A 144,179-nucleotide genomic window follows, 5' to 3' on the forward strand; every position below is an offset into this window, starting at 1 on the left:
TGGATTCAGGGCTGGTTGTGCTGGAGATTGGCCGAGAGGCCTGCTGCAAGGAGCTGTGGAGAAGACGGCTGGCCTGGTGCAGGTTGCAGTGGTCTCGGGCTCCAGCAGAGTGACAGGCTGCAGCAGCGGCTGTGCGTGGTCGTGAGGATCTGCTAGAGAGGAACAGCCGGCTGTGGACTCGAGGCAGAGGATGAGGAGATTTTCTTGTGGAGTTCCCCTCTGCCGAAGCTGCTGGAGTGGTCTCACGGTGGCTGGATGTGCTCTGCTACAGAAGGGAGATTAACCGAGAATGAGAGAGTGAGAATAAGAGACTGAAGGAGAGAGGGCAGAAGGGCAGGAGAAGAAGAGAAAAACAGGGAAAGGAGAATTGGCAAGCTGGAAATAAGAGATAGTAGAATAGAAAAAAAATAAACAGAGGAATAGAACGGGAGAATGGGCAAAAGAAAGGGCAGAGAAAAACTAAGGAAAAGAGAAGGGACAGGGGAAGAGAAGAAGAAGAAGAAGAAGAAGAAGGAAGAGAGAAGAGCCCTCACGAGGTTGTCTGCGTAGGGGGAAGAAGCAGGAGAGCTAAATAGGAGGAGCTGGGTGCCCTAGGATCCGGCGTGGACAACCCGACTCGGCCATGCATGGCCGGGTCACATCAATGACCCAATTATTATATTTTTTTTCATTTTCTTTTGTTCTCTGTTCGTCGCAAATCTGACTCTTCTAGGACCCATATCTCATAAAATTTAAAATATAAAAGTTGTAGATGATCCTTTTCTCTTTCTCTAGAAATTTGAATCATCTCAATCGGAGTTCAGACGGAAAAGTTATACATGGAATACGAACAGGTGTCGGTTTTGGTTCCCGGGAATTTTTCCTGCGACAAAAAATTACCAAAACTTCATAAATAGTGCAATAAAGTTCAAGAATGATGATTTTGGCACTTTATTAAAATATTGGACAATTTTGGACATTTAGTTAAAAATATAAACCGTAAAACTCGGGTTAAGATGCCCAATTACACAGTTTCGGTGCTTAATCACACCCCCCAACTAACGTTTTGCTAGTCTCTAGCAAATAACGTGAATGAATCTCAGGGTGGTGTCTACAACTGCATACTCCGGTGATCATGAAATCAATGCACATGCGACATAATTATACCACTTCATATACAAGATAACTGAATTTCACACAAGCTCATTCATATTCAATACACATTCTCCAAAGCACGTCACTCATGCAAGTTTCATCGTTTATATGTCATTTAAGAGCAGTATACTCACATGAAGTTAATTAGTGGCACATTCAGGGTTAATGCAATCATATAAGTTCGAGTATAAACAGGTAAACTCTTGAGGTGTGTGTGATGTGTGTGACTCAGAACACCTAGGACGCCGGTGGACACCTACAGAACGGTCCCTTTGACTCAGCCTAACTGGTATACCCTCAAAAACACTCAAAGAAAATGGGTTCACTCGTCATATGTGAGGAGGAGTGTCGCGATCAAACATCCCACATATTAAAAGGAACAACGCTAAGTATATGGAGTGGACTAGTCTGGAAAGGATCTAGCCTATCTATGAGGTGTCGGGTCCTTCACCCTAGCATCTTCTCACCTACTCGCCATATCCAACTGAGACCACCCTAGATCAACTTACTCACAAACTTGTCGTGAATACATCTGAGGCATTAACCGGTTGAAGCATCTTCATACGTGGAAAATATGTGTCGTCCTTAACTTTTTGTGATATGTATTTGGGCCGGCATTGACTTTTCATTTCATGCGCATGTGTATTGCTTATTCTTTTTTCTACTCATTCTTCATTTTTTTGTCTTTTCTTGATCAATTAGGACAATCTTAACACTTCTTTTGTAATCTTCATACCATAAATGGGAATTGAGCTCGAATAGGAGTTCATGAATTAAGTCTATCTCTAGGGGTGGCTCAGCCTTCACATCTTGAGTAGGCTACAAGACCTAGGTTTCTATCTCCCCACTAGGTGTCACCTCTAGGCTAGCAAATCAAAAACAAAGACTAGTGTACAAATGAATCATCCAGAAAAAGAGAATTGAGTTCCATGAACTCTGATTTGATATTAACGCTCAAAAGAACGATAAATAGCTCAAGGATATCTCACAAGGTGTCATAGTCGCCACGGGTGCTCTCTCAATGCTCACAAGGAACCCTAAGTGCAATGAATCACGTGAATGTGTTTATTCAGCCTCGTGAGATGCATGTAGATACAGGAAATTATATAGTCAAATTAACACGAGTGCACTACCAATCAGTTCTTCATGGAGTCATAAGATCATATAAAGAGAAACTACGCATGATTGACTCAAGTGTGTCATTCTTAAGTTTTATGCAAGTATACGAAAGGTATACGCAGTGTTAAGCATGGCACAATGCAATGTAATTACTCAGTGCTCCTCCTTTCTTTCTCTCTTTCTTTTTGATTTTTTGATTTTTTTGATTTTTTTGTGTTTTTTGTTTTTTTTAAACCCAGTACGTGTACGTGCACAGTGTCACATGCGAATGCTCATCCCCCCCCCCCAAAACTAAAATGGAACATTGTCCTCAATGTGAAAGCATAGGGGAAACAGAAAATACTGTGCATGGGAAAAGTAAGGCATACCTGAGTGGCGAAATAATGGAAAACAAAGATCGAACTACAAGAAAATAGACCTGAAAACTAACTAAAAATAAAATAAGATAAAATAAAAGGAAAATAAGGGAAAGAAAAACTTCACAATTGTTTGACGGAGGCTCAGAAGGAATTTCTTCTGGTGGCCGCAGGTCTATAAATTGCATCGGCGGTTCTCCAAATTTAAGCCGCCACAATCGATCAGTCGTCATACCTGCACGAAAATCAACCTCAAATGAATTAATGCGTGTCAAAATACCAAACAATTTGTGTGCAGGTCGACCCTCTTGTGTTGACAAGAATGGGTCTTTATTCAACATCGTTTCTAGGAAATTTGCTTCTTTACGAACTAACAGTTGAGAGAAAGTGATCGGAATAATTACCTGCAGTTCTTTAGAAGCATTAACATTAAAGGTTTTACCTGGTTCTTTGAAAATTATATGCTCACCAGACTGGTCACCCTCTTTATCGGGTGTATATATCATCATACCACTGCAAGGGTCTGCCTCCACACTAGGCTCCTTGACATCTGATTCAGACGGGAGTGACGATTTCACGATTTCTGAGCTCGGAGTAGGAGGTACCACAGGTTGGTACTCCGTATGAGTATCAGTCTCATCATCAACTAAATGCTCCGCTTGTGGCCCCGTTTCCTCTTATTTTTCTTTGACCTCTTCTGGTTCAGCCGTGACTTCTAGTGCTAGGACAACTGGTTGTCCGATGATGAGCATCTCAGGTTGGGGAAATTCTTTCTTGCTTCTCAAAGTAGTGGTGGCCTCTGCTGCCTCAAAGAGATCATCGTGCATTTGTTGTTGTGGTTGCTGGTACTCTTAAGGACTAGGCTGAGGTTCTGCGAGCAATTCTTCGTTTTCTAAGATATTCAACTGTGTGCTTATCGCATTAATGGTATCCCGCAATTCATTATTATGATCAACTTGAGTTTGCATGAATTGTTGGAGCATGTTCGCCATCTGTGTTATGCTATCCTCCAGAAATTCTGACGACTTACAGCTCGGAGAAATCTGTTGTGGCTGATATTGAGGCAGAGGGTTGTTTGGGCAGTTTGGTGGTTCATATGCATCACCACCACTAATTGTTCTGATAGGATGTGCAGTCATGGGTGCCTGAGTGCATCGTGTGTTCCACTGTGGGACATTGTCAGCTAAGTAATTAAAGAATGATAATACCTTATCTGGATTCTCATTGACGGGCTCTCCATTAGACACAGTCTGGACAAAACACTTGCAATCAGGAGTAAGAGCAGTATAAAAACAATCAGCTAACCTCCATGAGTCGAACCCGTGATGTGGACAAGTGCGTAGTAGATCTTTGAATCGCTCCCAGCAAGCCCCAAATGTCTCGTCATCCTGCTGTACAAAATTAAGAATCTGTTCCTGCAAAAATTGAGTTCTCTGTGAGGGACAAAACGCATGAGGAATTCACGCTCCATATCAACCCAATTAATGATAGAGTGAGGTCTCAAGGAATGAAACCAGATCAGTGCCCTATCTTGCAAAGTAGCAAGAAATAAATGTAGTCGAATAGATTCATCAGTTTTAGCATCAGAGAAAAACATATTGCAGGTTAATTCAAACTCTGCTAAGTGCTGATAAGGGCACTCCGATTCCGTCCCGTAAAACTTAGGTAGCAATGATGTCCTCCCGCGCTGCATCATGAAATTAAGCTCGTCATAAGGCAAAACAGTGGAAGAGGATGCAAAGGCATATTCAAGCTGCAAAAAATCCATTATCGTGCGCGGTGCAGGTGCAGCCATTATTCAAAATTCAAAATTTTTTTGTTTTTGTTTTCTGCTTTTTTTTTTCTTTTTTTATAAAGCTAATAAAAATGACGGGAAAAACATAAATTTGAGACTAAAAACGACATTCCCCGGCAACGGCGCCAAAAACTTGACTCACTCGAAAAATGAGCAACTCGAAAGCTATCCCAAGTATAGGAGTTACGTCGTGTAATATTAAGCCCAAGGGTTAGATCGTCTCCTCAGGGAATGCGTTTAATCTCAGATTTTACGTTCTCCCAATCAAAATTAAAAATGCACTGAACTTAGTTCAGATTCGGGTTTTCAAGATTGTTTGATTTCATTCTCAACAAATTAAATGACATGCAATTTAAAGTCCTAAAACTAACATGCTTCGAGTTAAAGAGTAAGGATGGAAACTCTAATCTACTTAAGGAAACATCAAAACACGCGCTAATTAAAGATGGTAATTTTGAACATGGAATTAAAAACACACTATGGAAACTCAATCAGATTCAAGCACACACTAAAAATCGGAACTTTAACAATTCAAGAACTCAAACCAAAATGCAACACATAAAAAAAAAAAGAACAATGAAAGAAAATAAAAATACGAACTTTGATAAAACCGGTCCTAACTAAACCAAACTTCGAAAAAAATTAAATCTCGGGAAGAAAAGAAAACTAATTTAAATATGAAACCAAGCATAATTAAATATAAACTTCCAACTAACTCTACCCATAAAATAAAATACCAAAGATAAAAATAATTAAACAATCAACTATTGCAAAGATAAAATATTCAAAATCCAAGCTTTTTAAATACCTTCAGTAAAAAAAAACAATATTATCCTATATCAAAATTAAAAGAGAAAAGATAAAAGAGAGAGAGAGAGAGAGAGAGAGAGAGAGAGTAAAACAGAGGGGAGTTGCAGCAGGGGCCATGAATTATTTGGTGCAGAGGAGCTCGAAGGAGGCTGCTGGTTGTGCTGCTGTGCTGGTCTCGGCTTGGCAGTAGATTGCTGCTACTGCTGCTGGTGTGGATTTGGGGCTGGTTGTGCTGGAGATTGGCCGAGAGGCCTGCTGCAAGGAGCTGTGGAGAAGACGGCTGGCCTGGAGCAGGTTGCAGTGGTCTCAGGCTCCAGCAGAGTGACAGGCTGCAGCAGCGGCTGTGCGTGGTCGTGAGGATCTGCTGGAGAGGAACAGCCAGCTATGGACTCGGGGCAGAGGATGAGGAGATTTTCTTGTGGAGTGCCCCTCGGCCGAAGCTGCTGGAGTGGTCTCACGGTGGCTGGATGTGCTCTGCTACAGAAGGGAGACTAACCGAGAATGAGAGAGTGAGAATAAGAGACTGAAGGAGAGAGGGCAGAAGGGCAGGAGAAGAAGAGAAAAACAGGGAAAGGAGAACTGGCAAGCTGGAAATAAGAGATAGTAGAATAGAAAAAAAATAAACAGAGGAATAGAACGGGAGAATGGGCAAAAGAAAGGGCGGAGAAAAACTAAGGAAAAGAGAAGGGACAGGGGAAGAGAAGAAGAAGAAGAAGAAGAAGGAAGAGAGAAGAGCCCTCACGGGGCTGTCTGCGCAGGGGGAAGAAGCAGGAGAGCTAAATAGGAGGAGCTGGGTGCCCTAGGATCCGGCGTGGACAACCCGACTCGGCCATGCATGGCCGGGTCACATCAATGACCCAATTATTATATTTTTTTTCATTTTCTTTTGTTCTCTATTCGTCGCAAATCTGACTCTTCTAGGGCCCATATCTCATAAAATTTAAAACAGAAAAGTTGTAGATAATCCTTTTCTCTTTCTCCGGAAATTTGAATCGTCTCAATTGGAGTTCAGATGGAAAAGTTATACACGGAATACGAACAGGTGTCGGTTTTGGTTCCCAGGAATTTTTCCTGCGACAAAAAATTTCCAAAACTTCATAAATAGTGCAATAAAGTTCAAGAATGATGATTTTGGCACTTTATTAAAATATTAGACAATTTTGGATATTTAATTAAAAATATAAACCGTAAAGCCCGGGTTAAGATGCCCAATTACACAGTTTCGGCGCTTAATCAGGTTGTTTCAAGTAAGTCTTTTAGGAATGATATTTTCCCGCCACCACTAGAAATGCAAAGGCGGAAGAATTTTTCAACCTGACTCAAGGGCGCCTCACTGTTCAGCAGTATGCTGCTAGGTTTCTTGGAACTATCTCACTTTGCACCTTCTATGGTTCCAAATGAATACCAAAAGGTGAGTCGGTTTTAAAGGGGTCTGAATCAGGTGATTCATGAGCACATGGCATGTTTGCAGATTCAAGATTTCACAAAACTGGTGGAAAAAGCCACTATTGTAAAGTCAAGTCTGCAGAGAGGTGCAGAGGTATCAGAATGAAGGAAAAAACATGTGTCTCCCCGCTCCCAAGAAAAAGTCAGACAAGGGTGGTGGAGGAGAGGCAGAGAAGCTGCAGTTCAAGGGTCGAAAAGAAATGATTGAGGACGACAGGGCGATTCGTCACACCCCCACTACCTTAGATGTAATCAACGGCATTGGGGAGAATGCTGGAGTAGGGGTGTCCTATACTATAAATGCGGAAAATATGGTCATATAGCCCGTAAATATCGAGAACCATCGAACAATGCACCTACTCCGAATCAGAATCAGAGGAACAACTTGGCGCCTCACGGTGGTGGTGCCCCAACAAGTGTTTATATGTTGGGTACACCTAAGAAGGACAATGCTAAAGGCACAGGTAATATGTCTACATTAGCATGACTATTAATTTTCTTTGACTTTGCATGATTTGATGTTGCATATGTTTGAATTGTTTGAAATGTGTAAATGTAGTTAGCTAGCATATCAAATGTGAGAAATGGGTGATTAACGAATTTTAAGGACGAAATTATTTTAAGGAGGGGAGAATGTAATGATCTAGAAAATTTTTAACTATTTAATATAATAATAAAGATAATAAAAGGTAAGGGGAAAATAGAAGAAAGGGAAAAGGAATTTTAAAGGGTAATAAGCAGGCACTCGTCACCGAACTTGAGTTTCTCGTTGATGAGCAATCTTCTGAGCCTTTTTGCCGAGTATGCATGTATCGTTGATGAGGGTTTACTAAGATAGGCTCTCATATTTCTGAATTTCATCGACAAGCTCCCGATTTCATCCACGAATTGTGTTCTCTCGTCGATGAGTGTTGATGCCTCATCGACAAGGCCACGTGACATGTTGCCTATAAATAGGCAAAAATCAGAATTTCAACAAAGGAATTCATTTTTTCTTCTATTTCTCTCTCTAAAACGGCCTCTCTGCTTTCTCTTTTCGAATCCGACCCAATTTTAGCTCGATTCGACGATTGAAAGCTACCACAAGACTCCTAAGAAGATTCTCTGCAACATAGGTAGAGCATATTTTCGGTTTGGAGTACTTGGGAACCATCCCAAAATCAGGGTAGGTGAGATATTTTAAGGTTTAATTATTATTTTGAGATATATGGAACTCAGGAAGTAATAAATGAGTGTTTTTCTAAGATTTGAGTAAGTTGGGATTTTTGGAATACAGGGTCTCGTTTTTGTTCGATTTTAGGCAGAATCCTGAGAAACAGGTAAGGGGAAATACTTTATAACAACTTTTTATTAATTTCTTAAAATTCTATATATTTAGGTATAATTTTATAAATAGTGCAAGTATTGGAAATACTGTTTTTGAATATATATTATATTGTAAAAAATCGTGTGGTTTGAAAACAACTTTGATAATTAAATAGGTGCGAGTATTGCGGAATTTATGATTTACTGTGTGATTTTGAATACTGTTTGGGCTGCGATTTCTACTTGGTTGAAAATACTGGTTGGTTGTGGATACTGCCTGATTATGTATACTATGGTAGATGCGTGGTTATGCTTGAGTGGTTGGTTTTGTTACTGATTTGTGTTGTGGTTCATGTAAATTGCGATGTAGCATTGGCAGTGGTATAAGGAGGTCGTTATATTGTACCTGATATAATTATCATATAACATTGGCAGTGGTATGAGGAGGTCATTATATGGGCGTTTATATTAGGGGTAAAACATTAGTAGTGGTATGAGGAGTTTGTTTTACCTATTTATCATGAACAGGATGGTATGTGTTGTAACATGTGTGATGATTAGTCCTGTGTGGACCGTGTAACTTGTGTGGACCAGTCCTATGTGGACGTGTATGTTGTATGTATGATAGTCCTGTATAGACCAATCCTGTGTGGACGTTGCATTCTGTGTGGATATGGACGTTGTGTGGATAAGAATGAAGAATGTGTATATCCTGTGTGGATTGATTGTGGTATGCGAATATGTGTGGAACTCTATGAAATGATTGGCATTGGTTGCGTGTAACTTTAATTACTTAAGTATTTATGGTAAAGTAGAATACTACGCTCGAGAGCTTGTTGAGGAAGGCGAGTGCTCTAGTAATTATCTGTGGGTACCAGAGCAGAGGGAAGCCACTTGTATGAGCGGGTGATATTTCCTATTCTAGGAGACTTTACCTGGATGCATGACCTAAGGGTTTACTGAGAAAGGTGAGTGCCCTAGTATTAGCACTAGGGCAGAGGGAATCTACTTGTATGGGCGGGTAGACTTCCTTATTCTCGGGAATTATCAGTAAAAATAATTATGTATGTGTGTATGTGATTGGGTGATAGAGAAATCTACAATGATGTGATTATGAATGCGTTTTCTTGGCTGCTATTGGTAGTGAAATACAACTGTATGTATATTTTGTAATTATATATTAAACACTTCAGCCACACACTATTGTAACTTATTTCATCCTTACTGAGAGATGTCTCACCTCAACGATTTATCAATCTTTTCAGGTCTTCCAGGTGATCAAGCTTAGATAGCTCCAGGGCGGGTTTAGTTTTTGTGAGTGGATATCAAAACAGATTTGTGTTTAGTTTTATGTTTAATATACTTTATTCTAGTTATGTAATATAAAGAATGAGATTGTTCTTTATAGGTTTGCATATGTGAATATAGAACTCTGATATTTTAATTAAGGTTATTTAATTAATTCTGCCACGTGAATGGTATCAGAGATGTATGATTGGTCTCATAACACTCCGAGCCCCACGTGGAGCGTCCAGGGCGTTACACATACGGATAACAAAAAAAATATCACATCATGCAATCGCTAATTACGTGATTAGGATTATACCTGTGAGATCTATCTGGTTTGATCTCGAATCTGCAAGTATGAAAACAAGCTCTTGAAGACGATCAAGAATCTTCTACTGTATTCCTTGAAAACACCTTGATCCTGAGAGAGTGGGCTCGTAAGAGGCTACTATGGTTTTCTTCTCTCACGAAAATGTCTGCCTCTATGAGAGCTTTTTCGTCTCTCCTAACTACTGAATGGAGCGCATGTACATAGGCTACAACAGAGACCTCTAGGCAAATATGACTAAGGCTTCCCATGTAATTAAGAATTCCTAATCCAACCCGAATTCATCCTTAATTACGTTAATTATAATTCATGCCACTAAAGAATTATAATTGCACTCCCTGTCATATTCGAAATTAAATTTCGAGATCCTATTATTAAATGCTTATTTATCTCCCCACATAAAGATTATAGATACCCATCTATTAAATTAAATCACTGACAATTTAATTAATTGATAAATTAATTTCCTGAGACCGTACACTTAACTTATTTGATGTGCCGGATTCAAAATCCACCTTTAGGGTTTGACACAATCAATACTTATAGGCTTCCTCAAGGGGGTATCATCAATCCCGATATCGGAATGTGGATTCCATCAATAATTAATGTTCACCATGCACATAATGTCATCACCCAACTCACTGAGTATTTTGACCCATAAAGAATCTCACTCTTCTATGAATCAAAGTAATAAACACTATATGCACGTGTCCAATAATCATATTAAGATTAAGAGCATAAACACTCATAATAACCATGAGGTATTAATTGTTTTATATAGTCAGTATAAAAACAATTACCCCAAGATGGTCTTATTCAATACACACAAAGTGTACTAGTACAAGGTGTTGGAACTATACTATTCCCAATAGTCAAGACAGGCCTATTAAAACCTTGTGCTATAATCTTACCAATGGTTTGTCCAATTTCATTTAAGATTGTGAACAATAAACTTATATTCTATAAGAACTGATGATCTAATCTTCTGTGTATAAGTTGTACTCTACATACTAGATCACCTACTATATAGAATAAAAGACACACATGCATAATCATTAAATAAATAATGTCAGGCAAAAATTGCTCACAAAGATTCTCATTAAAATAGAATAACTGCAGTTATTAATAAATACTAAGACCGATTGCATAAAGCATGTCATTCAGTATATATAAATTCCTAACAGAGAGCCCCCATATGTTTGAGAGCACCACAGAAGTAAGGAAACCACCAAGGATCCGAAGAGGTTGCAGGTCTAAGAGGTAGGAACACTGAAGAAGAAAGAAGGGTAAGAGGCAGAAGCCTCATGGGGAGGAAATATCAGAGAGAGAGATAGAGAGAATGTAGAGAAAAAGAGAACACAGAGGAAGAGAGAGAGAGATGAGAGAAAAAGGGAATCGAAAAAATTAGGAAAAAAGGAAAAAAATGCTTTTATATGAAAAGGGTCAGTGGCCACATGTCACCACCGTATGGTGACACATGGAATAATTTGGTCCAAACTTCAAGTGAGCGATGCTGCTCAACCATGGCTGTTCAATTTGTGTTTTCTTTGGACGGTTCAAATCACACCATATCAGCAATCCAAGTACATTATTTTAGGCCACCCAAAGGGTGACACGTGGCAAGGATGATGTCTGCATGACGTCATTCCCACTTTTCAAAATTTTAGAATAAAAAGGGAGGAATGTCCCTAGGTGGTGACACGTGTCCAGGGTGATGTCACCCCATTACTCAAAATATATATATATATATATATATATATATATATATATGTTGCCACGTGTCCTCAACCTGAGTTGACAAGTGGCTTTCCTCCCAATTCTTTGAACCACTTGATCTTGTTTGGACCGGTCAAACCAGTCCATTACTTTTTATATTTTTTATCTATTTATTTTTGTTATTTATTTAATTGAGAAAAATTCAATAAAAATAGGAAAATTGCGAAAAAAATTGGAAACAAAATCAAAAAAATATTTTGAAAGTCAGAAAAAAAAATATTTTGATTTATTTTGGCTAGAAAAAATGGAGAAAAAAATCTTTGAAAAATCCCATAAATTTGAAAAAAATTGTTAAAAGTCCTCTGAAAAGTTTTCTACAAAATTTTGAAAAATATACAATATTTTTTAAAAAATATTTTTTGATAATTTTCTTAACTTTTAGGTGGGTGTGTCCCTATGATTTTAAAAAGGGTAATGGGGTATTTTTAGACCTTAGTTGTATCTGCCCTGAGGGGAGTTTTTCTAATAAGATCCCCTCTTTTGGAGGTCTTATTAGACATTCCTAAGTTAAACCCATATTTTTTAATCTCCTATTAATTTTGTGCATTTATTCATTCATTTGTTTGTTTATTTTAAAAGGAGTTAATTAAAAGTTTATTAAATTCAACTTGGGAATAATTTTTAATTAATTAGGTATCGTTCATAGAATGGGTGTGTAGGGGGTGTGAATGTCTTCTGCTCGTATAACCTAACTCTCGATCCCAATCTTAGTATACGCAGACCAAGACTATTGGTTCCTTGGGTTAGGTTTAGTCTAATGACCAATCAAATGAGTTATAATTAGGTGTTCTAACCACACCAAGGAAAATATGTTAGTGGCAACTCCAAAATCCAATTTTTTTTAAAATCATATATGTTTATTCTTTTGCCTCCCTAGGGCACGTCTGCTCCAATTCCGGGACATCGCGACAAGGGCAACATCCTTCTTTAAATATATATTTAATTTATTCCCTCCTTTAGGCTTGGTTTTATATAAAGTGCCTTGTCTCTTATACTAATGGATATCACCAATACTTTTTATGTTAAGATTTTGATATTGTATACGCAAAATGATCTTATTTAAAATGCATTACATTACTTTGTCAACATTTGTGTCGTATTATTATTACAAACAATATATAATTAGACATGCAAAGCACAAGTACAATATACTAATGCATGGTAGAGGGATTGAAGCCTATCTAAAGACATGGAACACCTTTGGGTTAAATTAATGAGTTGCTTCCTTTCGGCAAACAAATTATCGTGCATGTTGTAAAATGCTATAAATACATTAAGCAAAAAATGTGTTTGACACGAGTGATAGTTATTGTAGTAGTATCTAACAAGTAGAATAATGATATGACATACAGTAATAAATAATATATATACATCACCAAAAGAATGTTATTCTTACTCAAAACTTTATACCACGTGATATTTAATATCATAAACCCTATCTTTTAGAAATCTTTTAAGTTAAATAAATTGAAAACTCATGAAAAAATGTTACATAATGTAAAGTAAAAAATAATATAAAAAAGATTATTCGTAAATTAGATATGTTCATAGTGTGAAAAATATTATGACTATTATGATGTTTTGCCATTGGACTTTTGATGATAATGTGGTCGATAAACTTTAAAATTTTTGACAATACCTTAAATATTGAGTCATAAAAAGTGACTACCTTGCATGCATCATCCTGATAACATATCAATGTTGATTGTTAGGGTCAAAAAATAAAATAAAAATAAAAGAATAAACAAAAAAGCAAATGGCCTGGATAACTGGTTTGGCAGCTGCCGTAGAAAGCGTAAACATTGGTAATAATACCTAGTATTTCTTGCATATTTACGCATGCTAGGCTCCACTTGACACTATCTCTCTCTCTCTCTCTGCGTTTGTTTAGTCTGCAGATGTCGGAGCAATGGTAGGACCAACTCTTGACAAGAGAAATGATCAAAGGGAAGTTACTATATACAAGGGTACAGTCCTTTCTCCAAATCGATCTTTGTCTTTTTCCCGACAGCAAATGAATTTAACAAATTGAATCCATCTGATCCTTCTCACTCATCACATCCGATCCATCTCACCCCCACTCTCCTCTCTCTCTCGATCTAAGAGATCAGTTGGCATGGGCACTGAGCACAAACGCCATATCCACCACCACTACAGAAGCTCTCATCACCTCCCGATATTGTGTTCGAGGTCGTCGGTGAGAGACGTCCGGCAGCTTTCCAAATGGGAGAACCGGTCGGCCGCACCATCCTCCGACGAGCCCCTGTCCCCCAGAGTGAGCTGCATCGGCCAGGTCCAGCGAACCAACAGAGTAGTGGGCTTCCCAACCCCAACACCCCACAGATTCATCTCGGCTTCTAACAGCCCCACCACCAGTGCCGCCGCCGCCGCCTCCAACGCCATGAGACACCGCAAGCTCAGGAGGTTCTTTTCTAGCTCAACTCTCATTCGCAACACCTCGGTCGTCGCTGCCTCCTCCGCCGCTGCCGCCACCGGTAGCAGAAGACAGGTGACGATGAGCAGAGGGGATGGTAGAAGGCCCGGCCGGTGCAGGACTACTGATGATAACAACGATAATTACAATACCAGTGGTGGTACTTCCGTCAACGTTGTTGACTTGGATCCTCCTCTACCGGTGATCAAACGGATCCAATGCGGCGCCGGCGAAGGCGGCAGTCTTTGGAAGAGGAGGTCCGGTGGGGTTGTATTAAAGAGTTTACAGCTTCAACAAATTCACCTTCCCAATCAACCAGCCTCTGTATGAAATTAACATATGCATGAGGGAACCCAAATGAACTGATGAGGTGAGATTCGTCAATTAATTACTTTGGGAAACAGTCTCTGTAAATGGTTTGTTATGATTTGAACATAATATATTAGACTTCTATGAATTTTTGGTTATGTTATGTGTGATCTGCCTCCGTGGAAATTAAAGATGTCATTGAAAAAGTTAATGTACAAATTGGTGGCCTGCGGATCGATGGGGGTTCGATCGCCGGAAAAGGGTTTTTCTAACAAATACAGATTATGGGGATGGGGATGGGTGCAGTAGTACTGCAGAAGGAGATCCAAGCTGTCGGTCCACATGACCTGCCCTTGCGAATCCCAAAGTTGTTGCTACCATTTAATTGTAGCTGTAGTAGGTAGGCTTTTTATTATTGTTGTTAGAGATTCGAGCTACATGCATAATAATAGAATTCGATTTTATATATAGTATATAATGACTTTGTTTAATGAAATCACCTCCACCGATTCATTTAGGAGCAAATTTTATCATTAAAACAATTTGAAATGAAATCATCACTTGTGTGTCATAATCCATGGCAGTACAGCACTTTAAATTTTTAAAAACATAATAAGTTTTTTTTTAAAAAAACTATTCCTCCCATTCAAGAGAGTCAATCCTCAAATATGAATAAATTGACTTTTACAACCAACTACCAATGTATCATACAAAAATATCTTTTTTAAAAAAATTTTAAATAGATCATAACTTGTTTGTTTGTACAACTAATTTTTAAGTTTCAAACTCTCCTTTAAGGAATCAATGAATTTTATATGATAGTTTCTAAAAAAGGTTTTTGAATTTATCAATACTTGTTCAATTTCTTGAAATTTATTTTTTAGGCCAATTAGAGAAACCCCTTACACACACATATATCTTGAACAATTTATTAATTAAAAATAAATAAACTGAAATCTCTCAATCAAATTACTCTTTAAGAAAAATTTAAGGCCAATGCGAGAAGGATAAGATAGATAACTTGAATTTCAAAAACCCTAGGTGTCTTCATTGCTAACCCAAACACTTGATGTCCTTTGCTTGCCTTGGTGTCCTTTAGAGTTCCATGTCCCACTATTTATATTTAGTCTGCTTTAGGTCACTTCATTTTGGGACTCCCTCCCCCGCGCCCCCGCCCCCCCCCCCCCCCCCCCCCCCCCCCCCCCCCCCTCTCTCTTAAGGAAGCCCAAATTAATTCAAAAATAGATTAATTAGATAATGCAATTTGTGGTGTTATGCCTCACTAGTTTGCCTAAGTCCAAGCTTAGCTTATATTTTTACGTGGAATTTAGTGGAGCTTCTAAAATGGAAGAGAGTGATAGGATGCAAGTGGATGTATATGAAGAAAGAAGCGGTTTCAAAAAAATAAGGTAAGAAGTTCAAGACTCGGTTAGTAGCAAAGGGTTACTCAGATAGGAAAGGAGTTGATTATGATGAGATCTTCTCCCCTATGGTCGGACACACTTCCTTCAGGGTAGTGTTGGGATTGGTGACGCATTACGACATGCATTTGGAGTAGATGGACGTAAAGATAGTGTTTCCCCATAGTGATTTGGGGGAGCTTATTTATATGGTACAACCAGAAGGGTTTCGTCAACTTGGATAGGAGCCAGGGCCGGCTCTTCACAATATGGGGCCCTAGGCGAATGATTTAATCAAGGACCCTTAATATTTTGTTTAATTTTTATTTTTATTTAAAATTAATTTTTCTAACTTTTTGAGATACAAAATCACTAATTAAAGTTTTATATTCAAAATTTTCAAGTATTTCTTTTTCTGTTGATAACATAGCCAATCCATTTAATCTTTCTTGTGATATAGTTAATCGCAAATAATTTTTTATAAGTTTAAGTTTTGAAAAACTTCTTTCTGTAGAAGCTACTGTCACATGTATCGTTAATAAAATTCTATAAGTAATAAATGCATTTGGAAAACAATCTACCCTTTTTATAAAGTTCAATGTTTCAATTGGTGTACTCGTTTCTTCCAAACTTTCTTTTAAAATTCTCAATTCTGAAAATAAATCAAAACCATTAATATTTGAATGTGTTCCACATTTTAAAATATTCTTAAGTGTCAAACATTTTTATTTCAAATTATTCTCGTCTAATGATTTTAATATTTTTAAATCATATAAAAAATCAAAAATATTCTCATATGTTTGAAATTGTTCAAATCTACTCTCAAATGATATAATAACTTGATCTATTATGTATAAGAAAAAATTAATCCTAAAAGATTCTTCAACTGAGTGTGTTGTATCATCATTAGTATTCTCATCAAATTGTTTTTTCCTATTAATTACACGTTTTTTACGAAATATAGGTTCAATATTTATTTTAAGTGCAATCTCTTTTGCTGATATCATAGAAGATATAAATCCATTCTCCCTATAATTTTTTAGAAAAATAATAAGACCTTTTAATTGATTAATGGCGACATCAACACACATATTTTTTGATTGTAAATTTTTGCTAACACAATTAACAGCAAATAGTGTGTCATACCAAATAATCACTCTTAGTAAGAATTCAAAATTTTCAATTTCATAAGTTGCTATACAATAAGATTCACTCTTTGTTTTTGGATCATCACTAGTTTTTTCTAATTGAAGTAAAGCATATCTAATTTGAGAAGTTTGAAACCTTATTGTCATAACACTCTCTATTCAACTTTCCCAACGTGTTTGTGATAATGATTTTACAGTTACATTTGGTACATATTTGGTTAAAATTTTCCATCGTTTCGCAGAAGAAGAAAATAATGTATATATTCGTTGTACTACTCCAAAAAAAGTTATAACTTTAGAACAACAATTAGTCATATCACAAAGTACTAGATTAAGACTATGACAACCATACGGAGTATAAAATGCTCTAGGATTTATATCTAATAGTCTCTTTTGTACATTTTGTTGTTTTCCTTTCATATTAGATCCATTATCATATCCTTGCCCTCATATATTCTCAATACCAAGTTCAAATTTTTGTCTTACATTTATTAATTCATTAAAGAGTCCTTCTCCTAACGTATCATCTACTTTTATAAATTCTATAAAATGTTCTTCTATTTTAATTGGACTTGTAGAATCAAATATCGTATTATTAAAGACATTTGTTCTTGATGACTTACATCCGGAGTGCAATCGAGTATGATTGAATAATATTTTGTTTCATTGATTTGCTTTATGATTTTCTTTTTAATATTAAGAGTTAATAAATTTATCAATTCATTTTGCATATTATGACCAAGATAATGATTATGAATTTCACCATGTTGAAAACGTCGAATATGTTCTTTCATTATTGGATCAAATTCTGCTATCATTTCAACTAAACTTAAAAAAATTTCATTATTCTCTTAATAAATTCGTTCATTTTTCCAACGAAATGCCAAATTATTTTTGGCAAGAGTTTTCACAACAGATATAATTCTTAATAATACTTTTTTCCAGTGTTCTTTTTCTTTGTTAATTTGTTCTTCTATATTTTTATCAATTGTTGTATTTTTTAACAATCTTAACTCTAAATCAGCTCATTTACTCATATTGAAAATATGTTCTTCACTAATTTCGTAACTTTTAAGCTTAATACTAAGATTTTTCCAACCTTTACACCCTTGATTAGTTAGCTGTTGGTTATTTACTTTTTGGCCAAATAACTTACAACAAAAACAAAATACTCTATCTAAATCTTTAAAATATATAAGCCATTTTCTATCATGTTTCTCTCCATTTGATAATTTTTGAATATAATATATATTTGAAAAATGTCTTGAATTTTCATCTTTTGGAAAAATTAAATCTTTATCCCTAATAGAACCTTTTTCAACTAGTAAATTTCGTAATTTGGTATCTATATTTTCCCAATATTTTGGATCATAAATATTATGATCATTATTTTTCTTTTTCTTCTATATTGTTAAAATGTTTTTCAAAGGAAAAATCATTAGTGAACATTTCCTATATATCAATGTTATCTTTATCACTATTATTATTATTATTATTATTATTATTATTATTATTATTATTATTATTATTATTATATTAGATTCTAATTCCATCTCTCGAATTGATTGCTCATTTCTTGGAGGATTTTCATCTTGCTCATTTATATTAGACCTGGCAAAATGGATAAAAATCCGTTAATCCGAACCGTATCTGACCTGTTCTAACCGACTCATAATCATCCGTTTATTAAATGAGTCGAATATGAGTTTTCATTTTCATATCCACCCCCTTAGCGAGTCGGGTTGGGTTTATCCGGCGGATATCTGCCAACCCGCTTACATTATTAACCCATAAAAGCCCGCTATAACCAGCCCAACCAGACAGCCCCATTGCCCCAGCCAGCCCACTACCCAAAGCCCCAAGTGCCCACACTGCCACATGCCCCGCACGCCCTCTCGGCCCCTCCCACTCCCAGCCCCTAAGCCAGCCGGTCTAGCCCTAATGCCAGCCCCATTCCCATTCGAAAAGAGCCCTAGCCCTCCCTCATCATTTGATATTTTGAGCCAACAGAGACTCAGAGAAAGAGAGCCAGCCAGCGGCCGCACGAGAGATGGGAGAGTTGAGGAGACCTTTCTTCTTCGACCCTTTGAAGCCCTCTGCCCTTCGACCCTTCGCGAGTCTCTTCGATCCTTCGAACCAACAAGAGCTTCGTGAGTTCTTCTTCAACGCTTTCAAGTTCGAACCAATAGGCCCTTTCGCGAGTTCGTCAGGAGCTTCGTGAGTTCGTCACCCTTCGAATCAGCTGCAAGTTTATGATTTTGCAGCAAGTTGGCACTTTTTGTTTGTTCATGTTCATGATTTTGCAGCAAGTTGGCATTAGATTAATTTTAGTGCAATCTAATTAATGATTTTGTAGCAAGTTGGCTTCGTGAGTTCATCACCCTTCGAACCAGCTTCTTGTTATTTAGTGCAATTTTCTGCTGCGTTAACTTTTAATCTTTAAATTAATTTTATTCCGCATAAGATATTATGTTGTGCTCCTGATTCTTCAAGGTTTTCGGCTGGAGGAGAAGTCACAGAAGAGGGTTGCAGTTTGGTGGCTGCTCTTTAGATCTTAGTCTATACAAAAAAGCTGGATAAATACATAGATATATAATATATAATATAAAAGGATAAATCTTTTTGTGCATGTAATTTTTTTGACAGTAGAGTTTAATTTTAAAAAAATGGCAGATTCTCACAACAGTAAAGCCCTAATCGTTTGCTTCCTACTGGCATTCACTTGCTCACCACAGTGCCCCACAGCCCTCACCAAATTGCCTCGTCCAATCTCTGTAAGCTTATTATTGTCTTTTCTTTTGAATCCCTGGCACGAAAAATTTAGTTATGTTCGATCTCTCAAGAATTGCTTTTGCTTTTATTAAATATTTTGTTTTCGAAAATACATAGGACACAGAGATCAGCTGCTGATTCTTCAAGGTTTTCAGATTAATAATTGAGTTCTTCCTCTTAATGGTTATTTTTTCCCTTCTTAGTGTTAGTTGATGATTTGATTGGCAATGGAGGTTTCCTGCTATAAACTAATAAGCTTTGCAAATGTGGTGATTCTTATTTTTTTTAATTTTTCTCTTTGAGGGATTTTTTTTCTTTAAATACAATTCTATGAAGTATGAATTTCCATATCTTAATTCTTTTGGAATTCAGTTGATTGATCCTTGTTCACATCTATATTTTAGTTAACATTTTAAATAAATGTTTATCTTCTTCCAAATTTGATACTTTTCAAAAGTTTAAAGCTAGCTTTTTCTCTAACAAATTATTTAATTTCATTGTTGTCCTTATATTTTTTTAAAACATTAAAAAATTTATCAATGTATTAATTGTATTTCTTTAAAATAGATATTTATTTGTCATTTTTAATACTTTGACATCTCTGCATTGCTATTGCTATAGGCCTGCATAGTAGCATTGTTTTTGTTTCAAGATGAATTTAATCCTTTGTTGGGCAAAGAAAATATTTAATTCCATTTCTTAATTTTTTGCAGTGCATTACAAGAATTTGGGAAAAAATGTCTCAGTCAAGCTGAAAAAGCAGGTCGTACCTCATCTAGACTATCATCTTGCTCTATTGAACTTTATTTGAATATTACTACACTAGCGGCGCGCAGGCTACATTACTACACTAGCACAGGCTGCGCAACTAGTGCTTCTATTTAATTTCAAAAATTATGTAGTCAATAAATTATTGTTTATTTGTTGTTTTAACTTGTAGTGTTGAATAAATTATTTGTAAATATTTTTTCCAGTTTGATAAATTGTAACTTTTGAGATACTAATTAATAAGTTCAATTTATGTTATTTAATTCATAACTTAAATTATATTTTGAATTCTTTCATGATAGGCACACGAGGAGAAGAAGATGAAACCATTTCAATTAATTCAAGGCATTCAAATGATTTTGAAGTTATTTGAAGGATGACTTGAGAATTTTTTTAGTTTGTTGATAGTTTTATTTTGAGAGATTCACACAATTTGAAAATAGTTGTGTTTAAAGAAACTCACATGCTTTAAGAATAGTTATAATGTTTAGATTTTAGACTCACACGAGTCACACGATTTGAGTTTCTATTTTGAGTTGGATTGTGACTAATTTATTATGTTTTATTGCTTACAGTTTTACTTACATGAATCAGGAGTTGTTAATTAGTATAAATGTTTAAATGATTGATATAATTACTAAAAAATTTAATACACAAACTAATCGCAAGTTATCGTATACAAGTATACAACTTAAATTATTATGACAAAAAAATAAATTATTAATAAAATTATATTTGAGAATGGCGGATTATCTGCCCATCCGCCATGAATTATCCAACCCGAAACCGCCTAATCCGCCTCTTAAACGAGTCGAATATGGATTATGATTTTTTCACCCGATAATCCACCTTATCCGCCACAGATAAATCGACCCGATCCGCTTTGCCAGGTCTAATTTATATTTTGCTTAGAATTAAAAATAAATTTATTAGGAGCTCCCTTTTGAGATGACACTAATTCTTCTATTTTTTTTTTCTTTATTCATTTTTCATATCTGGATTCATATATTCTCGTTGACATAATTAAATTTCAAAATTAACACTACAAATTGACAAATTATGTAAACAAATAAAAAAATTTTAATAAATCTATAGAAATAGTAGATTGAAACAATATAACCTTATTATTATTATTATTATTACAAATCGATCGGAAAGCGAGACTTTAGAGATATCGAATTCTTATCGGATACAATGCTCTAACCTCAAAGCTTCCAAAATCTAAGAAAAAATAGAAAGAAAAAAAAAACATTCAGAGTGAAAATAATAGAAAAATAATATACAAACATTGAAATCAAAATTAGAGTTGATAAAAATTACAAAGAATCAGAGGCCCGAAGATGATGAACACAATAGTTGGAGCAAAAATCATAGAGAGACCAAGAGATGAGAGTGAGAGAGTGTGAGAGATGAAAAAAAAATTTTAGAGAGACTAAGAGGGAGAGATGAGAGTAATAGATAATTTGAAATACAATAAAGTTGTTAGTTGGAAAGTATAAGACTTGAAAAAAAAATTAAATTGTATTTATTTTATATTTTAAAATATAATTTCATTTATTTGTTAGTTGGGAAGTCAATTATGGGAATAGAGCATAATAAATAATATTAATATTATTTAATTAAAAAAATTTTGGGGCCTAAAAACTATATTATTATATTAAGAAAAAATTGAGGGGCCCCAAAAATTTGGGGGCTCTAGGCAGGCGCCTCAATTGCCTAAAGGCAGAGCCGCCCTTGATAGGAGCACTTGATTTGTAAGCTGAGGAAATCACTTTACGGCCAAAGCAGTTTTTGAGGGAATGATACAAATGGTTTGACTCCTAGATGATCCAAATTAACTACAGTAGGTGTGAGTATGATTACTACGTTTATGTGAAGAGTCTTGAGGATGGTTCACTCATTTTTCTGTTACTTTATATGGATGACATGTTGATTGCTATGAGAAATATGCTTGAGGTGAATAAGTTGAAAACTCTATTGAGCAAATAGTTTGACATGAAAAACTTGGGTGTGGTCAAGAAGATTCTTGGGATGGAGATTTGCAGGGACAGAGCTGCAGGGAGATTGTGGTTATCTCAAGGTAGCTATGTGGAGAATGTGTTGGAGAGATTTAGCATGATTAATGCAAAACCGGTAAGTACACCGTTAGCAAATCATTTTAGGTTGTCTACCACCCACTGCCCAAAGACGAATGATGACATTCGTGGCCTGTCAAAGGTCCCCTATGCCAATGCAGTGGGGTGTTTGATGTATGTTATGGTATGTACAAGATCGGACCTGACACAAGTTGTCAGTGTGATGAGCAAGTTCTTTTCAAATCCGGGTAAATAGTATTGGGATGCAGTCAAGTGGATTTTCATATACTTGCGGGGTACTTTAGACTATGGCATCATGTTCAACAGGCAACAAAGTGATCTTTCGGTGGTAAGTTATGTGGATGCAAACTATGCAGGGGACTTGGATAACAAAAGGTCTACCACATGGTATGTATGCACCCTTGTGGGAGGACCTATTTGTTGGAGGTCCATGGTGATGTCACTTGTACTTTATCTAATACTAAATCGAAGTACATGGTTGTGGCTGAGGCAGACAAGGAAGTGTTGTGGCTTACAGGATTAGTTAAGGAGCTGGGTATTTAGCAAGGTGGAGTCTAGTTGCATTGTGATAGTCATAGTACCATATCTTTGGCGAAGAACCAGGTGTATCATGCAAGGACCAAACACATAGATGTGCGGTTTCACAGGATCAGGGAACTAGTTGCTTCTAGTGAACTACTACTTGAGAAGGTTCACACGTTTGAGAATGTAGTAGATATGATGACAAAGTCTATTACAATGAACAAGTTCAAGCATTGCTTGGACTTAATCAACGTCTCCAATTGCTAGATGGGAGGTGTCCCAACCTACTATCTCAGGTGGAGCTACGGGTTATGTTTTTAGGTGGAGCTGCGAGTTATGCTTTCATATTTCTCCTAAGGGGTGAATATTCACCAAGGTGAAGATTGTTGGAGTATGTGACTCATATTAAGTGGAACACATGCATAGGGAAAACATGGTGAGGAAAACAAGGAAGCTAAGCAATAGGAAGAAAACAGTCGATGGTTTGTTTGACGATTACATCGATGGTTTAGCCTCAGGAATAAACCGTTTACGGTTCCAATCATAGCTATTTCAATTTCAATAGGAACCCGTTGATGATTTGTTGAAAGCATCAACGGTTTCAATCAGCGTAGATTTCAAATTTTGAATCGGGAAGATCAGTAGGTTAGGGATTTCGATGGATTTTCCTCCAAGAATTGTTATAAGGGTACTTGGGGAACTTCCTCAGCCTTTTTTATGTGTAGTGTTAGCATATAAACAATATTGTAAACCTTGTTTGATGATTGATAGTGAAAAATTTAGCTATTTGCTCCTTGGATGTAGGTACATTGCCGAACCACATAATCTCTTGTGTCTTCGTTTATTTGCTTTCCTTTATTATCTTTGTATGATTGTGTCTCCGATTCATCGTTGGTTGCTACATTGCACAATTCGATTTATTTTATGCTGCGCATTGATATTTTGCACAACAATATGCATATATTTATTTGAGGAATGGACATAGGTCAAAAGGATTGAAGCACCATAAATTTGTGTTTATGTGTTTGGGTGATCTATTTTTTTTTATTTTTCTTTTTTTGCTCTTGCATGTTACTTTTGATTAAATTATTAAAATTTGATTTTTATCAAATGCCCATTTCAATCCTTCTCCTTTCCTCTTGGGGTGCCCAACCAAGCTAACAATATAAGTCCTAAATTCATGAAATTATACAATTTGAACAATTATATGAATAATTATCAACAATATTACAAAAAATCATGAGCATGTTCAACAAATTTAAGGAAGTACGTGTGTGTGTGTGTGTGTAAAACTAAAACACACACACACACACACACACACACTCTCTCTCTCTCTCTCTCTCAACTATAAGGGTTTGGGATTTCCCCAAATTGAATTTCAAAATTTCTCCCTAAGTTATACCAAATAGCACTTCCAATAGTTAATGCAAACTCGCATTACCTATATTAACTTCAAATATAATAATTTGATATATTGGAAGAAATCAAAGGCAGAAAGAGGAAGAGAATGTGGAGAACATATCTTATATCTCCTCCTTTTATATATATATAAAATTCAACATAACAGTTACCATATAAAAAAATAAAGGGTTGAGGTTGCTAAATGCAAAGAAGAATAGGAGACTATTGAAGTTATGTTTAAGGAGAGGGTTCTTAAGCTTGCAGAGGCAAAGAAGGGAAAAGGTTTTTATAGGCTAGAAATCAAATAACCATTACTCAATTTCAAATGGGCAAAAATCAAGTAATTGTTACTCAATTTCAATTCATTTCCTTAGATCTCTTAAGTGTGCTCTCCTAAGGCAAAGTGATTTTCTTCCCTTCCATTAGGATTTCAATACCCTACTTTAGGGTTTTCCTTCCCATCTAGATCACCCAAATCATCATCAAACCCACTCAGCTAATGTCCATCCAACATTCTTATTCCTATGGAACCGATTCTAGCCCTAGAACCAAACCCAAATATAGCTGAAGTTGTAGAACATTGCTTCTTGGTAGGAGGGATAATAGCCAAAAAAATGATGAATAAATGAGTTGTAAAGAGTATGATAAAGATAATGGAATCTAAAAGAAAACGTGAAGATCCTAGATGTTGCAAAAAATGTTTTCCTATGTTGAGGAATACCACAAATCAAAAAGCAAACATGAGGCCCCAATTACGTGATACTTCCTTTGAGAAAAGTCAGCAAATCTTCTTATTGTAAAAAGGAGCGTGAAAATTGATTTAGGATTGATTTTGTATTTACTCCATCATTCCCCAATTACAAGTATAAATAGGGGTTGTAAGTTGTTGTAAAATATACAATTGAATAGAGTTATATTTTTTTATTCTTCTTCCTCTAATTCTATATTTATTTTATTCTTCTTGTCCATTTTGCTCTAATTTTAACATGGTATCAGAGCTGGTTCGTCGAACCTCTGTTCCGATTGTCTAGTGAGCTCACCACCAGCTCCGCCATCAATGACAACGAAGGAAGCGTTACTCCTTCACTACCGATCGCTGGCACTGACAAGGCCTTTCATATTTGATCTTCGTCTCTGCTATCAACGACCTCCAACGTCGTTGTCTCTATCGTCATTCTTCGCTGAAGTCTTTGACATCATCATCTCCATCATCGGCGTCTCCTTCAACTTCACTCTCTAACGTCATCTTCCTCAATCAATTCGTTGCTCTTTCATTTCTGCGCGGATCATCTTCGTCCGATTTGACGTCATCTCCTGATCGTCTTCGTCGTCATCTTCATAAAATCAGAAAAAATGTTAGTTTGTTTAAAGAAGAAGTTGAAGATGACCTTCTTTTCACAGCTACAGATCCAAGCCCAAGCGACCCACACCAGGAGCTCTTGGCTATTCTCAACAATTCCACCCCTCCGCAATCCATGGCACACCAAGTAGGTAGTGTGGACTTTTCATTGGCAGGTGCACACAATAATGATCATTTGTGGATTCTTGACAGTGGTCCAACCAACCATGTGGTCTTCATACCCACTATTCTGACCCAATCTTTTCCAGTCCATGGTTAGACAATCTAATTACCGGATGGCTCCCATGCCACCGTTACTTATATTGGATCAGTTCGCTTCTCACACACTCTCTTTTTAGATAATGTTCTTTGTGTCCCGAACTTTGATTTCAACCAAATTTTTGTTCGTAAGTTATGCAAAATACACCATTGTCTCATTATCTTTTCTTCTTATTTATGTTTTATTCAGGACCTGCGCTCAATGAAGATGATTGGGATGGGAACTGAGCGAGACGACCTCTACCACTTTGCAAACACCAGAAAGGCTTGTTGTTAGGCGGCCACCTCCACTTCAACTTCCCATATTTGGCATCAATGTTTAGGACATTTTTCGAATAAAAATTTGTCTTTCCTTTCCAATAAAGTACCAAAAATTTGTAGTTCTAATTTGAAGTTGTGTTTAATTTTCCTATTGGCTAAATAGAAACGTGCTCCATTTCCAACTAGTTTCATTTCTTCCCATAAACCTTTTGAACTACTACATGTTGACATTTGGGGGGCTCATCGGAACCCTTCTATTATTGGTGCACATTATTTTCCCATTATTGTCAACGATTTTACCCATAGTACTTGGGTTTACTTAATGCACCACAAATCTGACACCTATTCTCTCTTGCAATCTTTCATTCATCTCGTTGAAAATCAATTCTCCACCACCATCAAAATCATATGAAGTGATAATGGGCCAGAGTTTCACATGCCCACATGTTATGCACCCAAGGGTATTGTCCACCAAACCAATTGTGTCTCCACTCCTCACCAAAATGGAGTGGTGGAACGCAAACATCGTCACCTTCTCAATGTTGCCTGCTCTTTACTCTTTCAAGCACATATGCCTACACACTTCTAGGGGGATGTTATTCTTACTACCACCTATCTCAATAACCGCACACCTTCTCCCGTTTTGGGTGGTTTATCTCCTTATGAAAGATTGCATGGTGTCAAACCGACATATAATCACTTGAAAGTATTTGGATGCTTGTGTTTTGCTTTCACTCACTATCAGAACCCAACCAAACTCGACCCACGGGTCATCCAGTGTGTCTTCCTTGGTTACCTGTATGGTCAAAAGGGGTACCAGCTTGACAATCTTAGCACACACAAAGTCTTTGTTTATCGAGATGTCATTTTTCATGAAGATATCTTCCCTTTTGCCTCTTCTAAAATTGAACCTACAAAACCTGTCTTACCTTGTCCTATATTTTCCCTGGACAATATTCTAGATGACCAGTCTCCCATTCTGTCACCATCACCATCAACATCTCCTTCTCTAGTGCCTCGACGATCTAGTCGTCCCACCCAACCACTGACATACTTTAAGGATTTTCATGTGGAATAGGTTCTACCATCTCGGCCCACTCAATCATCTGACTTTGTGCTAGTCCATTCATCAGGTACTCATTGTCCTTTAACCGATTACCTATCTTATTCCTGCTTAACTCCTTCTCACCGTGCCTTCACCACAGCTATCTCTCTTGCCAAAGAACAACAATCTTTCTTGCAGGCCATGACCGATCCAAACTAGCATACTGCTATGCATATTGAGATTGATGCTCTCAAGCTCAACAATACCTGGATCCTCACTCCTCTCCCTCCTAGTAAGAAGCCTATTGGATGTAAATGGGTCTATAAGATCAAATACAATTCAGATGGATCCATCAAACGATACAAGGCTCACCTTATTGCCAAGGGTTACAATCAACAAGAAGGCATTGACTATACCGAGACATTTGCTCCAGTCGCCAAGATGACCACCATTCACACCATTCTGGCTCTGGCTTCCGTGCATAATTGGCATCTTCATCAACTCGATGCCAACAACACTTGCCTCTATGGAGATCTAGAAGAAGTATACACACAGCTTCCACTTGGATTCAAACGAAAGAGGGAGACTAAAGTATGCAACCTCGTTAAGTCTCTCTATGGTCTTAAACAAGCCTCAAAGCAATGGTATGCCAAGCTCTCATCACCCTTATTGATGCAGGATATTCACAGTCCAAGGCAGATTACTCACTTTTCGTTCGATCCCATAAGAACAATTTCACTGCCACTTTAGTATATGTGGATGACATTATCATTGTAGGAAACAGTTTGGAGAAGATCAATGTGGTCAAGAAATTTCTAAGTAACCACTTCAAGCTCAAAGATCTGAAAATTCTCAAGTATTTCGTAGGAATTGAAGTGGCTCGTTCAGCTAAGGGAATATTTCTGCCTCGGAGGAAGTATGCCCTTGAGATACTAGAAGACGTTGGCTTCCTTGGAGCTAAGCCTAGCAATTTCCCCATGGAACAAAACCTCACACTCAGTAAGGGTGAAGGTGAACTCATTACAGATCCTTCATCTTATAGACGACTTGTTGGAAGACTGATTTATTTGGCTATCACAAGACCATAATTAGCCTATTCAGTACATGTACTCAATCAGTTTATGGACAAGCCACATATACCACACTTGAATGCAGCATACAGAGTCTTGCGGTACATTACGAAATCTCCAAGCCAGGGGCTTTTCTTGTCAGCTTATAGTGAAATCCAACTCCATGCATATTGTGATGCAGATAGGGCACGCTGTAGGGACACTAGACAATCAGTCACCCAGTATTGCATCCTACTTGAAAAATCACTCATTTCTTGGAAGACCAAGAAGCAAACAACGCTCTTGCTCCTCAGCTAAAGCAGAGTATAGATCTATGGCCTCTACATACTGTGACGTCACTTGGTTAAAATCTTTACTCTCAGATCTTGCAGTGACATATTATCAATTAGTCATATTGTACTGTGATAACAAAGATGCTATACATATAGCCTCAAATCCAGTGTTTCATGAACGAACCAAAAATATCGAGATAGATTGTCATGTGATTCGAGAAAAACTCCAAAATGGGATCATTCAAACAATCCATATGCACACAAGCCAGCAACCTGCTAATTTATTTACCAAAACTCTTGGACTTGCACAATTTAACTACCTACTCAGCAAGTTGGGTGTTATAAATATCCATGCCAACTTGAAGGGGGTGTTGAGGAAGACCACAAATGAAGGAGCAAACATGAGGCCCCAATTATGTGATATTTCCTTTGAGAAAAGTCAGCAAATCTTCTTATTGTAGAAAGGAGCGTGGAAATTGATTTAGGATTGATTTTGTATTTATTTCATCGTTCCCTAATTACAAGTATAAATTGGGGTTGTAAGTTGCTGTAAAATATACAAATGAATAGAGTTTTTTTTTATTTTTTTATTCTTCTTCCTCTAATTCTATATTTCTTTTATTCCTCTAGTTCATTTTGCTCTGATTTTAACATCCTATTCTTAATTACATAGGAGGAAGACTAAAGAAAACTTTTGGGAAGGAGCACCTTGGGCAGCTCTCAACCATCTCTTGGTCTTTGAAAATTGGATAAAATAAAGGAATGAATCCTTATGAAATCAACTACGATACCTCTCCATTCAAGGTCTAAATTCATAATCTACCATGGGAGTATTTCTTATCTAAGAATGAAGAAAGGATTTCAAAACGTTTTCACGAGCTTCTGGAGATTCGCAATAAGGAAGAAAATCATACAACGTGGAAAAGGTTTATGAAAATAAAAGTGGAGGTGGATGTATAAAACCACCACTAACAGGATTCTCCATGAGATGACCAAATAGGAAACTTCTAAAAGCAAAGTTCATGTATAAGAGACTCTAAAACCTTTCTGTAAGTATAGAATTCTTGGCCATGAGAAGAAATCATGCAATTCATGGGGGGGAGAAATAGCAAGTCCCATTATAGTCTTTGGATTGAAGCATCATCGTAGTGTCTCAGTCCAAGCTTGAGGAAGGAGGATTCTATGGGACTGCAAAACCCAAGGAATCAAGGGAAGGAGGTACTAGTTAGGGTAGCACATCCATTAACAGCACGTGAAACCTTTAGTAAAGGAAGATTCCAAAATAACTCAGCCAATACACCACTAAACGACAGAGGAGGTGCTACTGGTTTTTCAAAGAATAAAGGCGATGTAGAAAGAGAAAAATATTTTTCAAATAGTGGAATTAGATAATTGTAACTTGTGGAGGATTGGAATTGGTTCCACCATAATAACCGCGCATTATGGAAAAAGAAATCGCTAGTCATCAAAGACACAATGAAGACCCCACATGGGCAGGTGTAGGCCTACTAATCAACAAAAGGCATATGGGCCTAACAGAAAAATCTTGGGCTAGATAGAGGTCGTGACTATCTAATGAAAAGAACTTAAAAAAGGCTATAGGGCCATTTCACCAAAAAGAGCAGGTGAGGAATGTTGGTCCACTATACCCCAAAAAAGCTTAAGTAGAATGGAGAGAACCATACGCCACCCATTTGAATGTTGAAGCAACAAACATAGAGGAAATGGAATTATTGGTAGGCCATTTGGATTGTGTGGGTGGGACTATTTGAAGGAAATGGAGGAGATATTCAAAGATAAAATATGCTAACAATTCTAGACCTAGAGCAGATTGAGTGGAGATCAGAATGGAGGTAGTAGAATAAGAGATGGTGAAGGAATGTAGTCAATACTATAATGTCTAAGGAGGAGACCCTTAGCATGCCCCACCAAGCGCCATGATTGTCATTGTATGGAATTGTCATGGTTTAGGGCTTACCACAACAATTCTTTATCTAAAAAGCTTGTGTAGAGAAACAAAACCTAATGTGATTTTCTTATTCGAAATAATATCATTTAAATTGAAAATACAAAGAGTTACCTAACGTATAGGATTTGAGGAATTCGTTTGTGTTGAGGCTGAAGGTAGGAAAGGTGGCTTTTGTAGATAGAATAAAAGTGTTGAGGTAGATATTTCACTCTAATAGGAACATTATCCCTACTATAGTTAAACAAGAAACTTACCAAACCTCTTGGCTATTATATGCTATAAAACTTTATTGTTAGAAAACTTTACTTGCATAGTGTTTAACAAGATTTTCAATTATCATGAACTTCACATCAATAACCTTTATGTGGAAAATAAATAAATCATAAATTATAAACTTTACACACTAGAATCGGCCATATTGAATTTATCAAGAAGAACACCCAGAGAATCTGAAGAAATCATTTCTCCCACTTTTCGTCCTTCTCTTTCCTTCCTTCACCATATCTATGGGATCTCTTGATGATTAGAAGAGTAGAGGAAGAGAAAGGAAAATTCATTTCTTCCTATCTTTTCTTTGCAACTGACATCACCATATATCTAACCTTAGAGCTTATGAGCTTAAATCTTCTTACACTTCCTTAGCTTAGCCTGATGTATACTTGCCCTAAAAGCTACTCCCCATAACAATAGCTAATATATATATATAATATAGGAATGCCCTTCAAACTTCCACCATTAGTTTCTCATATTAAATAAGCTAACCCTTTAGTTAACCCATATAACCATTCATATCCTTACCATATGGGACATATACCCTACATGTGAGACCCATATCATTCATGTGGGACATAACCTTTGGGATATAAATCCTACATTCTCCTACTTGGCCCATATGAATGATATTAATATGGATTAACAAATAACCATAATGTGCACAAAACATTAGCTTATTTATACTTTTCAATGATATTACCATAATATCATAATTAAGCAACCCATTAGCACGAGTCATGGCGGTAAATATCATTAGAGCGACATCTTCCCTTCCATGTACCACAATACTAATAAACCACTTTATGATCCATAATAGGAAGTTACCATGTTGTCCTTATAATGCCTTTGTCAAAGATCATTTCTGTTTAACAGTAATCCATCTTCCATAATTACATAAATGATGGTAAACAGAAATAATGTTCAGAAACACTTTTATTGATATTATTATACATGTTATAGAACAACCATAAAGATCCACTATCATACATTAAGGATTACAACAAAGACCCATGTGATCAGCATGTTCTTTAAATGCCTTTGGTGTCAATCCCTTCGTTAAAGGATCTGCTATCATGAGCTCAGTTCTTATATGTTCTATAAACACTGTCTGTTTCCAAACTTCCTCCTTGACGGCCAAATACTTTAGCTCCATATGCTTAGTGCCATTAGAGTATTTGTCGTTTTTGGAGAAAAAGACTGTTGTAGAATTATCACAATAAATTCTCAGTGGCCTGGTTATACTGTCAACAATCACAAGTTCTGAGATAAAGTTTCGCAACCACAGAGCATGAATTGTGGCCTTAAAGCACGCGACAAATTCAGCTTCCATAGTAGATGCTACTATGATAGTCTGTTTGGCGCTCTTCCATGATATTGCTCCTCCATCTAATAGGAACAAATAACCATACATTGACTTTCAACTATCAATGCATCCAGCAAAATCTGAGTCAGAGTAGCCAACCACCTCCAACTGATATGTTCTCCTATACATGAGCATACAATGTTTGGTTCCTTTAAAGTACCTCAAGACTTTCTTTGTAGCTTTCCAATGCTCCATTCCAGGATTACTTTGGTACCTCCCGAGCATCCCAACTACAAAACTAATATCTTGTCTCGTACAAGTTTGCACATACATCAAACTCCCAACAACAGATGCAAAAGGAATATTTTCCATACTTTTCTTTTCTAATTCATTATGTGGACAATCCTTTGCACTAAACTTGTCCCCTTTACAAATAGGAGCAAGAGTTGGTTTACAATCAACCATATGAAATCTTTCTAGAATTTTATTGATATATCCTTTCTGAGACAACCCTAACAGTCCAAGTGATCTGTCCTAGAATATTTCAATTCCAATCACATCAGTTGCCTCACCCATATCTTTCATTTCAAAGTTCATAGAAAGAAATCTCTTAGTATCATTTAATAAACCAAGACCACTACTAGCAAGTAAAATATCATCAACATATAGAACCAGAAAGATAAACATGCTACCACTGACCTTTAGCTATATGCACCGATCAATGGTATTTTCCTTAAAACCAAAAGTCGTGATGGTATCATAAAATTTAAAATACCATTTCCTGGAAGCTTGTTTAAGTCCATATATTGATTTCTTTAATTTGCAAACCATATGCTCCTTTCCTTCAATCATCAAACCTGCAGAGAGATCCATATATACCTCTTCATCTAAATTCCCATTTAGAAAAGCTATTTTCACGCCCATTTGGTGCAACTCTAAATCAAAATGAGCCACCAAAGGCATTATGATTCTAAGAGAGTCCTTTTTAGACACAAGAGAAAACGTCTCTTTATAATCAATACCTTCCCTTTGTATGAAACCCTTTGCTACAAGTCTAGCTCTATATCATTCAATGTTGCCATTACAATCGTGTTTGGTCTTAAAGACCCATTTACACCCAACTATTTTAAACCCTTCATGCAAATCAACAATGTCCTGGACTTTATTCTGTTCCATTTATTTCAACTCATCATTTATGGCATTGATCCATTTTTCAGAATCAATACTTTCAATGGCTTGTGAAAACATAACCGGATCTTTACTAGTCCTTAAATCATAATCAGCCTCTTGTAGATATATTAAATAATCATCAGAAATAGCAGGTTTCCTTACTCTTTGAGATCTTCTTAATATTATTTCTTGTGATTGTTCTGCAATTGGCTCAATGGAGACATTTTCATTACGAAGTGATCCATCACTAGATCGTTGTTCAATGTTATCATATCGTTCAGCAACTAAAGGAACAACAATATCTATCAAAGGTCTAGATATCGAGATAGGAATCCGAATTTATTTAATGACCATATCACATGATACATCACTCCCACTAACTTCACCATTCTCAAGGAACTTTGCATTACCGGTTTCTACTATTCTCATACTATGGTTAAGACAATAAAACCTATACCCTTTAGACTTTTCTAGGTATCCGAAAAAGTATCCACTCATAGTTCTTGAATCCAATTTCCTTGAGAATGGTGAAGTTAGTGGGAGTGATGTAAACCTATACCCTTTCGACTTTTCTAGGTATTGGAAAAAGTATCCACTCATAGTTCTCGAATCCAATTTCCTTTCATTTGGATTATAGATTCTAATATCGATATGTTGGACAACCTCAAACATGAAAGTGCCTTAAACTCAGTTTCCTTACCGTCCACAGTTCAAAAGGAGTTTTTTGAACTGCCTTACTAGGAACCCGATTAAGCACATGCACTGCTGTTTTATGGGCTTCCATCCATAATGAAATGGGTACTATGGAATTACTCAACATACTCCTAACCATTTCCATAAGAGTACAGTTCCGCCTTTCAGCCACACCATTCTACTGAGGCATACCCAACATTGTGTACTGAGCACAAATACCATGTTGTTCTAGGAATTTAGCAAATGGTCTTGGACATTGTTTAATCCCATCATACCTACCATAATACTCACCACCTCTGTCAGATCTAATGATCTTCACCTTTCTATCTAATTGTCGCTCCATTTCAGCAAGATATGCCTTTAAAGCATTTATTACCTAAGACTTTTCATGCAATTTTTCAAGGAACTTCTATTTGCCTAGGATATTTCATTTGTATTTTTACTAATGATGACAAAGGTGGAGGTAAGAGATATAGAAGGGAAGCATCCATAGGTTATACTAGTTTAGTGGAAGTTAAGGGTCTTATTGATTTGGGATTTATAGGAAATCCCTTCACAATCTTTAATAAATGTGAAGGTTTAAGAAAACATCAAAGAGAGACTTAAAAAAGTCTTGGTGAACATAAGTTGAAGAGAATTACTTTCCAAATCCATGATTCAACATCTCCTAATCATAGCATCTGACCACTGTCCCGTTGTTCTAAATACCACAAGTAATGTATTGAATTCTCCAAATACTTTTAAGTTCAATGCTATTTAGCTTAGGAGTGAGGAAAGCCACCAAGTTGTTGGAAAAACATGGGATTCAGAGGTGAGAGGATCAATAACTTGCTTGGTCTGCCATAAATTTAGATTGGTGAAGTTGCTCTAAAATCCTAGAACAAATCATCTTTCAATAATTACTTTGAGAGAGACAAAACCTTAAGAAAGCATTTGCCATTCTCAGAAGCTATGAGGAAGTCGAGAACAAAGCCAAAACCTTAAAAAAACAACTAGCGAACTCAGAAGCTAGGAAGTAGTCAAGGACATTAGAATTTGAGTTGCTAGAACAACTTAAAAGGGGTGAAATTTACTAGCTACAAAAAAAATCAAGAATTCAATGGATTAGAGAGGGAGACAAAAATTGTAAATTTTTCAACCGTCACTAATATGACACTATTAGTGACACTCAATAAACTGTTACTAATGTTACGCTTTTAGTGACAGTCACTAGAATCGTTACTAATAATATACTATTAGTAACGATTATAAAATCGTTACTAATATTGTGCCTTTTGTGACGAAATTGAATGTAGAAAATGGTGATTCTATAGTGACGATTTTAGAATTTTAGTAACGATTAATAAACCATCAATAAAAGTTCATCCTGCTATTATTAGTAATAGTTTTGTAAACCGTCACTAATACTTTGAAATAAAAAAAATTGAAAATTCCTTTAAAAACTTGTAATTACATTTTAGCATACATAAAATTAAACCAAAATTACTAAAACATTCATAAATTATTAAAAATTAAAATACAAATTATTCAAAATTCAAATACATGTATACAAATACAAATTCAAATTAAAAATAAAAGATAATTTTTTTTCAAGAAGTCCAAAATACAAGAAAAGTCAAAATTAAAGCTATAGTGCATCGACCTGACTGTAGTGCATGTCATCGTCGTAGTGGTCTGACAGCCACAAACCCTACAAAATCATAATTATACAAGAAATTAGTATACAATATTTGAACAAATATGTATATACTATAATTAAATATGATTTGATAGAAAAATGATCGGACAATCGAACAGAGTGGAAAAAAATGATACAATTGTAAAATAACTAAATTTGATCAGTCGAAAGTCAACCCACTCGGTTTGGACCTCGTATGACCAAATTGTAAGCTAACTTTACCAAGTAGTTTGTTTATATTATAACTTTTCTTTTAAGTGGGAAAAAAACTCTCGGGGAGGAGTTTTTGGGGACCGTCAGATCTAGCACTTCCAGTTCGATGCGACGGAAGTGTTGAGATTGACCAAACTCAGTTTGGACCTCGAATGACCGAATTGGACATATGGGTGGTTAAATTTAACTAAGTGTACTAGGTTCACCTCTAAATGTATAATTTTCAATTGGCATGGAGTTTTTGGGGACTATCAAATTCGGCATGTCCAATTCGATGTGACGGACGTGTCGAGACTAACCACGCTCAATTGGACTTCGTATGCCTAATTTGGACACCTAAGTGCTTAAAATGATTTAAGTTTACTAAGTAGTTTGTTTCTATTCTAAATTTGCTTCTAAGTATGGAAAAAGCTTTCGGGAAGGATTTTTTGGGGACCGTCAAATTCAGCACATCCAGTTCGATGTGAAGGATGTGTCAGGACTGACCACGCTTGGTTTGGATCTCATATGCCCGATTTGGACAGCTGAGTGCTTAAAAATGAACTAAGTATACTAAGTTCACCTCTAAGTGTATAATTTTCCATTAGCATGGATTTTATAGGGACCATCAGATCTGGCACTTCCAGTTCGATATGACAAACATGTCGAGACTGACCGAACTCAGTTTGGACCTCGAATGCTCGATTTGGACACATGGGTGGTTAAATTCAACTAAGTGTACTAAGTTTTCCTCTAAGCGTATAATTTTCAATTGGAATGGAGTTTTAGGAGATAGTTAGATCCAGCATATTAAGTTAGATGTGACAGAGGTGTCGGGACTGACCATGCTCAGTTTGGACCTTGTATGCTCTATTTGGACACCTAAGTGCTTGAAAATGAATTAAGTGTACTAAGTTCGCCTCTAAGCATATAATTTTCAATTGGCATGGAGTTTATGGGGATCGTCAGATCTGGCACGTCCAGTTCGATGTGATGGACGTGTCGGGATTGACCAAACTCAGTTTGGACTTCGAATGCCCGAATTGGACACATGGGTGGTTAAATTCAACTAAGTGTACTAAGTTCGCCTCTAGCGTATAATTTTCAATTAGCATGGAGTTTTTGGGGACCATCAAATCTGGCACGTCCAGTTCAATGTGATGGACATTTTGGGACTGAACACGCTCAGTTTGGACCTCGTATGCCTGATTTGGACACCTAAGTGCTTAAAATGAACTAATTTTACTAAGTAGTTTGTTTCAATTCTAACTTTCCTTCTAGGTGAGGAAAAAGCTTTCAGGAAGGAGTTTTTGGGGACCGTCATATCTAGAACATCCAGTTCGATGTGATAGACATGTCGAGACTGACCACGCTCGGTTCGGACCTCATATGCCTGATTTGGACACCTAAGTGCTCAAAAATGAACTAAGTGTACTAAGTTCGCCTCTAAGCGTATAATTTTCAACTAGAATGGAGTTTATGGGGACCATCAAATCCAGCACATCCAATTCGTTGTGATGGATGTGTCAGGATAGACTAAACTCAGTTTGGACCTCAAATGCTCGATTTGGACACATGGGTGGTTAAATTCAACTAAGTGTACTAAGTTTGCCTCTAAGCGTATAATTTTCAATTGGCATGGAGTTTTTGGGGATCATCATATCTGGCACGTCCAGTTCGATGTGACGGACATATTGGGACTTACCACGCTTAGTTTGGACTTCGTATGCCCAATTTGGACACCTGAGTGTTTAAAATGAACTAAGTTTACTAAGTAGTTTGTTTCGATTCTAACTTTACTTCTAAGTGGGGAAAAAGCTTTTGAGAAGAATTTTTTGGGGACTGTTAGATCCGACACATCCAGTTCGATGTGACAAATGTGTCGGGACTAATCACACTCGGTTTGAACCTTGTATGCCCGATTTGGACTTCTTAGTGCTTAAAAAATGAACTAAGTATACTAAGTTCACCTTTAAGCATATAATTTTCAATTGGAATGGAGTTTATAGGGACCATCAGATCCGACATGTCCATTTCGATGTGACGGACGTGTTAGGGCAAACCAAACTCAATTTGGACCTCGAATGCTCGATTTGGACACATGAGTGGTTAAATTCAACTAAGTGTACTAAGTTCGCCTCTAAGCGTATATTTTCAATTGGCATGGAGTTTTTGGGGACCGTCAAATCCGACACGTCCAATTCGATATGATGGACGTGTTGGGATTGACCATGCTCGGTTTGGACCTTGCATGCCTGATTTAGACACCTGAGTGCTTAAAAATGAACCAAGTGTACTAAGTTCGCCTCTAAGTGTATAACTTTCAATTGGCATAAAGTTTACGAGGACCATCAAATCCGGCATGTCCATTTTGATGTGACAGACATGTCGGGACTAACCGAACTCAGTTTGGACCTCGAATGCCCGAATTGGACACATGGGCATTTAAATTCAACTAACTGTACTAAGTCCACCTCTAAGCGTATAATTTTATTTCGGGAAGGAGTTTTTGGGGACTGTTAGATCCGACATGTCCAATTCAATGTGACGGATGTGTCAGGACTGACCACCTTTGGTTTGGACCTCATATGCCCGATTTGGACACCTGAGTGGTTAAAATGAACTAAGTTTACTAAGTAGTTTATTTTTATTCTAACTTTGCTTCTACGTAGGTTAAAAGCTTTTAAGGAAGAGTTTTTTGGGACCGTCAGATCTGACACATCCAGTTCGATTTAATGGACGTGTCAGGACTGACCATGCTCGATTTGGACCTTGTTTGCCCGATTTGGACACCTGAGTGCTTAAAAATGAACTAAGTGTACTAAGTTCGCCTCTAAGCATATATTTTTCAATTGGAATGGATTTTATAGGGACCGTATGATCCGGCACATCCAGTTCAATGTGATGGATGTTTCGGGAATGACCACGCTAGATTTAGACCTCAATACCTAATTTGGACACCTTAGTGCTTAAAATGAACTAGGTTTACTAAGTAGTTTGTTTCTATTCTAACTTTACTTCTAAGTAGGGAAAAATCTTCTATCAATTCATTGCATACACAATATATATAACAAAATATGAAAATATAACTGCATAATTACATTGTGTAATTTAGAACAACTCAATTTCAAAACTCCCAACACAAATTTTCCTACTGCATACTGAGTATACTTGATCTAATGAGAGGAGGAGGCACCCGCAGCATCTAGATGAGATTGGCACAACATTTAATCCATTTGCGCTTGCCAATTCTTCATTGCTTCCATCTCCGCTTGGACGATGGACACCTTCGCTTGCCAAGTGGACACCTCTTGAATGGATTTAAGCTTCAATGAACACATGAAATGTAGTTCTCAATTTGTTCAATTAACTAGCATGCAACATCATTAGTTGGATTTTGGTTTCTTTGTTCTTGTTTCCTATATATGGAAGGAGGCATGTATTAAGAGGACAAGAGCAAAATTGCCTCTCACCACATATAACTGTTTTCAAACTCGCAAGGAATACTAAATAATACTGAAATTTACAATAACGATAATTGATCTAAAACATACAAACAATATTAACAATAATAATACAATAATAATGAATATGCAATAACTATAAAAGTATACAAATACAATGACAAATAATAATACCCAAAACAAGAATTGAATAAATCAAAAATTTGCATAAACAAATACAACATAAATAAGAATCAAATAAAACTTAAATTTAAACTACTTACAAAATAATTAATTTAATTCTATCCTTCAATCTTGAATTTCTAACAGAATTATACAGCATATTCAAACAACATAAAAATTATATGTAACAATTTAAGGGGATTAGGAATCAGATTGCAGTAGGAAACCACAGTACTCAAACCCACACACACTCACACACCCACGCAGACACATCCACTCACACTCACAACCACACACAAACTCACTCACACACCCATGCAGACACACGCACACACAATCAGACCCACACACACACTCACATACCCACGCAGGCACACCCACACATAGTCAAACCCACACACACACACACGATCACACACACGCAAAGACACACCCACACACATGGACGAACGTAGATACCACGCACGCACACATGGTCAACCCGCAAAACCGTACGTACCTAGAGCTTCAATGAGCAACGACGGCGAGATTCGGCAAGCGACGGCAGCGGGAGGAGGTTTGGCGAGCAACGACGAGCAACCAAGGGAGGAAAAGAAAGGAGCAACCAAGGGAAAGAAAGGGGCAACCAAGGGAGGGAAAGAAAGGGGTGAGGGAAAGAAAGGAGGAAGAGCTCGGGGATTCGGGGATTTTAACCAAACTATTAGTAACGGTTTTAAAATCGTCACTAAAACTCTTCAAACCATCATTAATCGTCTGTCATTTAAAATTAAAATTAAAAATATTGTACAAATTATGGGTGAGCATGTATAATTCCGAGAAACAAGAATTCACCGAATTAAGTGACCAATTTTGGTCAATTCTTTTCAGTCAATAAATATGGTCAATTCGATTCACCGGTTACGATTTTACCAACTTTTGGTTCATCGGTTATAGGTTCGGTTAACCGAATTAATAATTAATTAAAATTTTAAATATAAATTAATTCTTGAAGCTACACTGGAGTGTTTTGATAACCATTTAGTCACTAATTTATATTTTGTTAATTTTATTAATAATAAAATTAGTAGATTAATTAGCTACTTAACTAAGCTGAATGATTAGTGATGATTGATGAAAACCGTAACGAATATAAAGACTATTACTCATGGTCTTTCTTCTTGAACAATATATATCAGGAATAGTTCCTATCTGTCCACATGCTACGAAGATAGTCTCATACTGGCCCATCTGAATTGCAATCATCTTCGCGAGCAACCCACCTATGCATGCGCCGACATGGCTGTTGCAGAATGAATCTTATTTTAGCTTAATTAACTATGGCCGATACCGACCTCGAATTCTTTTGCTCGGACAGCTAGCTCCTAGTAATTCGTATATACGCTTGGTTCACTATCAATGACATCTCTCCCAAATTTTCTATCCACAATGTTAGAACAATAATCTCAGTCCATGACCAAACATACAGATCTTTCCTTCATATTTGAAAGAGGTTACTTCTATTAGCTAGGAAAAGTGAGAAAATATTTTCATGATCGACCTGATTCATTCGAGAAGTTAAAACTAAAAATGAGTAATGCTTCTGTTAAACCTTTGCACAATACTACAAAGTCTATCTCAAAGAAGCTAAAACCATCTTTCTCAAATGATGAAATTACTAGAACTTCATTGGAGGGACAAGCTATATAATTAATATGATGTGTACGGGCTCTGGTCCTATAAAACCTAGGACAAACTCTGAATTGTAATCATCTTAATTCTATTAACAGTTTCAAAAGATCTCTCAAACTAGCTCAATTACATAATTGAAAATCACAAATTAATGAAGTATACACCTTAGCATTGATCTTGTGCAGAACATTTGTAAGATACTGGTCGATAACTCTAGTAGGAGCAATGCATTGATTGACAGTTCCAAAATCGGCAAGATTCTTTCATTTCCAAGGACCTTAAACATTAGATAGATTCATTAGCACCAACCAAAAATTAACTTTATAAATACAAAACAAACTAGCCACAACCACAAAGATCGGGGTTCTTCCTATCCGGAAGAAGGCAAAGAAGGCATTTTGGAGCTCCAGGAAGTTTAGATCATATATCTTCAAACATTTCTTCCACTCTAACAATAGGCGGTGCCCATCTAGACTGAGGGTTCTCTTCAAATACATTGAATAGAGGTTCAATGACCTATAGAACACATGACAAAGAACTTCCATTAATCTCCACTCTTATATTGCAAAAATAATAATAATAAAACTTACAATTCCTTTCATTTCTCCACATTTGATTAGATCTCTCACAAGACCATGGATATCACATCGAGCTGAGAAATTTACAACAGCCCAACGTTCATTGTTTACTTGCTCCACTAGTTTCTAAAACAAAGTACAAAGAATATTATGAGATCAGTTGAACTAAGATCCTAATATGATAGAACATAAGGAGAAGCACCTTATTGTTGAAATTCCATCTCCTATTTCAAGGGAAGAAATCCTCTCCACTTCCTACTTTCAACTGCAATAAAACAAAATAAGATCAAATAAGATACAAAACCAAGCTCAGCATTCCATGCAAGGGAAGGTCAAGTTAAAATTCAATCAGTATGTACAACTAAAACAATTTTATAACCTATTTCATTTAAATGAAAAACATACGTACCCTGGGTGCCAACAGAACCCGACCTTCTACTTGAGTAAACTAGGAACTAATTAAGAGCCCGCAAGAACGTAGCATGGGCTCAGCATCATAATTGTTTATTTTTAAAGCCTGCAACAAACCCATGATGTAGAGACCCGAAAAATATAATAATTAGCTTACAAATTAGCTTTACCACCAATTCTATCTAGAATACACGATGTATTTTATGTTTCCATACTGAGAAAATACGTCCCGGATCCCTCCCATGTGATCAGCTACAAGGAGATAGAGATCAAAGATACATTAACATATAAGGAAACACTAGTGCAGATTCTAGACAAAAAAGAACAGGAGTTGCGCACCAAGAAAATACCATTAGTGAAAGTCCCGTGGAGGAATCATGCAGTAGAGGATGCCCGTGGAAGCTAGAGGTAGAGATACGACAGAAGTACCCACATATTTTTGGTGGGGATCAGTAGTAGTTAAGGGTAACAATCCAAATAAAATCCAAATAAAATCAATATTGTTTATTTCAGTGCAGAGTAATTAAAGCATGAATTGTATATTAGATTATAAGGTAGATAGTGTTTTTAGTTTTGGGAGAATTTTCTTTTATATGCTTGTAATCTCTCAGAACCCTGATTGTAACCACGGTATTCCTCCTCCATAAGTGAGGGTAATTAATAAAATAAGTAGTAAATTTTCCTCAGAGGATGCTGCATAGCACAGATAGTAAATTTCGAGGATGAAATTTTATAAAGAGGGGAGAATGTAGCGACCCGAAAATTATAATGATTAATTAATAGAAAGGAAGGAAATTTTCAAAAGGGTCAAAACAGGGTTCATCAACGAATGTCCTGGTTTCGTCGATGAACTCCCTGTAGGATTCGTGGACGAGTCTCAGTGTCTCGTCAACAAAGAGATACCAAGAGGGTGTATTTCACACCCATTGATTCGTCGACGAGTTTTTTACCTTCGTCGACAAACTACCTTCTTCACCTCATCGACAAATTCACGTGTGAAGTCACTTATAAACATGCAAAATCAAGATTTCAGCGAGCAGATTAGTTTTTCCCTCTTCTCTCTTTCTAGATTTCAGAATTCTCTGCCTTCTCTCTAGATTTCTGGCTCCATCTCTCCCAGGTTTAAAGATCAGAAGCTACCACGATGATCTTAGGGAGATTCTCTATAACTTAGCCGGAGCAAAATTTCAATTTGAGAGGTTTAGGCACCATCCCAAAATCAGGGTAAGTAGGTTATTTAAGGGTTATTTGGCTTGCAGGTTTTTCTAAACCCAATGTGGTTATACTGGTGTTTGGTATGATTAAATTTGGGTGTTGTGAATTCAGGGTTTTGGGGCTTATACTGCAAGCAGGTTAACCTGCCTGCAGTAAAGGAACCTAGTGGGTGTTCTTAAGAACCCAGGTAAATGACCTGCCTGCAGTAAAGGAACCTAGTGGGTGTTCTTAAGAACCCAGGTAAATGATAAATAGTTTATAATTTAGGAAATGTGAGTATGAATATTATTCTGAAAATTCATTTGGTTGATAGGGAAATATGCATGTGTATAATTTCAGATTTATGGAACTATGAACACCATGGGCGTATGTTAGAAAGTTAGTAGACGAGCTTAGTTTTGCCAGGTAAGGGAAATATGCTATGCTAGTTAAATCAGGAATTTTGCCACTAAATTATAGTAATTGATTATGAAAAACAGAGTATAAATTATACAGTTATATAAATTTCAGTATATGAGTTGTATTCATTAATTGTGTGGCCTAAGTAAATATTGTTCAGCATGGAATTTATATAGTTTTTAGAATATCATGATCTACAGTATTTATGTACAGAAACATGTTTTACCAGATTTATAGAAATTATGATTTACAGTTTATATATAGACAGATATTTTATAGCATTTTCAGAATATAATGATATACAGGCTTTAGAACCATAACATTTAGATTATACAATACATTCAGATATTACAAATTATTCAGATTATATAGTATATTCAGATCCAATATTACACTGTTATGATTATTTCAGTTATATCAGAATCATGGTAAAAAAGAAGATATATATATATATATATATATATATATATATATAGAATATTATTATACAGTATCAGATCCCTGATGAATCAGTTCAGTTTAGATTCAGTCAATAGAGCATGGTACCGTTGCTATTCCAGATTAGAGTGCAATCACATATCTCAAATAGTGTCTAGATTTTAGTCAACCGTTCCTTAGAAGGCTTGCAGACTCCTCAGTATTCTGGGTTAAGGTGGTCGGTTTGATGATGAGGAGATCAGTTACCGTGCCTAGAGGGATTGCAGGCTCCCTAGTACTCAAGGTTGAGGAGGCTGGTCTGATGATGAAAGAGTTACAATTGACTTATCTTAGTAGGCCAACCAGTGTTAAGTCCCGCCTACGACACAACCCTGTCATAAGGAGTTAAATCATGGCATACAGTTTTCCATGAATGTTTTCATAGTTATACGTATATATGTATACAGATTTATAGAATAACAACAAATATAATATAATACTAGAAGTATGATTAAACGGAAAGTTCAGATATTATAGATGTATTTTAAGCCACATAGGTGTGAGTTACACAATATTATATTTTACATGATATCTCAGTTTCAGTTATTTATTAGTAAATTATTTATGTAAACTCACTTGTCACACATTGGTAATAGCATATTTCTTCTTATCGAGAGTTGTCTCATCCCAATAATTTAACATTTTTTAGGTGATCCAGTTAGACGAGCAGATCAGGTTCGGGGGTAGAGAGATCATTTCTATTGCCCTGTCTGTAGGGTAAGTGTTTTCAGGAAGTTGCAATTTTGGTAGGTTTCGGGAGTTTTAGTAGATGATGATGGGGGAATGTGTATTTATGTATATATATTTTGGAGAAATACAGAATTCTAGTATTGTAATAATGGTTGTACAGTTTTATGTTTTTTGCTGCATAGGTGTCTTCCAGTAATCATTACAGGGGTATCAGAGTAAATGATTATCAGTCTATATATATATTATTTGAAAAAAAAAATTGGTATGAATTTTGAGGTCGTTACAGCAACACATCTAGGTTTGCGATTATTCATGGAAAAGAAACAAATTATGATTTTTTCCCATCTTGTAAACCTTTGGAAGACCATGGTTCTCTCCTTTGTGGGTAGGACCACCCTCAACAAGGTAGCAACTATGTCCATGGCTACTTACACCATGAGTACCCTTAAAATTCCAGTTTCCATCACTAATAAACTAAATTATATCTTTAGGAGCTTTTGGTAAGGTAAAGGTGATGACAGTAAAGAGGTTGCTTTACCATGGAGATTCTTTATGTCAAGAATGTTCTATGGGTGGTTTGGGTTTTCTAGAATGTAGGGTTTCAACTGAATCTTTGAATCCAAAATTGACTTGGGAGATCCTAACCAATTCCAAAAACTATGGGTGAATCATCTTGCTAATAAGTAATGTTCAAGATGGTGCCTTTTAAATTGAAAAAAGCTTCACAACAAGAGGTATGCCAGCCTCACATCCCATATCCTTCCTGTCCCTCACAGGATTTGAATCCAAAACTTCTAATCTAAGTCTTGACCATTGGCTTATCTCATATGAGACTGCATAATTAATCTATGACCTAACAATATCATTAATATTATTATAACATTATCATATACATATATCATATATGTGTGTATACTGTGTATCTATGTACGTGTATGTATATATATATATATATATATATATATATATATGCATTTATGTATGTGTATATGTGTACATGCGCATATATGTATCAGTGTTTATGTATACTGTGTTAAATCACTGGTTTGGTCGCGGGTTCAATCTGTCCAACTGATTCAATTGATTTGGTGGTTTTCACTTGCTTGGTTATCATCAGTCTGAATTATAAAACCCTATTTGAAGCTACTTTCTTCAAGTTGAAGTCTCCGGCCTAGACTGGAATGATGTTCTCAGTCCTACATTCAATGATTCCAAAATTTTTGGTTGCTAATACGAGAAGTACCATCTTCTAACTTGGAGGAAAAAAAAAAAATAGGTATTCCCTGTAAAATTGGACACGTGTCGACTCGGTAATATCCCTCTGTCTTGGAAATGGCAAGAGTTCTCATGGAGGTGTAGAGAGCCAGAAATACAAGAGATTTCTAAGAAAAAAAAGTTTCACAGGATGGTTGTATTAATGTTGGAGGCAGTCTTTGCAGCACTTGTGTACTGGACACATCTCAATGCACATAAATGGTGGTATGAATTCTCTGCCCGAAAGACAGAGATGATCTTATGTTACTAACACTTTCTTTTTCAAAAAACAAAAATGCTTTGCCCACTTGCAATAAATATCTTATTTTTAGGAGTTATCCTTTTAATGTTATTCTAGTTTTTTTATTTTAAAATTTTAAATATGTTATTTCTTAATCAATCAACATTCTAATCCATATAACATACCTAACCTTATAGTTATCTTATAAAACTTTTATTTTAATTTTAGGATATCTACGGTCGCTTAACACGTTCAAAACACTTCCCCATTTTATTCATTCTATTTTAACTTTATGTGTAACATCTTCTTCGATTTATCCTTCGCTTGCAAAATAGAACTATTAACTAATGTATCGAAATCCAGTAATGTTATCATTCTTTTACTATCAAGTTATATCTTTTTCCCGATGCCCCCCTTATCATGATTGAAATTACATCTCATACATTATGTCTTAATTATGCTCATCCTAACATATTTAAATTATAAAGCTTCTGTCCTTAATTCTAATAAAAATCTTATTCCATCCCTAGTTTCATAAGTCAAAAATGATGAGTCGCAAATTGTAACGATCCGGAAAATTTTAAAGATTAAATAATTAGGAAAATAATAAATGAAAAAGATAAATAAGGAATAAGGGAAAAAGGAAAAATTTTAAAAGAAGGGAACAGCAGACCTCGCCAACGAGTTTCATGTCGTTGTCGACGAGTATTCTACTAAAGATCATCAACGAAGTTTAGTTCCTCATCGATGAGAAGATCCCGAATGAGCAAATTTCAGGTTTTAAGACTCGTCGACGAATGAATCTCCTCGTCGATGAAGATCCTTCTGTGACTCGTCAACGAATCCTCTCTACTCGTCAACGAGGTCACGTGGCAAAGTCGAGTATATATAAGAGGGCTTGGGGAAGCTTCCATGCAAAGAAACTCGTTTTTTCTCCGTTCCTTTCTCTCTCTAAAAGTTCCTCTACCTTCTTTCTAGTTTTCTGACCCATATTCAACCCGAATCAACGATCGGAGACCGCTACGGTGTTCTAGGAAAGATTCTCTACACATCTAGCAAAACAGTTTTCTAAACTGGACTTTTCGAGAAACGTTCCTAAGTTGAGGTAAGGGTTAAGATTCTTGATTTTAGGTTTTTAAAGGTTTATTTAAGGTTTATAAGTTAAGAAAATGTAGAAATAGTAGTTTATTTGGGGTTTATTTAATTAAATTAGGGTTTTTGAATCAAGGTCCGAGTGAGCGTTACAGGCATCTTTTGGAGATTCCTGTTGGCGTAGTTCAAGGAAGCATGTAAGAGAGAAAATATATTAAACCAGATTTTTATGAATTAACTGGAGAATGAAATATGTTATGAATATACGTGTATATGTTTTTGTATGAGTTTAAAATGCCAACCATTTAAATTATGTTTTCTGAGCTTAGGGTTGTTTAATTAGATATGTATATGTGAAAACAGACTGATGAAAGTGAAATATTTTTCAAGATAAATATGTAAGAAATGAAAGGTATATTTTTAGTATATAAATGTTAAATGTAGGTTGGCTTATTTTACAAGAAATATATAAATATGAATTTACTACTAAATAGTGTGGCATGAGTAAAATAGAAATTATGTGTGGAATTATGTTATATGTATGAGATGTAGGCTATACAGGAAATGAATTGAAATGAAAATATTATATGAAATATGTTGCATGTGAGTATTAATGCAATCATGTAACCAAAAACAGCTAAAAGATACTGGGACTAACGCAAAAACAGCGAAAGATGCTGGGTAACAGACTAGTGCATTTCTATATGGACTAATACAAAACAGTTGAAAGATGCTGAGACTAACACAAAAATAGCTTAAAGATGTTGGAACTAACACAAAAATAGCTGAAAGATGCTAGGACTAACACAAAAACAGTTGAAAGATTATGGGACTAACAACTGAAAGATACTGGGTATATTATGAAATGAAAATGAGAATAAAATAGAAATAAAATGTGAAATGTGAACGATATAAATGTAAAGAAGTCACGTAAAGTGAAATGAAATGAAATGTCAAAAATGAAAACGTGAACAGTTGAGAAATGCAGAATAATGGCAGAAAAAATAATATATTATGGTAGTATCATTATTTATGCTAGTAGAAGATGTTACGTTTGGGCGGGGCATACTCTTCGCTTGAGGGTTTGCTAAGAAAGGTGAGTACTCTGGTTAATATCAGATGTAGCAGTAGGCTACATAACGTACTAGCACAAAGGGAAACTACTTGTATGGGCGGGTAGATTTCCCTATTCTAAGGAGCCTTCGCTAGTAAACTTTTGTATGAACTGTGTAAGTACGAGATTACTTCTTCACCTGAGGGCTTACTAAGTAAGGTGAGTGCCCTGGTATGCTTCAGTTGTGACCTTTGGTTGCCTAAAGTATTAGAGCAGAGGGGTGCTACTTGTATGGGCGGGTAATCACCCCTATCCTTTGGTTTTTCTCGTGGGTAAAATATCTTGCATGTGATGGATTAGGTTCAGAAAATGGTTTCAGAAATCATGTTAAGATTTGCAAATGTTAAATATTATGTTGATTACAACCTCATGTTGGCCACACGCCATTTTAATATATTGTTTCTTCCTTTACTAAGGTGTGTCTCACCCAAATACAAATTTATCTTTTTCAGGATCTCCTCGAGATCAAGCTTAGAGAGCTCGGGATTATTATAGCATATTTGGTTATAGAAAGGAAAAATGGTATAATTTGATGATACTTTTGGGTTGTATAAATTTATGTTTTATGTTTTATGTTTTAAGTCTTCTGAGAAATGGATGATTGTGAATATTGGAAGTTATGGTTTATGTTTTTGGAGTTATGTATATATGTGGATACAGGTGGATGTATGATTTATGATGGAATATAGATAGATGTAGAAAACTCTGGTATTATGCTGATTGAGGATTGTAGTTATGTTTTTCGCTGCGTAAATATTAATGGAATAACAGCTACAGGATGATGAATGATGTGGCTTCCGGATCCCATAAGGTGGGTTCGGGGTGCCACAAAGCACGGTTAATCAGGTATAACACACCGGACCAGGTTTTCGAGTTTGGGGCGTTACAGTTTGGTATCGGAGCATAGGTTTTGGGATTTTGTAGACTTAGGGATGATTTATACCAAAGTATAGGAATTAGTTAAGATGAGGATAGGAAATAGGTAGGTTAGGTGTTGAGAAGAATAGGATTTTGTTTTGTAGTTTAAAGGCGGAAATATGTTGACGATTTTCTGTGATTTTTCTGAAACAGTCGATGACCTCAGAAAAGTTACGGTAAACCTTAAATGATTTCATTTCTAAGTTGTGAGACTGGTTCTTATCCCTTTTCTGTTCTATTTTCAGGATGGATCCTAGGAATAAGGACGTAGAGGCTTAAGGAATGGATGATTCGAAGACTTCCAGTGAAGAGGATATTGATACCTCTGCAATGCTGTCGGGTATAGCCAGACAGGTCAGAACTGAAATGAGGAAGGATCCGATAGAGCAGAACTATCCACCTGCAGATCAAGGCTGCAGTATCAAGGAGTTTATGAGAATGAACCCTTCGTAGGAGGACTTGATCCAGTGGCGACAGATAATTGGATACAGGAGATAGGGGAGATCATGGATGCACTCGATTGCACGAACGAGCAAAAGGTCTGTTATGCCACATTTAGGATGACCGGACATGAAAACCGCTGGTGGTTTTCTGTGAAGCTACTAAAGGAGCAGACGCTGGTAAAAATAGCGCAGACCTAGGAGCGGTTTAAGGAACTGTTCTTTGATAGGTATTTTCCCTTGTTTGTCAGAGAAGAAAAGATTGAAGAGTTCACTAACCTGACCCAAGGGAAATATGACTATTGGGGAGTATGTAGCGAAATTTGTAGAGCTATCACGCTTTGCACCATTTTTGATCCCAAACAAGGTGAGGAAGGCCAAGAAATTTGAAAAAAGGCCTGAGACGCAGAATCTATGAGCTGGTGGTGGGATTTTAGGTTCAGAATTTCCCAGACTTAGTATATAAGGCTACGGTGCTAAAGAAAAGCATCTAGAGCATCACAGAGCCTACAGAGCAGAAGGAGAGGCCTGTGCCACCTAGTTTTCAGGCTGAGGTCAGTCAAGGATCAGGAAAGAAAGGAAAAGATGCAATGGGTCCCGGTTATCAGGATAGTCGGCCTTAACCCGTATGTCAAACATGTAATAAAAGGCATTGGGGTGAGTGCTGGTTTTGAACTCCTACCTGTTCCAAGTGCGATAAACCAAGTCATATTAAAAATAATTGTCTGGAACAGTTGCCTGTTGTACCTGCATAGACCCAGAATCGAGGAAAGCAGCCAATACCACTTGGTAGGGGTGCTCTAGCACGAGTTTACTTGTTGATCCATCCTGAGCCAGAAAATGCCAGGGGAGCAGGTATAGGTTTATGATTAAGAAAATTATAATTTAATTCAGTTATGGATGATTGAGAAGTTTATATAATGATTATATTATTGATGATGCAAAAGCATGGGGTGATGTATACTGAACTGTATGGAATACATCCTAAGTTAACAATTGTGGAAATGTGGAAATAAATGATTAACGAAATTTTGAGGACGAAATTTTCTAAGGAGGGGAGAATGTAACGACCTGGAAAATTTTAAACATTAAATAATTAGAAAAATAATAGATGGAAAATATAAATAAGGAATAAGGGAAAAAGAGAAAATTTTGAAAAATGGAATAGCAGACCTCGTCGATGAGTTTCATGTCCTCGTCAATGAGTGTTCTACTAAAAATCATCGACAAAGTTCAATTCCTCGTCGACGAGAAGATCCCGAATGAGCAAATTTTAGGTTTTAAGGCTCGTCAACGAATGAATCTCCTCGTCGACGAAGATCCTTCTGTGACTCGTCGACAAATCCTATCTACTCGTCGACGAGGCCGCGTGGCAAAGTTGAGTATAAGAGGGTTTGGGGAAGCTTCCACGCGAAGAAACTCGTTTTTTCTCTGTTCCTTTCTCTCTCTAAAAGTCCCTCTGCCTTCTCTCTAGCTTTCTGGCCCGGATTCAACCCGAATCAACGATCAGAGATTGCTACGGTGTTCTAGAGAAGATTTTATACACATCTAGCGGAGCAGTTTTCTAAATTGGGCTTTTCGGGAACACTCCTAAGTTGAGGTAAGGGTTAAGATTCTTGGTTTTAGGTTTTTAAAGGTTTATTTAAGGTTTATAAGTTAAGAAAATGCAGAAATAGTAGTTTATTTGGGGTTTATTTAATTCAACTAGAGTTTTTGAACCAGGGTCCGGGTGAGCGTCACAGGCATCTTTTGGGGATTCCTGTTCGCGTAGTTTAAGGAAGCAGGTAAGGGGAAAAATATATTACACCAAATTTTTATGAATTAATTGGAGAATGAAATATGTTACACATATACGTATATGTGTTTTTTCTGAGCCTAGGGCTGTTTAATTATATATGTATGTGTGAAAATGGACTGATGAAAGTGAAATATTTTTCAGGATAATTATGTAAGAAATGAAAGGTATATTTTTAGTATATAAATGTTAAATGTAGGTTGGCTTATTTTACAGAAAATATATAAACATGAATTTACTACTAAATAGTGTGGCATGAGTAAAATAGAAATTATGTGTGGAATTATGGTATATGTATGAGATGTAGGTTATACGGGAAATGAATTGAAATAAAAATGTTATATGAAATATGTTTCATGTGAGTGTTAATGCAACCATGGAACCAAAAACAGCTAAAAGATGCTGGGACTAGCACAAAAATAGCTGAAAGATGTTGGGTAGCAGACTAGCGCATTTATATGTGGACTAACACAAAAACAGATGAAAGATGTTGGGACTAACACAAAACAACTGAAAGATGTTGGGTATATTATGAAATGAAAATGAGAATGAAATAGAAATGAAATGTGAAATGTGAACAATATAAATGTGAAGAAACCATGTAAAGTGAAATGAATTAAAATGTCAAAAATGAAAACATGAACAGTTCAGAAATGCAGAATAATGGCAGAAAAAATAATGTATTATGGTAGTATCATTATTTATGCTAGTAGAAGATGTTACGTTTGGGCAGGGCATACTCTTCGCTCGAGGGTTTGCAGAGAAAGGTGATGTCATGACCTGCTCATTTTTTTTTTTTCCATATTTTTTTCTTTTCTATATAAATACAAATCATCATCATATATTCCAGCTCAACAGGTCACAATTTACCTGGACCCGTGGGTGCCAGGGATACATCAGAATGTCCAACAGAAGCCTAGACAGCAGGAAACATGCAATCATATACATCACATATCATATATTACAATAACCAGAGTTACTACAATCACTGTGTTTCCATATATATACAACCCAAAAATGTAATCTAGGGACAATCCCCACAAAAACCTAACTGTCCCGACCAAAAACTTACCCTTCAGAAAGGGCAACAACTGTTCTAGATCAACGGGGCTTTTCCCGCTCTCCTATAAAGGGCTCCTGAAAAGTTTGTAAGATTTAGGGGTGAGACACCTCTCAATAAGGGAAATAAACTAATACCAGTGTGTGGCAACATGAGTATATCGTGTTCTACATATACCATACATAACATATCCAGTAATAGTTTATCAAATCTGAGAAAACATCTATATATATCAAAATATGGCAGAACATACTGTATTTTTATAACATATCTCATCTCATATAATAATAATAACATAAAAACATTCCTGGTAGGTTAGCTAGCTGTTGTCATGTATTACCCCCACATGACTGGGTTGTGTAAGAACCCGAACCGTTATGTGTGGAGTTAATTTTGTAAAAGAAGGGTAAAATGGAAATTCTGCAAGCTTCGTCGATGAAGCCAGAATTCGTCGACGAAGGTAGAAGGATTTTCGTCGATGAAATTCAGAGGTTCGTCGACGAAGGAAAGCCGAGAGGCGAAAAATTGGAAATATCAGACTTCATCAACGAAGTCTCCGATTGCTCGACGAAATGCCAAATTTTTCATCGACGAAGACACCTTTTTGTCAACGAAATCCCTCGGGTCAAAGGTTTGTAAAAGGATATTTTGGACTTGCTTCATTGCTAAGTTTTGGATTTCTCTCTCTCTCTCTCTCTAGATTTCAAAGCTCTCTCTCTCTCTCTCTTCGATTCCTTCGCCGTTTGTCACCGAATTCACTAATCCAAAGTTACTGCGAGGATCAGTGAAGGATTCTCTACGTTTCTACTAGATCGGAATCTCGTTTCGAAGGATTTCAGGTTTCGGGCCAAAATCGAGGTAAGCCTCGATTTTTATTTCTGATTCGATATATGTATAGTAGTACGGATTGTAAGCATGTTTTGTACTATGGTTTGTAAGTTTTGGAGTCTCAGTTCATAGTTTTGAGGACCGTAGAGTTCGTAGTTGGAATTCGGGTTAAGGTAAGGGGATTCTATTTATATCAGTCCATTTTTGAAATCAGGATCGGTAAGCTTGTAGGCTACGATTGTATGTATGTTTTGACTACTTATTTTGGGAAATCTATTAGGTAAAATATGGGATTTTTAAGTTACAATTTTTGGGAAAATTGGGGATTTCGGGAATCATCTCTATTTTGTTTGGAAAACCGTTTGACTTGTTTAAACTGTATTATTAAGGCGCCCGTAATCCATATTTGCATAAACTGTATACTTGAATTTTTAAAACGATATGATTTACCATAAACCAAATAAGTGTGGTATGTTTGTATATATGTATGTATTTTGTTCCAGATATTTATGAAACAGCTATGTGGCGGCTAATTACCGTACTCTGAAATGTATAGGAACGTGAGTTTCAAAATGATTCCAGGGATTTGTAAAACAGCCACGTATCGGGTAGTTACCATGGCGAGAGTGGTCGGCTCTATATCTAGGGTGTGAAATATCACCAGTATGATTCGGCTGGTCACTGAAGGTGTGTTCTACACCGTATGTAGCAATGGATTCATAGTGGGCCTAGGTCGTCGCAGCGTAGTTTGCACATGGTAATGTAATCGGGGTTAGACCAAGTAACCTTGTGTAGTTGCGTATGTAGCAATGGATTCACTATTGGGCCTGAGTCATAGATCTTCGTAGTTTCATGTGTTGGAACGTAACCGCTGTGAGACTAGGTGACCTTGTGTAGTTGCATTTGTAGTAATGAATTCACCATTGGGCCTCAGTCGTCGCAGCGTAGTTGCGTATGTAGCAATGTAATCGCTGTGAGTCTGTGGTAACCTGGTGTAGTTGCAAACTAGTGTGACAACACTGACCGTATGTATGTATGTTGGGTATCATATGAACTGAAAAACCTTTGAAAATACTGGAACTGTATGACACTGTATGGAAATGTATGGAAAATGTTTTGAAACTGTACGAATTGTTTCAAACTGTATCGTATGTATGTGTAATGAAGTAAGTAAAATGACACTAGTATGTCACACACTGATATAACCTATTTTCTCCCTTACTGAGAGGTGTCTCACCCCGAATATATACAAATATTTTTCAGGTCTTTCGGGGTAGCCGAAATTAGCATCCTAGCATCCGGAAGCGGGGGTGTGGTTTAGCTACTACTAGTACCTGATAAGTACGAGTTTTGTAACCGGGCGGTCGTGATGGATTTTGTAGACGCTTGTAGTATATATGGTATTTGTAGGGATGAATAACCTTGTATGGTATAGACTCTGGTATGGTACAGTTTTATGTATAGAAAGACCGTATTTCGCTGCGTGTATTGATGAGTATGGAGGATGGTATGTATGTATATAGGGCATCCGTTCACCCCACGGGGTCGGACCCTCTTTGTATGTTGTATCATGTATGTTTTAATTGATACAGAGACAGGTTAGGTTACTTAAATTCACCCCTGGGTCCCATTTCCGGGTTCGGGGCGTGACAGGTTGTGTGGCCCGAAGGCAGGACTTGACAATGGTTGGCCGACTACTGCCAAGTCAAATATCTAGTCTATAAGTCCGATGGGTCTGCCAGACCTGGTCCGTACACCAGGGGCGATCACAGCACACTTCTTTAATAACCACATCGACCATCCAATCTTACACCACTCCATACAGCGGCGTTAACACAAATATCATGATCACGAAGACCATGGACACATAGCAACGGTACCGTGCAAGTGCTAGCCTAAACCAAGCCAACCAGGTTCTGATATCATATAATATATACTGAAACTATGTTACATGGATATCTCATAACATTAATTTTCACATTAATCATATCATTTTGCATATATATATATATATATACACATATGTCATAAAAATCATCGGCCTGTACGCCGGTATTTCACATTTAACATAGCTTGGCCCGTACGCCGGCAAATCACATAGCACAGCCTGTACGCTGGCAAATCACATAGCTCGGCCCGTATGCCAGCAAATCACATAGCTCGGCCCGTACGCCGGCAAATCATATAACACAACCCATACGCTGGCAAATCTCATCTACATAGCACGGCCCATACGCCAGTTTTCCATCATAAAACCCATATCATAATCACATTCCCAGAAAATAGTATCTCATACATTTTATACTCATGCCACACTAACGAATTTTCACATATTCATCATACGATCATTTTCACAATATTTTCCAAATATAAATCATATAAATACATATAATTATTTTTCCTAAAACCAAATGTTATATATATATATATATATATATATATATATATATATATATATATATATACATGCATTTTCTCAAAACAAAACTAGTTTAGTTTATCCCCTTACCTGATTCCTGAAAAGCCCCTAAGAAACTGCCCCGCACCCGCAAGGTTCCTAACTCAACACCCTGAAAATGGAAAACTCTCAGTATTAACTTCAATATTTCTACGTGCATAACACTTCTTATAACTATTGTTAAGTCAAATTCGGCTTAAAAAGCCTTACCTCAACTTAGGGATGATTTCCAACGTTCCCAATTCAACACCCCTGGAAATGAAAACTCTCAGTATTAAAGTTCAGTATTTCTAAGCGTATAACACTTTTCTCAACTGTCACAAATTCAAATATTGAATAAAAAGTCTTACCCTGGATTTGGGATAGTTTCCACCTAGCTTCCATCGATGATCCACTCCAGCAGATTTGGAGAGAACTTCCCCAAGAGCGTCGTGGTGACTTCAGATTGTCGATCCGGTGAAGATCTGGCCCGAAATCGACCAAAGAAAGAGGGAGAACCGAAGAAGAGAGAGAGAGAAGATAAATTTCTTAATCTTGAAGAAAAATCCGGATTTTCCCATATTTATAAAACAGGGGATTTCGTCGATGAGCCTGTCCTTCGTCGACGAATTCTTTATTAATTTCATCGACGAAATTCCGTCGGCTCAAACCTCCCTCTCGGTATCTCTTCGTCGACGAACTCCCTAAATTCGTCAACGAATTCTCTTAAGCCTTCGTCAACAAATCCCCCGTATTCGTCGATGAAGCCCTACTGATCCCCTTTCCATTAGTCCTTCCGAAGTTCAATGTCGTCGACGAACACAAAGCGTTCGTCGATGAAGTCGACTGCTTCCTTTTGTTTCCGGCTTTCATTTCCCTTTCTTTTATTATTTAAATACCATTTTAAATTCGGGTCGTTACAGGTGAGTACTCTGGTTAATATCAGGTATAGCAGTAGGTTGCATAACGTACTAGCGCAGAGGGAAACTACTTGTATGGGCGGGTAGATTTCCCTATTCTAAGGAGCCTTCGCTGGTAAAATTTTGTATGAACTGTGTGAGTACAAGATTACTTCTTCACTTGAGAGCTTATTGAGTAAGGTGAGTGCTCTGGTATGCTTCAGTTGTAACCTTTGGTTACCTAAAGTATTAGAGCAGAGGGGTGCTACTTGTATGGGCGGGTAATCACCCCTATCCTTTGGTTTTACTCGTGGGTAAAATATCTTGCATGTGATGGATTAGGTTCAAAAAATGATTTCAGAAATCATGTTAAGATTGGAAAATGTTAAATATTATGTTGATTATAACCTCATGTTGGTTACACGCTATTTTAATATATTGTTTCTTTCTTTACTGAGATGTGTCTCACCCGAATACAAATTTATCTTTTTCAGGATCTCCACAAGATCAAGCTTAGAGAGCTCAGGATTATTATAGCATATTTGGTTATAGAAAGGAAAAGGGGTATAATTTGATGATACTTTTAGGTTGTATAAATTTATATTTTATGTTTTATGTTTTAAGTCTTCTGAGAAATGGATGATTGTGAATACTGGAAGTTATGGTTTATGTTTTTGGAGTTATGTATATATGTGGATACAGGTGGATGTATGATTTATAATGGAATGTAGATAGATGTAGAAAACTCTGGTATTATACTGATTGAGGGCTGTAGTTATGTTTTTCGTTGCGTAAATATTAATGGAATAACAGGTACAGGAAGACGAATGATGTGGCACCCGGGTCCCACAAGGCGGGTTCGGGGTGCCACAAAGCACGGTTAATCAGGTATAACACACCGAACCAGGCTTTTGGGTTCAGGGCATTACACAAACAATATAGACCATGGAAACTCATTTTGATACTCTTAGTAAGTTCACTTCTCGAAATGCAGAACAATAAGGGGTTCAGAACCTACTCTCCACCCATAATTTTAATGCTAGTTAGTACTCTATCATACGTATTCTTAATGACATCATTATATCTACTACATGATTTCATTTCTTTTTTTTTTCTAGAAATTCACCATAAAACTATCATAGGTATCCTATCATATGTTTTGTCCAAGTCAAAAAAAACGATACATATATATATATATATATATATATATATATATATATATATATATATATATATATATGCAAGTCCCTCTTCTTCTCCCTAAACATTTCCATTAATATTTTTGAAAGATGTAAAGCTTCTATTGTGGATCTCTCAAACATAAAATCAAATTGATTTTCTAAAACTTTCGTTTCTAACCTAAGTATTTATTCACTTACCCTTTCCTACAATTTCATTGTACGACTAATAAGTTTATTTCTATGATAGTTATTATAATTTTGATTGTCTCCTTTGTTTCGTACATTAGTATTAAAGTATTTTTCTTTCACTTGTGTAACATTTTCTTAGTTTTTATACTCGTGTCAAATAAAATAGTTAAACATATAATTATGTTATCAACATTTCCAAATTTCAATGGGTATATCATCTGGTCCTATAGTTTTTTGGTTTTTTTTTTTTTTTCGTTTTTCATCTTTTTCAATGCAAGCTCAACTTCATTAACTCTAATTTTTTGAATAAACTTCAAAGTTTTAACTTTTTTTTTATTTGTCAATTCTAAATTTAAGTCTTCCATTTGATTTTCATTAATTAGGTTATTAAAATAATTTCGTCATCTATCTTTCTTTTATGTCTTCTTTAATCATGACACTATCATCCTCATTTTTTATATATATTTACATTACTTGAGTCATTACTCTTTCATTATCTAGTTTTAGCAAGTTCAAGTATATCATTTTGCCACTCTTTTGTATCTAATCTAGCATATAAATTATTATATGCTCTATGTTTAACATCACTATCAACTTTTTTTTACATCTTTTCTTATCTCTTTATACGTTTTAAAAGTTTTCTATGTTCACATATATTTATTGGACTTTATATGAAATTCTTTGTCTTTATGAACAAACTTTTTTTACTAGTCAAGAATCTTCATCTAGATTCACCTAAAATTTATTTTGTTGTCTTTGCAATAAAGCCAGTTATTTTACTACAAAGAATGTTTGTATCTACGCTATCCCCTAATGGTCCAATTATCCTCTTTGATTATTTTATTGTTAAATTTTATTCTATTTTCTCCTTTTAGTTCTACTTAGTTCTTTTGCACTGATTTATGTTACCCTATTTCATTTTTCAATACATATATATAACATTATAACTCTATCTTGATAATTAAACTTTCACCTAGAATAACTTTACCATCCTTAATTGACAAATGATTTGCTTTCCTAATTAATAAAAAATCTATTTGACTTTTATCTTATCCACTCATGAAATTTTTTATGAGTTCTCTTCTTAAAGCATGTGATCATATGCTTTAATCATTGTGATAAGATCATGTGTTCTTTGTATTCATTTAAATCAACTCCTAATGAATATTTTCTATCCATCATATCCTTTATATACTATTCATATCTTCTTAAAATTATCTCTAAGGTTTTCCGCTAAGTCCATTTGAGCATAAGCACTAATGGCTTGACCTAGACCATCTTGATTTTTATGATTCTATCTCCAACTCAGCATATCTACATCACTATTTTAAGTCTTCATCTATAACAATTCTTAACCCCCATTTTTATATTTTTCTTTTCCATTGTATCAACTTTTAAATAGTAATTTTTTTCCGAATTTTCCTCCACCCCTAACCACTTTGTTTCTTGAAGGCAAATTAAATCAATTTTTCTTCTAATCATTGTGTCAATTATCACCATACTAATACCTGCAAATGTCGATATATTACATGTTGCTAATCCAATCCTAACCTCGTAAACTACTTTACTGGCTCACATCTATACCAATGAGGGAACCTTAGCATATTTGACACCACACTATAGCGCTAACACGGTGCACCACTTCGAAATGACGACTTAGCCCACCCTTGGCTATTTTTCAATGGGTGATCAAAGTGCAATCATTTGCTCCCAGAGGACACCCCGATGCATAATCAATAAGAATTCATGACACATTTTATGCTATTAACTGCGTGACGCAATCCTCCTCCTTTACCTGAACTTATAACCGCATGAAAAGATGTAGAAATTTGAATGAGTCAAGCGTATTTTACAGTGAACAGATGAATGAATTTCTGAATTTTTCCTAGGAGGGTAAAGCACATGCAGTGGACAGGTTGACATCTACACGCACCAACAAACAAAAAGGGCTCAAACACACAACAGTTGGGGCATGGAAAACGACGTTCCATATATCTCAGTTTTTAAAAATCTACACTCTATAGACAATGTTAAAATAAGCACTTGGTAAGCCAATGCCTAAAAACTAATATTGTCCTCCTTTTTCACATTCTAACTTTCACATTTGAACAAGCAAAGTTGGGGGGCAAGGCTGAAAGATGTCAATGTGAAAACCCATAGCCGAACCTGCTGCATCAACCTTGTTCTTTGTAAGGTGTCCAGATCAATTTGCTAACATCAACCTCAAGACCCCCACGGCCAGCCGCTTTCAGATGGCGATCCAACACCTTGGGATCAGCACAGATGACATGCTGCCCTTTCCTGTACTGAATCAATTCTAGGCTCTGAAGGGTAGTCAAGATATCCTCTGCCCTAATGGCTGTCATATCACTAAGCTCCTGCAGAATGCTTGTGATTTTAATAAAGCTTTAAATAAAATTACCAGAATAGTTAAGAATCCCTAGCAAAAAGAAATGGAGATGCACAAAAGATGTCATACCTTGATAGAAATATTGCCCTTGTGCTTCTTCAAGATATCTAAAAGAACCCGGGTCCAATACCCCCTGTAGCTCAACAGGCCTAGGTCAGAAAGGGGTCTTTCAGGTGTGCCGACTTTGCCTTCCTTCTTGGAAAGCTCATATGCTGTTCCATGTTAAAAACAACAATGCAATTGTTTTCACTTGAGAATCAATAGCAAAGGTAGAATGCAGATGGAAATGGAAAAAAAAAAAACAGAAAACACTATGTAGAGCTTACAGAATGCAATTAGGAATTTCCCATAGCCTTTTCTTTGGTAAGGAGGAAGGGTAAGAATACAGGCTAAATTATAGGATTCTTCAGAATGCTTTTCCTGCATCAACAGCGGGGGGAGGGGGGGAAAGAGGCAAGATTTCTGTCAATGCAGGAGACAAACACCTACCAAGGGTGCTTAATATTTCCACCCCAATTTCCAATAGCATTTACACAAGAAAATATTTTCCTAGAAAAAGAGAACTTCCATTAATTTCCCAAGTCTGTAACATGGAAAACTACAATAGCAAGAGATAAGTTCATAATAAAAAATATCCAATTATTATGCAAGAGAAGCATATTCTTGCAGAGAACTAAAAGCACAAAGCACGAGAGAATTGAAAAGCATGCCAACTGAAAAGTGTCATTCAAGAAAAACACCAGCCTGAATTCATTTCCAACAGGGCAAATGGGCCTAGTAATAAAATCAGCAGGGAAATCATCATAAAACCAGCATGTTTCACTGACAAGGATATTCAACTTAAAAAATTAGCCCAAGGTCAAATTATGCCCATCTTCACACAACTCAAACAATGCTGCACACCACTAAACCATGGCAGATTATATAATCTCATATAAAATATGCATATATCCCCACTTTTATCTAAGTCATGCTTGTATCACCATTAATATGAAAATGTTCGCTTCTAAAAGTGGAGCTTCTTAAAATTATTGTTCGCCAAATATATCAGTTTAACTGCTTCAAAATACCAAAAAGAAGTGTACAACAAGAAGCAAGGAAGATAAAAGAAGTGCACCAAATTTGTCAGCAAAAAAAAAAAAAAGCAATTACCTTCGAAAAATATCCAACCATGTGGCATCCTCGGTCATCACATTCACACAACACATAAAATAAAAAGAGGTCAACATCATAATAAAGGGTCTTGTGATCAAGAAACAATTTCGCCAAATAACAAAGATTCTGTCCATAAACCTTGTTCTTCTTGCCATCGACCTGTTTCAAACATTAAACCTCATAAGAGCAGAACAAATTAAGCTGCCAAAAGAATGATCTTAATATGATAGAACACCACATCTAGACACTGCATTTTAGCTCGGACTATTCTTGGATTTATTTTCCATACCAAACTTTTCATATGCCAAGCTCATCAGGATTAGAATATGGATAATTATTCCTTTTATATTGTTAAAAATATATATATATATATATATATATATTAAGAAAGGAAGGAAATACAATCAAGGAATAGCAAAAATCTCTTCAGAAAAAGAAAAACCAAAAGAGAGAGAGAGAGAGAGAGAGAGAGAGAGAGAGAATTAAAACAAAACAAGTTCAAAAAAAAAAAAAAACTAACAAAAGTAAGAAAACCCCCTTCAATCCCTCCCGTCATAGTTGATACTTATAGAACACTGCAAATTCGCCAATTACCCTTGCACCTTCTTAGCGTTACTTTAACTGTGATGGAGATGGACTTCTTTGCCCATCAGTTAAAAAAATAGAAAAGTCCATCTTATTTACATTCACGCAAACAAGACCCAGGGGTGCTCAATATACAAATCTCAGTATGCTCAATCTTCTCTCTTTCCTTGTCCATTCCGTCATCCTCAAAAATAGAAACACTGTCTAATCCATCTAGTGACAATGGAGGTACAAAAGAAATATCACCCAATAAATGAGAAGATACCAGTTCAAACCAAATTGATCAAAAACCTCATCTAAAAGTAGGGATAACAATTGATGGACATGATGTGTTTATGAATGGTCGATCCTCGAGGGAAAGAAGTTGGCTTGGATTGTGACAAAAGCAAGGGAAGAAAGGGTTAGCAACTTAGCATGAGTTTCCTTTCTTTTTTTTTGGATAGGGAATAAGGGGTTAGCATGAGTTAGCTAATTTAAAGTCTTCTATCAATTAGGTGGCAAGGGTTTAAGGGGTTTCCTTAGTAAGTTTCTGTAATTTTTTTTAAGTAACCAGAAATCCCAGCCCTGGATGAACCCTTCGGAACACCCCTCCCCCTTCAAAAAGCGGCCCCAAACCAGGAGGGAAGCTACACCCAAGCCAAGTCAAGAATTAGCGCTCATGCAGAATCAAACCCAAGACCTCCTGTTTATGCCTTTTCTTTATTTTTTATTATTTTATTTTCTGTTTTTTTGAGGATTTCTAGTCTTCCTTCAGCTTGTAATTCTTTTTCTTTTATTTTAATATATTTCTTCTCTTATCCAAAAACAAAAAAACAAAACAAAAAAAAAAAAAAAAAAACGAAAGAAAACAAGAAGTAACCCTACATCACAAGTAAATATCTATCTTGCATTAATCATCAGACACATCGGCCCATTTCCTCTTCTCCTTAATAGGGTTTGCCTCCCTAGCTACATCCAACTTCAACCCAGCCAAAAGCTCCTTGAAAGAAAAATTTCCCTCATTATTTTTTCTTTTTTCCCAAAAATGTACTTGGCAACATCAGAACCATTATGCCTTTCAAGCTGCCCTTGATTGCAGATCTTGCCAGAGGAGAAACACTCAGTGAGCCATGGAACTTCTTCTCCTCCACCTGTATAATCTTCCTTATATTCAGAGTTGATATTCAGAGCGTATATGTCCTTTCAACGACATTGTCAAGATGAGAAACCCCAGACATTACAAAAATCTCCTGAACAAGGCCTAACCATCCATCCTCTTTAGACCCCCCAGTGTTGTTTTGGGTGAATAGTTTCGTTCAGAGGAGAAGATTTGGTGAATTCAATTCCGTAGTAGTGATTTGGTTAACATATCAACCAGATGCTAAATGCTTAAGGTGGGAAAATGGGAATCAGATCTACCAATAGAGATTATTTGATCTTCATTCTAGATGCATGATGTGGAAGATCTTCAAGGCTCGATAGAGTTTTGCAATTCAAATGGCTCTTATCTCAGCAGGGACAAATCATTTTCTAAGAATACATTCAATCGTTGATGAGCAAGGTTATGAAGTGCAGTGAATGGAAATGCACGAGGGGTTGAAGTTGTGGAGTTTACCAAAAAGGAGGTAGTTTGGCAGGTGTGGGAGGTGGGTGGTTAGAGTTTTCAGAGGGTGAGACAGATTGAAAGTTTGGGTGGTGCGAGCTGGATTGAACCTGAGGTGATTCACATCAACAAGGGGGGTATTAATGGCGATGGTCAATCTTTAAATTACAAGACAGATCCAACATTTCAAAAAGTCGCTCATTAACAAAAAAGGCATCTGGTCACCAACTTATTATGGTGGCAGAGTGATACGCAAGGGACTCAAGTTTTGAGTGGTCACGAATAAGTCGAGTAACAGGTAAGTGGTAACCAGGCCTGAGACTTAAACCCATTTTTCAAACAGAAGTCGCCAGATTAAGAACAGTGTGCACTAATATATGCATGGTGACCTATCAAAGTAGCAGGGGTTTGCTTCACGAGCACCAGCATGGGGAAGCTCTTCTCAGGTTATGGAGAGGAAGGATCGCGTTGCTGATATGCAGGAAAGGTAAAATAAGTAAAATACCAGTCCAATAAAAAAAGTGCATGGCATGCAAAAATATTAAGCATGGAACATCAGTTGCAAAGGATAACACTAACGATAATCAGGTTCATAAGATGGAAATTAAAGCACATGCAAAGAGCAAGTATTAGAAGGTACGGCTCTTAGCATGGGTCAAGAGACTCAAGACACACATTGAAAGTCTATGAATACAGTATATGAGACTCAAAGAGTTCTAGAATGACTTAAATCAGGTGTATAGTTTGAAGGTTTCAGATAGAGAAAAAGAGTTAGGGGGCGTTTGTTTGTTCTGGATGAACTCTAAATAGAGGCTACGTCTGAGCTAGTTCACTAAATAAGTGGTTAGACATCAAAGCGTTTGGTGGCAAATCTAATTTTTTTATATTCCCTCTGATAGAACCAGACATGGAAATATGTCTAATTCAGTAATTGAGAAATTCAGAGGTCTCTTTTCCAATTTTATCCCTTTAAAAAAATTTAAAAAAAATTTAAAAAAAAAAAAGAAAAAAAAAAAACACTCAATACCAAGTTATTAAAATTAAAATAATAGATTTTATTTTTGTATAACAAAAAATTATACAATTTTATTATAATTATTAATTAAATGTATGACAAGAAAATATATTTATGTTAAATTAAAGACTTAAGTTTATGTAGTTGCTTCTTAATTTTATCAAATATTTATGCTCCTATGCATTGAGAAGGTTTAAATTGAAAAATAATACATGTTCAGATATTAGATACAAAACGATTAAAATAATTCAAATTTTAAATTCATTGACCAGTTCAAATTCAAGTCAGAACTAGTTCACAAAATCAAATTTGAGCTCAGTGTTCAACAATAAAAGTTAATGCCTCCGTAGAGAAGATGGACCCTGAAGAATTCCCTAGCCAAACCCAAGCATCTCCCCTCATATTTGGAACAAAAAAGTCAAGCACACTCAGGAAAGAAGTAAGCTCATCAAAATCTCTTTCATTAAGACATGTAAGGAGATGAAAGACCCAAAAAAGGGAGCACCCCTATCAAGGAAAAGCTAAAGTTGATGCAACCAAAATGATTCGAATCCTACTAGCAAATCTAAAAAAACAACTAAATTGTTGCCAAATCTGTTGATTCACCTCATAAATCTAACAAATAAGTCTAAATCTATCGATTCACACGATTCTAGACCTATCATAACCTGATAAAACCAACTAGTTTAAACCTCCAAATAAAGAACTTCTTTTTTTATAGCTTTTATTTTTAGACAATTACCTTTCATTTCTTATCTACATCAATTTTGTGCTAGAAAGGAGGAAAAAAATAGAACTTTAGGTCTCATGTTGCCATCAAAAAACCATTCTTCATTTTTTGAGTATAGTAAGTTAAATTATTTTTTTCAATTTTTAATTAAATAAAAATATGCATGAAATATTACTTTCTTAATTGTTGATAAACATCGTAGGTTCAAATTTTTATTACTTTTTCTTAATTCTTCCCTTAAATGGCATAAAGTTCATTTTTTTAATTAATATTTTTTTTTTCAATAACAAAAAAAGAGATTTCATTGGTAGGTGGAGAACTTACAAAAAGGAGAAAAAGACTTCTCCCATCAAAATTCTGGAAAAAAACCAGAAAAAAAAATATATATGATTTTTCATTTGTTTATTATTAATATTTCTTGACTCATTCCCTTATTTTCATTTTTGTTTATGGAAAGCATACACATGATATATGATTTTTTTTATTGTCAAAATTTAAATGTATGTTATCATTTTGCAGCTTTTGCTCATGGTTCATGTATTCAATATATGTATGCCATTAGAATTGATTTTAGAAATTTGTATCGAATCTTACAATTTGATACGATTCTCGATTCCCAAAATTGGAATTTCGATTCACGAATCGAATCTCAATTTGACAACTATAAACAGCAGATAATCTAAAAAGGCAAGACACCACCGCCTCCAGCAGAAACTCTCCCACCCAAGCATTCCCCTCAAAACTGAATTCTATTACAATTACCCACTTTGAAATAAGAGGAAAGAACAAACAAGCAACCTAGGAATCAAACTTCCAGGATCTCACGTGGGGAAGGAATCCTAACATTTTGAAGCTTAATTTTCCCAAAAAGATTTGATTTCCAAGAAAAAGATCTCTAAATAAATGTTTTTGAAAATTTAATTTACCAAGGGACTTTTCAAAAATATAAATATAAAGTTTATATTTTCTTGTGAGCCCAAATTCTTAGATTTACAAAAATATTTTTTTTTAATAAACAAGGAATTTCATTAAAGGAAAGAAAAAGTACAAAAGAAGGAAGAAAATAAAACCAAGGAAAACAAGATATCCTCAGGTAGAAAAGGAAAACAGCGAAGAAAAAAGAAAATAGTTACAAGACAACTCGAATGAAGAAAAACAATCCAATCCTTGTAAATGTCCAGAACTATATGTCTAAAGAAACCATAAGCTTTTTATCGTTTAAGGAATTTTAACTTTCCAAATTAAACAATAAAAGAAACAGATAAACTTTTGGATCAGAATCAAATGAAAAAAAGATAGACTTGCAAGCATAATCCCTAGAAGGAAAGCAGAAATAGGACAAATGCTAGTGGGAACACCCACCAATCAAATGTTTTCAACTCAATTTCTTAAATGAAATATCACACCATTATATCAAAAGAAGAGTATGACAGTATACCTCAAACATTGATAATGTTCCACTTCGATATATCTCATCACCAGGGGGATGCTTGAGATCACATTTCCTCTGCACATTAAAAACGGAAACTAATATAAACATAGCTCCATTATTCATTAAAATAGAAGAAATTTAAAGGGGATAAAAAAATAAACTAAAACAAACTATCTGGCATATGAAAAGTAGATGTTGAAGATCTATCTAGAATATATTCATGTCACCTGAAAAAAAAATTTATATCATAACGTGGCAACAGAAGAAAAAGTGGAATGCTTTACGAAAAAATCAAGATGATGCCAAAACAAATTACATTTACAAGAAAAATGGAAGAAAAAGGTAACTAGCTACAAATCATCACTTTCACACTAAACACAATCCCACTGCAGCCCACCCCCAAAAAAGACTTCATATTTAATTTGACATTGACCCCCAATTCACAGTACATGGCACAATTGCCAAAGTTAAGTAAAACAGAGCCTTAAACTAAAATGGCAGGTTACCCCCTAAACCACACAAGCACACACACAAGCACATTTTGCAGGCAGCATCTCAATAATCATTATGTGTTCCACAGATAAGATTCAATCCATTAAATTGTCAATCACTTGTCACAATATCATCTTCCTGTTATTCATTAGTAAAGCATTGAGACCTGACAAATAATAGGCATTCATAAAAAAACTCTAATGCTTTTAACATTTGACAATAAAGCATCCAAATTAGAATCATATATGTGGGTTCCAGGTAAGGGGAGGCTTCGCGTAACAATATAGTTGTCGCCATCTGACATGGACGTCACGGGCTCAAGGCATGTAAACAGCCTCTTGGAAAAATGCAAGGTAAGGGTGCGTACTATAGACCCATCGTGGTCTGACCCTTCCCTGGACCCCACACAAGAAGGAGCTTTGGACACCCAGCTGGTCCGAGCCCATGAAATGCTCAAACTTAATTGAGGTTATATTTGTTAGTTTTTTTTTTTTGAGGGGGGGGGTGGGGGGATTATATTTGATGTTGTATGGACAATTTGTATTTTCCCATATTATAACATTAATATAGGCAGGTTAATTATCCATGTCCTTCATGAGAAATTATGTTCTTAGAATAGGTTAAGAACATGAGACTTATACTTCTTTTAACACCTAATTTTTGAATGCTCCGAGTCATAGAATTGTGAATTAGGCATTCATATCCAGATAAACTGGCCTATGTTATGTTTGCCCAAGGTCTTAAAATTTGATTTCAACTAAAATTTTGAGGCTTCAAAAGTAAGGAAATTTCAAAGATGATGTTAATTCTGAATTTGATTTTGAAAAAGAAGGAAATTAGTAGTAAAGTATGGAATTCTTTTACAAAACATTTAGAAACTATTATTCGACATAATAATGCAAGATTATACATCAATGACAAGTATGCGGAGTATAAGGTGCAATAACTGTAATATAATAATCAGATTAAACATACTCAACTAATTTAAATGAAATTTAGAAATCAATTATGTATTATATATATATTATACAAATACAGATAATTTAGAAACTAAGGGTCAAATAAAATGTTATAGCTAACAACTGAGTTTTAGTTTTTATATAATATCAAAAGTTCAAAATCTATAATTCATAACCTTCTTACAATTTTTTAGTTTAAATTTAATTTAATTTAAATCTTGTGACGCAGCAGGAGTTCAGCTTCCTTCGCAGTAGAAGCAAGCTTACTGCATCAGCGATTCGGTCGACATCTAATCAGACCCATAGTGGTCAAGAGGAGAGGAATAGTGGTTCCAATAACAGAAAAGAGGTGGGTCTAGAAAGGTTGGTTTCTAAAAATTAAATTAATATCATTGAGAGTAATTTTTCCCTGTTCAGAAGAAATGTGCTAGTAGGCAGGGTTCTGAGAATGAAATTGGGAGATTCATCTAAGAATATTAATAATTGTGAGAATGAAATTCAGGAATTTATTATGGGTCCAAAAGGAATGCCAGATGGTAAGAAACAAAATGGTTTTAAAATGAGGAAACATATCGAAGAAATTCGAGATTCATCTAGTAAAATCACAACAAAAAATAAAAATTCTTTAAGAGAGATTCAAAAGGTGGGACAAGTATAGTGGAGGAGCCAATTGGTGAGAGGGCTAGTACCTACAAGGATAGTATGAGATGGGAGGATGTTTTGGATGACGATATTGCAGACAGTAGAGACTTTGATTGTGACAAGGGCTTACTTTTGGATCAAATTCGAGATCAGAAAGGTTATTCTTCCGATTCTTCTACTGATCACCGTGGGAATTTATTTTACATGCCACCTCCTCCTTTTTAGAAGGCTTAGATTGAATTAATATTTTTTGAAGATGATGTTCCTATAGAAGAACAAAGATAAAGGATGGAATTCTGCCTACTCCAGTTCAAGAAATTTCTGGTAAGGACCTTGAAACTCAAGAGTTGGATGACTTGGGCCTCATGTCGTCTAATCAAGGAGGAAATGAAGTTAGGCTTGATGGTGACATATCTAAAAATGAAGAAGGGTCAGAAAGAATTAGCTAATTTAAAATGTCCAGTGAACTATGATGGAGGGATTAAAGAGGGGTTTTCTTGGCTGATTGTAGCAGTTCTTTTTATTTTTTTATTTTTTATTTTTTATCTTTTTTTTTCCTTCTTTTTTGTTTAAAGGTAAGGTTGTCGCCGTATGACCTGGAGGTCACAAGTTTGAGGCGTGAAAACAGCCTCTTGCAAAAGTGCTAGGTAAGGCTGCGTACTATAGACTTATTGTGGTACACCCCTTCCCCAGACCCTGCTTACGCGGGAGCTTTGTGCACCGAGCTGCCCTTTTTTCTTTTCTATTTTTTTTTGCTTCTATTTTTTTTTTTCCTTTTCATTCTGAGAATTTAGTATCCTCGCTACTATTGTATATTCTTTTTTTATAATATATCTTCTTTTATTATCAAAAAAAACTAAAAAAAAAAAGAAAGAAAGATAAATTATGGGAGAAATATCAATTTGGATTTCATATTTGAAATTTGAATTTCTATAGAATTTCACTTTACAATTACTTTTCAACAAGTTTAATGAAATTTTAAGATTTTGATAAATTTAAGATGATTAGTGGAAATTTTTTCAAATGGAAATCGATTGCCATTTCAATTTTGGGGGTGGTGTAAAGCAGAATTTTCAGAAAGTTAAGACCATGTGTGTGCCGTATAAATGTGACAATTCTCAAGTCACTTGTGTAGATATACTAAGATAAACATAAGGATGCTTGTTACAGAATATATACACAAAATGTGGCCATGTTAAGAATATCCAAATGGAGTTCTACAACATGTCAGTGAGATGTTCTAAGTGATACATGTGTGAATTGTCCCTAGAACTGAGGTTTTGAAGTTGCCTTGAATTTGAACTTCTAACTTTGACCATGTAATATGCTCATATTCTCGCCAAGAAACTTAAAAAAAAATATGGATTGGGTTTAATGCTTTAAGTGTGAAGGATAGGAGCACAACATGAATTCTATCACACTAATAAAGTCAGAGAATGTTCATGTAACTCAAATAAGTCCTTACCCAAGGTGAAGGATTAGAAAAGAGTTCCTAATCTAATTTATGGTCATACTGATAACAATGTGACATATGAATGTAGCAAGGATTTGACAATAATTCCATAAGCCATTGGTTTAATTCAAGGATATTGGTAGATAGAGGGTTCATTCGCATGGCTATTATAATGGAATGGGTATCTCAAATTTAGTCTAATTTGTATTGCAATAACATATTGCCACATGTCACCTCCATAAAAGACCTAATAAAATTAGGAGAATGATAAGTGTACTAACTCAAGACTAAGAGTTCTAATTGAGACGATAATGCGAATTCATGTTTACACATAACCAAATTAGAATGCAATTAAACAGTACACCAATGTTTTACAAAGTGAAGGTGTAAGGCGAGGTGTTTTAACCTCTGCAAGGCGAGGCATAAGCCTTTTGGGGCTGTATTTTTTAAAATAATTAATGAATAAAATAAATTTATATATAGTATAAAAAAGAGAAAAATTTTAGAATAATGGAGGAAAAAAAATAAAAACATAATTCTTAAGTATCATATAGGCCAATTTTAGCTAACAAACTCAAATAATGTATGTTAAATTATAGATAAGCATGAGCCATAACATCATAAAATGGACACTGTTTTCATGCTTTAAAGTTTACAAAAAAAGAGAAAAAGCAAAATTAAAGTCAAATGCAATTCACCTCGACTTTTAGAGTTAAGTTGAGACTTGAGAATGAGATAGGTTTGAGATACCAACAGAGAATCTCCAAAGAGAGAGAGAAATTGGAGAAGAGACCTCAAAGCAAAGGGCATCACTCTGTGAAATAGGCACACTTGAAGAGGATGCCAAAGAGAGACGAGGTCACGAGAGGCTATAGGGGGTCACTAAGAGAGACTAGAGGCTATAAAGGGTCGCCAGAGAGAGACGAGAGGTCGGAATGGATCGTTGGAGAGAGACGAGAGGTAGGAGGGAGTCGTTGAAGAGAGAAGAAATTTGGAAGAAAGAAGAGCTTTGTGCAATACCTTCACTCGTCAAGAGGAGGGGGGATTGACGCTCGTCAAGCCCAAACTATTTTTTTTTTTAAATATTTTTTTATATTATTATGTCTACTCCCAAAAGGCGTACGCATTCCCAGCTCAAGCGTAAAAATCGCGCCTTTTGGCCTGAGGTGTACACATCAGCCCCTGAGGCGAACGCATTTGAGGAGTCACACCTTTTAAGTTACGCCTTAGGGCGTTTTATGCCCAAAATGCATCAAGGTGTGCCTCAAGGCGTGCCTCAGGAATGCCTTTTAAAACACTACGGCACATAGAAGAGGCAAAGCATAATTAAGAACAAAAGGGAGATTAAATGCACAAGGAGTGAAATTGTAATAACTAAAAATATTTTTCAATAGAAAATAAAGAGATTTTTTATTTTATAAAAGTAAGTATAAAAAGGAGCATAAGAAATCTTCCTTAAAAACTAGAAGAACCAAAAAAGAAAAACATCAAAATAGCACTGCCACCAATCACGGGTAAGTTTAAAAAATATAATCCTCAATAACAACCAAGAGCCAACAATGAGAATGTGATTAAGAAAATTGTCTGTGAAATAAGTTTTCAAAAAAAAAAAAGGCAAATATGTGCTTTACCCATGTAACACAAATTCTTTGTATACACAGTTGGTCCCAAGTTCAAATAAAGGAGTAGGGTTGTATTAGGTAGCTGACAACCAGCATAAAACCTTGTCAGACCTTATTATCACCAGTTCTTACCAAATTCACCTAGGTCAAAAGAATAGACCGAATCAGTATAAAAGGGAGAGGGTTAATAAGTTAGCACAAAAACTAATATAAGATTAGCGACTTGGAATATAAGGACTCTTATGGGAAAAAGTATGGAGATAGTGGAAATAATGTTTAATACAAAAATTAACTTGACCTGCCTTCAAGGGGCAAAATGGGTATGAGACAAAGCTAGAAAAATTGAAAAATCGGGATTTAAACTTTGGTATACTGGTAAGTAACATTAAAAAACGGGGTGGGTATTATTGTAGATAAAAATTTAAAAGATAATGTAGCAAATGTTAAAAGAATTAGGGATAGGATCATTAAAATCAAGATAGCTTTAGGCCAGAAGATATTGAATGTTATTAGTGCATATGCTCCCTAAATTGGTTGTGATTACGCGTCAAAGCTGCATATTTAGGCGTTTAAAATTGTACATTCGAAATTATATTTTTAATAAAATGCCTAAGTATGTTCAATATTTTAGCATTGCACCCAATTTGTAATATTTAATCTTATTTCAAATAATTTATGGATTTTTGTATTTTATTATTGCAGGAAAATTCTGAAAATTAAATCCGAGACTAGAATGTACACGGGTCGTGAGCATGAAGAGGCACCGTGTACATGAGGCGGAGTCCAAATCAAGACTGTGAGCATCCAGGAATTTCATGGACATTTAAAGGAAAAATTGTGGAAATTAAAGCCGAAGCATGCAATCTAGAGGAGAGTCGTGTGCGTGTGTGAAGGAACCCAACCACGTGAAGAAGCATGAAGTGGGCTGACACGTGAGGCTCGTAGCTGGGCCTCAAAGCCTTGACGTGACCACATGCATGTTAACTGGATGATGAGGCCGTATGCAAGGCTGGGCATGCAAAGGGGCTGCCATCATGGCTGAAGAGAGGCCGGGCTGGGAAACAAAAAAAAGAAACAAGGAAACGGGAAAACAAAAACAAAAAAAAAAACAAAAAAAACAAAAAACAAAAAAAACAAAAAAGAGACTTAAGGGGGTTGATGTGACCTGGCCATGCAAAGGGGCGCTGGAGCCGTGTGCTGGGCCTCTCCCTCTCCATGGCAATTTGAAAAGTCAAGTTTTTGGGGTGTTTGATGGCAAGTTTGAAAAGTCAACAAAGCGGGGGCTCTTTAATTTATTATTTCTTTAGGATTGAAGGTAGGGTTTCTTTTTTCTTTTGGGAGGGAGCAAGAGTTTGCTTTTCTTCCTGGGAGGCGTGCGCAACAGGGAGGCTCTCTCTCCACACGGCTTGTCTTCTTTTCTCTCTATCTCTCTCTCTCTCTCATCTCATTACTCCCTCTCTCTCCTTGAATTAAATATTGTAATTTTTTTTTATTGTGAAGATTTTAGTTTATTTCAATACAAGGCTTGGATTAAATATTTGTTTAAGAGAGTTTGTTTAATTTAAGAACCTTTTATTAGATAAAGTTTTGTTTAATCTCTTCAATCTCTCTTTCTTGCATTTAAATCTTTGTTTAAGTTATTATTATTGTTAACTTCAGTTTTGTTTTATTTAAAGTTTTTTTCTTTGGAATTTAATTATTTGTTGGGTTATATTTATTTTTAAGTTCAGTTTATTTGAAATCTTAGTTATTATTGTGTTTTAGTTTATTATTTCCCATTTAAGTTGTTAAGGTGTTGAGTTCATTGTTGGGTTTAGTCTTGTTAATCCGTTATTGAAGTTTAAGTTAATTTATTTTTGTTTGAACTAGTGTTGGATCGAGTTTAATTTTTTATTAAGTTATTAATTGGGTTAAGTTTAGCTTTTAAGTTGGTATTTAAGTTTAGTTTTTAAGTGGAGAAGTTTAGGAGATAAAAGAATTATTTGGTTAACTAATCTAATTTACCTAAAGAAAGCTTATGATAGAGTACCTAGGGAAGTTCTTTGGTGGGTCTTAGGAAAGAAGGGAGTTTGCAGTAGATATACGAAGGTTGTTAAGGATATGTATGATAGAGTAGTGACTAGCATTAAAACCATAGGAGGAGAATCTAGAGATTTTCCAATCACAATAAGTGTACATCAAGGTTCTACTTTGAGTCCTTATCTTTTTACTTTAGTAATTGATGAACTAACTAGAAATATCCAATATGATATCCCTTGGTGATGTTGTTTGTAAATGATATATAGTTAATTGATGATAGTAGGAGCGGAGTGGAATCTAAACTAGAACTTTGGAGACACTTTAGAGTCTAAAGGGTTTAGGTTAAGTATGAAGAAGACAAAATATATGAAATGTAATTTCAGTAATATAAGGAGTAACAATAGAGAGAGAAGATTAAATTGGATAATCAAGAGATTAATGGCATTGATAGATTTAGATATCTTGAATCTATATGCAAGCTAAAGGAGAAATTGAAGAAGATGTACATAGAATTAAGACAGGTTGGTTAAAATGGAGGAGTGTTTTAGGTGTGTTGTGTGATCGTAGAATACTCTTAAAATTAAAACGAAAGTTTTATAAGACGGCTATAAGGTCAGCTATGCTTTTATGATTCAGAATGTTGGGTGACTAAGAAACATGTACAAAAAATGAAAGTTGCTAAGATGCGTATGTTAGCCACTTAATCATGCATTAGCCACTTGTGCATGTGCACTGTAATAATTGTAGGATTCATATTACTAGCAGCAGAATCTAGTCTCATTTGGCATTACTCATTTAACTGTACCAATGAGTAGACCAATGAACCCAACCCTATTGAAAACTGAACCATGCAGATTTACAATCGAACTATGTTCACCCATTTAGACACTCTTGAAGACAGAAGTTTGAGCAACTCAATGAACAATTTGCACAAGTCCTAAAGTTGTTGAATAAGCACCCTACACTAGATGACGTGTTAAGCAACCCAATGGGTCTCCTATTTTTTAGTGTCAGCCCAAGGTATGGAGTCTCATGGCTGAGGAGGTTCAAAGATCCACACTCTGTACACCATAAAGCAATTCCGTCGTCAGGTTCAGTTGAAAGCTTCAGGAGGGCTTTGAAGAAGCTTCTCCGCCCTTCACTATTCTTGCCTTCAGGTATGCATAGGGCTTGCCTCTTTCCTCCTTCAATACCCTTTTCCATGCGTATGAATCTCCCCTTCCCATTGAGTCACAGATTTATGGTGATCCAAGCGCCTTCGCGTCTGAGATTTAAGCCTCCTGGAATTTTTGGCATCTCGAGTTCCTTTGCATATCACCCCCAGGGCCTTGATAATCCATGAGAACTCCTCACTCTTCAGCAGGATGTCGGAGAGGTGTCTTCCAGAGAACTCTGATATCCAAAGACTGAGGGGTCGAGATAATTTGCGCTGAGGGTTTCACACTCCACTCTAAATATAAAGTGGTCTCCCCATGCGAACGCCAACTCTTATCAATTTTTATGCCTTTTTCCTTCATTTTCGACAGTCTTGTTCTTATAATCTTCATCTGATAGAGAGCAATAAACAAGCTGCGTCACCAGAGCTAGTTCAAAGCTTTGTTTGACAGAGAAGGACATAGAAGCAGCATCACCCTCCACGAGCCTTGATTTTTTATCCAATTTGTTCCCAGATGTTTTGAATCCATCTATAAACCATGATATCAAGTTGTGGGTCATGGATTTTAGTCTAAAGATCCAACCTTTTTATTTCTCACTAGGAACTGAGTTCATTGGGGCAGTGGCAGCACAATGTTAGTGTGTTTGCATTTCGTTCCAGTTGTTTATCTTGTTCATCATTGGTCTGGTTTGTTGGTTGTTAAGATGGAGACCATGAATCCCAAAAAAGTAGAATTGCTAGCACCATTGTAGGCCTGAAAAGTAGCCAGCAACTTCCGGGATACGCAAGTCACCAGAAATCTCTTGGAAGACGCTACCTGTTCAGGAACACCAGAACCCTATGAGATGTTGGAAAACTCACAGCCACCCAAAGATACTTCGGATCTAGCAATCCTTGAAATTCCATTGTCAGAGCTTTCCTCACGCACCAGTTGAAGGCTAGCAGAGCCAACCCCACTCGCCAGTGCCTGTGGCTTCATACGACCATGCTGAGATGGAGACCATGAATCCAAAAGTACGTTTCCTTCTTCATTTCTACAGACTACAACCAAGAATTTAGATGGAAAGAACTATGTGCATTGATCTAATATCATCAAGACCTATTTGATTGGCTTTGGCAAATCAGGACACTTATTTAAACAAAGGCCTAGTGACAACTAATGGACAGAAGTATGGGTTGAAGAAGATGCGTTGATCAATCGACTCCTATGGAACTCAATGGAACCATGAATTGCACAAATGTGCCTGCATCTCAATGCATGCAGGAGATTTTGGATTATAAATATTACAGCATTACTCGTATATACAATCTCTTCTCCCTAGAGTACTTTCAACTACAACACAAATACAGTAGTCTCATAAAGCACTTTTCTAGAAATGAAGTGAATCCACGAGACTCACTCTTCTCCCTAGAGTACTTTCAACTACAACACAAGTACAGTAGTCTCATAAAGCACTTTTCTAGAAATGAAGTGAATCCACGAGACTCAACATCGTGCATCCCATAATAAATGATGTTCGTGACATGCAAAAGCAAAGGGAGCATATGGCAATCCTTTGGATCCTAGGACCCTAGTGAGTTTGAACCTGTGTTTATTAGGACCCTAGGGAGCACATGGCAATCCTTTGGATCCTAGGAAGCAAGTCTCAAATTCTTGGTAGCGCAAAATTGCCATCTTCTGCAAATGTTTATTCTCAGGTCTTTCATGCTACCTCTAACGCCTATTCCTGAAGCTCTGGTCCAATGTTTTGACCTCTAGATCCAAGAAGATTGCCTATGTTACACAATGCAATTTTGGGTTTCAACCAAGTACACATATATTTCAGCCCTACAAGACATAAACTATGGGTCCTTTATAGGGGATGAACTACCCCTTATTGTGTAGCCTAGACCTTATGGGACTCTAAATGGACCCAAAAAATAAACAAATGGTAACTATGTTAGTTTGTATGTTGGATCAAACATATTTCTAGAAATATGATATATTACTACTTTGTATTATATATATAGCTTTGTGGATATTATATACAATTTATCTAGAGGCTTCTAGAAATATGATATATTACTTTGTATTATATATAGTTTTGCAGATATTATATAAATTATCTACAGGCTTCCAGACTTGGACTCCTCTACATCTCCCACTCCTGCTTCCAATAACTCAAATGAAATTATCACAAACTATAGTATTTAATTTTCAAAAAAATGAACTTTCATATTAGACAAAGTTGCCTGCACATTAACAATTTCAACTAAGTACTCTCAAACCAAAAACATTGTTGGGCTGACTCACAAATTAATGCCAGGATCCCAATAAAACAAGTATTCAACCAATTATACAAAATAAACAAGCAATTAATCAACACACTCACAAATATACACATACAACATACATGTATATACATTAACAAGATGCCAATGAAGTTTACTTTTTTTCTATTATCAAATAAATATTTTGTATGGTTCCTCCAAATTTCTTAAGATAGCACTGAAATTATAGTCACCTCACCAATTCAAAAAATGCTCTCTTTTTTTTTTTTTCTTTTGCTTTTATCTCCTCTCTTTGGTCTTTTTCCCATCTACTAATTTCAAGGGATTTTGTTTCATAGAATTTTAGCGAAATTGGATGTTTTTGTTGGCTAGGTGTTTCTTGCTTTCCCTTTCGTGCTTTTGGGTCTCTTTTTTTTATTTTGAACTTGTTTCTTTTTTTTATTTTCTAGGAGGATATCTTACCCTAATCTCTATATTTCTTTCCTTTAATAAATCTTATTTTTCTATCCCAAAATAAAATATTAACAGTTAGTGTCACCCATATAATAGGACATGACAGACCTGAGCCACCATAGTCAATCAAAAGTTGTAAACACTCGGTCAGGCAGAAGCCCCTATTAAGATTACATAAACAATACTGCTTACAATTAACAATTGATTACAAGAGTTGCCAACATATTTTTGTACATTTTTAATTTTTTTTATATCTAAGGAAAATTTATTTGCGCCCTTTTATCATGGGAGTCTTAGAAGGCCTTCGTGAAATTTAAAGGTTTACACTTCTTTTCTCCTTGCTTTGCACTCTATATGACCAGAACCAGGCCTTCACGAATTTAATTCCGAAAACCCCAGGCCTTTGAACCCAAAGCAAACTTTACCCAATCATATCCAACCCACCCCCCGAGATGGTGTGCCCTGAACTTCCATCAAACTTTTCTTCAAATTTTAGTCCACATATCAACAGGAAGCAGTCCTCAAATCATATTTAGATTATGTTAAAATCAGAAGATGACAATCAAAAAAGTACTTCTATCAAAGTAAAAAAAGATGAAAAGAGACCTAGGATATTTTACATATCCTCTCATAATCCCTAACCTGCAACTTATATTATTGCAAACGACCTAATTTTTTAAAGGTAAATCCATAGTCCGATAATTCAAAAATTCAAATACATAACAAATATAAGAGCACAAGCACACAAACCTTCTATACACCTAAATTATAAAATGTGCAGAATGGATATAACTTCAGCACAAGCACGGATTAACAACAATGAAACACAATGCCATTAAGAATATAATATTTCTTTTTACAAGAGCAGAATGACACTCCTTGAGCTTAGAAAGGATAGAGGTATGTCAAAATTTGAACTTCAAAAACCAAGCCAAAATAGAATTTGATGCAAAGCTCACCATATGCCTCTGAAGCTGTTCTTTGCGCTTCATGAAATTGAGACAAAACTCGCAAAAGTACAGCTTAACAGAGTCATTGTATTCTGGTGGAAAGGGGGAGAAGTACCATGTCTCAATCTCATATCTTCCAAGCTCAATTGTTGCTATATTTTTCACTTTTGTAAATTCTTCATGTTCGCGCAAACTGGCTGCATCAAGTTCCTCATGGCCCTATTCATTTGAAAAGAACATCTAAAATCAGGTAAGCTATATAAAAAATAAAAAATATATGAAACAAATAATAATAACAGAAGCAAGAAAGGAGAGCATTAAATACTAAAGCTCTCAAAAGAAAACATTTGAGACAGATAGTGTGCGTGTGAGGAGGCAAGAACATTTATTGAAGCAATAGCTTCTGATTAAAGTTTAAGTTTCAGATTGTCAGCATGTTGCTTATTTCTTTATTCTAATTATTTCATATATCAAAAAAGAAAATGATTGTCATTGTAACTTAACCCAGCAATCCACATAAAATGATGCTCGCAAGCACACACGCAGGGAGGGGGAGAGTGAACACAATAATGAGTAAATCCACACGCAGAGGGAGAGAGAGAGAGAGAGAGAGAGAGAGAGAGAGAGAGAGGAGGAGAGAGGGAGGAAACAAGCATAAACAAAAATGAGCCTCTCAGTATCCAGATGGAGTTTAAATAAGCCTTTTCTTTTCAACTCCAAGGGAGACAGATAGAGGATGTTTGATAAAATTAAAGCATTAAGCGCCAAACACTGAATTAGTCTTTGAACTTTATGAACCGATTTAGAGCTTCATTGAACCCTGTAATACTGAAAAGTATAACTTGTTTGGTAAACATCTGAATATGTACTTCTTAAAAAAAAACTAAAAAATCATAAAAAATATAAGAACACAAATACAACTACCCGATATGAATTTCCTCTTTTATTTCTTAATTGTGGTTATTCAGTTACAAGCAAGGTCTTAAATTTCCACAAAATTGTCAAAATTTCCATCAAAATTTCCAGTTTCCGTCACCCTCGAAATTTAAATGGCAATCAATTTCCATCTTGCATAATTTCCATCGAAATCTCAACGAATCATTCAAAATTTTTACATAAAAATATGTAAATAAGTTATATATTTTAAGAATAAATAAAAATTTAATAAAATCAAAAATAGAATGTAAAAAAAAATCAAATATAATTTGCAAATTACTTGTTGGCCATTCAAAAACAATTGCTAACTTAAATTCATTGCATAAATCATGACAAGAGATAGCTATAACATTACAAAGTTCAAATTATTTTTCAAGATCTAAGATGCAACTCAATTTTTTTAAAAAAGGTTGAGGTTCAAGAGTTTTAGAAATCAACTCATATTATGACATTGCTTTTATATAAACATGGAATCAATATTTTCTAGCCAAATCTTACTTGAGAATTGAACACCCAAAATGTGTAAGTCTTAAGTAAAAAGTTGCAAAAGGCATGCCTTTTGTACAAACGCATAAGCTTAAGCGTGTAATGCATTAGCCTTTTTGAGATTTGGTATTTTAGATTGAGCCTCAAGGCGTTTTAGGCATGCCTTGCCTTAAGGCGAGCCTTGATTAAGCCTTTTAAAACATTGAACTATACAATGAAATTTCCTCGGAATTCAAATAAGAAATTTAGGAGTGAAGTGAAAATTTCCTTTTAATTTATTTTATTTATTTTTATCAAAACAAGATATTATTACAAGTGCTTTTGAAATTATATGAAAAAAAAAAAAACTTACAACAACATTTTATTTAACTATGCCTTAATTATCATTATTTGTATGATAAATAATATTTAAATGATTTATGAATTTCATTTGTATTACCTAAATATGTTTAATGTACATTATCTTACAAATATGTTTGATACACATACAATATTACAACTTTTCCACCTCATACACAACATAGATGTATTTAACTTGTAATATATTAGTCCTAAAACTTACATTATTATGTCTGTCAACCATTTCTAAAGTTTCATAAAGAATTCCATGCTTTACTACTGCTTTCCGTTATTTTTTCAAATCGACATCGAAATTGAAATTTCCGTAGTTGTGGATCTTCAAAATTTGGGTCGAAATTGAAATTTAAGACCTTGGTTACAAGGCTCAAGAATTCCTTAATTTTCTGTTTGATCCCCCAGAAAATATCAAAGAAAATAATGGAATTAGCAATGAACCAACAATTAGTACAAAAAAATACAAGTTTATCATCAGTAAAAAAAAAAATTCAAATAATATGCACATATAATTGTATCCCTAGCAAAAGATTACGGTCAAAACAACTCTGTACTGTCAAACAAAGAAAAAATCAGCACACATGGAATGATGGAAACTCCCATTACACCCTGGACCCATCCACAAAAATGCCGTTGTTCTCTGCTCATCCATGGGCTTTTATAGATTGAGGAACTATCACAGATTTGCTTGGAAACAAGCAACCACTGCCTATTATTATATTCTCTAGTTTATTAATCAATCCCATAGTTGGGAGACGGGGGGGTTTGTGTAAGCATCGAATCACCCCTTGAAGTCAAAGCTGAGAACTCCCTCGGACTTCCCAATTCTTGCATGGTGTTGTGGTGTTTGATTTTGTCCACGCTTTGCAGCAACAATTTTGTTGCTGACTGAATCAGGTGTTCACAGATAATTCAGGGAGGTAAACACCACCATTCTCTTGATTTTGAACCCATTCAGCAAACCAGTACTAAATAGAGCCCATTAAATGCAAACAAATGCCCCCATAGTGTGCATCATTGACCAGGGACAAAGAAATAAATACAATCAAATCAAGTAGCAATGGACAAGGGACTAAAACCGATAAAAGTCTTTAAAGCTTCTATTATACAGAAATTGCACATAATTTACGGAATCAAACATCCTAATATTGATTTTTTTTTTTTTCCAATGGTAGAGCTAATCATAAATCTTTTGACTCACAGAAATCAACTTGAATCAAGTGCATACTTCTGGAAATATTCAAGTAAAAAAATCACATAAAATATTTTGGGGCAGAATCACATGATTCACATTAAACAATGCTAGAAAAACTAAGCAATAATATTAATCACCTCAACTGTAATATTCTTTTGAAGTAGTGCAGTTAATGTGCTGAAGTCTTAATTCAAAGAATAAATTCCCCAACCCAACAACCCCCCCCCCCCCCCAAAAAAAAAAAAGAGTGCGCCAATGTGGACGACCAAGAATAATAATGTGATCAAACATCAAATAATATTTCAAAGGAACCATAAGCTCTCGATTAGTTCAATTATTATTATAGTTGCACTGCTCCAAAACCCTACCAAAGAATCAGGCACAATTATGGAGAATTGGAGGAGCTTACTTCTTTGTTCATTACGCTGGAGGACAATAGCATTACTCCAATAGGAGCAATACTAGAATTTGGATTTGGATTCATTAGCGGATGCAAATCTTTCTCCTCATATCTAGTCAAGGTTGACGTGTCTTTTCCTCTTTTCTACGCATATGGTATGCTAAAGTTCCTTCTAAGACATAGGCATTAGTTTGGCCGGTGACCTTTAATAGAGGTAACAAAAAAAATCTGCTGCAGTGCAGGAGGCCTTCAACAGCTTTCTCTCCAAATATGTGTCTCATGTGCCAGCGTAGCTCTGAGGACACCTCACTTTTGTTTCTTCACTGTTCATTTTCATGCGGTTTGCGGAACAACTATTTTGAGTTCTTGGTGAAGTGTGGATTTGCCCCAAGTTAGGGAAGAAATTTTTTAAGTATTTCTTTTATTGGTTTTGGAAGGGTAAGGATGTGGAGAGGCCGTGGAGGTGTGCTCTTTGTTAAGTTTTAAGGGTTAATGCAGACTGGTAGCATTATTAAGATTATGCTGGTTTTTTTTTTTTTTTTCACTTCTTACGTTTGAGGACTTCTTGTTCTTCTTTTTTGTATTTTATTATCGCTATTTTCAGTAAAGTTTCTTTTCCTATCCAATATATATATATATATATATATATATATATATATTATAACAGCAAACATTATCAATTATCTTCCACTTCAAGCAAAATGTAATTATAATCTTGCCATCAAGACCCTTCCCAAAAGACTAAAAATTTCTAAAAGCATTTCTCCCTAAATTTCAAAAATTAAGGAACCACTGAAACAGCAACAATGACATTCCGACGCATACACAATTATTGAGTACATGGACACAAGTTGCCAGACACAGCTAAATCCCTAAAATATAAACACAAATCATGAGATAAATCTTAAATTCACTAAATTGGAAATGGTTGCCCTAATGTGTCACACTGTCACCTAATCCAAAATACAATAGAAAACAAAACAAAAAACAAAAACTGCTGCAACTGCAAGTAGAACAAAGCCTTTACCCCAAACCATTTGAAGTCAGAATCCCTTCTCACAAAAATCAAAACAACAACTCTAAAAACCACCATGTAATAACCTTTCTAAAATAATGAGCTACCCTTACCTAGTTACAACACTTTTTAGCACTTCTGTTTAATAAAATTTGACTCTTCAAAGTGTTAAAACAAAAACACGAGGATAAGTCTTCCATACTATCATTGTCAAAACCATATCAGCACACTGTTTATAAGAAGTCAACCAAAACAAGTACCCAATTAGACTTTGCACTTGAGAATCTACATTTTCTTTTATTTTTTCCAGGGTTTGCCTTTTCCTATTTCCCTTTCAACGGGAAGGGGGCCTTTTAGGTTTTTATTAAAGAGGGAGGAGCAAGGAAAAGTGGGGTTGTGTGGGTTTCCTCCTCCCCAGATGTTCCCTTGTGTATAAAATAGATGGCCAGCGACAGAGGAGAATGGACAGTGACAGCAAGATTTCCAAGGAACAAGTCTCCAGTTGGGTGCCCTGTAAATTCACTATGGTCAGAAGGGCGAAAAAGGAAAAAGCCACAAATCTTTTTGAGGAGTTGAGAAATGAAAAAATGGGAAGAAGGCAAACCAGTATCAAAAAAAAAACATTTGGACAGTAGCAAAAAGAAAGAGAAGAACAGAGAATTGAAAAGGATTACGGGGTGTATAGTTGTGGAAAACATTTTCCATTTTCCATTTTTCAGTTTTCCCAAAAAATTATAAAAATTTTAGCTTATTTTTCAGTTTTTCAAGACTTCTAATAAAAAGGTAGAAAATAAAGAGTTTTTTTAAATGAACAAAACAATTTTTCATTGTTTACTTTTAGATTTCAAAATAATGACAAAAAAGACAACTTGTTTTTCAATTTTCCAAAAGTTATATAGTGTAATATTTGAGATTCATGAATTTTGGAGCTTCAATTGGATTTTTGTGGATCTAGAAGAAACTCAATACATAATCCACACAAATTAAAATCCAAGATTTAAATTCCATGCTCCCACATGCAAATTAAGATTTAGAAAACCTATAAAAAACAAAAACATGCAGTCCAACTTTTCTATATAACAAGGTGGCATTTTTGTAGTTATATTAAAAAATAATAAATAGAAAATAAAACTATTTCCACAAGCAAATAGGTCCAAAACTGTTTATTGCCAGTCATTTATTTCATAAAAACGTTGTAAAAATGAAATTAGCCAACTTTTTGTAATTTTTTGGAAAAATAAAATGGAAAACGAAAAATTGTTCTCCACAATTAAACAGGCCCTTAGAATTTGTGGTTGATAATAATAAAAACGTAATTTCTTCGGATTAAGAAGATGCCGGTTGCAACAGCATTTACTCATTGAATTTATGACCATGAAACTCATCTCATGAAATGCCAGGTTTAAATGATAAATACAAAAAGATCATGGGAAAAAAAGTTAGTGCAAGAAACTAAGATTAGATTAGCAACTTGAAATATAGGGACTAGGGAAAAATTATGGAAATAGTGGAAATCATGTTTAGAAGGAAAATTAATTTAATTTTCCTTCAAGAGACAAAATAGGTACGGGAGAAAGCTAGAGAAATTGAAAAATCAAGATTTAAACTTTGGTACACTGGTAAAGAGAAAGAAAAAAACAGGGTAGGTATTATTATAGAAAAAGACCTAAAAGATAATGTAGTAGATGTTAAAAGAATAGGGGATAGGATCATTAAAATCAAGATAGCCTTAGGCCTAGAGATAGTGAACGTCATTAGTGCGTATGCTCCCCAAATAGGCTTTGCAGAAAATCTAAAAAAACAAGTTTGAAAAGATATGGATAGCATTTTACAAGGGCTACCAATGTTCGAAAAGACATTCATGGGAGCTGATTTGAATATTTAGATTTTTTTGTGTCATACGATTTGGTTATATTGAATACTTGTTTTATAAAAAGAGAAAAACACTTAGTAACCTTCAAGAGTGCGTATAATAAAAACCAAATAGATTTCTTCTTAACTAAAAACGGGGATTGTCCATCTTGTAAGGATTGTAAAGTTGCTCCAGGTGAAAGTTTGGCTACTCAACATAGTGTCTTAGTAGTAGATATACAAATTCAAAATTAGAAAAGGAGTACCATAAATCAACGCAAGAGAACTAGATGGTGGAACTTGAAGGGAGATAATATAGTAAAATTCAAAGATAAAATTAACAAAGAGTGTGATTGGACAGTAGGGGGTAAGGTTGATAAAAACACTATTTGGAATAAAATGGCAAATTCTATCATAAGGATAGCAAAAAAGGTTTTATATGAGTCCAAAGGAAGATACTCGGGTAATAAATAAAGTTGGTGGTGGGATCAAAAAGTCCAAAAAACCCGCTAAGACAAAAAGAAATTGGTATAAAATATGGCAAAATTGTAGAAATATAGAAAATCTTGAAAAGCATAAAGAAGAAAAAAGAAATGCAAAAAAAAAAAAACTATTAGTGAAGCTAAACATAGAGCTTATGATACTTTATATACTAAACTAGATACAAAAGAAGGAGAAAAGGACATTTATAAAGTTTCTAGAACTAAAGAAAGAAAAGCAAAGATTTAGGTAATGTAAAATGTATAAAGGACGAAAATGATAATTTCTTAATTAGAGAAGAAAACATAAAAGAGAGGTGGTGGAGATACAAGTTGTTTAATGAAAACCAAAATGAAAGATTGAACTTGGAAGTGACAAATGAGAAGAAGACTAAAAATAGGATATTTATTTGCAAAATTAAAGTCCTTGAAGTTAGGATGGCATTGAGAAAGATGAAAAGTGGGAAATCTATAGGACCAGATAAAATACCAATTGAAGTTTGGAAATGTTTAGGGGATAAAGGAATTATTTGGTTGACTAAACTATTCAACACTATTATAAAAACTAAGAAAATGCCAGAAGAATGGAAAAAAAGTATGTTAGTACCTTCGTGCAAAAATAAAGGCGATATTCAAAACTGTAATAACTAAAATTTCAAAAAATCAATTTAATTTTACGTTTGGGAGATCAAGAATAGATGCTATTTTTAAGAAGTTTAATGGAAAAGTTTAGGGAAAAGAAAAGGGACTTGCATATGGTTTTTATTGACCTAGAGAAAGCTTATGATAGAGTATCTAGAGAAGTTATTTGGTGGGTCTTAAAAAAAGGGAGTTTGCAGTAGATATATAGAGGTCATTAAGGAGATGTATGATAGAGTAGTGACTAGCATTATAATTGTAGGAGGAGAATCTAGAGATTTTCCAATCACAATAGGTGTACATCAAGGTACTACTTTGAGTCTTTATCTTTTTCCTTTAGTAATTGATGAACTAACTAGGAATATCCAAAATGAGATCCCTTGGTGTATATCGTTTGCAAATGATATCGTGTTGATTGATGATAGTAGGAGTGGAGTGGAATCTACGCTCGAACTTTGGAGAGTCATATTAGAGGTTAAAGGGTTTAGGATAAGTAGGAATATCATAGAATATATGAAATGTAAATTCAGTAATGTAAGGAGTAGCAATAGAGAGAAGATTAAACTTAATAATCAAGAGACTAATAGCACTCATCGATTTAGATATCTTGGATCTATTATGTAAGCTAAAGGGGAAATTGAAGAAGATGTAGTACATCGAATTAAAAAAATGGGGGAGCTTATCAGGTGTGTTGCGTGATCGTAGAATACTCTTAAAATTAAAAGGAAAGTTTTATAAGATGGCAATAAAGCCATCTATGTTTTATAATTCAGAGTGTTGGACAAATTAGAAACATGTACAAAAAATAAAAGTAGCTAAGATGCGAATGTTAAAGTGGATGAGTGGTTTAACATTGAAAGATAAAGCAAGAAATGAGCATATACGTAATAATTTAGACATAGCATCGATTGAAAACTTGGAATGAGGTAGTGAAAAAGGACTTAACAGACCTTAATCTAGTAGAAGAAAACGCTCTTGATCAGGGCAAGTGATAGAAAAGGATTCATGTAACCAACCCCACCTAATGAAACTTAAAGCTCATTGCTGTTGTATCATGAAAAAAATAAAAAATAAAAAACTTTTTTTCCTTAAAGATTGGCAAGGATATGTCTTTTGGATTCAAGACACAAAGCTTCAGCCTGCAGACAGAATTTCACTTTAGCAGTATCTGGGGTCTTAAAAATAGCAAATGGCGAATGACACAGCAGGTGGCATCCTTGTTGCTTGGAAAATGTGTTGGAGCTTGTGAGCTTTGGTTCTTTCTGCATCTCATGCTCTTTCAAACACATTGCTGACTTCTTCTTCAAGCTCCTCACATGTGTTTACAGCCTGGGGGAAGGCCCCTAAGGCTTTCCTTTTGGGGAGCTCTATGACTTCTAAGCCAAATGGAATACTACCTAGGATATAGCAAGCAACTTCAATATAATTTATCCTCATGAAAGAAACGGAGTGAATTCGAAAAGTACAAGCATGAAATAATTTCTTGACTTCATCAACTTGAAAAGCCTCATTATAGGTTCCTTTGCTTGATTCAAGGCTAGGGAGACCCCCTCTTTTTCAAGGATTGACAGATTTCATGTTATTTGTGAAGGGGAAGAACACTTCCCAAAATTCTTGCAAAAATAATTTTCAAATCCTTCTCAAAACTGCAGGAATCAGAGGGGGCCAACCCTTTTTCGCTTTGAAAACATGTGGCTAAAGCTGATGGCTTCAAAAATATGGTCAAGACTTGGTGATCCACCTTCCCAGTTGAACACCATGCTAGAAGGGTCTCTGAGAAAAGCCGAAAATTGGGAGCAGAAAAAAACACCTTTAAAGATTCATTCAAAGAAAGCTGCCATCTGTATGGACCTTAAAGAGGTGATGACAAAGAGGTAGCTCAAACTCTATCATTTGAAGATAAAATAAAATTAAAAATTCTCTCTCTAAAAGAATCTATTTGATACTATCAACGTGGAAGAGATTATTTTGAGACAAAATCTAGAACTCTTTGGCTTACGCCTTAAAGGAGGTTGAAACACAAAGTTATTCCAAAAAACAGAAGATTCAGGCGAAAATTGACAAGACACTTGGAAGTGGAAGGGGCTGTTAAAGAAGGCATTTGTAATTTTAAGAAAATCTTTACACCAACTCTGCCTCTTGGAGACCAAAGGCTGATGAAATCAATTTCAGAAAGAAAAAAAAGTACACCTGTGGCTGGAACCTCTGCTAACATAGAGGAATTATCCGTGTTCTTAAGGAATGCAATAGTGATAAATTGGTGGTCTCGATCGTTTCACTATGAGTTTCTTTCAAGATAATTGAGACATTCTTAAACCTGACATAATCAAGACCTTTGATGACTTCCAATCCTCAGGCAAATATGTAGACAGAATTAATTCAACCTTTATTGTCTTTATTCCCAAGAAGGTAGGGGCTAGCAACATCTAGGACTTTTGGCACATAAGCTTGGTGGGAAGTATTTACAAACTTATCTCCAAGGTGCTCGCCTTGAGGCTTGGGAAAGTGGATGCCTTTGTTGAAGGGAAACAAACTATGGATGCAGCCCTCATTGCCTCAAAGTGATATGGGATGATGTAGGACAAGAAGCAAGACCTTGGGAAGATCCTTGCTGGAAAATAATCAAGAAGAGTTGGATAAAGGAATTGTGGGTTAAGTTAATAGTTTATCATGTGTTTAGTTTAACTAGTAGAGTATCATGTGCATTTGGGAGCTTGTTTGTAGTATTTGTGTATTCTAGGGGTATGTTTGTAATGTAATGTAGTTTTAGTGGTTTATATGTAACTTCATGTGAAGAGGCTTTCTTATAAATAGTGTGTGAAAGCCAGGTTGTCGGCAGTTGATGAATTTGAATTGAATTGAACGTGAGTTTTCCCCCTGGTATCTCCTCTCTCCTCCCTTCCCCTTCTTTCATCTCTTCTAATTTCTCCATGGCTGCAAAACCTTGATGCTGCTCCAGCATCATTTGGTATCAAAGCCCAACCTCAGACTCATTCTTCCATTCCAATCCACCCATCTTCACCGTCTCTCTTCTCTTCTGCCTTGTTCTTCTCCCTCTGTCCTCTTCCTCTTTCTTTTCTATGTTCTGATCTCCAGTTCTGTCCATGATCCCCTGCTGCCCAGCAGCAGTCTGCCATATAATCCCCTGCTGTCAAGCAGCATTCTGCCCTCTTCTTCTTCTCTGTTTCTCATCTCCTTTTCTTCCTCTTCATGCTTCCTTCTTGTCTTCTTCTATTTCTGTTTCCCTTCCATCATTCTCTCTCTGATTCTTCTACGTTCTGAAATTTCAGTTAGAAGAAAAAAAAAACAAAAAGCAGTTCTACAGTTTCTGTTCTTCAGAAATTCCAATCGTGTCCCCAAATCTCAAACACCACTTTCCAGCAACCATCCTACAACACCACCCACACCATCAAACACATAATACACCGACACCCCTTTCCCTACAATTTCATTGCCTTCCAATCACCATAACAGCCTCACATGCCAACCAAAAGAATTCCAGCTGTTGGGCCCCTTGAATCCCCAACTTTTTGGGGATTTCCTTCACACATTGCCACCACCACTAAACTCCTCATCCCCCATTCTCCCTCAACCAAAGTTTCATTGCCAGATGTGCCTTGCCGGCGGTGCACGCACCAGCAACCTGCAACTGTGAAACTTCCAGTATTATGCCATTTCCAATCTCGCGAAAAATTGCTTCAGCCACAAAATTTGGGGTTTTATCCACAATATTTTGACCTGCAAGGAGATATTTTGATTGTGGACACAATATATGCAAGTAAACATGCAGGACAATCAATATCGAGGTGAATTGATATAGTTTTTGAGAATCTGGGAGTAAGGCTTGTGGGAAATCATGTTAAAGGCAGTTGGTCATATATAGGTGCAGCATATAATATATATATCCATAAATTCAGCAACATGGTGACAAATTATTAAAAAAAAAATGCCATTTGCCAAACTTTGGGCACAATTTCAAGCTTTTCAACACCTTTCTCAAATGCGGAGAAAAGGTTTGCATAATCATCATTGAAGGAAGATGTCCAATGAATGTGATTTCCATAAATGGAGTCACTCGAATGCAGCTTCATCCAGAACCACACCCAGAGCCTTATGTGATATCTTGGATTGATAACTCTACATGTTTGCGAGAGATGTTTGGTTCCTATCCAAATGGGTAAATATTAGGCTAATGTTTGGCGTGATATCGTACGTATGAACATTGGCACGTATGAACATTGGCCATGTACTCCATGTTTCTCCTTGGTTGGATGATTTAAAGGCGACTCAAGAACATAAGAACACATATGTCTTCCACTATAATGGAAAGAATATCATTTTGAAGCCTGCTCTACCAACCAACTAAGGCAAGGAATCTAAGATTATTGATCACCTCAAAGTTACTCAACTTGAAGACACTACAAGTAAGGCAATGAAAGTGTTTTAAAACATACAAAGTCTTTTAAACATTCCTATTGTAGAGTTTCATTGAAGCTAGTTCTCAAGTCAAGTCTATGGTGTTGTCAATGGAACGTGGTTTCTTGTCTCATTCAAGTGCTAGCTTTCGAAGATTCCAAGTTTGCTTCTCCCTTTTGATCCTCCAACATTTCAAAATCCAAGACCAATTTTTTTCAAACTGGTGTTGATGTAGGACAAGAAGCAAGACCTTGGGAAGATCCTTGCTGGAAATGCTGGAAAATAATTAAGATGAGTTGGATCAAGGAATTGTTGGGTTAAGTTGGCAGTTTATTATGTGTTTAGTTTAACTAGTAGGGTATTATGTGCATTTGGGGGCCTGTTTGTAGTATTTGTGTATTCTGGGGGTATATTTGTAATGTAATGTAGTTTTTGGAGTTTATATGTAATTTCATGTGAAGAGGATTTCTTATTAATAGTGTGTGAAAGCCATGCTGTAGGCAGTTGTTGATGAATTGATTTGAATTGAACATGAGTTTTTCCCTAATATCTCCTCTCTCCTTCCTTTCCCTTCATTCCTCTCTTCTAATTTCTCCATGGCTGCAGAAACTTGATGCTGTCCCTGCATCAGGAGATTATCTGCAACCGGGATACGGAGAAAATCTTTTTTACCATGTGTGCTGGAAGTTCCACCTTCACACACTTAAAAATGGGTTTAGAGGACTTGTGGTGCAAGTGGAACAAGCAATGCATCACAACAACAGTCCTCTCCATTCTTATCAATGGCTGCCCAAGTGGTCCCCCCAACCCCTCCCGAGGTTAGCGAAAAGGGGGAAACTACCTCTACTTTTCATACCGGTTATGAAGATCCTTGGTGTGCTGCTAAATAAAGACACTAATGGCGAGCAACTTTAGGGTACTAAAAATCAGTAGAAATGACCCATTGATGGAAATTTCTCATCGCCCTTTAGCAGATAACGCCATTTTTTTATGGCAGATTGCCAGCATGTTCTGAATTTAAGATATATCCCTCTTTGTTTCAAGGCACTTTTGGGGCTTGCAAATCTTGGTAAAAGTGGACTTATCCTTATTAGAGATATGCCTCATGATTCTTTCCTTGCACAAATTTTTGCTGTAAGTTGAGGGCCTTCCCTATGAAATATCTTGAGCTGCCTCTCAAAGAAAAGTACAAAGAAAAAAAAAAATGGGATCCCATTGTTCAGAAATTTGAAAAAGAACTTGGTGGTTGGAAGAGAAATTACCTATCAAAAGGTGGAAGACTCAACCTCATCAAGAGCACTCTCTCAAATGTCGTAGAAAACTACATGTCCCTCTTTCCCATCCATATATTACTGGCTAAAATACTGGAAGACATTCAAAAAAGATTCCTTTCAGGCAGCGCAGGGATGTTTTCAAGTATCAGTCAAAAATGGAAGGTAATCAAACAACTCCCTCATGTTGAAGGGTCAGGCATTAAATTGGAGAAAAGCCTCTACAAGAGAATAATCATTGTGACTAAATATGGCCTTGAGCATAATGGTTGGATCTCTAAATAAATGCATGGACCTTTTGGGGTGGGGTCTAGGAAGTGGATGTAGAAGGGTTGCCATAATTTTTGCTTTCTTCAATCAGCTGTGTTCTGTGTCCCTGATGCCCCTCAACATCTTTTGGTCCGTGTGGAAGAAAAGTAATAGAACTTTTAAAGAGTTGGCCATGTTGCTTATCATGCTCAAGAACAGATGGCTGGCCACTTTCACTTATTACTTTGGGGGATTGTATATGCTAGGTATTTTTTGGGGTGCGTTTGGTTTTTGGTACCAAGATATTCCCATGGAATGACTTTCTCAAGAATCTCATATGTAGGAATCGGATGCCAACCTAATGGGAATATTTTTGTTCAGCTCGCATTATAACATTTCCATAATTTACATAGGATGCCTCTGTCAGTATTCAATTCAACATGGAACCATAAGAAGCATTTCAACAAAATTGCCATTATATCCTTAACTATGTATGAACAATACGGGGAAAATAGACATATTTCTTCCACAAAAACCTATTAAGGTGATCTTTGGTAATTGGGAATCAACTCTAGAAATCTGAATCTGAATATTTGATTCCCATTCTTAACATTTATTTTACAGTAATCTCATTCTGATTCCCATTCCATGCAGGAATGGGATTCCCTTTTTTGCCTACTTTTTGGATCTTGTCTCTTACTCAGGAATCAAATCCTGATTCCTAAAAACACAATATTTATTACCCTACTCATTATAATGCATATACATACATATATACACGTACGCTTACATATTATAATATGATACATAACATAATATAATATAATATAGTATATATTACATAATTTTAAAAATAATATTTTTTTAATAACAAAAGAAGATACCATTAATAGAAAGAGAATTTACAAGAGGGAGAATAAGAAATATCCCAAGACAACCTGAGACACTCCAAGACTGAACAAAAAACATAAAAAATGCCCAAGGAAAAAATTTTCCAGTCAACATGTTCCTCCAATCTCTTTGCAGCTCCTGAAAGCTTGCTTCCATATAAAATCCATACCCAACATACCGCAAAGAGGCCAAATACTTTATTTTTTTCCCAAACCCACATCTGATTTAACTTTTTCCCTGAAAATATCTGAGTATTACGTTCAATCCACAAAGCCCATAATACTGAAAAAAGCCACACTTCCATAAAGTTGCCGTCCTTCCTTCTACCAAAACCTACGAAGGTTATTTTTAAAAATTCTTCCATTGAGGGAGGGCAAACCCAGCTTTCCCCCATAACGCCAAAAAGCATATTCCAAATACTCCAAGAAAATTCAAATTGCAAAAAGTGAGAAGTTGTATCAGAGTTCTTCTAATAGAGCACACATACATTGGGAGAGAGAGCTTTCATACTTCATAGGCCTCCTAATTTACAACAAGTTATTGGCATTTATCTTATTAAGCACAACCAACCAAGTGGAAGCCTTTATTTTAGGGGGAACCTTAGCCTCCCAAATAGTAGAGTATAGCGAGGAAGAAGAGTTGGAATGCATCGAAAATTCAAAAAAAAATATTTGTAAGAAAATAAACCTAACTAGTCCAAAGGCCAAGAACAAACATCCCTCTCCGAAGAAAGATTACTCCCACTCTATTAAGATAACAAAGATGACAATTCAACCATCTCCCTATCATTCAAAGGTCTTCGAAAATGAAGATTCCAGGAAGCCAAAGGACTACTCAAATTCACCAACAAAAAGAGAAACAGCTTTATTTTGCTCAGAACTTAGATGAAATAGACGAGGGAAATAAGTAGAAAACGATGCATTTCCCAGCCAAGGGTATTTTTCCAAACACCAATATGAGAACCCCTCCACACCTCAAGTTTAGTGTGAGGGCTGAAAGAAGGATAAATCAGAGAAATTGATCTCCACAGGCTCCCCAAAGAACATTTTAAATTAGCATTAGTATCCCACCCATTCTCATCCATCCCTAACTTACTTCTTATTACTTTATGCCAAAGGGACGATTCTTCTAAAGGGAAGCGCCATAGCCATTTAGCTAGAAGAGTGGTGTTATTAGACACCAACTTCCCAAGAGCCAAACCACCCCCCCCCCCCCCTCCTTTTTAGATCCACAAACCTCACTCCAACTCACTAAATGGTCCCTAAGACTCTCCCTGCCGAAACCACAAAAACTCTCTCATTATCCTCTCAAGCTTGCTAGTAATCCTCATCAGAATCTTAAAGACAAACAGGAAATATAATGAGATGCTAGCAAGACAAGCCTGAATCAAACTAATTCTACCCCCAAGAGAAAACAGGACTCCCTTCCAACCATCTCATCTCTTCATCACCCTTTCACCAGGCTCCAAAAATCTATAGTTCCAGGGTTACCCCCCAAAAGGACACCTAAGTATGTCAAAGGCCAATCCAAAATACAGCACACCATTTCGTTAGCCCACTCCTTATCACACTTAACTAGCACATCCATAGCTTCTAAACAACTCTTCCTCACATTTATTTTGAGCCCAGACACCCTTTTGAAAATATGAATAATACCCAAAATACTCCTAAAGAGAGACTACGATCATTTAAAAGAAAAGGATGTCATCAGCGAATTGGAGATACGATACCCCTCTCCACTGCCCTAACCAAAACATCTACTACAAGAACAAACAAAAAAGGGGATAAAGGATCTCCTTGTCTAATACCCCTCAAAGCACAAAACCAAGATTTAGACACCACCAACCCCTCTCTCCCCACTTCTAGACCTCTAACCAAACCCCTCTCCCCTGCCCTAACCACCATCCTACTCAAAGCATTTGCTACAAGAACAAATAAAAAAGGGGATAAAGGGTCTCCTTGTCTGATACTTCTCGAAGCACCAAACCAAGATTTAGACTCATTATTCACAATTACCAAAAACCAAACATTAAATAGACGACCCCTGGTCCAACGATGCCAATGCACACCAAAACCCTTTCTCGTAAAAACTATCCAAAAAAATCCAACTCACTCTATTGTAGGCTTTCTCAAAATAAAGTTTAAAGACGAACCCCCTCTTCTTATTCTTACGAATGTCCTCCGCCATCTCATTGGCAACTAAACTATCCACTATCTGCTCCACCCCTTCCCAGTGAATGCGCTTTGAGCACTAGAGATGGTATCATCAAGCACCGAACTCAACCTATTAGCTGAAACTTTAGTAACAATCTTATACACACTAGATTATGATCTCATTAAATACAAATACATAAAATAATATATTTTAATATAAATAATAAACCATCATTGTTAATAATGATATCATTGTTAAATTTTAAAAATAATATTAATATTACTATATCATTAAATATAAATATATAAAATAATATAATTAAACCATCATTATTAATAATAGAATTTAGTAATGATATAGTATACAAAAGAACATTATACCATTGTATAATAAATATACTCAGGTGCACATATATTTTAATAAAAAATTATATGTATATATATATATATATATTACATAAATTTAAAAATAATATTAACATAATATATATTACACAAATCTACAAAATAATACTAATATTATGATATCATAATATTATATATATATATAAATATAATAATATTTTTATATAGTACTATAACTATTATTATGATTACTTATATTATATATAATAAAATTGTAACACAAAATAAAAGAATGGTATTGATATAATTATGGTGTGATTATTGATTAATTATATTATTATTTATAATGTTATAAATAAAATAAATTATTTATTATTATATCAATTATAAATATATAATACATATGACATAAATCTACAAAATAATACCCGCATATGTATTATAATATAATATTATATTATATTATATATAATGTACATTACACAAATTTTAAAAATAATATTAATAAAATATATAATATATATACATATGACGTAAATCTACAAAATAATAATAATATTATGATATCATTGATATTATAAATATAAAATAATATTTTTAATATATAATATTATAACTATTATTATGAATACTTATATTATATGTAATCAAATTATAACACAAAAAATAATAGAATAGTATTAAATTATAAAATATTATGATAGAATTGTGGTACGATAATTTAATATATTATGATATAATCTTAAAATAAGATAAAAATATTAATTATTAATATCATTGATACAAATATATAAAACTAAAATTTAATAATGATATAATATACAAGAGAATATAATACTATCGTGTAATAAAATATAATGCTATGGTTATTGTATTATTATATCATTATTTTATATTAAATAACAAATTATGTTATAATATTATAATATATGAGATTTATGTTTACATATAATAAATTACATATTAAAATATAATAAATATAAAATTTAAGATAAAATATAATATTAGCAATATAGTTAGAACAAAAAACTGATAACAAAAAATATGATAAAATATAGTATGCAAAGTATAATCAAGTACATGATTATCAAAATGATTTTACTACAAAAAATTATTTATTGTATAAGTAAAATAATATTATTTAAAAATTATATCTTTATAATATTATTATTCCACATAAAATTAATTGAATAAATTTTTTATACTATAATGTCATAATTGATAAACTAGATTCATTTACGATTCTTATGTCAATATAACCACACACACTAATAAAATTTCGATTCCGATTCCATGTTGAACCAAACATAAGGGAGGAATCTAACATTCAGTTTCCAATTCCAATGGATTCCAGTTCCGATTCCAGCTATGAACTGAATGCTGCCTCAATATATCTACCAAATTAAATCCATGTTGTAAAAAGTTCAACTATAATAACAAAAACTTCAACGAATAATATACTCCAATTAACCAAAATAATGGAGCAATATGATTTCAAAATTTCCAAATATTATGTTCGATCGTTAAAACATCTTAGTAATTTTTTTAGATTTTTCTTTACTTATATTTTTAGTATTATAATAATTCATTATTATAGACAAAAATATAACACATAATACTAACATATTACAAAGGCATTACTCTCCAAGCACCCAAAACAGTGGGGACAATTTAGTCACAAAAGTAAGATTCCAATAGGAATAGGATTCTCATGAAACTTATTCATGGCCCAGGTTTTGTGGGAATCCTTCATTCCCATAAGGGGGCGTTTCGTTTGCAGCATCTTTCAAAATTCCCAAGAATGCATGCCCATGGCCCATGGCATCTCATTCCCACATTTGTTTGGGCACCAGAATTTGATGTGGCAGGCATCTCAAAATCATGACAAGGAATGAAAGATTCTCACAAAACATTGGCATCCCTATTCCCACCCTCCTGATCGACAATTCCCATGGAAATCCTACTTTTTGCGACTAAATTGCCCTCACTACTTTGGCTGACATCAATTCCCCCATAATATATAGTATTGCTGCATGCTATTATTATATTTAAAACAATAAATCATTCACAAAAATAAAAGTAGCAATAATATTATTATTATGCTATAACAATATAATATAATGGTTAAAATCTACCAACTATTTTAGTTAATTAGATTACTACGTGTTGAATTTTATGTTTAGTTTATAATGATTGAAAGTTTTAGGACATGGATTTAGTTAGGTACAATTCTTACTATGTTGTTGAGCTAAAAATATAATTCTTCATATATTATTTATATACACATCAAGGATACAATAGTAATCTTCTTGAAATGTTGGCCTGAATTCCCATGTTTAACTGAACACTCTTATGGGCATCCTATATACATTTTAGGAACCTTACAGCGCAAACCAAACAAAAATATTATGATAAGCAGGCTTCCCCCATCCCCAGGAATAATATTCCTGGGAATGTCATTTGAAAGTTGCAAAACAAACAACCCATAAATTTTAAGATTTCTGCCACGTCAAATTTCAACGCCTAAACCTTGGGAATGACCTTGGAGATGTTGAAAGATGCACTGAATGTTCCATTACCGTTTTGGACTTTTTAGAAATTTTTCATTGTTAGCCATTCATGTCTTTTGTTCTTTTTGTTGTAACTGAGTAGCACCTACCTTCAAATGAAATCTTCCTTTTTACTAATCAAATAAAATTTAAAAATTAAAAATATGGCTTGTAAAAGTAACACGGTTTTTATTAGTTGTGTTTTTGTCTAGTTTCCTTTTCTCCTCTATTTCTAGGCAACTGAAATAAGAATTCCTTTTTGATCAAGCAACCATTACCATAATATAAGCATCAACATGCAATAACTTACAATGTTAAATGTACAAACCTCTACATGTGTCTCATCAATCTTACGCTTTTGGTGCCGTGTCATTTTCAAGCCAGTTACCTGAAAAGTAAAAAGCAAGTCAACAAATCCTCTTAGTCAGGTTTCATTTTATTAAATGGAAATTTATTGTCTACAAATTTTTCCAGTTCCCAATCAGTTAACAGAAAAGTTTTTTCAAGATACAGAAAAAAAATTTATTAAGGAGAAGGTACAATATCTAAGTTTAGAAAAAGAAACTTGTCTATAACAAGCCTATTAAAAACTACTAAATATTTGGAAAAGCAAGGAACATATAAGAAGGAAAAGCATCCATGTGAGTTTCTCAAACAGAGAACCACATACAGGACATCCTTCAAAGAACCTCTCTGCCTAATCTAAGAAGAGGGCAAAGCAAATTATATTTCCAAATACAATGGATTTATAGCATAATTATAAATCTTAGATATTTGTGTGTGTATAGACTAGCATACAAAAAAAAAATACCTTGTCTTCCACCTTTTCATCAATGACAGTCTCCACCGAATTAAGATCAAGCTGTTCAAGCTTAACCCACTCATCAAGCCTTCTATTGACTGAAAAGAACAAGCAAAATCATGGCAAAATTGAACAAAAGCTTGGAAAATGGAACAATAACAAATTAACAATACAACAATTATTAATTCACAACATACAAAATGTAGAACAATTGGTGCATGACTGCTAGTGCCATGTGAGCTTTGAGGCATGCAATGCGAATTCATCATGTTTTAAATTTGCGACACTTTTTGGCAATCTTGTAATCTTAACGTCTTTCAGTTACACGATTTTTCCTATTTTCGCAGCATTTTTATATTTATATTTTTTTAAATAGTAGACGAATGGATTCTAGGATTTTATTTATTAGGAAAGAAGTGTCTTATAATTATTTACATTTCCTGATTTTATTTTCGTGATTTACCAAGAATATTAGGGCTATAAATGTATGATTTTAATATGTTTTTATCTAAAGTAGAAGATTATGAATTAAAAATTAAGTTGTTGGGGTTTATCACTTTGTGTAATGACATGAGACTTCATTTGGTTTGCGGAATTAGTGTTGGAAAGGACTCATTTTTGTCTATATAAAAGAGGGCAAATCAAATACGGAGAGAACTCTAATTCCCATTAAATAGAATGGTGATTCATCCTCTTGCACATAGGAATCACAAAAGAATCACCATTCAATTCCATTCGTCCTGATTCTCCTCTTTAAAATGCAATTATAAACCCCCCCAGTAAATAATAAATCCAAAAAACACACACACGCACACAAGCTTACTATCTCTCAGCCACTACGAATGATGGTGACGATACAGATCAAACTTTCTAAAGGAATTTCTATGAACAGATGTCGAGGAGAGGAGAGATCAATTGGTTAAGTGGGAGGTGGAGTGTAGGTAAAAGGAGGAGGGAGGGTTGGGTCTGGGTCATACACACTGCCCTTTTCGCTAAATGGTTGTGGTTATAACCAGGGAGGTGAACTATTTTTTGGCAAAAAGTTATAAAAAGAAAATTTGACTTGCAAGATAATGGTGGGATCCTTATTTGGACTAGATAATTGTGGGATCCTTATTTGGACTTCAAAAGTTCTTCTTTGAGGATCATTTTTCGCACATTAACCTTTTTCTTCCATTAACAAAGCTTCAATTGGGCATAGGTAATAGTGTTCAGCGCCATTATCCTGCTCCTTTGCTCAATTGCATCGTCTTTCTTCTCCCTACAACGATGTGATGACATCTTTCATTGTTCTTGAGAAGGATCCCTTTTCTAGGGATTTTGAATTTAGAAAGGATTTAAACAATAGAGAATTGGAGGAGCTGTCTTCTTGGCTCATTGTGCTGAAGCACTCTTTTTATCTCTAGTAGGAGTGATGGTAGAATTTGGAGTTCGGATTCATCAAGAGTTTTATTAATTAAAGCCAATGTGTGTTCCTTCTAAGAAAAAAAAAAAGGCTTTTCTTTGGCCGGTGGCTCTTAATAGAGTCTATTGCATAGAATTAGCGTTCTAAAGCTTTGTATCCAAATAAGAGTGTCTCATGAGCAAGAGTAGCTCAAAGGAAGGATACATCTCATTTGTTTCTGCACTTTACATTTTAATGGGGTTGTGGAATGCACTATTTGGAGTCATTAATAAAGTGTGGATTGGTCACAAGTCAGGGAGGAGTTATTGACTTTCTTTTGTCAGTTTTTGGAAGGGTAAGGAAGTTAAGAGGCTGTGGAGGTGTGCTCTTCTATCCTTGGTTGAGCAAATGCCTCTCCAAGGCCAGATTTGTTCTGCACTGTCTTAATAGTTATATACTATTGACAACAAGAACAGAGGCCCAAGCAGTTAAGTACTTAAGTAGTATATGTTCAAAGGATTCAGCATTTTCCTCGCACAAAAATAATATCTTTTAAATTAAGGAATACTCATTTTTCAACATTTGTTAATAGTAAGGATCTTACCAAGTGTTGCCTCCAAAACATAAAAAATAAAAACAAATAAATAAATAAAAGCAGCCTCTGTTGGGGCTAGTTATATCTGAATTGGTTTCCTCGGGAAATTGGTTGCTGTAGGAGAAATAAGTTTCTTGTACGGTGAGCTAACTATAAAGCTCTGAACCTTGTAGAAATAAAGTTTTCGGCTTATTTTTTCTAAGAATAATAAGATAGTTCCCAGAGATTCATATTATTAGGCTGCCTGGTTTAAACTTTAAAGGATGTTATTCATCATAACTTTTACCATTTGAAACTTTTGGGTGGTGCTCCTTAGATTACCTAAGTTCCTACTTCCCATCATTCAAAATTATTCAAGGCCCTGGCTTATTAGTTATTATAGGTTCTTACTTCTACATTTATCTAATTTGGGAATGATGACCCATAAATGCCCTAGAAAATTTCAAAAGGAATCCAAAACCATTGTAAACCAAAAATCCATATTTCTTAAATCTTGCTTCTTATTATTAAAAAAAGAAAAAATCTAAACCCCAAATTTAAAATATATTTCTCTTTTTGGTGGGTCCAAGTCAGTGTTCACAGGAAAAATAAAAAAGTAAACTATTCAGCAAACTAGAATGTCCCACATCAAGATGGGATGGATTTCAATAGGGGTTTATATAGAAATTATTGAATAAGCATTAGTAATTTGATCTTAATTGGTTGAATTAGCAGTTATGCAGGTTACTCAATTTATTCATAATTTGATATCAGGGCATTACAATGTCGCAGAATAATTCTACTAAATTTATAATTTGCGAAGATATTAGCATTAAATAGCAATTTTCCCACGTTGGTTGCAAAGGAAAAAGGCATAAAATGAAAGAAAATTCAACTCTGGAGCATAAAATCTGCACTCTATCAAACCTCAGAAAACAAACAAAAAAAACCCTAAACGTAATCCTAATAAGGAATTTTTACTAATTCGAAGTTCTGAAAACAAACACAAACCCTAACTCTAACCTTAACCCGAACCCTAATTCTAAAGACACGAACTGAAAACTAAGGGGACAGATTAACGATTCTTACATTCCGTGTAATGAATGTAGTACTCGTAGTCATTGGGCCCACCGGTCTGCAATCTCCGCCTCTCGATGACCTTGACCGGGTGAAATTTTCCGTCCCTCCAACGGCACATGACTCGTGTACCCACCTCTAGAGGCAGCACACACGCCTTCCTCTTCTTCGACGCGTCAGTTTCCGGTATCATTCCGGGATGATCATAGGCTGGCAAGGGGACTAGTTCGCCGGCGGGGAGGTGCTGGTCGCCTTCGCACGGTTGGGAGTTGGAGCCGTTCTGCACACACGTTGGTGCTCCTATCGAACCCATGGTGTTGGTTTTTTGAGAGATAATGCGAGCAGTCGGACTAAAATGCAAGCAGGCGTTGCGCACGTGCTGCGGTTGCGCACATCAACAGTCTTCCCCTCGTGTCATTAACCGCTAGACATCGATTCTTTATTTTTAAAATTTTGAAAATTAGTCGAGAATTAAAAGAATATTTCAGGTCGGTTGATACCCGCCCAAAAATTAAAGAATAAAAATAAGAAACAAAAATCAAAAACAGAAATAGGCCTATTTGATTAATATTTATAAAATTAATGTAAATTAAAAACTTAATTAAAAAATACTCAGTTTCATCTTAAAATCAAAATATTATACAAATTTTATTAAAATTATAAAATTATAAGTAATATGCATTAAAAAATTAATATAATAAAAATCAATTTTATTATAATTATTTTACTTCCAAAATTTACTTTATAATTAAAATTTTATTGAACATGATAATTGAAAAATAGTAAAGGTATTTTATAATTATTTTTATTATTTTTTGAAAAAAATTATGTATATTTTTATTTTAATTATATTCAATTTTTATGGTCATTTAATTTTGATTTTAATTTAAAAGTGTATAAAAATGAATAATTTAATCAAAAAAATTATTTTTGGATATTAAAATTTCTAACAACTGGTTCTCAAAACAACTAAAAATCATAAAATCTAATTTTCAATTTTTTGGAAAGTGGCTGAAAAACATCGATAAAAACAGAAAATTGACAATACAAACAAATACCTTTTTATAATTTGTTTTTTCACTGTGAAAAAGTAGAAACAAAAAAAGGAAACAACAACAATACCAAATAAACCCTCAATTATTAAGTTTTAATTTTATGCATTTTTTAGAAAATGATGGTAGAAAAAAATAAAGAGAAACTAGGTGGTGTTTGATAATTGAAAATTAATTTGACAAATTGGGATTGAAATGATTGATTCTCATTCTTAGCATTTATTTTACAGTAATCACATTCCAATTTTCATTCCTTACATGAATGAAATCTCTCCTTTTTGCCTACTTTTTTTTATTTCTATCTGTTATTTCAAAATTAAATTCTAATTCCTAAAAATAAAATATTTAGTACCCTACTTATTATAACTAGCCATGGATGTGTCTACTCCATGGCTTTCCCTTTTTTTAAATTTTTGTAAAAAAATTATAAAACAACAAACAATTAAATAATATAAGATTATTTTTGAATAGTTGTAGATAATTATAATGGTATCATGGGATAATTATGAGTAGTTATAAAGATAAATTTGACATAATTATAAGGGTATTTTGGAATAATTGTGGATAGTCAAAAGAATATTTTGAAATAATCGCTAGTAGTTATAAAAATAAATTTGACATTTTTTTTAAGACACCAAAGAGAGAATCTCCTTTATAGTATTAGAGATTAGAGATTAGAGATGCATAGACTTATATACATACATGTGCATCTACATAATTCTTGACTTTTTGAATCTGATCTCTGTTTTGATGCTAACAAAACACTTGGAACTAATGTGTGTGCTTAGTACTTGAACAGGTTAATATTTCAGAACACACACATGAAAGAAGATTGATGGAAGCTTGAGGAACATAAAGATCATATCATTTGGCATACTCCATGGAGAATCCGAAGAGTAAAAGAAAGAAGAATAAGATTTTTATTGTAAATACATTTATGTCTTATATTTGGGTCTGTAATAATTTATATCGGTTTGTAATAATTAATGCATAACATGCATGGTAGGAATATAAGTTCAATATGATCGTAAACTAACCATAGGAAACCACAAGAGAGTTGATTGACCTTAGGAATCACCTTCAGTTGATTGACACCGAATTTTTGGGCTTAATTTAAAAGCCTAGCCATAGACTGACCTTAGGTCCCCAAGCACCTCATAACAAAGTCTCCTATAACTCAAGAGTTATAAGTATATGAATAGGGGTGACTACTTATCAAAATTATGACCTAAAATGAACTTTGAAAGGGTTTCGGTCGATCGAACCAGTCTAGTTATACTATGTTAGTCGATCGAACCATTGTTGGCTGAGGAGATTAAGCCTCGGTTGACCGAACTTGGCAATATAAAAGATACGGTTGACCGAATCGTACGAAAGTCAACATTTTGACTTCGTACGGTTAACCATCCAGTTTTGAACACAGTGCCTCGGTCGACCGAATCCCCACGTGTCTGACATCCCGTACACTAGGTCGACCAAATTTTTTAGTTCATTTGGTTATGGTCGACCGAACCTGTGAAGATGGTCAATCAAACCTGTCTCGGTCGACTAAACCTCGAATGGTTCAAAATCGCCTTAATATGGTCGACCATATCTCCAATTCAAAATGGTCACGATCCACCGAACTCAACAATACGATCGACCGAACCTTGAATATGGTCGACCGAAACTCTCGGGTTGTCACATTTTTAACTGCGGTAATTGGGGTTAATTTTCAATTAAACTCTCTCCAAATCCCCAATAGGTCCCCAACGGTCAAAATTTGAGCGATATCTATATATACCCCCTTATTTGCCTTGATTAGTAAGCAGATTAGCAAAAATAATTAGCAAAAATCCTCTCAAATTTTGTATACTTCTTTTGCTATATACTCAATAGTCGAAACATATTTTCATACACTCTCTTACATATTCGTTAGCAAATATCATTTTGAAAAAAATAATTTGTTTTTCTAGTTCTCCTAACTTGCAAATCAATTGCAAGGTGCAGGAAGATTTGTTTGTATTATTATGCATCATTTCAAATTTTTTCCTTGGCATTACTCTCACACATTCATACATATTTGAAAAACTTTTTTGAGAGTTTTTGCTTGATTGTTTATTGCCATAATATTTCATACCATAATATTTCATATATAAATATTTGATTGGGAATAACTAGTTTTTAATTTCCTAGTCTTTGCATTAAAATTGCAATACTTGAGAGCTTGCATACTTTATTTGATAAATCTTTTGCAAGCTTGATGTAATGACCCGAATAATAATGGTGTTTAAATAAAGAGAGAGGAAAATGGAAATAGTAATAGAAGGAGGCAGTCGACAACATTGCACTTTGGGATGCAATGACCCAAGAAAATTTATCAGGTCCTTGTCGACAAACACAGGGGATTCATCGATGAGGGTACAAAAGGGCCTCATCGACGAAGACAAATTTCGTCGACAAGAAGATACCGAGAGAGGATTTTGGAAGTCTGAAATTCGTCAAGGAGAGTGCAGGTTCGTCGACGAACTTTCTATAGGACTCGTCGACGAGGTGACGTGTCTCGCCGATGAATCCAGTCCTATAAATAACCCAAAATCCGGATTTAAACGTAGAAAATTAAGAAAAATCACTCTCTTTCTCCCTTCGGTCTCTCTCTCCTCTCTCTTCGATTTCGGCTCCGTCGTTCACCGGATCAACGATTTAAGGCCACCACGACGCTCCTAAGAAAGTTCTCTCCAAATCTGCCAAAGCATATCGTTGGTGGAAGCGAGTTGAAATTCATCCCTGAGTTGAGGTAAGGCTTTTTATGCCAAATTTAGTCTTACTGTAACTATAGGAAATGATATTCACGTAAAAATACCGAAGTTTAGTTCTGCGAGTTATTGTTTTCAGGGAGTTAAACGGGGAACCCTGCAAGTGCAGGACCGGAAATTTTAGGGGGTTTCTTTTTAGTATCAGGTAAGGGAATAAACTAAAGTAGTTATTTTCCATAAAAATTATTATTATTTATTAGTAAATTAATTTTCAGGAAAACATGTATTATATCTGTATATTATGAAGGAAATGCACATTTGGAAAAATACTGCTATTATGTTGAAATGTATATATATATATGTATGTATGAGATGCCAGAAATTATGATTTTAGAATATAATGTATGGTTTTATACAGTAAATGTGTTGCATGAATATTACTTTATGTGAGAAGTATTATGATATGACAATGTTATGAATGAAGTATGTTTTTCAGAGATTATGAAAGAATGCAGCACATTATGATTTTAAAGTACATGATAAATGATTTATTTATTCTGAATGATATGTATAAGATATTTGGCGCAAGGTCATGATTAATAGCCGGCGCGAGGCCGTGTTTTATGTATGATTTTAGCACGAGGCCGTATTTATGAAATGTTCGGCACGAAGCCATATTTATGAAATTATAAAAAATGCTATCAATCCATTTATGTTAAACACTATATTATCATGTACTATATATTATCAGAACCCGGATGTTAGTTTAGTTCAGTTAAGGAGCATAGTATCGTAGCTATATAGATCAGATATCTATGTTCAGATTGATGCTAACCACCCCACGAGGGGGTGAGAGATGGATAGTCGATGTGGCTCTTAGTGTAGAGTTGTAGACATCCACTTGGCAGTCCGGACTAGGGTGTGGCAAGCGCATCGTACTTACAGACATTTTTGACTCGACAGTGGTCAGCTAGCCATTGTCGGGTCCCGCTTTCGGGCTGCACCACCCGTCATGGGGGGTAATACATGACATCAGCTAGCTATTCATCCTGGGTATGTTTTCAGTATTGTTAGTTATACTAGACAATTGTGATTATTATGATTTATAAAAATATGAAGGTATACGTTTATGCAGTTATTAAATGATTAATGTTTTCTGGTATGGAAAATGTACTGTATATCTATATTATCATTCAATATTCATGTCGCCACACAACTGTATTTAGTTTATTCTCCGTTACTGAGAGGTGTCTCACCCCCAAATATTAAATAATTTTTAAGAAATCAAGAAAGACCGGCGAAGCGTGGTCGCCGTTGAGTTTATCGAGTTACCCCGTTAGGAGGGTAAGTCTTGTACTAGGATCAGGAGATTTTTGTTGTGGGATCCTACATGTATTTTTGATACTTTGAGGTTGTATATGAATACAGTATCACTATGGATTGTAGTTGGCTCTGGTATTATATATTTTGTGACTATGAGAATGATGATTTACATTTACTACTGCCTAGGTTCCGCTGTGTATGACAGGAGTCCTTGCTACCCACGGGCTCGGGTTGACTATTTTACTTATTATGTTTTATTATATATTAGGATAAGCAGGTCGTTACACTTAAACCCTAAGTATCTATTGTGATTACATTTGATAAAATATCTTTGTGATACTTGGTTAGGGTTTTTTAGGTAACCACGAATATTCACTTGTTGAATATATCATCTTAAATTAAAATTTCAAGATCTCACTTAAGCATAAATACTATAATCTGTGAGTGCATTAGTTATTACTTGTGTGTATCGGTACATATTTGCTTATTGGAGAAGCATTTGAAATTGTACACAAAATTGTATTGATAATCTATTATATTCCAAGCATGGTCTGAGGGGGTGTTGATCTAACTTATAAAGATCGGTTGTAAAAGTTGAGGTCAGCCTTGGTAATTTGACCTGGTATTGTATCCAGTGCCGCTCCACCCGTTAAGTGAGTAATAGTGATAATTCTCAAGTTTGCGAGCTGAGGGGGGACGTTGGCAGTATTGGCCGAACCCCGATAACATTTTTTGTGCCTGATTTTAATTTTCGCAATTTATTTTCTGCACTTGAATATTTATGTTTTTAATATAGTGAATGATTGAGAAATACTGAGTCAGCTTTAATTGTTTAAATACTTGCTTAGTTATCTACCAGCATCATTGGGATTACATGGACAGACCCTGGGTTGTGTATTACTGCTTCTGGTTAATTAGACCTAGGAAGAAATTTTTAAAAATCCAATTCACTCCCCTCTTGGGAATAAACCAACTCCAACAATAATGTATATGATATTTTATATTAATTTAATGGTATTATTAAATTTAAATATATAGCAATATATTTTAGTATAAATATTAAACCATCATTATTATTGTTGGCCCTACAAGGTTTAAAATCTTGATTTGATGATAACAAATTAGAGAAACTTAACATATTTTATTAAGTGATGATATTTCAGGATTCAAGTATATGAACACAAAGTCAAATGTTTATAAGAATGATTCAAAGCTTATATTTCAAAGAAAGATGATCAAAGAGTTAAAAGTATGGATTTCAAGATGATATTTTAAAGCTTGAAGATCATGAGATAATGGATGTCAAAGAGGACTTGCTAAAAGATTAAAGTATGTTGAAGCTCGAAAGATGGAACCAAAGCAAGACTAAGCAAGAGAGTCAAAGAAAGACAAACATGAAGACTTAAGTGCTTAAAGTGTCAAAAGTTCTAAGAAGTCTTTAAGTAAGTGTTTCGCATTTAAATATCTTTGTGAAATATTTTTGAAGCTCATCTAGGGTTAAATATTGACTTAGAGACCTTATTTCAAAACTTGAAAAATGTTTTATAACAAATCAAAGCAAGAGAACAAAAAGGATTTTAGAAAAGTAAAATGAAAATTCTGAAAGTGGTCTGCCCAAACGACTGAGAAGAATCCTTAGAAGTCTGAAGAAGCACCTCAGATGACTAAAGTTTTACTTTAAAAGTCTAAAGAATTTCTTTAGAAGTCTGAAGATTTAATTCAGAAGACTGAAGATTTTATTTTTGAAATAGAGAATAGGCAGAACACCTTCAGGCGTCTGAACGGTCAGTTTAGTCATCTGAATAGGAACTTCAAAAGTTTGAACCTATGCTTTAGACGTCTGATCCTGTGTCCAAACTTAATTTTTCAAAACTTTAAGGAAGTTCAGTCGTCTGAACACTACTAACGATAAAAAATTTTAAATGTTTTAAATTTCAAATTAAGGTTACTTGTGCCCCAAATTTTCTAAAAACTTGGAAGATACTCCAAGTAAACTTGGGCATCATGAAAACACTTTTCTAAGCCTATAAATACATGTTTTTTTGAATCAAATTAACACCAATAAAGAAAGAATTGAAAAATCTGCAGAAAGCAACTTGCTATTGAAAAGCTCTCTCTTGCTCACTCATTGCAATACGTTTTTGCTGAGAAATTGAAGTACTAATCGTCTCAAATCTAGTTCCTACTGTTGATATCTATCTAGAGAAGGAATTGGTGAATTCTATACTAGAACTTCATCTTATTTCATCTTGACATTTAAATTTTGAAATACATAGTGTTGAATTTGTACTAATCTACTCTTTGAGAGAGTGTTCTTGTACGCAGCGATTATCTTGTATTTTGCAGTGTTCTTGGATGATTCCAGGTTGTTTGATCGTTGCTCAAGCGTGGGGTATCGCTTGGAGAGGTGATTATTCTAGCCTATTGAAAGAGTGCCCAAGCGTGGGGTATCGCTTGGAGAGATGATTACTCTAACCTATTGAAGGAGTGTGTAAGGTTTTGTTTCACCTGGAAAGGAACAGGTATAGTGGAATCCTTAGGTGGTTTGTCTAAGGTGAGGACGTAGGCTGGGGATAAGCCAAACCTCGTAAAAACCTTGGTCTCCTTTTCTTTTCCTTACTCTCTTTATATTTCAGCATACCTATATATTGCGTGGATGTTTTAAATTTCATAATCATATATACTACGTAGTTTGGAAATTAAATAAACAAAAGATTAATTTGTTTTTGGGCTTGCGAAAACTGAAAGAGAGTACGTTGATTGATCAATAATTTGCGGAAACCTTAAGGGAGTACGTTGATTGGTTAACACCCAAAAACTCTTTAACTAAAAGTTTATTTAAAGTCTAAACTTTTGGAAAGAGTATTGTATTTTTATATTGCACATCATATTGAGAAAACAAAATCAATTCTCTACAGGGTTTGCATATATACACAGGGTTACATACAAAAGTTGAGAGTTGTCAAAGTGCTGAATATTATGTTTTGTAATTGATTACTTTAGTTGATGATTGGTTGAATGTTTGTTTAAGTCTTAGATTACTTATATTGTGTTGAATCATCGGCTTGTGGTTTAAATAATTAAATCAGTACTTGCAGGGCATTAGCTGAATTAATAAAAGGTTGAGAATTCATCAAAGGAATTAAAAGAAATTTTAATAATCCAATTCACCCCCCTTTTGGGACTACACCTCAACTTTCAATTGGTATCAGAGCGAGGTTATAACAAATCCTAACAAGTAGTTATATAAAGATCTAGATGACACATATAGGAGTAGTTCCCTTTGGAGAGGGTCAATCCTCAACTAGGCCTCCCATCTTTTGTGGTTTAAATTATACATTTTGGAAACAAAGGATGAGAATTTACCTTTAAACAATGGATTGGAAGGCTTGGAAGGTTGTCACACATGGTGACTTAATTCCTACTAAAACCGTAGATGACAATTAAATTTCTAAAGAAGAAAAAGACATGACCGACAATGACCATAAGATGTTGCAAGTAAATTCTAGTGTCATGAATGCATTATATTGTGCTCTTAATATAAATGAATTTAACAGGTCATGACATGTAAATCAGCCAAAAAGATTTAGGATAAATTAGAAGTTACTTATGAAGGAACCATTGATGTTAGAGATAATATAATAGACATGCTCACAAGCAAATATGAAGCCTTCAAGATGAACCCAGATGAATCAATTACAAACATGTATACAAGGTTCACACATATTATAAACTCCCTCAATGCTTTAGGAAAAACATACTCAACCTATGAGATGATCCGTAAAATCCTTGGAAGACTTCCTCCAATATGGGAACCAAAAGCCACAGCTATAACGAAAGAAAAAAATTTCAAAAATACATCCCTAGATGAACTCATAAGATCCCTTTTTACATATGAAATGTCTATGAATGAAAGAAGTGGAAAATCTAAAACCCAAGAATCAATTTCTTTTAAAACTTCAAAAAAAAAAAAACTCTAGTGATGAAGATGAAGATGAAATGGATGAGGATGAACTAGCCTTCATATCTAAGAAACTTGCAAAAATCCTTAGAAGAAAGAATAAATTTAAACGAAAATTTCGGAACTTAAAAACATAATCAAATGAAGAAACCAATGAAAAGAAATCAAAAAATAAAATTCCCACATATTATAATTGCAAGAAAGATGGACACATAAAACCAGATTATCCACTGCTCATGAAGGATTCTAAAAAGAAAAAGAAAAAGGCAACGAAGACCATTACAAGGGACAATCTAAGTACTAGTAGTTCAGAAAATGAATCAAGTGACCAAAAACTTGCTTATACTTGCTTTATGGCATGAGATGATGATGATGAAGAACAAAGTTCTTCATCCAAATCGGTTAATAAATATAGTAGTGATTTATCTAAGGAATCCAATGATGAAAGCATGTCATCTTATGAAGAGTTACAAAGTAAATTATTCAAAGTTCATAAGATCCTAGTCAAAGTAACTAAACAATATACTTCATTGAAAAATAAGAATGAAGGTACAATAAAATAGTTGGAATCTCTTAAACTTGCTGAAAGAGAGAATGATTTGAAAATCCATAGACTAGAAAGCAAGAATGAGAATGTAATACAAGAACTAGAGAATTTAAAGTCCAAAATTTCCATGGATAATGAAAAAGACTTATATTTCTGAATTAGAAAATAAAATTACTAAGATGTCTCAAAATCAAGAAAAGTTGCAAGAAAAGGGTAAAAATATAGAAAATTCAAAAATCAGTGATCTTAAAAGAAAAATTGAAGATCAAGATAAAATAATCTACAATTTCACAAGAGGAAAAGAAAACTTTGATGGAATGGTAGGTGCACATAGAATGTCTTTGAATAAAGAAGGTACAGGGTTCAATGGAATTGAAAATAAAAGGAAAAAGAATCTTTACTTAGGATACTTTACAAAAGCATTTAAAAATTATGCTAGCACCTCTTCTAATATCTATGCTCACACTATTTGCTACCTATGTAAAAAGAAGGGACATATAAAGTTTGAATATCCATTAAAGAGGAAAGATGTGAAAACTAAACAGGTTTGGAAAATTAAAGAAACATCTCTTGTTAAACCATCCGGACCTAAGAAAGTATGGGTACCTAGATGAAAAACCAAGTTCATAAACTAAGGATCCAAAGATATTTGGATACCTCTTAGAAATTAATAAAATTACTCAATTCAATAAACTAGTTGAAATGAAAAGATTTTTAAACTAATGAAAAGTGTTGGCATCCATCAATGAATGAATCATACAAGGCTTAAGATTTTGAAAAGCAAATTTTGGAATTCATGTGAAACCAAAAGAAAGGAAATCTGAAGCAATATGAAAAATATTTGAGCAAAAAGATAAGTAGTTAAACTGAATAAGAAATACTTAAAATGTGAGAACTATTTGAGCAAAATTGTAGCACAATGCACAAATGATTATAATATGCTCCATGCTTATTTATAATGATATGCTACATGCTGATATTTTGATATGCATGTAAGGTAAGATACTAATGACATGATAATATGAACTAAATGCTAAGTTATGCTATGCTAAAATGCTGGCATATATGATATTGACTTTACTTACATTGATGATTTATGACTCACTATATATTGAAAATTTGAGCATGAAATTATTGAGCATGATTAAGAAGCTTATGATATGATATTTGTATTGGTATCTATGAAATGCATTGGTATCGTTGGGTATACTTGAGAATGACCGCATATTGGTATCCATGAATAAACTTAAGCATGACAATATATTTTTGTCTATGAGCATGTTATGATCTTGATATGATACGATTTATGAGTATGAGATTAATTCTTGATCATATCAGTTTACATGCTAAATGATGAATAACTTTGTATATCTCTTGCATGATTGACTAAGGATAAACATAAGCATGTTATGACAAAGATGATATTGAAATAATATTGGTATTATTCTTAATAATTGGTATCCATGAGTGCTTGCATGAAGTAAATCAATATTTGAAACATAGGATGATAAATTTAAAAAGCACACTTGGAATTTTCATGAATATATAGTTCATTTCACAAATGAAAATCTAAATGTATTAAATTCAAGGGGAGTCTTATGACTTATTGCTTGTATTATGTTTTTTTTTTTAACTTTTCAATTGGTATCATGAATTAATGTTAAAGAAGGAGAGATACAGTAAGCAAAGATAAATTAATATGCATGATGAATTTTGAGCGAATATGAACCTTCACTAAGATCTATACTTTTGCTTATGGTTGCTCATAGCCCTTGTATTTATATATATATTTTTGATATCTTACTCTTTTTTATTGATGTCAAAAGGGGGAGAAGTTTTAGGTAAATATTGAGCATAAGCATGAGCATGATATTGAATATGAGAGTATTTGATCTTGAACTTAAATGATGATCTTGAACTTAAATGAAGACCTTGAACTTGAATGATGTAATGAGCATAATAGTAAAAGAGTTTGTTTTTTAAATTGATCTTGATATTGCTAAATTCATTAAGATAATGCATATTGTAAGGGGGAGTCTTTTTAAGACTCACTCAAATTTTTGTTCCTTATTTGTCATCATCAAAAAAGGGGAGATTGTTGACCTTACAAGGCTTAAAATCTTGTTTTGATGATAACAAACAAGAGAAACTTAACATATTTTGTTAAGTGATGATATTTCAGGATTCAAGTATATGAATACAAAGTCAAATACTCATAATGATGATTCAAAGCTTATAGTTCAAAGAAAGATTATCAAAGAGTTAAAAGCATCAATTTCAATATGATATTTTAAAACTTGAAGATCATGAGAGAATGGATGTCAAAGAGGACTTGCTAAAAGCTTAAAGTATGTTGAAGCTCGAAAGATGGAACCAAAGCAAGACCAAGTAAGAGAGTCAAAGAAAGACAATCATGAAGACTTAAGTGCTTAAAGTGTCAAAAGTTCTAAGAAGTCTTTAAGTAAGTGTTTCGCATTTAAATATCTTTGTGAAATATTTTTGAAGCTCATCTAGGGTTAAATATTGACTTAGAGACCTTATTTCAAAACTCAGAAAATGTTTTATAACAAATCAAAGTAAGAGATCAAAAAGGATTTTAGAAAAATAAAATGAAAATTTTGAAAGTGGTCTGCCCAGACGACTGAGGAGAATCCTCAGAAGTTTGAAGAATTTCTTTAGAAGTCTGAAGATTTAATTCAGAAGACTGAAGATTTTATTTTTGAAACACAGAACAGGTAGAACACCTTCAGACGTATGAACGGTCAATTCAGTCATTTGAATAGGAACTTTAGAAGTCTAAACCTATGCTTTAGACGTCTGACCCTATGTCCAGACTTAATTTATCAAAGCTTTAAGTAACTTTAGAAGACTAAACCTGAAAGTTCAGTCGTTTGAACACTGTTAACGATAAGAAATTTTAAATGTTTTAAATTTCAAATTAAGGTTACTTGTGCCCCAAATTTTCTAAAAACTAGGAAGATACTCCAAGTAAACTTGGGCATTATGAAAACACTTTTCTAAGCCTATAAATACATGGTTTTTCAAATCAAATTAACACCAGTAAAGAATAATTCAAAAATCTGCTAAAAGCAACTTGCTCTTGAAAAGCTCTCTCTTGCTCACTCATTGTAATACTCCTTTGCTGAGAAACTGAAGTACTGATCATCTCAAATCTAGTTCCTACTACTGATATCCATTTAAAGAAGGAATTGGTAAATTCTGTACTTGAGCTTCATCTTATTTCATTTTGATATTTAAATTCTGAAGTACATAGTGCTGAATTTGTACTAATCTACTCTTTGAGAGAGTGTTCTTGTACGCAACGATTATCTTGTATTTTTGCAGTGTTCTTGGACAATTCTAGGTTGTTGGATCATTGTCCAAGCATGGGGTATCGTTGGAGAGGTGATTACTCTAGCCTATTGAAGGAGTGCCCAAGCGTGGGGTATCGCTTGGAGAGGTGATTACTCTAGCCTATTGAAGGAGTGTGTAAGGTTTTGTTCCGCCCAGAAAGGAATAGGTATAGTGGAATCCTTAGGTGGTTTGCCTAAGTGAGGAGGTAGGCTGGGGATAAGCCGAACCTCGTAAAAACCTTGGTCACCTTCTCTTTCCCTTACTCTCTTTATATTTCAGCATACCTATATACTGCGTGGATGTTTTAAATTTCATAATCATATATACTACGTAGTTTGGAAATTAAATAAGCAGAAAATTAATTTTTTTTTGGGCTTGCGGAAACCGAAAAGGAGTACGTCAGTTGATCAATAATTTGCGAAAATCTTAAGGGAGTATGTTGATTGGTTAACACCCAAAGACTCTTTAACTGAAAGTTCATTTAAAGTCTAAGCTTTTGGAAAGAGTGTTGGATTTTATATTGCACAACATATTGAGAAAGCAAAATCAATTATCCACAGGGTTTGCAAATATACACAGGGTTGCATACAAAAGCTGAGAGTTGTCAAAGTTCTAAATATTGTGTTTTGTAATTGATTACTGTTGACCTGATAGGTCATACCCGGTTTTGATAATGACAAATACTCTTGGCATTTGATGATTTTCGAGTTTGTGTGTAGGTATATAATTAGCAGAACAACTATTGGCACATGAAGACTCAAAGTCTAAAGACCCTGAAGATTCATTGTAATTTATATCTTGTATAATTTGGGTCTGTAATAGTAATATAGGAACGGTCTGTAATAATTAATGCATGGCATGCATGTAGGAACTAAAGCTCAATGACTGTAGAGACCTTAGGGAATACCCTTCGGTCGACCGATGCCAGCTTTTTTGGCGTACTTAGAAAGGCCTTAGAAAAGACCCTATGTCCTAGCACTTGCACATAAGAAAGTCCCCAACATCACTTATTATATGAGGGGAATCAAGCAGGCTAAAAATGAACTTAATAGAAAACATTGAGAGGGTTTGGGCGACCGAACTTAGGCCATGTATAACGGATTGGGCGACCGAACTAGTCAACATATTGACTTAAGTGTTCGAGCACCCGAACTTGATTTGAATGTGTCTTCCCCAGACACCCGAACTTATGTCAGAGCACCTTTTCAACTACTCGGGTGACTGAATGATTACATTCAAATTGGGCTCAAGCGACCAAATTGGTTAGTTTGGTTAACCGAACTATAAGCCGGGCACCTGAACTAACGAACAAATGCTACTGACTTTTTGTTTAGCCGACCGACTCACTCTTGGGGCACTCGAACCACTAAATATTGGATTTTTGACAGAGTCTGTTCGGACACCTGAACCTTTAGTCGGGCAGCCAAACCTCGCAGGATATTTTTTACTGATTTTTGATTTTTAAATGGGGTAAACTAGGTTAATTTTTCTTAATGACTTTTGAAACAATTTTAATTATACCCATTGTATCCCCAACGGTCAAAAAATCCTCCTTGCCTGTATATACCAATTCATTTGTCATAATTAGCAAGGATTAGCAAATTTGATTAAGGCAAAATTCTCTCAAAATCCGAAACCCTATTTTAGCCTATACTACTCCAAAACACTCATACACATCATCCTTCTTGATCTTGCAAGTGTTGTGAGTATATTTTGTGTACTTGTGCTTCATTCGTACTTGCTAATACTCTCATTACATTATATTGATTGTTTGATTTTATTGAGAATAGAAGCATCAAGTTCTTCCACTGATTTAACTTGATAAATCTTCTGTAGGAAGACTTGGAAGGTTGTGGTTCTTGCATTGTCATTGCAAGTAACCTAAGCCTATACTTTTGTTTGCAAAAATCATTTTCAAAGCTTGTTTTCAAACAACTCTTGTACTTGCTACATTGAAGAAAATATTTTTGAGTTTGTTTGAATATTATTGCTAACATCTTTGAAACCCTAATCTAAGATTGAGATATAGTTTATCTGGTTTTCAAAGAATAGCTTGTTTGATATACACTCTTGTGCTTGATTAGATAAAGTCATTATTCTTAGTGTTGATTACACACATAGAGTACAAAACGTATAGTTCATACATCATTATGGTGCATTGATTATATTGCGCGTATTTGGGTACATATCTGCTTTACACGAAAGCACAATCCCTGTACTAACTCTATTGAGAAAAATACTTTTGTATTTCCAGGAACATGCCTGAAGAGGGAGACTAGTCCTGTGAAATAGTCCCAAATTGGCTTAGACCCGGTTAGGAAAGTTAGGTGCACCATCCTGGTAAGGTGTAGGTTGAGGTCAGCCCCGCTAATTGGCCTGGTTGTAAAGGTTGAGGTCAGCCTGTGCTAATTGACCTAGTTGTATTAGGTGTCGCTCCACCCATTAAGTGAACCATTAGTGGAATCCTCAGGCTTGCGAGCTAGAGGTGGGGATGTAGGCACAGTTGGCCGAACCTCGATAACATATCATGTGTCTGTTTATATTTCCGCACTTTATATTTACAGCACGTGTATGTTATTGGGTGAATGATGTGCATGATTTAAACTGCACATATTTTTCTTATCTGCGCATCTGGGTAGACTGACCCTAGGTTGTGAATATACTATTGCTGAACTAGTTGAACTTAGGGGAGAAATTTTTAAATGCCCAATTCACCCCCCTTTTGGGAATACACTAATTTCAACAATTACTTTAGTTGATGATTGGTTGAATATTTGTTTAAGTCTTGGATTACTTATATTGTGTTGAAGTATTGACTTGTGGTTTAAATAATTAAACCAGTACTTTTTGGGCATTAGCTGAATTAATAAAAGGTTGAGAATTCATCAAAAGAATTAAAAGAAATTTTAATAATCCAATTCACCCCCCTTTTGAGACTACACCTCAACTTTCAATTATCATATATAATAATGATATCATAACATATAAAAATTAATAGAATAGAAATCTTGTTATTAAAAGAAATCAAAAAAGAGATTGCCATAAGATGAAATAAAACAAAGTAAAAGAAGAAGAAGAAGAAGAAGAAAAAAAAAAATGCAAACAATAATAGATTTTAGCAACCCCCCCCCCCCCCAAAAGGATTAAATGGACTATGTTTTGCGAATTAGGAGGGGGGAAACATTGGATAAAGATGAAGAAGGAGGAGGTGGAGGAGGAGCAAGAAGAAGAAGAAGAAGAAGAAAGAAATCAAGTCAATAAAGTAAGAAAAGAAAAATCTGCATTTTCACTTCCACCACCATTTTCAGAGAAAAGGAGCTTAATTATGCAACTTTGACACGAACTGCACTTTCCATCCTACCAGCAACCAAAATTAGTTTGGCATATTAATCACTATTTATTAATGGGTTCTTTACATATATATTTAATTTAAGTATAAAAATGAATGCATAATTATAGCATGCGAAAAAGATTCTAGTGCAAGTGACAAGTATAGGAATCTTTAGATAACTAATTTTTTTTTTAAGTACAAAATATATATTCATTTCTTTGACTGGTTTTGCAATAAGAGAAAAATATTTATTTCTTTGATTGATTCTGCATTAGGAGAAAAAATTGTGATACAATAGATAAAGTTGACAAAATTTATAAAACAACAAGTGTTGTAGTAGGACACCATCCCCCCAAAAAAAAAATTTATTTTCATCAAAAGAAAAAAAAATGAAGCTTTACCTTTAATGCTTTCTTGCATGGCACAGACCTTTTGCTAAAGCTCTAATCAAGCTTGTACTTCTTCTTTCACTTGTTCCTGTAGAAACTCATTTTCTGTATGCATTATCCCATATTTATCCTTCATCCTTTGCCTCTTTCTCTCCCATTCATATTAGTAAACCTCTTATTGAGCTTAGAATTCTTCATAGTATTCCTTTAAATCATTGGGCCTTGCTAAAGGCTTATTTGGCCATAAGCTCGAGGGACTTTATAATATTTTCCCCTGCTCTTGTGCCATGTAGGATACCCAATGGCTACCAATTGTGATCTGTTTTCTTTTACCAGGACTTATAATGGTACCATGCGGCCTTGGCTTCTTTAAACTTTCCTAGGTTGGTCTGGTCTTCATAGAGAAAGTGAAACTAGTCAAGCCTTGCAGTGTGGGGAATAAACTAATTTTGCCTCATCGATCGAAGTGCAAGAGATGGGGCATAATTGATGCAACCACTGGCTTCGAATAATAAGACCCATGGAAATTGTCCACATCAAACTAGCAATGACCTCAGAGGCATCCAGGCGGTCACCCATAAGACTATTCCTCTGCCTACTCATTCCATGTCGTCTTCCCATTTCTTCTATAAATGATTCCACCAAGAATAACATGCAAACTCCTCCAATGGGTCTCACTCTCTCCAGTACACCTTTTTGAAAATCTTCAACTAAAACAAGGCATGACTAACTAGCCATATAAATTGTAATTAGCTGCAACACTTAAGAACCTGATTAACCTTCTTTTAGCAAAAATTAAGCATCATGAAAGTCTCTGCTAGAATAATTGGAATTAGGTTGTTGCCTCCCCTGTAGCCTTAATGAAAACCACGGTGGCCTCTCTATCAATCATAAGGATTGCTGGGGGTAGAAGCACCAAATCGTAGATAGCTAGTGATAGGATCTTCATCCTTTAAATTAGCTTCTAAAGTTGTCTTCAAGTCACTCTATAACCAACCCTTAGTCTTCCCTTTCCTGATAGTGCAATTGGCCATAATTTGGGCCTTATACTCCAATATATTGGATATCGCCCTTACTCCAATCTACATTAGGTTGTTGATGTACGGCCACCTTCAATTAATCAAAGGGACTCCTGCTAAATTGTCATACTCCTTAATGAGTGGCACCAGATTGACAACCCCAAAAGTGAAGCAATAGTAGGCAGGGTCCCAGTGATGGATAAGGGCCTTCAGAGCTTCTCGTCGCACCTGAATCTTTAGCACATCTATGATTTTTCCATATTTTCCATAAATAACTTCTAATCTAAGGCTGGAAACTTCTTCCAATAGGCTGACAATTCCTTATCATCATTGTTACGCTAGTAAAGCCTAACACGTTCTACAAGGGCACTCTAATGGTCTTGGGGTAGAGTGTCACCCTTAAGGATTTGGCTTCGTTCTGACCCTAAGGCCTCTTCTATGGGGTTTTCAATTGATGAGACATGGTGGATCTATTAAATATAGAAACTATACCTGTACATAAATGACAAACAACAACCTAAACAAGGAAAATAGGAAGAGAATCAATTTCATATATGATATAAAAAAGCTTCAATGTCCTACACATGATGGCTAGGTTCTCGAGGTTCAACATTGCTAGCTCTACACAAGGGAAAAATGGGATTCAAGGTTCTAGTGTATGACTTTGGCTCTAATTTAGGAGACTTTAAAGGCTCCAAAATGTCCTTTCTGATGCAAGCACTAACTAGCAAGGTCCCTCATGCTTTAGTCATTAAACACTTTAAGTGGACAAGGTTCAATTTCAGTGAGGGATTCTGTAAAATGTATGTGGAGGGTGGCACCTTATGGAGGTATTTACTACTATCCCTTCCTAATTCTATTAGGTTTGAACCCGCGTATATTGCTCGTGTAGTGTCAGTGGATAATGTGTGATGGAGAAATCAAAGTTTCCAAATATAAACATAGGATAAATCCATTCACCATAATTCAATGCAACCAAACACATCATATATTGGTATCCATAATAGGTAAATCAAGATTAAATCATGAAATTAGTAAAAAAGGCAACACACATACAGGAGGTAGCTCGACTCTCTAAGTGTCGCCAAGCCTTCAATACCAAATTCTGCTATGGAAATGTGCTGACAAAATGGGACTTTACATGGCAATTTCCTCACACAATAAAGTTAAACTAAGGTGGATAAGACACTAATAAAATACAAAAAATTGAAAGAGCGGAGTCATCACCTTTATTATTTTCTTTAAGGAAAAAAAAAGGAATAAATCCTAAGAGGTATACAACGTAGAGAACAAGGGTTCATGAGTACACTTAAGTGTGAAGAAGGTGGTGGATCAACCATTCTAAAGGATATATGCTAGCATAACACGGTACATATTATGGACGGAGCAAACTCTTCGCCCGAGGGCTTGCTGAGAAAGATGAGTGCCCTAGTAGGTATCAGATGTAGTAGTAGGCTGCATAACGTATTAAGGTAGAGGGAAATTACTTGTATGTGTGGGTAAATTTCCTTATTCTTGGGAGCCTTTGCTGGTAAACCTTTGTATGAATTGTGTGAGTACGAGATTACTTTTTCACCTAAGGGCTTACTGAGTAAGGTAAGTGCCCTAATATGCTTCAGTTGTGACCATTGGTTGCCTAAAGTATCAGAGCAGAGGGGTGCTACTTGTATGGGCGGGTAATCACCCTAATCCTTTGGTATTCTCGTGGGTAAAATACCTTGTAAGTATTTGATCAAGCTCAGGAGAGGATTTTAGAAATTATGATAATAATTTACAAATGATGAATATATATATATATACACATATGTTATTTACAAACCTCATGTTGGCCACATGTTGATTTAATATATTGTTTCTTTCCTTGCTGAGATGTGTCTCACCTGAATACAAATTTATCTTTTTCAAGACCTTAATGTGATCGAGCTTAGAGAGCTCGGGGTTATTATAGCATTTTTGGATATAGAAAGAAAAAGGGTATAAACGTTGATGATACTTTTGGGATGTATAAGTTTTATGTTTTATGTTTTATGTTTTAAGTCTTATGAGTTGTGGATATTGGGAGTTGTGGATTACGTTTTCGGAGATATGTAAATATGTGGATACAGGTGGATGAATGATTTATTTTGGATTGTAGATAGATGTAGAAAACTCTGGTATTGTATTGTTGGAGGATTATATTTATGTTTCCCGCTACGTAAATGGTAATAGAATGTCAGGTATCAGGTAAACGAATGGATGACATGGCACCCGGGTGCCACCAGGCGAGTTCGGGGCTCCACGAAACACGATTTATTTAGGTATAATGCACCGGACTAGGTTTTCGGGTTTGGGGTGTTACATTTTGGTATCAGAGCAATAAGTTTTAAGTTTTGCAAGCTTAGGAATGATTTATATCAGGGCATAGGAATCAGTCGGATGAGGATACTAGATAGATAGGTTAGGTGTTAAGAAGTATAAGATTTTGTTTTGTAGTTTAGAGATCGAAATACGTCAACGATTTTCTGTGATTTTTCTGAAGCAGTCAACAGCCTCAGAAAAGCTATCGTAAACCTTAGATGATTTTTATGAGCTGTAAGACTTGTCCTTATATGAAGAACTTGGATGTATATTGAATTTAAATTTAATGATTGCATTGTTAGAGTTATGATATAGGATTCTTAACTCTTTCGTGTCCTATTTTCAGGATGGATCCTAGGGATGAAGATGTAGAGGCTGAAAGAAGAGATGATTCAGAGACTTCCAATGAAGAGGAAATTGATACCTCCACGATGCTACAAGGTATTGCGCAACAGGTCAGGGCAGAAATGAGGAAGGATACTAGAGGGCAGAATTGTCCAGTGGTAGATTAGGGTTGTAGCATCAAAGAGTTCATAAGAATGAACCCTCCGGCCTTTATAGGAGGATCATGGTTGTACTCGATTGCATGGACGAGTAGAAGGTCTGTTATGTCGCATTTAAGATGACCAGAGATGCAAAATGTTGGTAGCTTTCTGTAAAGCTACTAGAGGAGCAAAGGCTGGTAAAGATAGCACTGACCTGGAAGTGATTCAAAGAGCTGCTCTTTGATAGGTATTTTCCCTTATCTATCAGAAAGGAAAAAATTGAGGAGTTTACTAACCTGACCCAGAGGAATATGACCGTTGGGGAGTATGCTACGAAATTTGTGGAGCTATCTAGCTTCGCACCATTTATGATCCTGAGCGAGGTAAGGAAGGCCATGAAATTTGAAAAAGGCCCGAGACACAGAATTTATGAACTGGTGGTGGGATTCTAGGTTTAGAATTTCTTAGATTTGCTTGATAAGACTTTGGTGTTGGAAAAGAGCATCCAGGGCAGCACAGAGCCCACAGAGCAGAAGAAGAGGCCTGTACCATCCAACTTTAAGACTGAGGTCAATTAGGGATCGGGGAAGAAAGGGTAAGATGCAGTGGGCTCAAGGCAGGAGATAGAAGATTGGGGTCATCCTGGTTATCAGGGTAATCAGTTTTACTCTATATGCCAGAAATGTAATAAGAGGCATAGGGGTGAATGCTTGTTTGGGACTCCTAATTGTTTCAGGTGTGGTAAACCGGGGCATATCAAGAAGAATTGTCAAAAACCTTTGCCTATTATACCTGTACAGAACTAGAACCGGAGAAAACAACAGATTCCACTTGGCAGAGCTGGTCCAACACGAGTGTACTCGTTAATTCAGCCTGAGCCAGATAATGCTAGGGGCGCAGGTATGGGTTTATGATTAAGATAATAATGATTTAATTTGGCTATGGATGATTGAGAAGTTTATATGATGATTTTATTTCATTGTGGATAATGTAAGAATTCTTTTGATATAAATATTGGGATATAGTGAATTAATGAATGTTTAAAATAAGGAAATGATTGATTAGTAAAGAAATTTTGAGGACAAAATTTTCTAAAGGAGGGGAGAATGTAATGACCTAGAAAATTATAAGGATTACATAATTAGGAAAAATAATAAATGGGATAGATAAATAAATAATAAAGGAAGAAGGAAGATTTAAAAGAAGAAGAACAGCAGACCTCGTCAACGAATATCCTGTCTTCGTCGACTAGTGTTCTTCTAGAAATCGTCAACGAAGTTCAGTCCCTCATCGACGAAGAGATCCCAAGTGAATGAATTTTAGATTTTAAGATTTGTCGACAAAAGTACTCTCGTCGACGAAGTCGCTTCTATGACTCGTTGATGAATCCCATCTTCTCGTTGACGAAGCCATGTGGCAACACCATGTATAAAAGGATTTGAGGAAGCTTCTTCAGGAAGAAAACTCTTTTTTTTTTCATTTTCTCTCTCTAGAAATCGTCTCCTCTGCCTTCTCTATTCAAATCCGGCCCAGATTTAGCCCGAATTGACAAATAGAGACCGCTATGGTGTTCTAGGGAAGATTTTCTACATATCTAGCAGAGCAGATTTCTAAATTGGACTTTTCGAAAAATGCTCTAAAGTTTAGGTAAGGGTTAAGATTCTTAGTTTTGGGGTTTTAAATGCTTATTTGAAGTTTATAGGTTGGGAAAAATGCTAAAATAGTAGGTTATTTGGGGATTATCTGAATAAACTAGGGTTTTTGATTTGGGGTTCGGGTGAGCGCCACAGGCATCATTTGGGGTTTCTATTGGCGTAGTTCAAGAAAGTAGGTAAGGGGGAATATATATATATATATATACTAAACTAGGTTTTATGAATTAAATGGATAAATGAATTATGTTATGTATATATGTATATGTTTTCGTATGTGTTTAAATTGCCAACCGTTTAAATTATGATTTCTAAGCCTAGGGCTATTTTATTAAATATGTATATGTGAAAATAGACTGATGAAAGTGAAAGATTTTCAGGATAATTGTGTAGGAAATTAAAGGTATATTTTCAGTATAAGAATAATAAATGAGGGTTGGCTTATTTTACAAAAAAAATTTGAAATATATATATTGTTAAATTGTGTGGCATGAGTAAAATGAAAATTCTATGTTGAATTACGTTATATGTATGAGATACAGGTTATACAAGGAATGCAATGAGAAAGAAAATGTTATATGGATTATGCTGCATGTGATTGTTAGTGCAACCATAGATAAATGATGAACAACTGAAAGGAGCTATAGACTAACTGATGAACAGCTAAAAGGAGTTGTAGTAACAGATTAGCGCATATCTATGTGGATTAACTGATGTATAACTAAAAGGAGTTGTAGTGTAGTGATCTAAAAAATAAAAAAATAAAAAAATAATAAATTTAAAAATAAAATAAAATAAAATAAATTAAATTAAATAATTAAGTAAAGGATCCTAAAGCTTCCCAGCTTCAGGATCAAATCAGTTGCAGAGAGAAGGTTCACGCCCCCCCCCCAAGTGAAATTCTCCTACGCGCCCAGGTTCTTTGTCTTTGTCTCACTCTCCCTCTCAATTTCTTAGCGGTTCGAAAAACGGAAGGTGCCGTTGGATTCTTAGCTTCACCACCGACATTTCTATTGGAGCAGATTTGTTGTGGAAACAGCTTAGGCACTACTCCTGGGGAAAGGTAACTTTTCCATATATTCCTAATTTCTCTGTAAATATGAGGTTAAATCGACGATTGGGTACCACTATGTGATCCTAGTTGTGATTGTCGTCATTTTGGCATAAGTAAACTTCCAATTTGGGTTTTCTAGGCCCCACTCCAAAGTGAGAGTGGGATTTGGGAAATTTGGCAAAATGGTTATATTTGCCGGTATAACTATTTATCTGAAAATTATGACCCTAGGATATATTTAAATAGTATTTTATTTAGGAATAATTTAATGAAACTAGGGTTTTTGGATTCATGGTCCAAGTGAACGCTGCGGGTATCGGTTCGGGGATCCTGCCAGCATAGTTTGAAAGTCTGGTAAAGGGGAAATTTATGTATTAAATCAAGTTTTTATGAATTAGAAAGAATCATGTGTTATTTATGTGTATATGTTTTTATGTGGGTTTAAAATGCCAACCATGAAATTTATGTTTTCTAAGCCTAGGATTGTTTATATAGCTATGTATATGTGCAAATAAACGGATGAAAATGAAAGGAAATTTCTGAGGAATTAAGTAAGAAATGAAATGTATTTTCAGCATATAATTGTTAATTATGGGTTGGCTTATTTTGTAAGGAATGTATATGAATTTTATTGTTAAACTGTGTGGCATGAGATTCTGTGCAAATATATGTTGAATGTATGAGATGCATGTTAAGTAAGAAAAGAATTATGAATAAAATATGATATAGACAATTTTGCTTGTGTATGTTAAATGCAACCATATAAATGTAAGACAGTTTTTTATGTGGACTAACTGTAGCAGATTCTAAAGCATTTCTATGTGGACTAACTGATGATGGCTAAAGACCAGCTGTAGTATGAAGGAATGAAATGAAAACGTTATGCAATGAAATGACAATGCAATGAAATGAAATGCGAAACGTGAATGATACAAATGGGAAAGAGTCACTTAAAGTGAAATGTAATGCAATGTTAAGCTATGAATATGAACAGATGTGTATGATTGAATAATGATAGAAAGAATGATGTATTATGATATTAGAAGTATGTATGTATGTAGAACATGTTACTATTGGGCGAGGCGTACCTTTCGCCTGAGGGCTTGCTGAGTAAGGCGAGTGCACTAGTTGCTTCAGATGTGGCAGTAGCCGCATAACGTACTAGTGTAGAGGGAACTTACTTGTATGGGCGGGTAGATTTCCTTATCCTTAGGACCTTTGCTAGTAAACTATTGTTGAATACGTGAGTACGAGATTAAGTTAACACTTGAGGGCTCACTGAGTAAGGTGAGTGCCCTGGTATGCTTTAATTGTGACTTTAGGGTTACCTAAGTATCAGAGCAAAGGGGTGCTACTTGTATAGGCGGGTAAACACCCCTATCTTTGAGTAATCTCGTGGATAAATCTTTGCATGTGATTGTTAGGTTTAGAAAATGATTTCAGAGTTATGTTAATGATTTTCAAATGTATTAAAATGATATTTTTATACCTCATGTTGCCACACGCTGTTTTAATATGTATACTTCTTCCCTTACTGAGATGTGTCTCACGTGAATATGAATGTTTTTTTTCAGGACATCCTCGAGGTCGGGCTTAGGAGCTTGTGGGTATTTTAGCATTTTTGAGGACTATAAAAGAAAGGGTATATTTTTTATAAGACTTTGGGGGATGTAAATATTTATGTTTTAAGTCTTTATGTTTTAAGTATGTTGAGAAGGGAATGGTTATGAAAATACTAAAATGTTTTAGAGATGTGCGTATGTTATGGAAATGCAGGTGTTGAAGGATATTATGGTTTATGGATAGAATTAGGAAACTCTGGTATTATTTGTATGATTGAGGTTCATAGTTATGTTTTCTGCTGCGTATGCATGATGTAATTATGGAATATCAGGATATTATCAGTTATAACGCACCAGACCCGGGTTTAAGGGTTTAGGGCATTACATGTAGTATGAATGCATGAAATGAAATGAAAATAATGAAATGAAAGGGAAATGAAATGGAAATAAAATGTGAAATGTGAACAATGTAAAATGGGCAAGAGCCATGTAAAGTGAAATGCTATGAAATGTAAAAGTTAAGAACTTGAACAGATGATCAAGAGATACAGAATAATGACAAACAGAATAATGTATTACAGCAGTATCAGTACATATGCTAGTATAACATGGTATGTGTTATGAGCGGGCCAAACTCTTCGCTCGAGGGCTTACTGAGAAAAGCGAGTGCCTAGTAGGTATCAGATGTAGCTGTAGACTGCGTAACGTATTAGGATAGAAGGAAATTACTTGTATGGGTGGGTAAATTTCCTTATTCTTGGAAGTCTTTGCTGGTAAACCTTTGTATAAATTGTGTGAGTACGAGATTACTTTTTCACCTGAGGGCTTACCGAGTAAGGTAAGTGCCCTGATATACTTCAGTTGTGACCATTGGTTGCCTAAAGTATTAGAGCAGAGGGGTGCTACTTGTATGGGTGGGTAATCACCCCAATCCTTAGGTATTCTCGTGGGTAAAATACCTTGCATGTGTTTGATCAAGTTCAGGAGAGGATTTTAGAAATTATGATAATGATTTTCAAATGATGAATATACATATACATATGTTATTTACAAACCTCATGTTGGTCACACGCTGATTTAATATATTGTTTTTTCCCTTACTAAAATGTGTCTTACCCAAATACAAATTTATCTTTTTTCGAGCCTCCATGTGATCGAGCTTAGAGAGCTTAGGGTTATTATAGCATTTTTTGGATATAGGAAGAAAAAGGCTATAAATGTTGATGATACTTTTGGGATGCATAAGTTTTATGTTTTAAGTCTTTTGGGTTGTGAATACTGGGAGTTGTGGGTTATGTTTTTGGAGATATGTAAATATGTAATACAGGTGGATGAATGGTTTATTTTGGATTGTAAATAGATGTAGAAAACTCTGGTATTGTATTGTTGGAGTATTATATTTATGTTTTCCACTGCGTAAATGATAATAGAATGTCAGGTATGAGGTAAAAAAACGGATGACATGGCACTTGGGTCCCACCAGGCGGGTTCAGGGCACCACGAAGCACGATTTATTCAGGTATAACGCACCGAACCAGGTTTTCGGGTTCGGGGTGTTACAATTGTGGTTGTGTTTTTCTAGTTGCAGTTTGTGTACTTAAATGAAAAACTAGAATTTTGATGCTTGCTTGTAACCTATTTTAAAGTTTCTTTTTCAACAATATATAACCCACAGTGCTTCTTGATCATATCATAAGGGGGATATATATTAGCGTACATATATTTATATATACATATATACTTATTTTAATACTTTATGGCAAGAACTAATTTCAAAACTAATTTTTTTTTCTCTTGCCTTATTATCTATTCCTAGAAAAAGAAATTTTTTTGGGATACTTATCAAAAGTCAACATACATAAATGGTATACAGAAGTTAAATTAGTTATTAACACGACATTTGTATTAGTTGCCCGTGCTCTATTAGACACAGGTGTAGATATGAATTGTGTTCAAGAAAAATTAATACCAACAACCTATTACAAAAAAACTAATACTCAACTTTATGGTGCCAATAATTCAAAATTACGTATAGATTACAAAATCACAGATGTTCATATATGTAACAAAGAAATATGTCTTAAGACAACCTTTATACTTGTCAAAAACTTTGAACAAGAAATTATCCTTTGTTCAAATTTACCAAATGCATTTTGGTCAAGAAAGAAATATATGGTACGACTACCATATGTAAAAGATTTCACTGAAGACAAAATAACTACAAAAGCAAGACCTATACAAATGAATCATGAGTTACTTGAATACTGTAAAAAGAAGATCAAAGATTTATTAGACAAGAAATTAATTAGAAAGAGTTAATCTCCCTGAAGCTGTTCAACTATCTACGTTCAAAATCAAGTTGAAATAGAAAGAGGAACTCCTAGGCTTGTCATAAATTATACGCCTCTTAACAAAGCTTTACAATGGATAAGGTATCCAGTACGTGATAAAAAAGACTTACTAAATAGATTATGCACAACAGTAATTTATTCAAAATTTGACATGAAATCTGGATTTTGGCAAATTCAAATTGCTGAAGAAGACAAATACAGTCCCATTTGGACATTACGAATGGAATGTAATGCCATTTGGATTAAAAAATGCTCCATCAGAATTTCAAAATATTATGAATGAGATTTTCAATCCCTATACAAAGTTTACCATTGTATACATCGACGATGTCCTTGTATACTTTGAATCATTAGAGCAACATTTCAAGCATTTAAATATTTTTTATGAAGTTATTAAAAGAAATGGCTTGGTTGTCTCACAACCAAAAATCAACTTGTTCCAAGTTAACATCAGATTCTTAAGCCATAATATTTATCAAAATACTATTACTCCAATCCAAAGGTCATTAGATTTTGTGAATAAATTTCCAAATGAAATTAAGGACAAAAATCAATTACAAAGATTTTTAGGATGTCTTAATTACGTTGTAGACTTTATTCCTAATATTAGAATTCTGCTGAAACCTTTATTTAAAAGATTAAAAAGAATCCACCTGCGTGGATAAGAGCATACCTAAATAGTTATCAAGGTTAAAAATTTGGTCAAAAGCTTACCATGTCTTAGCCTACCTGACCCAAAACCCTTTATGATTGTAGAAACCGATGCCTCTAATGCTAGATTTGGAGGTATTCTTAAACAAAGATTAGATTCAAAAGAAACCTTGGTTAGATTTCATTCAGGAGCTTGGTCAGGACCGCAGGTCAATTACTCAACAGTTAAAAAAGAAATTTTATCAATCGTTTTATGCATTCAAAAATTCCAAGATGATTTATTTAACAAAGAATTTTTACTTCGAGTTGATTGCAAAAGTGCAAAAGATATTTTAGAAAAAGATGTCAAGAATTTGGTTTCAAAACAAATTTTTGCTGGTTGGCAAGCAATCCTTTCTATTTTTGATTTCAAAATTGAATTTATTAAAGGCTCTTCACATTCAATTCTAGATTTTTTAACAAGAGATTTTCTTCAGGGTAAAAATGGCCAGAAGACAGAAAGCTAGTGACTATTACTCAAAAGAGAATATCCCTACAAAAACCTTTTTTCCAAAACCTTCAGAAGTAATTCCTGGTTATAACAGGTATTCACCCCTCATAAGACCACCGATTACTCAAACTCCATCTTTCAGAGAAATTATAGAAGGACAAGAACCTTCTCCTCAACGGTCATCTTCCTCTCAAAAGTTTTCAAAAGGATATTTTATCAAAGATATCTTCGAGGATCTGTTTCCGATTGAACCTGAATGGGATTCATCTTCCCCGTTCGAAGTTATCAAAAAATGTTTCTTTTAGGGTTGTCATTTTGACACTCCAGACACCCTAAAGAACAGAAGATTTTATGAATTGATTCTTGTAGAAACTAATTCAGTAATAATCGATCATACTTATGATCTACAAGATGCTTCAAAAATAATTTTTTTCAAAAATTAAGATTTAAAAAATTATTACTCCTTTTGAGTGGGGTCAGCACCCACGAGTCTCCAAAAGATTCAAAGGAATTTTTGTCCCTCAAAACTATGATTATCAAGATTGCATCAAAGCATGGTTCTACACCATGTATGTTAGAAAATTCACTCATTCATGGTTCGTTCACTTTGATCAAAAGACTATCAAACATTTTCCCAAATGGTTCCTCACTTGGTTCCGCTTCTTCAGTCTAGATCCAGAAATATTCCCAAAAGTCATTCAAAATGATTTTGAGTTATTTCAAAAGAATTTCAAAATCCCTCCTGATTATTCAAAAGAATCTTCAAGTTTGTTGTCTTTCTATTCAATTTTTATGATTACATGGATATCTTATTGGGACTATGTCATAGTTCCCCCTGAAGACGGTTCATTTCGTTTCTCCAAAACCTAAATAAGAATTTTTAAAGTTCGATGGTGGGATAAGTTTTCTATGCCAGAAGGGAAAGTTAGAGACTGGCTTGCTCAGTCTTTTGGTCCTGAAAAATCTTATCCTGTATCAAAAGATAAGAAGAAGGTTTTCGAAGACGATGATACTATGTCAACAGTATCATCAAGAAAGTCAAAATCTTCTGCAAAATCAAAATTACTCAAGATGATACTACAACTTCAATCAGAAGATTTTGATTTATCAAAAGAGCATGACTCTCCCAAGGCCGTTGATTTCAATCTGTAAGGATCCGATATTAATGCCTAGTACAAATTTGTTCAAGATGAGTAAGAGGAAACCTCTTCAAAGAAGCATGTTTCAAGAAAGTGACTTCCTGATAACTTTATCAAAAGACGACATACAACTAAACCTAATTGTCAAAAGTGGTGACTCCTTTATCAAACGCAAGATTCTAGCTGTCTGTTATTTTATTCAAAAGATGAAGACAACTTTTACACCTGTCCACCTTTTGGCCAGGGTTGTAATTTATTTCCTTTTATTGTAATTGTTTAAGTTAAAGGTGGTAGGCCTCCGCAAAAATGCAGCCGTCCATGTGACGTCGCCTTTACTTAAAATCTTTTATTTTTTGTGTCAGCTCGCTTTTCTTGCAAGGATCCAATGATGGCTTTAGTGGTCGATGGGGCCCAATGAGCACCCGCACTAAGTCACCCCGGATTCCAAATGGTTTCAAATCCGAGCCTTTGCATCTATAAATAAGTGTCCCCTAGTCTGTTTATCCTTGCACCAAGTTGGGGTTTAATTTCCCTAGGAAAGCCTGAGCTCCGAGCTCCACCCAACTCCCTCTTCTCACTTTTCTCTCTCTAACCTTCTGCAAGGTTTCTGTCATGTAATCATTATTCAAATTAATCAAGCAAGCTTTCAATATTCAAATTTGTTTGTTTATTAAGTATGCTCTGCAGTTGCATCCTTTGGATGACCCTCTGCAACAAAAATTTGTTTTGAATGATATGCTCTGAAAGTTCTTTACTTATCAAAAACCACTTTACAACGGATACCCGTAACCTAGCCTTTGAGGCTTAACATCAGGTTTAATGAAGTTGTAATGAGGTTTCTTATTCAATTGTTCCAATTAAATTGTATGATTTTTGCATGATTTAAGTTTGATTGTTCCATAATACTTTCCGAATAAAATGATCACGGGAATTTTGTATCAGAGCCAGAATTATTCATCATCTTTAAAAAAATTTCTGAAAATTGCATGTTTTGTTGTCACTAAGCATTGGTCAGCCAGTGAAAATCCGATGGTCAGCCCATTAAGCCAAGAGAGCGTCTATGGTGGTCCCGATTAGAAAAAACATAATATGAAATACTAAAGAAAATTTAGAAAGATAATGGATAAATTGGTTCAAAATATCAAAAGAACTAGAAAGTTTTTAAAAGAAGTAAAAATGGAACAAAAAGAATCTACATCAAGCAAAAAATCAGACAAAAAGGAAATTCAAGTTTCATTAGAGAAAAATGAAAAAAGATTAGCAAACTGTAATGGAAAAGACTTACCAAAACAAGATCCAAAAGAGATCTGGAAGATGTCCAGAACAGAAGCACATGTTATTTAACAAAAGGGTGCCTTAGAAGTTAATGAGGAATATTTAGTCAAAATTGTTAACAAATCAGTCTCATTAGTTACAAATGAAGCTAGACAACAGAAAAGACTCTTAAGTATAGAAGATTTAGAAGCTTTTAGGTCAAAGTATGATAGGATTCATATTGGAATGGTCCAAGTAGGATTATTTCCTTCAACCATAGCCGGTCTTAACAAACCAGTCTGTGTCTTACTTCAAGATGCAAGACACCATGAGTTTAGTGACTCCTTACTAGGAATGTTGGAGTCAAACATAGCTGAAGGTTCAATTTATTTTGATTGTTATCCAAACATTAGGGCAAATCTTCATGATGAATCGATCTACAAATTATTAACATTAGACATACAAACAAAAAATTATAACATTGATTCAAGATCATCAAACTTAGAAATGGTCTATAGAGTTTATTACAAAGTAACAACTTCAACAGTTTTTCCAAATGCAATTAAAGAAAGTCCAAAAGGTGAAACTCTTTTATTACAAGCCAATAATGAAAGAACCTCGTTGGTATCTCAACCAAAGAAACTTCATTGGTATGAGATTCAAACCGGGGGAGAATGGGGATTTAATAATCTTAATGAAAACTCTGAAGAAAAGATTAGAAGTGTTCAAAAGACGAATGCTACAAGTATTATTCAAGACCAATCTCGAAACGTTAGAATTAATTTTCACATCTTTATTAACAAGAAGTAGAAGTGTAGGACAATCCTCAAGATCAAATATAACAGAAAATTCAGGAAGAAAAAGTATTTCAAGTGTTTATACTGAACCCAATAGGTATTACATGTGTAAAGGAAGTAATTTCGAACTAGAAATTCCTCAAGGATATTATTCTGAAGAATCAAATTCACCGACAATGTCTTAAGCCTTAGATGAAGAACAAAGAGAAGCCTTAAGAGAAGAAAATCAAAGAAGAAATTTATTAACAATAAATAAAAAGTTTGAACCAAATATGGAAATATTAAGAGAAGATTATAAGCATAAGTTAAATAAAAAGAATAGAGATTAATTTTTTGAAAAATATAATAAGGAAGAAAGAAAAAGAATAAGAGAAGATTGGATAGAAGAAATGCAAAATACTCAAAGAAACATTTTATTTTTTACTTATGTAAAGAAAAGACAAGTGGTCAATGTTATTCATAATAATAACTGGAAATTATTAGACAATAATTACATATTTTCAACTCATCCACCAAAAAACTGTTTTAAAGTTCCATACAAAGGAATAGAAGTTATTGCGTCACCTTATAAAGAAACTAAAAATACTAATAATGAATTTGATCAATTAGTAAGACAGAATAATTATGCAAATCAAATGCTACAATCACTTGCTAATCAAACAATGAGAATGGAAAATCTTTTAGAAGAAAAATTAGAGGTTAAACTCAATAGTGTTTAAGAAAAAGGAGAGTCAAGTAAAATTATTAAGCAGCAACCTTTATTCAAACCTTTCTCAATACCTGACATAGACTTTAAATTTGATTCTAAAGAAGAGAAAATGATTGAAAAAATAGAAGAAATGTTCAAAAAATGCAATCTTAATGTTTTAAGTAAAGAAGAAGCTATTCGCAATTTAGAAAAGAATTTCTTGGAACAACAAAAGTCAGAGGACTTATTACAAAAGACCAACGTTTCCAAGCCTGTTATTCGAAGACGAACCTATAAAATAAGATAGAAGCTTTAGTGGAGGATCTTTATATGAGTGGAATCTTGATGGTTTCATTGAATATCAAGTCATCAAATCCATAAACACAGCAGGAGAATTCGCCAAACCGAACGGCATAACTAGAAATTCATAATGGTCATACCGTGTTCTAAATGTCGTCTTTGGAACATCTTCCGCCCCGACTTTCACCTGATGGTACCCAAAGCATAAGCCTATCTTCGAAAAGATCCGTGTCCCTTGTAACTAGTCAAACAAATCATCGATACATGGAGGCGGGTATTTATTATTGATAGTTACTTTGTTTATTTCCCTTTAGTCGACTCGACCAAATACCTAGCCAAACTCTCTCACGCACAGCCGCCACGCCTCCCCGTTTGCCTCCTCTCATCTTTCTTCTCTTACCCGCAGCGGCACCTCCCTCATTCTCCCATCGCCCTCACGCTTCTCTTCCTCACTCAGCAGCCGGGAGGCCATCATCACTGCGAACCTCCGGTTCGGACTTCTACTTGGCCACTGTTTCAACTTAAACACATAGATCACAGACCCCCCTGCCAGAGTACCAGCATCCCCCAACCAAGATATCACCCGGGGCCTCCTCTCTTCACGCCCGGCCAGCAGCAGCGGCCACCAGCAACAGCTCCACGAGGCTGTCTCCGGCCTCTTCGGGAAATACTCAGACCAGTTAAGCCCTGGCTTCCTCCGCTCTCACAGCCGAGTTCCTCCGGCCATCCCTGCAACACAAGAACCCCAGTGTGAGTCCCTCTTGCCTCCTGTTTCTGCTCATAGCACACATGTTTTTTATTATAAGTTTAAAATTTTGGCTTGTTTGTTTTAGGATTTAAAAATTAATGTCTTTTTCTTTTTATTGTGAAGGTAAGATGTAATTTGTAATATTTTAATGTAATAAATTATGTTGTCATATTTTATTTTTGTTAGTGCACAATATTCAAGTTGTATGCTCTCGGGTTGCCATTATTATTATTTGAGAATTTCCATCAATGTGGTATTTTAGAACTAGAATAGTAGTCTAACAACTAATTAGCATTATACGTTTAATTTAGTATTTTAGGTTCGTATCATGCTATTATCTTTTTTATTTCATTAGTAGTATGTTTTAAATTATTATAACCTCATACTAGTAGGAAATCCTCTAAAAAGCGTATTTTATTAAGTATTTTTGATTTTTAATCCCTATAATTTTATTGCGGGGGTATGAGCCTTCAGGCATCACGTCTAAGCTCTGAGGGAATATATATGTGTTAAATTTTATTTATTATTATTTTTACATGTATTTATAAATTCACTAGGGATAATTTCAAACCTTTAGTCGATGCACAACCTCATCGACCCATCCTTCTTCCTCACAAATAAAATCAGTGCTCCCCAAGGCGACACACTGGGCCGAATAAACCCCTTATCTAATAGTTCCAACAACTGCTCTTTCAATTCTTTTAGCTCTGTCGGTGCCATTCTATACGACACCTTCGAAATCGGCACCGTCCCTAAAACCATATCAATAACAAACTCTACCTCATGATCAGGAGGTAGTCCTGGCAAACCCTCGGGGAATACATCAAGAAAATCCCTCGCCACTGGGATATCCTCCACCCTCAGCTCCCCTTCTAATACAGCCTTCACAAAGGCTAAATATCCCTGACAACCTTCTGATAACAACTTATGTGACTGAGTAGCAGATAGTAACCGAGGTGGGGTGCGCACACGTGATCCCATGAATCTGTACTCCTATCCCTCTTGAGGTCTGAACACTACCTCCCTCTGATGGCAATCAATGCTGGCATAGTGGGCAGCTAGCCAGTCCATTCCCAAGATTACCTCAAACCCATGCATCTCTAAAACCACCAGATTAGCTAACAAAGACCTCTCTTGAATATCCACTAGATAGTCCCCGAGTATCTTTCTACATATCCTAACAACCCCAGTCGATGTAGCAACAGACAAATTAATATCTAACTGCTGAGGCTCAAACCCACACAACTTAACATATTCTCGGGCGATAAAAGAATGAGTCGCCCTAGAATCAAATAAGAAAATAGCTTTAAAAGGACAGTATTGAAACAGTACCCATCACGACATCTCCTGCCACCTCAACATCTCCGGACATCAGTGCATAGACTCGTGCTGGAGCAGTATTCATCTACTGTCCACCTCGAGGTGCCTGATAGCCTCCTATGTATGGTCGAGGAGTAGCTGCTATCACTGGCGGTGCCTGACAATTCCTCACGATATGCCCAGGCTGGTGGTACTAATAGCAGACAACCTCCGTCATTCGGCACTCTCCTAGATGCCTCCTCAAACATCTGGGACAAGGAGGGGGCATCTGCCTGCCTTGTACTACTCGATCTCCTCCTCCCTTTCACCGTTCCCCTCTACTATCAAATCTCCTCCACGACTCTCGACTGAACCCTGCCTGAAAATCAGAAGGCGTAGGCCTGTTCCTCTAGCTCTGTGCTTCTGCGCCTCTCTGTATGCTGCTCTCAATCACCGCAGCCCTATCCACTATCTCTAAGAAGGTCTGAGCTCAGAAACTGACCACCTGCTCATACAAGTTCTATCTCAGGCCCTCCTCAAACTTCTTTGCCTTCCTCTCCTCATCTGGCACCATATACGGGGCAAAACCGGGATAGCTCAACAAACCTCGCTGCGTACTGCTGCACTGTCATAGACCCCTGTGTCAGATACAGAAACTTTGACGCCTTCGCACTCTTGACCGTAGAGGGAAAGTACCACTTGAAGAAAATCTCCCGGAAGCAACTCCATGTCATCGCTACAAGGTCAGGCCTCTGCTCCTCAAGTAATCTCACTGACCTCCACCAGCGCTTTACTTCCCTGATCAATTTAAATGTAGCAAATAACACCTTCTGCTCATCTGTACATGAGAAGACTGCTAGTATGTCCTCTATGTCCCGAACCCAGTTTTCTGCTACCAGTGGGTTCGCTCCTCTGGAAAAAAATGCGGGTCACATACGTGTGAATTGCTCGATCGTGCAGCTCCGCTCCCCCGAGCTCCCAGCCATCTCAGCCATCACTTGCTGAGTCACGCTACACAACACTGTGTCGGGGTCTCCACCACCCATACTAGAAGGTCCTACTCCATAACCTCCCGCACTCGTGTTACTATTCCCCGAATCCATCCCACAAAGGATACAACTAATCTTAGCATACAATTACTATCACACAACCCATACACCTCTATAACTCATAAATTACTTTTCTATCGACATCCTTAATCCCCATTTAAGACTTAGTCATACCACTCAGAAACAAGACCCAGCGATAGTATCCATGGTTTTCCTGAAATCATCACCCCAGGAAAAACACAGAAACAACCTCGGTACTCCTGTCTCTAGGCCGCAAGATAGAATCCTAAATTCTTACCTTATCCTCTAACAATCACTAACTTACATTCCAATCTACCCATCACCTATTTTCCTTAATGTCCACTCCTATACTTTGGTATTGTATTTCGCTGTCTCCTAAAGTTTACTGAACCTAGCAACCTAGGCTTTGTTACCAAATTATGATGCCCCAATTTTCGTACAATTTTTTAAATAAATAAGTAATAAATAATTCACACGTCATCGACAAAATCCATAAATCAGCCACGTCAACCATCATATTACCATTCCTATGACCCGACCCGCATTGGGTACTGGGTTAAAAAGCCATTTATTTATACAACCTAACAGCGGAAGACAACATATACATATCAGTCAGAACACAATACCCAGAGTATCGATATACATCTGTATACATCACCATAACAGACTAAAAAACAACTCAACTCTAGGGGAATTACACCTCTCATAGTTCAAAAACTCACCCTGTGTGTTAGGATCCCAGCTCCCTATGATCACAAAGCTCTATCACCTGGCCTATCCCTATTCCATGAAAAATTTAGATAATTTGGGTGAGACATATCTCAGTAAGAAGGAATAAATTATTTACAGTGTGTGGTCATATGAGTTCAATTATAACATGCTTTACTTTTCAAAACAACATTTCATTTGAGAAAATACACTGATAAATATGTTCTCATAATCATATAAATATACAACACAAGCGTTTATAAGCTTTAAAATCATTTCTCAAAATCAATCATTCCAATACATTTTTACCTGCGAAGTTCCTGAGAATAGGGAAGATTACCCACCCATACAGGTATCTTTCCTCTGCCTTAACACGTTATGCAACCAAGAATGGCCACATCTAATACCTATCAGGGCACTCACCTTACTCAGTAAGCCCTCATGCGGAGAGTTTTACTTCGCTTCCATTATTTATGTTATACAACACACACTCTTTCATATCTCATAATCATTCCACATTCTATGTATACATAAATTCACATTAATATACTTTACATAATACAATAGATCACATAATTTCATACTGAGCATACCTCCCCAACGGCATCAGTAGGAACTTCACCACACAATTTCCACACTGAGCATACCTCCCCAATGGCATCAGTAGGAATTTCACACACACAATTTCCATACTGAGAATACCTCCCCAATGACATCAGTAGGAATTTCACACACACAATCTCCGTACTGAGTATACCTCCCCAACGGCATCAGTAGGAATTTCACACACTCAATCTCGATACTCAGCATACCTCCCCAACGGCATCAGTAGGAATTTCACACACACAATCTTTATATTGAGCATACCTCCCCAACGACATCAGTAGGAATTTCACACACATAATCTCCGTACTGAGCATACCTCCCCAACGGCATCAGTTGGAATTTCACCCACACAATCTCCGTACAGAGCATACCTCCCCAACGGCATCAGTAGAAATTTCACACACAAAATCTCCATACTGAGCATACCTCCCCAACGGCATCAATAGGAAAGGAATACCACCTACCCGCAATTTTTATGCGGTATTGGCATATCATTAATCATATTTCAATACATCTCAATTCAGTTCAATATAAATATTCTCATCATTTTCTATACACATTTCATCATCTCATAATAAAATATATCGTGTTTCACGTATTTCAACATTTCTCAAAATACTCATATCAATAATTCGTAAAATTTCATTTTTCATGCAAATTATTTCTACTCACATATAAATGTCATATTTCATTATTTTCCACCAATCATATCAATAATTCTCATTTCAATATTTTCTCAGAAATTACTCATCGTTATATTTCACATTTTTTAACATACATCGTATGCCACAGAGTTCTCATCTAATATTCATAATATATTAATTTCACACTCCAAAACATCACAGTTTAATATTACTCAAATGCCACACAATTTATCTAATATTTATATCATAATAACTTTCAGGCAAAATATCATATGTTCATTCTCACATATTAATTTAAACAGTAATTCTAAAAATGCTACTATAATTTATTCCCCTTACCTAACTTACTGAGAGTCTCGTTAGAACCCAAATCTTACGCCCTTGGCTCTCGAAACTCAAATTCTACAATTTGCATTTTCCCCATATTAATTAACTCATTTCCCCAAAATAATAGCTATCTAACCTTCCCTAGGCTCCATATACCTCAAATTAACATTTAGACTATTATTTAACACCCTCACTTAATTTTCTGAATTATGCTTGCGGGGCCCAAAATTGCACCCGCGGCGCTCACCCGAACCCTAAATTTCAGAAATCCTACTTCAACCCCAGATACTCAATATTTTAGCATTCCTAAATTAATACTAAGTAATTAAAAATAAGCTCCTTAATAACCCCCATATCCCAAATCTGGGGTTTTGCCCATGATGACCCCACGAGAAATCTGTCCCGCTAGACTTGTAGAGAATCATCCCTAGATTCTCGTGGTAGTATCCGATCGTCAATTGGGCTTATAATTTGCAAGAGATTAAAGAAAAATAGGAAATTAGCTTACCCCAGGAGATACACCTACATCGCTCCTACCACCAATCCGCTCCAATAGAAATGACGGCGACGGAAAACGAAGTCCAACGGTATCTTCCGATTCCCGATCAGGCAAATTTTTTTGGGAAAAATGAGGAGAGAGAGAGAAAGAGAACGAGAGTGAGACTGGGGGGTGGGGGGCTGCTCCTGCGTAGCTCTTTGTTTCCCTTTTCTTTTCCTTTGAAAGCCTCCTGAAGTAAAAGCTTCAGGAGGTAATGATATGTATATAACATAATAATAATATATTTTATTAATAAAAATAAAAATAAATTTTATTTATTTTTATTTTTTTAAAATTTAATTAATTATATATATATATATATTTTGGAAATCACTCCACTAATCTTGTATAGCCCTTGTTGAGGTTATTACATTCTCCCCTCCTTATAAAAATTTTGTCTTCAAAATTTGCTATTCATCAGCTTTCCATCTTTATAAAGAAAACACCCCAATTTTATTAATTACCCTCACTTATGGCGAAGGAATACCGTGGTTACAATGAGGGTTCTGGGAGATTACAATTTTTCCAAAATTCTCCCTAAACCATTCACATTCAAAATTAAAAACCCTATTTATCCTACATTACACTATACAAATAAAAATACACAATATTATTCATTTTATTTTGACTGGCTCAACTTTAAATTTCACTGAATAAGTGTGGATATCTCTGACGCATTTGATCCTCTTGTTCCTAAGAAGCCTCCTCAACGGCACGATTGCGCCACAAAACTTTCACTAGTGGAATCTTCTTCGTGCGTAACTCCTGTTCCTTCCAGTCAAGAATCTGTACTAACACTTCCTCATAAGTTAAAGTGTCTCCCAACTGCAGTGCTTCATAATTAATCACATGGGAGGGGTCTGAGACGTATTTCCTCATCATAGAAATGTGGAATACGTTATGGATCCTAGATAGGACCAGTGGTAATGCCAACCGATAGGCAACTGGACATACTCTTTCAAGAATCTCGAATGGTCCAATATACCTAGGGCTCAGCTTACCCTTCCTCCTGAACCTCAGAACCCCTTTCAATAGTGCCACCTTCACGAACACGTGATCTCCTACGTCAAACTCCAATTCCCTCTAATGAGTATCTTTGTAACTCTTCTACCGGCTCTGTGCTGTTTTAATCCTATCTCTAATGAGTTTGACTTTATCCTGAGTCTGCTGTATCAGCTCTGACCCCAATATCTGTCTCTCCCCAATCTCATCCCAGTACAATGGAGATTTGCATCTCCTGCCGTATAATGCCTCATATGGTGCCATCCCAATGCTGGCCTGGTAGTTGTTGTCATACGCAAACTCAACCAGTGGCATATACTGTATCCAAGGACCTCCAAAGTCCAACACACATGCTGCATATCCTCCAGAATCTGTATCGTTATCTCTGTCTGCCCATCTATCTGAGGATGAAAATTTGTGCTGAACGACAATTGAGAACCCCCCCTTGTAGACTCTTCCAAAAACGAGATGTGAACCGTGGGTCTCTATTTGAAACTATGGACACTGGGACACCATGGAGTCAAACTATCTCCTGGATATATAACTCAGCTAATCTGTCCATGAAGTAGCTAACTTTGATCAGCACAAAGTGGGCAATCTTTGTCAATCGATCCACCACTACCCAAATAGCGTCCTGTCCATGCAACTCCGGTGGTAATCCTATGATGAAATCCATCCGTATATGCTCCCACTTCCACTCAAGAAAGTGGAGTGGCTGCAATGATCCCGCTGGTTTCTTATACTCAGCCTTCACTTACTGGCACGTCAAACACCGATCCACAAACTGAGCTATCTCCCTCTTCATGTTGCTCCACTAGAAGGACTCTCAAAGATCCTTGTACATTTTAGTGCTACTTGGATGTGCAGTATATAGGGGCCAAGGTGCTTCCTCCAGAATGACCTTTTTAATCTAAGGATCGGCAGGAACGCATAACCTGGTACAGAACCACAAGGCTCCATCATCTGAGATACTGAACTCTGTTTCTAGACCATCCTATAGCTTCCCCATAAGCTCTACCAATTCTGCATCATTCCTATGACCTACTTTAATTCTCTCCTGTAGAGTAGGCTGCAAAACAAAGTCAACAATAAACACCTGGTGATCGCTTTCTACCAGCTCCACACCGAGCCTCTCTAGATCCATCTAGATCGGATGCTGAATCTCCACTGCAGATATAGATGAATCCACTGAATTCTGGCTCAAAGCATCAGTGACCACTTTAGCCTTTCCTGGGTGGTAGCTGATAGTGCAGTCGTAATCCTTTATTAGCTCCAGTCATCTCCTCTACCTCATATTTAATTTCTTCTGCATGAAAAAAAATAATAATTTAAGCTCTTATGGTCAGTAAATATCTCACACCTATCCCCATATAGATAGTGTCCCCAAATCTTCAGCGCGTAAACCACCGTTGCCAATTCTAGATCATGGGTAGGGTAGTTCTTCCCATATTCTTTCAACTGTCATGAGGCATAAGCTATCACTTTCCCTTGCTGCATCAACACGCATCCGAGCCCTTTACGAGACGCATCACTATAAATTACGAATCCCTTTTCTCCTGAAGGAATCGTCAACACAGGCGCAGTGATGAGTCGTTGTTTCAATTCGTGGATGCTTTGTTCACATTCATCAGACGACTCAAACTTCACTCCCTTCCTGGTCAATTTGGTCAGTGGGCTTGACAGTCTAGAAAAGCCCTCAACAAACCTGTGGTAGTACCCAGCCAATCCTAGAAAACTCGTGATCTCATGCACATTCTTTGATCGTACCCAGTTTACTACCGCCTCAATCTTACTCGGATCAACATAAATACCACCTCTGGATATAACGTGTAACGACCCGAAGAATAATGATACTTAAATAATAAAAAGGGAGAGAAATGGAAATAGTAATAGAAGGAGGCAGTCGATGACATTGCATTTTGAATATAATAACCAAGGGGATTTTCTCATGGCCCCGTTGACGAACACAAGGGATTCGTCGACGAGGGTACAAGAGGGTCTTGTCAATGAGGGCAAGTTTCGTCGATGAGAAGATACTGAGAGAGGATTTTTGGAAGTCTGAAATTCATTGACGAGGGTGCAGATTCGTCGATGAACTTTCTATAGGACTTGTCGACGAGGTGACATGGCTCGTCAACGAATTTTGCAGTATAAATAGTCCTAAACTGATTTTAATGGCAGAAATTCAACCGCAGTCTCTCTCTCTCCTTCCCCTTACGGTTCCTTCCTTTTCTTTCTTCGATTTTGGCTCCATTAGTCACCGGATCGATGATCTGAGGCCACCACGGCGCTCCTGGCAGAGTTCTCTACAAGTTTGCCAGAGCGGATTGTCGGTGGGATGAAGTTGGAATTCATCCCAAATCCATGGTAAGGTATTTTATTCGGAATTTGACTTTCTAGCAGTGTTAGGAAATGCTGTAGACATAGAAATAGTGACGTTTTGTTCTGAGATATATGGTTTTCAGGGTGTTGAGTGGAGAAACCTATAGGTGTAGGACCTGTCTTAGTAAGG

General features: G+C 35.4%; 2 protein-coding genes across 3 annotated transcripts; one reads left to right on the forward strand and one right to left on the reverse strand.

Moving 5' to 3' along the window:
* The first annotated feature begins 13,216 nt into the window (after window positions 1-13,216).
* Window positions 13,217-14,262, forward strand: LOC131161781 (uncharacterized). The gene has a single exon (XM_058117744.1). The coding sequence runs from the start codon at window positions 13,473-13,475 to the stop codon at window positions 14,118-14,120; it is 648 nt and encodes a 215-aa protein (XP_057973727.1). The 5' UTR covers window positions 13,217-13,472; the 3' UTR covers window positions 14,121-14,262.
* Window positions 14,263-60,227: 45,965 nt separating this feature from the next.
* Window positions 60,228-102,687, reverse strand: LOC131162281 (histone acetyltransferase of the MYST family 1-like). Of its 2 annotated transcripts, none has more exons than XM_058118590.1 (9): window positions 102,267-102,687; window positions 99,229-99,317; window positions 98,746-98,805; window positions 79,198-79,407; window positions 67,178-67,246; window positions 61,825-61,986; window positions 60,999-61,092; window positions 60,742-60,884; window positions 60,228-60,640 (listed from the first exon to the last, which is right to left on the reverse strand). In XM_058118590.1, exons 1-9 carry the CDS (start codon window positions 102,565-102,567, stop codon window positions 60,437-60,439), a joined length of 1,332 nt encoding a protein of 443 aa, XP_057974573.1. In that variant the 5' UTR covers window positions 102,568-102,687; the 3' UTR covers window positions 60,228-60,436. The 2 variants fall into 2 exon arrangements, with proteins under 2 accessions (XP_057974573.1, XP_057974572.1); XM_058118589.1 differs by having other exon boundaries at window positions 98,728-98,805; window positions 102,267-102,627.
* Between the last annotated feature and the right edge of the window lie 41,492 nt (window positions 102,688-144,179).

This window comes from Malania oleifera, chromosome 8 (assembly GCF_029873635.1).
Source record: "Malania oleifera isolate guangnan ecotype guangnan chromosome 8, ASM2987363v1, whole genome shotgun sequence".
Taxonomy (NCBI): Eukaryota; Viridiplantae; Streptophyta; class Magnoliopsida; order Santalales; family Ximeniaceae; genus Malania; species Malania oleifera.

Excerpts from the sequence above, each read along its gene's own strand:
- LOC131161781 (XM_058117744.1), top strand. The coding sequence starts at position 13,473 with ATGGGCACTGAGCACAAACGCCATATCCACCACCACTACAGAAGCTCT.
- LOC131162281 (XM_058118589.1), bottom strand. The coding sequence starts at position 102,567 with ATGGGTTCGATAGGAGCACCAACGTGTGTGCAGAACGGCTCCAACTCC. Across the intron at positions 79,408-98,727 it reads AGGTTTGTACATTTAACATT|GGCCATGAGGAACTTGATGC; the intron begins GTAAGTTATTGC and ends TCAAATGAATAG. Across the intron at positions 60,885-60,998 it reads GAAATTCCTAATTGCATTCT|CATATGAGCTTTCCAAGAAG; the intron begins GTAAGCTCTACA and ends AACATGGAACAG.